This window comes from Macaca nemestrina, chromosome 8 (genome assembly GCF_043159975.1).
Source record: "Macaca nemestrina isolate mMacNem1 chromosome 8, mMacNem.hap1, whole genome shotgun sequence".
Classification (NCBI taxonomy): Eukaryota; Metazoa; Chordata; class Mammalia; order Primates; family Cercopithecidae; genus Macaca; species Macaca nemestrina.
Genome location: NC_092132.1, coordinates 126,756,179 through 126,899,938, shown reverse-complemented (window position 1 = coordinate 126,899,938; position 143,760 = coordinate 126,756,179). Strand labels below are relative to the sequence as shown.

The window sequence follows — 143,760 nt, the reverse complement described above, 5'->3', positions numbered from 1 at the left end:
GCAGCACTGAGACCAAAAGCAAACAGCCCAAGGCTGGGCGTGGTGGCTCATGCATGTAATCCCAGGACTTTGGGAGGCCAAGGTGGGCAGATCACTTGAGCCCAGGAGTTCGAGATCAGTCTGGCCAATATGGCAAAACCCCGTCTCTACAAAAAAACAATTTAAAAATTAGCCAGGTGTGATGGCGCATGCCTGTAGTCCCAGTGTAGTCCCAGCTACTTGGGAGGCTGAGGTGGGAGGATCACTTGAGCCCAGGAGAGTGAGTGCAATGAGATGAGATCATGCCACTACACTCCAGCCTGGGCGATGGAATGAGACCCTGTCTCTAGTAAATAAATAAAAACAGCCCAAAAGCAATTTCTAGGGGACGCACTTTGTTTTTATTTATATTTCTTGAATTCTGTGAAGGGAAACCTAATTCCCAGTGACTGCTCCTTAAAACTCACTCTGCTTTCTCTTGGGCCTCGCATACACACCCTGGTTGCTCCTTGCCCTTCTCCTCCTCCCTCTTTCACCACAAAGTCCTCAAAAAATCACCAGGCAGAAGGGGAGCATCTGAGGGGATGGGGCTGGGGAAGGGGAAGGACCGAGGCCATTCACATCCATCATTCTTGCGCCCTCCCAGGTAAGAGGCTTTGCAGCAAAGCATAGAGGGATGCGTAGGTCCTGATTCGCCAGAGTCCGGCATGGACATTCTCATTTCCTCCTCAAAGCTGGGTTCACTGCCCAAGGGAGCCCAGTGGTAGCTGAGGGTGAAGGATGACATGAGAGCCACCCCCTTCCTCAAGATTTGGCCCCAGTCCTAGTCCACTATCCAGGACTTATGTCAAACCGGTTGCCTCAGTTTCTACAAATGATCAGCAAAGTATGAACGTCACTGAGGCCAGGCGCAGTGGCTCACCTGTAATCCCAGCACTTTGGGAGGCCGAGGCGGGCGATCACCTGCAGTTAGAAGTTTGAAGCCAGTCTGGCCAACATGGTGAAACCCAGACTCTACTAAAAATACAAAAAAATTAGCTGGGTGTGGTGGCGGGCACCTGTAATCCTAGCTACTTGGGAGCCTGAGGCACGAGACTTGCTTGAACCTGGGAGATGGTGGTTGCAGTGAGCCGAGATCTTACCACTGCACCCTAGCCTGGGCAACAAGAGCAAAACTCTGTCTCAAAAAATAAAATAAAAATAAAAATAAAAAAGAAAAAGAAAGTCATTGAGTGGCCGCAGATCAAAATGCACACAAGAGTTACTGGCTTTTCTTAGGCGCCCAGCTGAGCAGGCCTGGAAGCCAGTGGAAGGGGCTGCTGTTTTCTTTCACACTTTATCCTGATATTCCCTCATTTTATCCTTACCTCAGTAGTTATAACTGTTATCTCCATTTTACAAACAAGGAAACAGAGGGGCTGAGTAACACACCCGAGGTCATACAGCTAGCAAAGACAGTCCCTGCTGTGGATTGGTTCCTGGATCTTATGGAAGTGTTTTGCAGGCCAGCTCTCATTCGCTTCTCTGCATCTTAGACAAAAGCTAGCTTTTGTAAAACTCATTCTGATGCCCTCACCCCGCTCCCCAGGTGGCCACCATGCCCCATTTCTGCCAATTTCCCATCTCTGGTCTTTGCTCACTGTTAATGAGAATTAGTTCAGCTTTATCTATTCTCTCGCCCCAAGCTCCTGGCCACCAACTGCACATGTCAAAAGCAATTTCCATCCAAATTAGCAGGTAGCGGACTGTGAAGTGTTTAAACAGCATCAAGAGAGGTTTTCTCTGGAGATGCCAGGGGAAGGTGTGGAAGTCAGTCATTAGATTTCTACTGGGCACCCTGGTCTTTGCAGAAACCCAAAGGCATCTGGCTGGGTGTGGCTGAGTGGGAGGATCTAGTTCCCCAGGTGGATGGGTCCGTGGATGAGGGGAGGGACAGCTTGGCCAACACGTTGCCCAGGAAGAGCAATAGGCAGAGAAGTGCCTGGGACCCTGGCTCCTGGGCTGGCCTGACGCCAGATGCACACACATTCCACTTTGTCTTCCCAAGGCCCTTCCCCCAGGAACCCATGGCTCCTTGAAGCCTAGTCTCCTCTTAGAGCTGCCCTGGGCAGAGGAGGCCTCGCTGCATCCTGACTGTGAGGCCCACAGGATGTGTGGGCAGCAGTTCTGGGAGGACAATCCAGGTCCCCTCATGCAGTGTTGGGCCCACCCCCTGCAGGGGACTGATGCCCACTTAAACACAGCCTCCCTTTCCCCATCTCCACTCCTCTTTCTCATGACAATAAGACCCCTCGGGATGTGACAGTAGACCCTGGCTCTTCAGGTCCCCTGAATTGGGGCAAAGGAGATGACCTCACCACCCCTTCTTTGGCCCTAGGGACACTGTGGCCAGGACTCTTCTGAGCAACTCAGTGAACCTGGAGGAACTGCAGGAGGTGGCAGAGGTATGGGCAGGAAAAGGGGTTGAGTAGAGACTTGCCACAGGAGACATGGGGCTGGTGTGAGCTGCCGCTCCTGGGAGGGCATTAACCGTCAGCTGCACTGAGCCCCAGAGGATATGCCTGGGATTCCCTTTATAATGGTTTCTTCGCAGCAAGATGGGTGGAGTCACTATCAGGCTTATTTGGCTGCTTAAGGTTACATGCAGGGTATTTGGATCTGGATAATGGGGGGCTTGTAATTTATAGCAGTGCTTTTTGAATGAATGAAAAACAGTGTTGTATGGACAAATGGATGGATGGCTACATGGATGGATGGATGGATGAAGGACTAGATGGGTGGAGAGATAGATAAAGGGATGGATGAAGGGAAGGATAGATGGATTGATGGATGGATGATTGAATGGATGAAGGGATGGATGGATGGATGGATAGATGGATGGGTGTTTGGTTGGAGGGATGGATGATGGGATGGATGGATGAATGTATGGATGGATGGATCAATGGAGGGATGGATGAATGGATGGACAGATGGATGGATGGTTGGATGGATGGATGAAGGGATGGATGGATGGATGGTTGGTTGGAGGGATGGGCGAAGGGATGGATGGATTAATAGATGGATGGATGAAGGGATGGATGGATGAATGGATAGCTGGATGGATGGATGGTTGGATGGATAAAGGGGTGGATGGATAACTGGATAGCTGGATGGTTGGATGAAGGGATGGATGGATGATGGATGTATCATTGGATGGATGAAGGGATGGATGGATGGATGGATGGTTGGTTGGAGGGATGGATGAAGGGATGGATGGATGGATGGATGGTTGGTTGGAGGGATGGATGAAGAGATGGATGGAAGGATGGATGGATGGATGGATAGCTGGATGGATGGATAAGGGGAAGGATGGATGATGGATGGATGGATGAATGCATGAATGGATGGATGGATGGATAGATGAAGAGATGAATGGATGGGTGGGTGGTATGCAGCATACCTGAAGTGCCTGGAATCCTAGATCCATTCTTCATATTCACTAAGCTATAGGATTCAAATCTATGATTTCAAGTTCCTTGAAGTTTGGGCTCTTCTCTAATCACCTTGTTCAATATGAGCCGATCCTCTGTGCAGATGGAGTTGGCAATAATGTAAGCAGTACTGACTCAACATGATGAAGATCATGGGCTTTGAAATCAAATGAACCCAATCTTGAATGCTGGCTCTGCAACTTCTAAGCTGTGAGCATGTGCCAGTCATTTAATCCTGCTGAGCCTTAGTTTCCTCATCTATGGAGACTGTTAATAATCTCTACCTTAAAGTATTAAATCTGAGGATTAAGCCAGATAATACATGTAAAGCATCTAGTTTAGTGTTAAAACATGCCCCCCATGGCACTCAGTAGGTGATAAATAGAAACTTGTTTTCTGGCCCCCAATCTAAAATCCTTCCCACTGGAATTTCTAATACTTTAAGACTTGGGGCAAATACCTTCACTCCAGAAGCCCCCTCCTCAGATGCATGACTTTGGAGAAAATCTTTACCCAGAACTCCCAACTGGTGGCTGAAAAAGTGATTCCACAATTCCCGGGGTACAGCATGGATCCCTGAGGTGCCAATGCAAAGCCTGCAGAAATCGTTTAGCAAATGAGATGCCTGATGTCTTAGCCCAAGAGAGTGGGGCAAGTTCAGGACAAGAGCATTCCATAGAACTGTTGGGCTGTGAAAAGGCATGCCTGAGTCACGGAGCCCTGTGAGGAAAGGGGCAGGGAGGAGGACACTGGAATGAGGAAGGGAGGCTGGATGTTCACTGGCCCTACGGCTCTACCTGGAGCCATCCCAGACTCTGAGCATCAGTCAATGCTGCAGGGAATCAGGGACCTGCACCCGGAGCTGATTATTCGCAGCCATTGCTGACCTTTCTCTGCGAGAACAGCTGGAGTGGGGCACTGGGCAGGGTGAGGGGTGAATGACCATCACAAGCCAGGAAAAGACGGGTGGCAGAACCTCTTTCAACCAGAAAGGTGCCAAAACCCTGCCTAGTTATAGAATCAATTTTCCTACCTCACACTCAGATCAGAATGTATTAATCTTTAAGCTGAATGTTTTGACTCAGAGATAAAGGGATGTTTCTTTTTGCCAGAGGATTGGCTTTGGCCCCCACTCTCCCGCTAGGATATTAGAAGTGGGTGGAAGATGGACAGTCTCCTGGTACCTGCCCACCCTCTCTCCACCCTCTCTTTGACCTGGCTGAGATGGGCTGACTGATTACAGCCAAATCCTGTATCTATCAGAGCCTAAGCTTCGGCTGCCATGCATACACACACACACACACACACCCACACACCTGCACGCATGCACACACACACGCACATACACCACACACACGCACACACACCACACATGCACACACACGCACACACACCACACACGCACACGTGCACACGCACACACAGGCACTCACACACGCACGCACACACACGCACACACCACACACGCACACTCTGCACACACACACCACACAGGCACACATGCACACGAGCATACATGCACACACTACCCACGCACACATGCATGCGTGCACATGCATGCACACACCACACACGCACACACGCACACATGCACGCACACGCGCGCACACACACACATGCATGCACACACCACATGGCACACACACACCACACACACGCAGACACGTACACACACGCACACACGCACATGCGCACGTGCACACATGCACACACACCATGCACACATGCACACATGCATGCACACGCACATGCACACGCACATACAGCACACACGTACACACGTGTGCACACACACGCGCGCACACACACGTGCGCACACACACGCACACACACAACTGACCTTTCTGTCTGTTCAGAGCTCAAGATTGTGCCCTCCAGGTCACCTCGACATGGAGGCTTCTCAAACATGACATCCTTGAAAACTCAAAGTGACTCTTAGGCAATAGATTGCCTTTTCAAAATTACCAATTTCTTTAACTTTAGAAGGCTGTGATGCATGAGAAATAGCAATTATAATCTCCTCCCCTAGAAGACAAAATACACACTTGCATGCATGTGTGCACCCACACACAATTGCACAAGCAAAAACTCTCAGCAAGGTGCGACAGCAGGGACTCTGGGAAGGGAGGCAGGTCCCCAAGCCCTGCTGTGCCGCTGACTCTGTGTGACCTTGATCAAGTTCCTCCAATTTTGGGGCACTCGGTTTCTGTGTCTTTTAACAGTGAGGTTGGATTGGATAATCCCTAAGGTCACTTTCAGCTCTGACATTCTGTAAACCAGCACAGCGCTAGGATGCAAAACTATCCCCCCAACCTTATTGCTCCACCCTGGAGACGAGGCCATCTCTTGCATTACTGTTTCTCTTCCTTAGAAGATCTGGTGAAAGTTCTTGGGCTATCCTTGAGGAAGACGTGAACCCTGTTGGGAATGTCCCTGCAGTCCCCACTGCTGACCTCAGCTCATCCCAAAGGGCTTATGGAGCAGGACATTGCTCTCCTGCTCACTCATCTGTGCTCACTCATCCATCCACTCTGGATGGATTCTCTTCCCTGCACCTGAAGTGGCAGCTGCTGCCGTACCCTGCTTTGCAGACCCAGCACTAGTCTTAGAAGCCATCCTTAGTTTCTGTCACTCCCCCCTGCCCTCCCCACCTCCACTGGCAGGCCATAAACAAGGACTGCCACGGAGGGTGGGTGGCAATTTCAGCCCTGTGATTCACTGCAAGGGGTGTGTGCAATAAATAGCTCTGTAGTTAATTGCCTTTTGCTTGCCACTCAGAGCAGCCTGTAAACGGCATCTGCGAGAAGCTAAGAGTGCTTGGGATGCACCAGGGAGGGGGCGGGGTGGGAGGGGGGAGAGCTAAGCTGAAGATGGGCAAACACAGCACAGGCCTTGCTCCTACAAAGGAAACAACCCCATAGAGGAGAGGGAAGGATAGATTTCTAAGTCAGGAATCAGAAAATTCCCATGTGGGCTCTATCTAGGTAGCTGTATGCTACCACGGGAAGCATACAGCTCCCCAGCCCCAGGTCCTCTCTTTAGCATAGAGCTGCTGTCTTGACAGCCAAGCTCTCCGGGCAGGCGGGTTCTGAGTCACGGGAGGAAGTTGTGAGGGGCACAGACGCCTGGACAGGGAGGCATGATGATTGCTTCCTGCTCATGTAGTTAGGGTTGAAGATTCAGCTCTGCAGCCATTTCTTCTTCCCTTATATTCCCTTCCTTTCCTTTTCCATTTCCTTCCTTCCATCTAACACATGTCTATGGAATCACTACAGTGGATCTTCTGCCCCAAGTTCTGGAAGAGCCCCAGGAGACCCATCAGGAGGGGTCTCTCTCTCAGTGTAGCAGTCGAGGCAGGGGGAGGATCGCATCTCCAGAGTCACACCATCTGGTCCCCACCAACCTGCTGTCACTCTGCACAAGTCCACCAGCCTCTCTGGGGCCTGGATTCCTCACACACGTGGTGAATGAGAGCTCCGCTGTCCTCCTGGGACTCTGGTCAGGCTGAGAGCGAGGACGGCACAGGGATCCTCTGTCTTGCTGCCCTTTACAGACAGCCTCAGAGAGAGAAACCCGCAATTCTACCTCTGACTTTTTCGGGAGATAATGCCGGACACCTGGCCCAGGCTCTGTGGGGTTGTGTGGATTCTAGGATCAGAGTCAATGCTGGACTTTCCTGGCTGGATGTGCTGGTCGTGTCCATTTTGCTCAAGAACGTTGTCACCTCCTCCTGGCATTTGTTCCTCCGTCTTCCTGCTGGATGGTCAGTTTCTGGGGGGCGGAAGTCTTCTCTGAGGCAGTTTTAACTCCTCAGGATCCACTAAGTACTCTCAATCTAAGAAGACTCAATGGTCAGTTGATCAATAATTGAGTAAAAATCCATGGTTTTCTGGGACAGTCCCCATGTACTCCCACCCATGCTGTCTGTGGTCCACGTTCCCCTGTACTGAGTCTATTAACCGCATCTCAGTATGACTGTGAGTGCTACTCAAAGCCCTGTTAAGGAAAAGGATCATTCTCAGACCCCAGAGAGAGCTGGGATTCATGCTTCAAGATGTAGGGCAGTGGGGTGAAGACAGACGTCTAGTTCAGTTTTGTGAAGGTGGTGCTGAGATCGAGGCTGCCTTGTGGCTTTTTGTGACAGATTCTCAGCATTACCAATTCTTGGTGGTCTGGTCAGTATGGAATCACAGCTGGAAGATGGGGATTTTAGAAATCGTTGTCAACCTTTATGCCACCCAAACCATGACATGATGCAGCGAGTGTAGCTGGCTGCCTGCATCACCCCAGCCCCCCCACCCCAGCAGTAGGATTGGAGCTGGGGACACGCCAGCTTTGTTGGTTCATTCCTCTAGGAATCTCCCTTGATTGTGTCCCCAGGAGATACAAGTCAGATCCAGGGAACTCCATGAGCCCAGGGAATGCCCTTCCCCAGACAAGACAGTTTGCGAACCCCGATGAGAGGGGGTTAAATTCACAATGGGATGGGCCTTAGCAACCATTCGGTGCTAAGTCAGGGGCCATGGAGGGCACTGTGCCTAATCTAGCTCTAAGTGCTTATCACATAGTAGAATTACCCAAGTACGAAGCTGAACTGCAGCTGAGAAGGGGGCGCCCCTACGGTTACTGCTGGGATCCTAGACTTGATTCTAGGAGTTATTCCAAGAACAGTGCTCTTCTCCAACCCCACAGCTGCCTGACAAACCCTAAATCTATACTTGGGCTCCACACTCATCCTGTAACAGATTGCTGGGCTTCAGGGAGGCATGATTTGCTTTGTGATATTACGTGGATGTGTGCAGTGATTAGCTCTAACACAGCAAGACTCTCCTGTTCATTTTATTAAGGACTCACTATCGGTCAGGGGATACGAGATGATGATGACAACAACGTAAGAGGGATAGGACTAGAGAACTGGGTACGGTGGCTCACACCAGCAATCCTAGCATTTGGGGTGGCAGAGGTGGGCGGCTCACTTGAGCCCAAGAGTTTGAGACCAACCTGGGCAGCATAGCAAGACCCCATCTCTACAAAATAAAAATAAGAATAGTTGGGCATGGTACTGTGCACCTATAGTTCCAGCTGCTCAGAAGGCTGGAGCAGGAGGATTGCTTGAGACCTGAAGGAGCCCAGGAGTTTGAAGCTGCAGTGAGCTATGATTGCGCCACTGCACTCCAGCCTGGGTGACAGAGCAAGACAGCCCTTTCAAAGAAAAAGAATAATAGCACTAGAAGCAGTAGCTGATGCCTATATATTGCTTACCATGTGCCTGACCATTTTAAACACCTTCTAGGCATTAGCTCATTTACTCTCCATAACAATCCTGACATGGGTACTGTTATTAACCCCATTTTACAGATGAGGCACTTGAGGCCCAGAGACATTAGATAACTTGCCCAGACTCATACAGCTAGTACTTGCTCAAGCCAGGACAAAGAAGAAATCACTTCTGTCCTCTAAGCTACTCGGGAAAGTCCTCATGTAAGTGGACCATTTGAATGCCCAGCATCTTATAAGACTCATTCCATGCTATTTGCAATGTTATGACATCTTTAAGTATTTCCTTTTGATGAAGAGAAACTGAGGCACACCCAGGCCCTGGCTGCCATTACTCCCACCACCTTCCTATGGCCAATGCAGGCTCTCCCTTTTCCTCCTGCTGAGGTCAGGTCCTCCATAGGCTGGACAGCATTGGAAGAAATCTGAGGACTCCCACACAGCGAGAACGTCAGTGCCATCCACCAGGACCACACCAGCAAGGTAGCTGCAGAGCCTGCCTGCACCGGTTTGTATTCTAGTATTATGAATCCCCAAATAACAAATGTGTTAGCTTGGCTTTGTGAGTGAGTTTTATCCACGTTGCTGAGAGGGAAGACTGCATGGTTCTAATTATTTATTTTTCACTGTAAATATTTACCATGGCGTATTTGTGATGGACAGTGGGGATGCTTCAGGATTTTTTTTCTTTTTGCCATTGTATATAATGTCACTGTGAGCATTCTTGGGAACTGTATGGCACGTTCTCTGTCTCAAGGACATATTCAGAGGGCATCCCTGGGCCCTCTGAATATGAATCAGGAGCATCTTCAGTTTTATCAGAAACCAAATTGTTTTCCAAAGTGTTTACAACAAATTGACCCCCAACACTACAAGCTTCCCACACTTGTCAAAATTGGAGTTGTCAGACTTTCAGATTTTCATCTGATGAATTTTAAACAATATCTCATTCTGGTTTTTCACTCTTATCTCCCTGGTGATGAACAAGGTATCATATCTTTTCAGTTTATTGATCATTCAAGTTTCCTCTCCCGTGCAGTGTCTATTTATGTATTTTGCCCTGTTAAAATTTGGGTTGTTTTTCTCGTTCTTACTGTTTTACAGGGTTTTATTTACATATATTTTGAACACTAGTTGTTTGTTGGTTGTAGGTATTACAGCATCTTCTTTCTGTTTGTGTTTCGCCTTTCATCTTTATAGTGTCTTTTGGTGTGCAGATGTATTTTCTTTTAATACAGTTCAAATCTACCCATCTAATATGTTATCTTTGGAAATTTGGGGTCTTATTGAGAAATTCTTCTCTAACCTAAGGTCATAAAATATTGTATTTCTCCCTAAAGTTTTAATTGTGCCTTTTCATGTAAGTCTCCTGGAGTTGGTGTATGCCTATAGTTTAAAGTAGCAAAGCAATTTCAGTTTTTCCAAGTGGCTAACCTATTGTCCTGACACTGTCTATTTAACAGTTAATTTTTTTTTTTTTTTTTTTTTGAGACGGAGTCTTTCTCTGTCGCCCAGGCTGGAGTGCTGTGGCACGGTCTCAGCTCACTGCCAGCCCCGCCTCCTGGGTTCACACCATTCTCCTGCCTCAGCCTCCCGAGTAGCTGGGACTACAGGTGCCCGCCACCACGCCCAGCGATTTTTTTGTATTTTTAGTAGAGGCGGGGTTTCACTGTGTTTGCCAGGATGGTCTCAATCTCCTGACCTCGTGATCCGCCCGCCTCGGCCTCCTAAAGTGCTGGAACTACAGGCGTGAGTCACTACGCCTGGCCAACAGTTAATTTTTACATGAGTGAACTGCCATCCCTCCTGTCACATACAACATGTCTTTGTATATGTCAGATGGTTACTGGACTCTCTATCTCTGTCTTTAGTTTGTTCTCTCCTTCTCTCTCTCTCCCAACACCACACTGTCATCATCACTACAGTAATCCCTCAATATCCATGTAGATTGGTTCTAGGACCAATACCCACAAATACCAAAATCTATGGATGCTCAAGTGCCTGATATAGAATAAGTAGTATTTGCATATAAGTTACACATATCCTCCCATATGCTTTTTTTTTTTTTTTTTTTTTTTTTTTTTTTTTTTTTTTTTTTTTTTGAGATGGAGTCTCACTCTTATTGTTGCCCAGGCTGGAGTGCAATGGTGCAATCTTGGCTCACTGCAACCTCCGCCTCCTGGGTTCAAGTGATTCTCCTGCCTCAGCCTCCTGAGTAGCTGGGATTACAGGTGCGTGCCATCACGCTTGGCTATTTTATGTATTTTTAGTAGAGACAGGGTTTTACCATGTTGGTCAGACTAGTCTCAAATTCCTGACCTCATGATCCGCCCCTCTTGGCCTTCCAAAGTGCTGGGATTACAGGTGTGAGCCACTGTGCCTGGCCCTCCCATATACTTTAAATCATCTCTAGATGACTCAGGGTGCCTAACACAATACTTACACATCACTTCATGTGCGTGGCTTCAATGTAGGAGTTGGTGCATGGTGAATTCAAGCTCTGCTTTTTGGACATTTGTGGAATTTTTTTCTGAATATTTTCTATCTGTGGTTGGTTGAACCCATGGATTCAGAACCTGCAGATACAGAAGGCAGACTAAATGTATAAGAAGGCTTAAAATCTGCTAGAACAAAGAAGCATCTTGGTTGCTCTTAACCCATTGCTGGAACTTTACCTTGAGTTTACATCCCTGCCTGGCCCTCACCTCTCAGTTTCCATCAAATTCTCCAACCATCACAGTTAAGTCCTTTCTGGCAGGTGTTTGCTGCAGCTCTGGGAACTACTGTGTGGGTCCTTGTGCTGTAAGAGAAGATCCACCTCTGAGGGCTGAGCCTACATTCTCCCACCGTGGGCATCTCAGAACCTTCCGCCATGGAGAGCCAAGTCCTAACCCCACTCTGACCTCTCTCATTCCCAGCACCTTTCCAGCCAGTCCAACTCACTGGCTTCAGGTTCCTGCTCTACCACCTGGGAGGACTGGGGCAAGCTGTATAATCTCTCCATGCCTAAGTTTCCTCCTCTGTGAAACAAATCGTAAGATTATCAGCCTGATAGGGTTGCAAGGACTCAGTGACATCAGATGGAGCTCTTAGCACAGCACCTGGTGCATGGAGGGTATCATCTATGCTTTGCCACAAGTGTAGCCATTTGCATTTCTTCCATTTCTCTCAGCTCTTGCCTCCCCTGTGTCTCCTTTGCTAGAGGAAAGCTCTCGTAGGACCCTGCAGAGCCAGGTCAGCTGTGCAGGAGGACACCTGCAATTGAATGGTTCTCAAGTCAGATCCAGCCCATCTGCCACGTGGATCTGAAATGCATGCATTTCTCATCTCTGCTGCACACTGGCTATGTTCTCTTTTGGCTCCCTGTGGCCTCCCACAGGGAGGCTCCTTCCCCGCCTCCCACCTCCACTCCTGCACTCTCCACGGAGCAGCCAAGGTAATCATTCCGAAAGACAGATCAGATCATGTCATCTCCTGACTAAAGACAAACAGATGCTTTATTAAGGTATAATTTACATACCTTATGTTCACCCTTGTAAATATACAATTCAGTGGTTCTTCTTATATTCACAGTGTTGTACAACCATTTCTGCAATCTAATTTTAGAGCGTTTACATCACTCCAAAAAGAAAGCCCTAGCCCATTAGCAATCATTCCCCATCCTCCTACCCTAGCCCCTGGCAACTGCTAATCTGGTTTCTGTCTCTATGGATTTGTCTGTTCTGTACATTTCATAAAAATAGAATTAGGCAATATGTTGTCTTTTGTGACTGGTTTCTTTTGCTTTGCATAACGTCTTCAAGATTCATCATGTTGTAGCTTGCGTGAGTATTTCATGCCTTTTAATGGCTGAATAGTATTCCATTATATGGATAGATCACATTTTGTTTATTCATTCAGCAATTGATGGGCATTTGGGTTGCTTCTACTTTTTGGCAATACTGAATAATGCTGCTGTGAACATTCACAAATAAGTTTGTATATGGGCATGTTTTCAATTCTTTGGGTATATACCTAGAAGTGGAATTGCTAAGTCACACGGTAACTATGCTTAACATTTTGAGAAACTGTCAGACAGTTTTCTAAAGGGGCTATACCACTTTACAACCCCACTAGCAATGTATGAGGGTTCCAATTTCTCCACAACTTCACAACACTTATTGCTCTTTTTTTGTTTTGTTTTGAAGCCATCCTAATGAGTGTGAATTGTGGTTTTGATTAGAATTCTGCTAATGACTAATGATGTTGAGCACTTCTTCATGAGCTTATTGGCCATTTGTCAGTCTCTTTGGGGGAAAAAATGTCCATTCAGTTTTTTTGCCATTTAAAATATTGGGTTGTCTTTTTATTACTGAGTTGTAAGAGTTATTTATACATTCTGGATACCAATCCCTTATCAGAGATAGGAGTTGCAAATATTTTGTCCCATTCTGTGAGCTGGCTTTTCACTTTCTTGATGGTGTCCTTTGAAGCACAATGAAATTTAATTTTGATGAAGTCTTATTCTCTTTTTCTTTTGTCTCTCGTGCTTTGGGTATCAGTTCTCAGAAACCATTGCCCAGCCTGAGATCATGAAGATTTGCACTTGTGTTTTCTTCTAAGAGATTAATAGTTTTAGCTCTTACATTGTTTTTATTGTACATGGTGTGAGGTAGGGGTCCCACTTCATTCTTTTGCATGTGAATATCCAGTTGTCCTAGCACCTTTGTTGAAAAGACTTCTTTCCTCATTTATTTGTCTTGCTACCCTTGTCAAAAATCAACTGCCACAAATGTAAGGGTGTATTTCTGGGCTCCTAATTTCATTCCATTGACCTATATGTAAGTCTTTAGCACACTACCCCACCATCTTGATTCCTGTAGCTTTGCAGTAAGTTTTTACATCAGGGAGTGAGTCAATCTGAGCCCACACTCTCTCCATCCGTTTCCCCTCTTGCTCTGCGAGCCTTGGGACAAAATCAACATTTACTGCTGTGTTTCCTTCTGCCTAGAAGGCCTTCCATTCTTGACCTGATGAATTCTCAGTTATCCCAAAATGCCCAGCTAAAACTTCCCAACTTCTTGGAGCCTCTCAAGTCATATGGTTATCCCTCTTCTGTGTTTCCCACCTTTGTAGTAAACCACAAAGCCACCCACTGCACCAAAGTTGTAGGCCTTTCCTTCCTGCTCCTTAAGGTCAGTGAGGTAGCCTACTTCATCTTGGTATTGCCAGCACCCAGCACAAGGCCTGGCACCAAAGGACCACTCAGAGAAATGGAAGCATAAACAGGTGAAATATCTGGGACCCATGGAAGAAATGGATGTGCAATGGGGAAGACTCCAGGGGGACTCAACTTAGGAGGAACTTCCAGATTTCACCAAATAGTCAGTGTCAGCTCAACAGGTTGAATCTTAGCTCTGGAATTTAGAATGATGATTAGAAAAATATACAGACAACCACTTCTTTGTGGCATTGTCACAAGTGCCACCCTGTGAATTTAGAAAGCCAGGGTGTGACAAAACAAGAGAAGGTTCTGTTGGGGGTGGCAGGCAATGGTATGCAGTTGTGTCATCTTCAGAGACACCACAGCCCTGCTTTGAGAGGCCTCTGCCTTCAGGTTCAGTCCCAGATGCTACTTGGCCAACATGAATTTAACCCGAAGGTCCTCCCAATGTTTTTTTTTGCATAAATCCAACGGATGACAATGGACCTGCACCCTTGTGGTGAAACAGAGCTAGCACACCCTCCCCCAGGGGCCTGGTCTACTCCATGATACTGTGCTTCTTCATGTTGCTACAGCCCCAAAGAAATGTGGAATCGAAGGGGATAAGCCAAAGGCCAAGGTCTGGGCTCTGATCTAGGGGAATTCTCCAGCCAGAGTAGAGCCAGAGTAGAGCCCCTTTTCCTTTCTCCTTTACTGAGACCTAGACACTGCCAACCATTGCTTCCCTGAAGCAGAAGCCCAGTCCAGCCCTGAGGCACTGAGCCTGGTGGAGAAGAACGCACATCGTAGTTTCCTTTTCACAAGATCAACTGAGGCTGCAAACATCTATTAACGCCTGTTCTTGTCCCCGCCCCTGTCCCCCACACTCTACCAGTGGGCAGCAGCCATCAGCAGCAGTAAAGAGTTTCTTGTTTTCTTTTTATGTTGTTATTTTTAAAGACAGGGTCTCACTCTGTCACCCAGGCTGCGGTGTAGTGGTGCAATCACAGCTCACTGCAGCCTTGAACTCCTGGGCTCGAGCGATCCTTCCACCTTGGCCTCCCCTGGGTAGCTGGGACCACAGGCACATGCCACCATGCCCGGCTAATTTTTTTATTATTTATTTATTTATGTATTTATTTTCTTAGTAGAGACAAGGTCTGTGTTGCCCAGGCTGATCTTGAACTCCTGGCTTCAAGCAATCCTCCCGCCTCGGCCTCCCAGAGTGCTGGGATTCCAGGTGTGAGCTACTGCACCCAGCCAGCAGCTAAGGGTTTACATGTACCGAGTGTTCTTTGTATGCCAGGCCTGCACTGGGTGTTTCACTCCTTTTAATTTTTGCAGCATCCCTAGAAAGTGGCACATTGCCCTTGCTTTACAGATGAGGAAACTGAGGCTCACAGAGGTATCACCAGAGGGTCCTTGATGAGCAGCCAGGATGGGACCACGGGCCTCGCTGGCTCCAGCTGAGCCCTGGGCTGGGCTGTAGTGTTTTCTCCCAAGCCAGGCAGCCTGACAGAGTCTGCACCAACAGCAGAACCTCGGGGACCTGCTGGAAGTTCATGGCATTTCTGGGTGTGGCTGAAATTGTTTCGCTTTAGGTCTGAACCAGGAATCAAGGGACAAGTCAGCCTCTTTCCTTCAGAGGATCGGCCTCTCCCCAAGGGAGGGGGACAACAGGTGGCACCAGAGGGACCCCCCACTAAACAAACCACGAGAAAGACTAACTGCCTGAAAGGTGTTGGGAAGTGAAACAGAAGAAGCCACATAACGGATCTGGGCAGGGAAGGGCCAAAGAGCAGCGAGGGAGACCAGCCCAAAGGCCCTTGCTCTGTCTGGGTTACAGATTTGGGGTGAGAATGGAAAGTGCCCTGCAGGCTTTCTCTCTGCAGCCTCAGCTCCATCACAGCAGCTGACAGCTTTATGTGCCTGTGTCTGTGGAGCTGGAGCTGAGCCAGGGAGCGTCCCAATAAATTAAACTCTAAATCACAGCTGCCACCTTCCGGCGAACAGCCAGAAGCTCCCAGAGAGCTCCAGGGCATCTGAGCTCAGCCCACATGGCTCCGGCCTAGCAGCTTCAGCGAATTGTCTCTGGAAAGTGAGCCAAGGCCACAGACACACTCAGCGCCTGTGGTTAGAATAACCCTGTGCCGTGGGGCCTGTGGAAGCTCTGCCATGGCCAAGCTTGTCCCCAAGACACCAGAGAGCGTCTGCCTAGAGAGAGACAAGTGCCCTTCCCCAGCGTGTACTCTGCATCTACCCAGACCTGATGCCCGGAATCTCCGGCCCCTTGGGACAGTGGAAGATGCCCAGGCTGTGGATTCAAGTGGACCTAACCTATGATCCTCGCCCCTCACTTACCTGCTGTGCGACTCTGGGTAAATCACTCTGCCTCTCTGAGCTGTGGTTTGCCCATATGTAAAGTAGAGCTGGTAGCAACAATTGAGGTTGGGAGGATTCAGTGTCCAGTTCTCATGAAGGGTGCTCACCAGATGTGCCCTCCCTTCTCACGATGGCAAACAAAGATTCCTCATTCCCCACACAAGACTCCCACCTCTGGTGTCATCCGAAACCCCACAGGAGGTGCCCTGGGCATCTGGTTTATGGCACACAGTGAGATGGCAGGGATGAGACAGCGGGACAGGCCTGTGGGGTGGGAGGGGATGAACGACCTCGCCAGTGAATCCAGAGGAGGGGTTGGACACTGGCAATGCAGGCCCAGATGAGGCAGCAACGCATTCACATATTAACCAAGCCACGGAGGCCACCAGCTCCAGTCCCAGTCCTATTGCACAAGGTCGTCAGTGGCTCCAGGAGAGGCAGGAGCCACGATGGGAGGGGATTAGCCCCAGCTCCACTCAGCAGGCCTGAGCTGGCCTTTGTCCCTCTGGACTTCCCCAGGGCCGAGTGGACAGGAGCTGAGTTCATGAATGGGATGGCTGGATGGGCCTCCTATCAGTTGTCCCTTCACCCAAACATCCCCACAACAAGCCACTGGACTTTGTCCCCTCTGTCCCCTGACCCTAGAGTTCCTGGCTGCAAATCTGAGGCTGACCTTCTCTGAGGCTGCCTTTTAGCCTCTCTGTTCACAGCCTCAGCTCTCCGCCCTTAATATGCAGAAGACGTTACATTTTCAAGGACACAGCTGTGAATTGCTCACTTCCCTGGATGATCCTCACCATGTTTCCCATGTCGCTGTTCCCCGAGTGCATGTACAATAGTGTGAGAGCCTGGACTTCTGGGTGTCAGGCAGACCTGGCTGGGATCGATGCCCTAGTTACTCCATCCATCAAAAATGCAGATACAAATGCTAGGTCTGACATTGCACTGGCATTGAGAATGTTGACTTTGTGGTCTTGGCTTTTCAAAATATCTATAATGAACTTTTAGTTCTTTTATTAAGGGGGTAGTGGGAGGAGAGCTTCAGTGTGTGTGTGTAGGTGTAGATTTGGATGGTCGTGCCTTGGTAGGTGAGTTTCTTCCTGGCCCAAGAAGCATGGAGCCCTCCCTTTGCAATTACTGGGGCAGTTCTGCCATCATTTCTAAGGATAAGAATCTGTGACCACAGACCCCAACCCAGAACTCTGGTCCCCATTGGCCGCTCAACCCTTAAAACAATCAAGGCTTCCCAAGGTGTAGAAGGAGATGCATTAGCACTGTCTGTAAGGAAATTAATCTGGCAAGAACCTGCTGAAGTTAAAACTCCACTTTCCCTTTGCCCCAACAATCTGGAGAGGCTTTGGGATTAAGCCATTTGCTATAGTGTGGCGTGTGGTGGCGCGACACTGAAAACATCCCGCATAAACACCGAGAGGAAAACGGTGGAATAGCCTGTGGGCCTTCCCCAGCCTGGACTTCCACGCAGCCACTGAAAGAATGACCTCCAGCAATGTCTGCATGGCCCGGAGGGACTCCCAAGCTACAGGGAAGCCACAAAGGCGAGCTAAGGGGCACAGCCTGCTGAGAATGAGGCCCTGGTTTGTAAAGAACTCTGCTCAGAGCCTGCACTCAATCAATGTCAGGTATCAAGATGACTGTGTCCCCCACCCCCACCCTGCCTGGCCCCACACCCTCCTCCACCCTGTCCCCTGCAGCATCTTCTTGCAGTGCCTCGTGGGCTGGATCAATGGCTTTTCGTTTCTGACTCCTGTTTGCCTGCCAGGAGAACAGCAACCTCAATCCCAAGATCTTCACCCACATGTGGCGCTTCAAGCAGCACGTCTAGCACTGGCTCATCCCCAGGGGGGCTCTGCCCTGAGGCTGGACTGCAGGGAGTCAGAACCTGATGCCTTAACCATCCCTCCCTGTGGACCCACTTTACGGGGTCAGTTTGGGCGGTCCCCAATGTGGCCCTAGCAGGCAGAACACCAGGTCTCATTTGCAAACCCGGCTCCAAGTCCTGCCCACTCTTTGTGGGTGACCAGGGGCCCTGAGTCCTCTCGCAGAGCTCCTGGGACCACACCTCTTGGCATCATGAGGAAAATAGACACAGAACCCATCCCTCTCCCCACCCTGTGTGCTGGGGACCGGGTACTCTGTGTTGGGAGGGACTCCCCAGCAAAGACTTAAGGATAGGCCCAGAGCCTGGTTCCCTGTGGCTTTCTCTCTCAATTCTCCTCTCCTTGTCTCTTTCTCCGTGGGAGGAGAGGGTGGTGCCTGGGACTCTCAGGGGAATGCCTCTGTCACTGGGTTCAAGGATGAGGCCCTCCAGATCTTCAGGTGGGAATATTAGGAAGAAGGAGGATTAGAACAGAGGGACTCTCCTCTGAAGAGGAGGATGCCTAGTGATATGAGACAACTGTGGCCAGAGATCCGAAGGGAGCCCCGGATTCCATGGGGCCCCGGGGGCCAGATGAGCAACAGGTAGATCTTCAGGGAGACACCCCCACAGGCTCTGCTGCTATGAGGAAGGGGCCTCGGAAGAGCTGGGAGCCCCTGTCACAGCCACGTCCAAGGGCGGCTGAGGCCTTCCGAAGCTGGGAACCTGCGCAGAGTCTTGAGGGAAGGCTCCCAGAGATCCCTTCCCACCCTGAGTTCTGGATTCTGTCCCCTTGGGCTGAATGCAGAAAGAAGACCACAGGGGCCCTGCTGGAGATGAAGGCCATGCTGGAGGCCCACCCTGAGGTGGTGTCCCACTAACCGGTGGGGGTGCGCTTCACCCAAGGGATGACATCATACTGAGCCCCTGCTTCCAGCAGGACAGCTGCTACCTGAACATCAACCTGTACAGGTAACAGCTCACTGGGAAGTGGAGATAGGCCTGGGAGTCAGCCCTCAGAGTTGAACGGACCCCTCTCCTTCTCCAATTTTTCTGTATCACTTCTTTTTCTCTTTTGAGACAGTCTTGCTTTGTCACCCAGGCTGAAGTGCAGTGGTGCGATCTCGGCTCACTGCAACCTCTGCCTCCTGGGTTCAAGCAACTCTCCTGCCTCAGCCTCCCTAGTAGCTGAGATTACAGGAGTGCACCACCCCACCTGGCTAACGTTTTGTATTTTTAGCAGAGGTGGGTTTTCGCCATGTTGCCCAGGCTGGTTTCGAACTCCTAAGCTCAGGCAATTCACCCACCTCGGCCTCCCAAAGTGCTGGGATTACAGGCATGAACCACTGCGCCTGGCCTCAATGTCACTTCTAATGTCACCTTCTCTAGGGGAACTTCCCTGATCCTGGCAGCTGGGGACAGTCTCTCTCTCTTCTGAGTTTCTATAGCTCTTCTGCTCCATAGACCTTTCCTTCACATACCATTTCCAGACTGTATTGTGTTAATATAAAAATCGTATGAATTCATAGATAATAGGAATAGCTACCATTTATGAAGCTGATATGTTGGAATGACAAATGTACTCTATCTCATGTACCTCCTCTAGTCAGTGATCCAGACAGCCTGGAATGCTGTGTTGAGAAGGATTCTGGGGCCAGATTGAAGTTCAGCAGAAGAGACCATCACATTCAATGCCAGGTGCCCATCACGGACTCATTTGCCCATCAGCCAGCCCTGCCTGCACCTGTGCTATGCCCACGCCCTTGACTGTGTTCTTTTCCCAGTTGTTTAGGCAGTGTTCTCCCAGATGAGGCTTATGTGCCCAGGTCATTTAAGAAGTTGATCTTGGCTGGGCACCGTGGCTCACACCTATGATCCCAGCACCTTGGGAGGTAAAGGCAGAAGTATTGCTTGAGCCCAGGAGTTCGAGACCAGCCTGGGCAACATAGTAAGACCCTGTCTTTAGCTAGGCACAGTGACTTGCACCTGTAGTCCCAGCTACTAGGGAGGCTGACGTGGATCGCTTGAGCCCAGGAGGTCAAGGCTGCAGTGAGCCATGATTGTGCCAGTGCACTCCAGTCTGGGAGAAAGAGCAAGACCCTTTTTCAAAAAAAGAAGTTGATCATGAAAAAGGCAGGGTTAAGGGGCCAGCCCCACTGCACCCAGGTAGGACTGCAGGTGAGAGCCTCGCGGAGCAGCGGGGCAGCTGCGGTGCACTGTGCACTGCCATGTCCAGCAGAGGGCACTGCTCTTCTCTGAGCCTCTGCCTTACCCACTACCTGGGAGATACGGGGCTGAGCCCCAGCTACCCATCTCCCCTCTCTTGCGTTCTTGTTCCAACAGCGCAGTGACTGCGATGCACTCAGAGTTTTCAGAGAAATTTCTCATCTTTCAGTCTATTTGATTCTCATAGAAACCCAATGAGCAGGATAAGGCATCATGAGCCCATTGAACAGATAGGAAAGCGAAGGTCTCTCAGAGGGGACAGGACTTATGTATTAATTAGCAGTGGAACTGGGGCCAGAACCTCCTCCACTATGTATCACACTGCTGGTTACAATGGAAATAGGGAGGTCAATACTGCATTTTAACATCCCCCTTCTTTACTGTCAAAAATGCTCCTCCGTTCTATTGGGATCTCTACATTGTGTGTGCGTGTGGTGCACACATGTTTGTCTCAGAGTACTAGTGTCGCACATGGAGGGTCCTGGACGCATACGTGCCTGGCTTGCAGCCCTGCTGACATGCCAGCCCTGGGACCAGGCCCGTTGCACCTGGTTGCTTCTACAGGTGCCACACTGTACCCCAAACAACTCTGAGAAAATGCATCCTGCCTTCCCAAAGTTCTGTGCCATCTGAGAAAAGCTAGACCCCACTGGGATGTTCCTTAATTTGCATCTGGATAAGGTGTTCTACTGAAGTCAGAGCAGAAAACAAGCCACCCCCACGCCTCTCCCCAGGCCCCCCTTGATGAGGCTGGAGCCCCAGCGTACCATTGGCCCAATGATGGGGGAACAGATGTCCCGTCCCAACCCCACAGTGATGAACTAGGTCCTGGATAGGGGCCCCCTTCATCCTCCCAATCCCCGCAGCTGGAGGTGGCCCGGCACCCACATCCCTGTTTACATCTTCAACAGGCACCCCATTCTGCAGTCACCTGCAATCGCCACATCCTCCTGTTTTCCCAGGAGAAAGAGGAGCCCTGATGTGTTATGTTTGACTAGGAGGTCAGGGGTTCAGTCACTCACAGATTCCACCTGGGTGTGGAAGTAAAATTCGCAGGGTCTGTAGCCTTGGGGGTTCCCTCTCCAGCCCTCTTTGGAAGGAGGCTTCTTGGCAAATGTTGGGGCACAGGGGTGGTGTGCACCCTGCTCTGATTTCTCTCACCCTTGAGGGTCTCTCAGGTGCTCAGGTGAAAGTCCACCTGCCCGGGGCTGCCCTCTGCCAGCGGGGTCTGCCTGGACATCAGCTCTCCCATAGCCTGACCAGCAGCATGTCTATTTCAGGGGTGTTTGGGGAATGGGACTTTTCTCACCTTCTTCTTAATAAAGACCAAGAATTGATTCCCTTCCTGTCTCCTCCTCTGCACCTCCAAGGTCATTCTTTGGAAGCAGGAGGCTCACTGATTACCCCAGGAGGTTTCCCTCCTAGGGTAACCAGTCTTGGACTTGCCTAGAAAATGCTTTGCATATCCCTTTTTTTCAAACCTCATTTCAATTTGCCTCTGATCTACCATGCCTTGCAGACTTCATGGAGCGCATTCCTTGATCACAGGCCATGCAGCAAGTGCTTGAGGGGAATAAAAAGAACCTTAAGGTAGGCTCCTACCCTCAAGCAATGCATATTCTAATCATTTATCTCATGAGAGATTAATATCCAAAATAAATTGAGAATTCCAATTCACCAGTGAAAATACAAATGATCCAATCAAAAAAAAGTGGGGAAAAGATTCAAAATAGACATTTCTCCAAAGAAGATAAACAAATAATATTTAAAAAGCACATGAAAAGATGCTCAACATCATTGAGCATCTTAGGGAAATGCAAATAAAACTACAATGAGAGACCACACTCCTTAGAATAAAAAAAAAAAAAAAAAAAAAAACAGAAAATAACAAGTGTCTGGTGAGGATATGGAGAAACTGGAACTCTTCTGCCTTGGGGGTTCCCTCAAAGCACAAATGTAATGGAAATGTAGCAGAAATGTAAAATGGGGCAGCCACTGTAGAAAATGGCACAGTGGTTTCTCAAAAAATTAAACAGAATTCCCATATGATCCAGAAATTCTACTTCTGGATATATATTCAAAATAACTCAAAGCAGGATCTCAAAGAGGTGTTTGTACCCCCATCTTTATAACAGCATTATTTACAACAGTCAAATGTCTATCAACAGACAAATGGAGGAACAACATGAGGTATATTCATACAATAGTATTATTCAGGCTTTAGAAGGAGGGAAATTCTGACACATGCAACAACAAAATGAACTTTGAGGACATTGTGCAGACTGAAATAAACAAGACACAAAAAGATAAATACTGTGTGATTCCATTTATACGGGGTATCTAGAAGAGTCCAATTCAGAAGCAAAGTAAACAGTGGTTCCCACAGGCTGGGGGTGTTGGGGAAAGAGCCGTTAGTGTTTAATGGGTACAGAGCTTCAGTTAGGGAAGATGAAAACGTTTTCTGGAGAGGGATGGGGGTGATGGTTGTGCAATAGTTCTAAGGAACTTAAAGTCCTTGAACTGTATACTTAGAGTGCTCACGATGGTAAAATTTAGGTTCTCTGTATTTCTATATATTTCTCTATTTCTATCGGGGCAGTAGGACCGGCTACATAATTTGCAGGCCTACCCAGTGCAAAATGAAAATGGAGGAGCCCTTGTTCCAAAATGTTTAAGAATTTCAAGAGGGTGACAGCAGTGCATTAAACTGAGTGCAGGGTCCTTTGGAGCACTACCCAGGTCATCCCCCATGAAACCGAGTGCAGGGTCCTTTGGAGCATCCCCCATGAGCACAGGGTCCTTTAGAGCACTCCCCAGGCCATCCCCCATGAGACCGAGTACAGGGTCCTTTGGAGCACTTACCCAGGTCATCCCTCATGAAGCCAGCCTGGCTGGGAGGTTTGTAACAGTTATTTTTCTGTGTCAACTTACCAGGCTACAGTACCAAGTTATTTAATCAAACACACATCTCCGTGTTGCTGTGAAGATATTTTGTAGATGTGGTTAACAATCAGTTGACTTTAAGTAAAATAAATTACCCTTGATACTGTGAGTGGATCCCATGAAATCAGTTAAAAGGCCTTAAAAGCAAAAATCTAGGTTTTCAGGAGAAGATGAAATTCTGCCTCAAGACCAGAGCACTAACTCAGCCTGAGTTTCCAGTCTTTGGGGCTGCCCTACGGATTTCAGGCTTGCAAGATTATGCGAGCTAATTCCCTGAAATAACTCTCTTAATAGAAATATATATAGGTTCCATTTCTCTGAAGAACCCTGACTGATACATAAGAAAAGAAAGAAAAATGGATTGGTGAAGTTAATTAAAACAAAAGCACAGCAGGTTTTGAAAACCATCAAGTCCAAATCACCCGGATGTTCTGCATATGAGGAAACCAAGGTTCAGAGAAGTGATGAAACTTGTCCAGTGTCACACAGCAAGTTAGGAAAGGCAGTGTCTTCACACTTCTCCACCAAAGAGTGCCTGGTAGCCGTGTGTTTTCTATAGCTTATATTTTAATTTCTAAACGTCTATGAATTTTGCATTCTATTCCATTATATTATTGCGTTTTCCATTTTTAAGTAGTGTTTTATTTTCCAAATCGTTTTCCCTAACATTTCTGCTCTAGGAAGGAGTGCCACGCCTGTTCCGCGGCCTTCTGACCCCGCACGCCAACCCGATGGAAGTAGTGAAGACAGCAGGGACGCACAGCACAGTGGCTTAAGCCTGAAACCCTGAGGCTCAGTAAAACTTCAATTCCTAGAAGCCTAAGGCAATCGAATGTTCTGGAAATAGACTTTCCAGAACCAATGCACTTTCGGTTCAGCTTTTAGAGGCATATAAGACACTCTTTCTTTGATGTGGGATTTTTTTGGTGCTTGAGATCGTCTTTCCAGAGAGTTCTCCTTGCAGAGATCTTTTGATATAGAGCGGCGTGAATAGAGACCCTAAGTTGGGCGCTGAGGGGCATAGCTGATTCGATCCACCTGCCTCCCCGTCCTCAGGCCGCTTCCTTTCCTGGTTTCCAGGCCCTCGCTTCTCCCAGCGCTGCTGTCCCCATCTAAGCCCAAGGCGCCGTGAGCCCGCGCTGCCCCCTTGTGGCCAAAGCCCTTCCCAGTTCAGGAAACGGGAACGCGTGGCGGCCAGGCTGGGAGGGGGTCCGTGCGCATAACCCGGCTTCTGCGGGTAGCATCCAAGAAGTTGCAATCGCGTGGAAGGATGGGGAACGGCGCCTCCCTGGCTAGCGTGGAACTCAACCACAGCACAGCATTGAGACTGTTGGCCGTGAGCGGCTCTCAAAGCTGAATTTGAGGTGAGAGGTCGCCTGCCAACAGGACATGCGCAAATCTCACCATGTAGAGTGAGTGGCCTCTCCCCTCCAGGCGGCCACCTGGCCCCGCACTCCTCAGGTGCAGGGCAGAGAAAGGGAGGGGTCCAGGTGAGCTCTGAGCGTCCCGGGGTATACAGCACCTGAACACCACTCAGAAAGCCCCCCCACGAAAATACAAAGACTGGGAATTGGAGACAGACGCCACCTCACTTCGCTAGTGGGGGTTGGGTGGGGATAGCCGGACTTCGGCAGAGCCAACCTGGCCACCTGCATGGGAGGGGCCCCGGGGTAAGATGAGGCTTTGTGACCTAAGGAAGGCGGGTAGGTCGGGCTGACGGGGGAGAGGGGCCAGTGAAGCCCCCATCCCTAGGGTCACCGCTCAGCTGAAGGAATCTCACTCTGGGCCTTCACAGGGGTAGCATCCTGTTGGCCCCTGCCCGGGGGGATTCAGGTGGCCCCTGGTGGCAGCTGCCTGAACCCAGGCGAGGCACACAGGAGGACACCAAGCCCCGGCCTCCGACCTCAACCCTGCACAGCCTGCTAGCCCCACGCTGAAGTGATTGAGGAATGGCACAGAGACGGGAGCGGACCCCCAGGCAGGCACCAGGGGAATTGCCGAAAAGGAAGAGTTGGCTACAGGACAGTTTGTTTCAAACTGGAAGGGATGTCTCCGAGTCCCCTGCGAGAAAGGTCTTATCCTTAGGTCTGCGGTTACTATTTTATTTAGTTTAGTTTAGTTTTTTGAGACCAAGTCTCGCTCTGTCGCCCAGGCTGGAGTGCAATGGCGCCATCTCGGCTCGCTGCAACCTCCGCCTCCTGGATTCAAGCGATTTTCCTGCCTCAGCCTCCCAAGCAGCCGGGATCACAGGCTCCCGCCACCATGCTCAGTTAATTTTTGTATTTTTAGTACAGACGGGGTTTCACATGTTGGTCAGGTTGGTCTCGAATTCCTGACTTCAAGTGATCCACCCGCCTCAGCCTCCCAAAGTGCTGGGATTACAGTCGTGAGCCCCCGTGCCCGGCCAGGTCTGCGGTTACTAGAATGAGGCCAAAGTTGGGAGTTATTCCCAAAATGGAAGAATGGAAGACAGAAGAATAGCTGAGTACCCTCACCACAAAGTCCAGGGTGGGGCCTTGAGTCAGTAAAAAGGAAGAACTTCAAGGCAGTATCTCAGCAAAGACGCAATAAATATCTGAGCCTGGTGGTGTATCTTAGTTTCCACCCTGGTTTTCTTCCCCATGTGGCAGGGGTTTTCAGAGATTAAGAGAAGTCCAGACATTTCCAGAAAATTCTAAAACAGACTTACTGACATTTTGGTTGAAAATTTCTGACGCACACAGAGTGAGATGATTTTGTGCTGTGCTCGAGGTAATTGCAATTACAGTTTTAAAAACCAGTACCACCAGGCGTGGTGGTGTGCACCTGTAGTCCCAGCTACTAGGGAGGCCGAGGCAGGAGGATCACTTGAGCTCAGGAGTTGGAGGCTGCAGTGAGCTATGATTCCACCACAGCACTCCAGCCTAGACAACAGGGCAAGAACTCATCTCTATTTAAAAACAAACAAACAAAAATACCTCGTGTTCTCTAAGCATGTGGGCTAGTGAAGGGCACAGGTTTCAATGTGGAAAACAAATGCCTTCCTTTGACGGTGTCAGTGTATCTCTGTGGTTTTATACTCATGAAGTCATTTGTAAATACGTCAATGTCTTCTTATGAATGTGAGGCTGGAGTAAGTGTCCCCCTGCCACCCCCTCCTCATGATTAACCTGAAGGATGGGGGCTAGTCGTTATAGTATTGGGCATCTGAGTAGGACTAGGGGTGAAGGTGGGGTTCTGGGAGAATGTCTGGTACCAGTTCAAGGCCATGGTCTTTGTTCCTCTGGGTGTTGATGGCAACAAATGAGGACAGGCAGGTAGTATTGCTATACCTCTCCCTGTCCCCTGTCCTACCCTGAGGAGGTCCCCACCCTGCCTTGGGCTGGACCAGAGCTAGCTAGTGGCAGCTGTTGGAGCCCCAGTGAGCTAGCCCTCAGCGTGGCATGGTGGGGGCCAGGGCAGGAGGAGCTGTCCACACTGCGATGTGGCCCCAGCCAACACTGAGAGATGCTGTCATCTAGGAGGATTATGACCAAGGAGCTGGGATTACAGATTAACCAGATCAGCATAGGAGAAGAGCAAACAAAGCGTTCATTATTAACCTTGTAAATGTGTCCCCAGGCTTGGCCTTTGTTGCTATCACATCGGCTGACTTAGTAATCATTGGTTCTTTAATAAACCCTGGAGACCCAAGCCCTCTGCATTGTCTCTAGAACTACTGTGTACTTCCTGGGTTTGCCACTATCCTATTTTCTAATGAGGCCCTGTGACCTCAGAGTCAGACCTGGGTTCATTACTAGCTTCAGCACTTACCAGTGGCACAACTGCAAAAACGTGGTCCCTGTTATTCCCACAGCCCAGCCTCTCTCACAGTGACCTCGCCCTGTGATGCGTCATGTCTCAGCCTCATGTTTCATTGTGGATAACAGCTCCTGGAACCGGTTTATTGTGGAGGCTCAGCTCATTTGAAGACACAAATGTGAACCTTTTATTCACTTTAAACAGTGTTCCATCACCTGGTAACATCTCAAGCAGACTCTATGACTTCCAGATAACTCCACAGTTAACAGAACAAGCCGTTTGCTTGAGACTGTCAGGCATTTCCACATCAAAGCGCTTTGCCTCCCACTCTGCTGCCTCCGATTCTACACCAGAGCTCTGCTCTGCACACCTGGATGGCTTCCCGGCTCTCACCCCTTTCCTACTCTGGGCCACTTCACAGTGAGGGACGGGCAACCCCAAAGTCCCTTCAGCAGCCTTTGTGGGCCACAGAGGCTTGGGGTGGCGCTCCCACATTCTGGCCTTACTAGCCACAAGACACTTATCTGATGCAGGTTATTCTGGGAAGCCTTTGTAATGTGGGGAAAATAACCCCTGCCTTGGAGAGAATTATGGGAACCTAGTGAAATTACGTGAAGTAATTGGCCCAGGGCCACTGTTACAGTTGTGCACACCGTGCACTGCACAAGTCCAGCGCCGTTTCACCTTGTATCCATGCGAGATTGTATCTTATTACGATTTTCTGGCAGATGACAGTCAAGTGTCAACATAGGGGCTCAGCAGGGTTGGTGCTGCTTCCCTTTCCAGACAGATGTCAGATCCCTCTCTTCTCAGCACATCAAGCCCTGCTCCCGCTTTGCCACAAGAGTCCTAGAAGCCAGACACTGAGGGCTCAGAGTCCGCAGTCCCCCAGCCAGAATGAGCCTCATCTCATCCCCACACCTTGGTGAAGTCATGTCGTGACTCAGTCTTCCCAGTGCCTCAGGTTGGAACCTCTGTCAGGGATGGAGAGACATCTAAGGACCCCCAAGCCCAGGTCACTGTGCAGAGGGAGGAGGTGCAGAGAAGGGGTCTCAGGAAGCCTCAGAACCAGCTCTAGGATCTTTCAGGGTGCTAGTATATAAGAGTGTAAAACAAACAAACAAACAAAATCCAAAACACTGGATATAAAAGCTGGGCATGGTGGCTGATGCCTATAATCCCAGCACTTTGGGAGGCCGAGGCGGGTGGATCACTTGAGGTCAGGAGATCGAGGCCAGTCTGGCCAACATGGTGAAACCCCGTCTCTACTAAAAATACAAAAATTAGCTGGGTGTGGTGTTATGTGCCTGTAGTCCCAGCTACTCAGGAGGCTGAGGCAGGAGAACTGCTTGAACCTTGGAGTTGGAGGTTGTAGTGAGCCAAGATCACACGCTGCACTCCAACCTGGGCAACAGAGTGAGACTCCGTCTCGGAAAAAAAAAAAAAAAAAAGCAGCAACCAAAACCCCACTGAATATAGTGAATGCCAGAGTCTAGTAACATAAAAATGGAAGAGAGAAAGTAACTTTTGAAACAGTGTGACATTAATGTGACATATACTTTACAATTATGATCACTTAAACAAATACTTCTGACCCCATAATCCTAATTAACGTATATCAATAAGTGAATCACACTGACTTTACTCTGAATTTCCTCAACAGCCATACTAAAATACTTACCTTGGACATAAGCTAAGCTTTAAGTTTGTTGTTTATAACTTCAAAGAGAGACAAGGGACAGTGACTTAAGAATATTCTAAGCTATAAATTTACATGTGGACTTTGCTACACACCTGGGATGCAGACAGATGAGTTTTGTTCCATTGCAGTACGTCTGATGACCAGAATTCTATAGAGAACATTAATGAACGAAAAGCCTGAGCTTTAAGACTGAGATCGGTACCATGAGTAGTCATGGCCTCATGGCCACCTGCTGGCAGCGTAGGGTGCTGCAGCCCAGCTATGGTTCAGACTAAAAGCAGAGAAACTGCTGTGGTCCAGGGAAAGATAGGAAGACCATATAAACTGGCAGTGGACAGGAAATGCCAGTCAAGAAGGTGCCCCTGGGATGCTGAGCTCTTACAACTCGCAGTCAACAGCTCTTATAAATAAAACTGCTGCAGAAGTAACAGCTCTTACAAATAAAACTGGTCATTTGGACTTCTGGGCACCAAATGTTTTCACAAGGAAAACATCAATTTTGCATTATAATACCAAGTATACCTTACTGTTACTGCTTCTTCGCCTTAACTTTCAGCATATTCCTTTAGGAGATTGCCACGCCTTGGTCAGAATACATCGACAGTTTTTTTTGTTTTTTTTTTTTTTTTTGAGACGGAGTCTTGCTCTGTCACCCGGGCAGGAGTGCAGTAGCTGGATCTCAGCTCACTGCAAGCTCCGCCTCCCAGGTTTACGCCATTCTCCTGCCTCAGCCTCCCGTGTAGCTAGGACTACAGGCGCCCGCCACCTCGCCCAGCTAGTTTTTTGTATTTTTTAGTAGAGATGGGGTTTCACCGTATTACCCAGGATGGTCTCGATCTCCTGACCTCATGATCCGCCCGTCTCGGCCTCCCAAAGTGCTGGGGTTACAGGCTTGAGCCACCGCGCCCGGCCGACAGTTTTATAATAGAACAGAAAAGCTTCAGTTTTCAGGAATATATTTTAGTCGGCTTGTTGAAACACATCTCTCTTCCTGAAAGCAAGCAATTCTTGAAGTGGATCAACCTTGTCATCATATCCCTTTTATTCTCCACTGTATGACAGTCCCTGTAGCATCTTAGCCACTGCTTTTTTGTTTTTACTTATTTTCCACCCCAACCCCCCCACCCCACCGCCCACCCCCAGTAGCAAAATGAAGGCATGCCGGGAAGCAGCAACTCAACATAAAAAGAGGACCCTCCATGCACTCAGCTCACAAGACAGTTTTATTGAATTAGTTGCATGCAGGAGCAGTTCTGTTCTTCCCATGAGCAGCAGATTCGAGTGTTAGAGTGCAGGATCCAGAGCGGGGAGTGGCTGGGCGAAGTTGGGGGCCTGGAGGCTGGGGCCTGGTCACTTGGTGACATGCAGAGCTCTCTCTGGGGGGCTGCAGCTCATCTCGGGGGAGCTGGACTCAGATGCCCCCGTAGGTCCAAAAGCAACATTTACATCTCACTTCTCCCTGAAATAAAAAAGAGTTATCCACCAAATAAAACATCCTCCAAAGGAAAAATAAAATTCCCAGTAACTTCCTGGCTTTGTTCTTGGGCTCTGGCTCCAGGTGGAGTCATTCCCACCAGGCTATGGAGTCTGCACTTCGTCTGGTTTTTTGTTTTTGTTTTTTTGGCTCCCAGAGACTCACTGGGCCCTGCAGGCTGGCAGGAAAGGCCCGCCTGCTCACCTTTGCTTTTTGCGGTATTCCTGCAGCGCTTTCTCCACCACAGTCTCCATAAATTTAGGGTTCTTCCTGGAGACCTCTACAGGGACCGTCACAGTGATGGGATCAGAGTCAAAGAGCTTCACGACCACCTCAGTGACACCGGAAGGAACATCTGAGTCAGAAGTGTGGGAAGCCACCTAAATTGAACAAAAGAAAAGAGCTGAAACACTGTGGTCAAAATGTGTGCATTTTGCAACAGAAGTCAGGCTTCTGATAGGAAAGTCCTCCCGCTCCTCTGAGAAAACCCAGAGCGCTGACCCCAGTGCTTCTTACGCATCTAGACATCACTACAGCTCAGTGGACAAGTGAGCTGGTTCCCAGACACTCATGTGTTGGGGCAAATGCCATCTGCAAATGACCAGCCCAGGGAGCACCCCAAAGAATAAAAGTGGTTTCCAAACATTTGCTCTGGGCAGCCATTGACTAGAGTAGATATCTACTCTAGAGTAGGTCAGACTAGAGTAGAAAAGGAATCCAGGGGACCTGGAGGGAAGAAAGAAAAGAAAAAGAAGGGTGCCCAGTACTAGAAATAAGTGTTTTTTATTTGATTTTTTTATTTTATATTTTATTTTGGTTTTTTCTTTTGGTTCGTTTGTTTGTTTTAAGAGACAGAGTCTCACTCTTCACCCAGGCTGGAGTGCCATGGTGTGATCACAGCTCACCGCAGCCTCCACCTCTGGGCTCAGGCAATCCTCCCACCTCAGCCTCCTGAATAGCTGGGACTACAAGTGTGTGCCACCACACCTGGCTGATTTTTGTATTTTTTGTAGAGACGGAATCTTGCTATGTTGCCCAGACTGGTCTCAAATTCCTAGCCTCAAGTAATCCTCTTGCCTCGGCCTCCCAAAGTGCTGGGATTACAGGCATGAGCCACCATATCTGGCCGAGGGAGAAGTTTTTATCACTGGCAGAGAATGATGTACTAATTCACAGCCATTTTACATGCCAGAGGGCAGCCATGTAGCTTTGAGGAAAGAACAGAGGCTTCTGGTTTATTCATAGGTCTGTGCACCAAAACAAAAACAACAACAACAAAATACAGGCTTGGCAGTCAGGCAGTCAGGTTCGAACACCCACCCAAGTCACCCATCAGCTATCACACCTTGGACCTGGGCCAAGCTGTGGAAGCTCTCTTAATTTGCTCCTCTGTAAAATAGAGTTATATTTTCCTTAAGTGGGTGATGAGGCTTCAAGGCAACAAGGGCACCTAACGTTTTCTATTTCCTGCCGTGTGAGAAATGCTTGGTCAAAAGCACACGTGCCCCTGCTCCCGATCACAGCTCAGGGTCCCCAACCACAGCATGTGGCTGGGACACAGCTCACCGTGGTGACCCGCAGATAGTACTGGTCTTCGCCTTGCGTGAGGTTTGCCAGCTGGGACACCCAGTTAAACTGCTCGTTCAGCTGCTCCAGCAAGGAGGAGGTGTTGAGCATCTTCCACTGGTAGGACTGCAGCAGCTCGTCGTATTTCCTGGTCAACCTCTCAGCGACCTGGAGGGACTCACTGAGCTCCCGCCGCAGCTGAGCCTGGGCGGGGTTGTTGGCCGAACAGTCTGCCCAGAGATGGAAGAAATGAAAGGCAGAGGTGTGAAGGAAAGGCTACAAAGCGATAGAAGCATGAATGAATGGAAGTCAGGACATGCAGCCGTGAACAAAAGCAGTGCTTCCCTAAGGGAAGGGCCACAAACTGGAATTGTCCACAACAAAATAAAGGTTTTGCCTCAGACTATGAATCTAGGTGCTGCTTCCATCATCCAGAAAGTCTTTTGGGTTTTTTGTTTTTGTTTTTGTTTTTTTGAGACAGAGTTTTGCTCTGTTGCCTAGGCTGGAGTACAGTGGCGAGATCTTGGCTCACTGCAGCCTCGACTTCCCACACTCAGGCTATCCTCCAACCTCAGCCTCCTGAGTAGCTGGGGCTATAGGCACATGCCACCATGCCCAGTTAATTTTTGCATTTTTTGTAGAGATGGGGTTTCTCTATGTTTCCCAGGCTGGTCTCAAACTCCTGGGCTCAACCAATCTGCCGAAAGTGCTGGGATTACAGGTGTGAGCCACCACGCCCAGCCTGAGAAGCCTTGCTCTGGAAAAATATGTCAACTGACCTAAACAGTGTGCTTCATGACATCATTGATTTATCTTTGGGTGCCAGACCTTTATCTCTTTGGTGACAAACTGTGTTGACCACACTTCCAAAAGCACTGATCTCAAGTTCTCCATGTTCTCAGATCTGGAGTGGCTCTCACTGCCCTAGTCCCTCCCAGGAATCATTTCCAAAGAGGAGGAATATTACTCACAGCTGCCATTTGTGTGGTACCACCTGTGTCCCAGACACCACAGAAAGTTCTCTCTGGATATCCTTTTTCCCTAAGAATTGGATCTGTTCTGACTTAAGGATTAGCACTCCTATTTGACCAATAATGAAACTGAGGCCCACAGAAGTAGTAATAAGTAGCTTACCTACAGCCATAGAAGAAATGATCTCTGGGCCCAGGATCGAACCAGGGTCTTCAGCTCCAAAGCCTGGGCTCTTCCTACCCTGGGTCTGTGGTTCTGGACAATCCTCTAAGCTTGTCTTTTTTTTTTTTTTTTTTTTTTTTTGAGATAGTTTCACTCTTGTTGCCCAGGCTGGAGTGCAATGGCATGACCTGGCTCACTGCAACCTCCACCTCCCGGGTTCAAGCAATTCTCCTGCCTCAGCCTCCAGAGTAGCTGGGATTACAGGTGCCTGCCACCACCCCCGGGTGATTTTTTTGTATTTTTAGGAGAGACGAGGTTTCACCATGTTGGCCAGGCTGGTCTCAAACTCCTGACCTCAGGGGACCCGCCCACCTCGGCCTCTCAAAGTGCTGGGATTACAGGCATGAGCCAATGCACCCAGTCCAAGTTTGTCTTTTGAGCATGTCTGCAGAGGTGGCAGTTCCGGTGCCAAGAGTTCATGCAGCTGACACACTGGCACCTGGTGGCCAGGGGTCCTTGCCCGCCCACCTGCCCACCCATGGCTGGTCACTGAGTTCATCAAGAGGGCAGGGAAAAGAGAATTCATTCCTCTTGGCCCTGAGCTGCAGGTTGCCAGATTCATTAAGAGCTGGAAACTGCCCACTAGCTCTTAAAACTACTATTTTTCTCCCCCTAAGTTATTTCAAAAATATCCAGAGGCAGGTATATCGGATGTGAGTTAGGGGAAGGGAGATTGTGCCTATGCTTTAGGATGATGACTGCAATTATTTATAGTAAAATAAAATGTTAGGTGGGGAAAGAAACAGAATTACTAACAAGATGCCAGGTTGAAAATAAACATGTAATGAATAATCTTCACTATTTTACCAAAAAATAATTTAAAAATAAAAAAAATCAGCCAGGCGTGGTGGCTCACACCTGTAATCCCAGCACTTTGGGAGGCTGAGGCAGGCTGATCACTTGAGGTCACGAGTTTGAGACCAGCCTGGCCAATATGGTGAAACCCTGTCTCTATTAAAAATACAAAAATTAGCCAGGCATGGTGGCGCACACCTGTAATCCCAGCTACACAGGAGGCTGGGGCAGGAGAATCGCTTGAACCCAGGAAGCAGAGGTTGCAGTGAGTGAAGACTGTGCTGCCGCATTTCAGCCTGGGTGATAGAGTGAGACTCTGTCTTAAAAAATAAAATAAAATAAAATAAAATAAGAAAAATCCTTGAGAGCCGAGGATTAGTCTAGAATAGAGGTTCTCTACTGGGGTGACGCTGTCGCCCAGGGAGATTTAGCAAGTTCTGAAGTTAGTTGTCACAACGAAGGGAAGGGAGCTGCTGCCCTCTAGTGGGTAGAGGCCAGGAGTGCTGCCAAACACCCGTGACTGCTCAGGACAGCCCCCCACGACAAAGAATGACCTGGCCCAAAATGTCGGCACTGCTCACACCTGTAATCCCAGCACTCTGGGAGGCCGAGGTAGGAGGATCACTTGAGCCCAGGAGTTGGAGACCAGCTTGGGCAACATAGCAAGACCCCATCTCTACTAAAAATAAAAAAATTAGCCAAGCATGGTGGCGCACCCGTGTAGTCTGTTACTCAGGAGGCTGAGGCAGGTGGATCAGGCTGCAGCCACTGGGTGATAGAGAGAAACCCTGTCTCAAAAAAAAAAAAAAAAAAAAAAAAAAAATCAATAGCACTGAAATTGAGAAATCCTGATCTAGAGGTCCCAGGCAGTACATGCTTATATGGTTGCAAGCACCTTAAATAACAGTAGGCAGTCCTCTTCAGTGTGGACTATTTAGCTCAGCTTACAGAATTACTCTTACCAATAATCCTCTAAGAATCTATCTCAGGCCAGGCACGGTGGCTCACACCTGTAATCCCAGAACTTTGGGAGGCTGAGGCGGGCAGATTACTTGAGGTCAGGAATTCAAGACCAGCCTGGCCAGCATAGTGAAACCCTGTCTCTACTAAAAATACAAAAATTAGCTAGGTGTGGTGGTGCACACCTGCACTCCCAGCTACTGGGGAGGCTGAGGCAGGAGAATCACTTGAACCCAGGAGGCAGAGGTTGCAGTGAGCCAAGATAGAACCACTGTACTCCAGCTATAATCAATGACTGGTAAGACTGGCACCAGCTGCACTCTCAGCTGTAATCAATGACGATTAAGATTGGCGCCAGACCTGAGCCCAGCCTGCAACAACAGAGTAAAAATCAGCACAAGAGGTCCAACCTGGGCCCAGGCATCTGGACATCTTTTCTTCAGGCCCTAACGTGACTAACTTTCTTGTGGTGAGGTACCATGTAATTGATGCCACTCTCTGATATTTTTATAGAAAAAACCCCAAGGCCTGGTTGTGCACTCATCTGCAGCGACTTACACTTCAGCCTCTTAAAGCACGACTGTTTATTTTGCAGTGGCTTCTAAAGTTACAGGAGTGAGGCTAGGAATGTTTAACTAGACCCTGGCGGCCTGCCATGGGAAACTCAAACTAAGCATTAAGTAAGAGCAAAGCCACCAGACTGATGAGCTGTTTACAAGGGGAAACAATTAACTCTTTCTGAGTATGAACTGCTGTGTACCAGGAACTAGTCCGAACACTGTCACAGCTGTTATCTCTAAGTGGAAAGAAGTTAACCCATAAAGAGAGCTGATGAAACGGAGGGAGACAGTTGAAGGGAAATATTCCCTTTGCCTAGGGGACCAACCAGCCAACCAAAGGGACTGTTGCTTGGATTCCCAGGTACTGAGATCTGTGACTTCTGTGGCCAGAGGCTGCGAGGGGCCCTGGGAGAGAACACAGTGCCCTAGGATTGAAGCCCAGCTCACCCATGTCGGGGTCAATCTTGGATAAGTTATTAACCTTTTTACGGCTCAGTTTCCTCAGAGGGTCATTCTGAGGAAATGTATGTCGAGTGTTTAGAACAGTGCCTGGCCTCTGGTCAGTTTTGTTAAACAAAATACATACTGTCTGCAATTTCATAATCTGCAGAGGAAAATGAAGATGCCTACAATGCTTGGCACTTGGGAACAGAATCACTGGGGAGTCCCAGGGGGATGACTTTTTTCGACAAGCTTTTTTCAACACGGGCCCGATGGGGTGGAGGGCACTTTTACATCTCTATCAACGTCTCACCGACTTCAGGGACAGCCTCGCATCATCCTCTCATTCTAAGATGAGGAACCCAAGCCGCGTGAAGCTCAGGACCTGCCCCAGGTCACAGCTCAAAGGCGGCAGAGCTGGAATCCAAACGCTTATCTGTCTGACACCATAAAGGCAGTACCAGTGAGGCCCCAGTGACCCCAGGACAAAAGGTATAGGAAGGGGCAGCTTGTGGTCTGGACCCCGACTCACCCACAGACAAGATCTCCCGGCACTTGTCACACTGGTCCTTCATCCGCAGGCAGCCCGTGGAGTTGTGGCGGATCTCCCGGCACACAGTCCGGTCGTCGTCACCTTCTGGGGACACACGAGGGAAGAAGAGTCAGTCATCCAGCCATGCAGAGATGGAACCCACTGATTCCTATTGTTATTTTTATTTATTTTTTATTTAGAGACAGAGTCTCACTCTGTTGCCCAGGCTGGAGTGCAATGGTGCAATCATAGATCACTGCAGCCTCCAACTTCTAGGCTCAGGTGACTCTCTTGCCCCAGCCTCCCAAGTAGCTGGGACTACAGGTGTGCACCACCACACCTGGTTAATTTTTTTAAGTTTTTATTTTTGTAGAGAGAGGATCTCACTGTCTTGGCCAGGCTGGTCTCAAATTCCTGGCCTCAAGTGATCCTCCCGCCTTGGCCGCCCAAAGTGCTGGCATCACAGGCATGAGCCACCATGCCCAGCTCACTTTTCTTCCTCTTTAAATAAGGATAATATCACCCTTGTGATATTGCTGGGGAAAAATGGAGATGACACCCACTGAGCCCTCGGCATGGTTCTCAGCATCTAACGGGTTACTCAAAAGGCCGTGAGCTTCCACCCCTTCTCACCTCGTATGAAGTCCGTGGGCGGGTGCTGGAAGGCCGGGCTGTGGAAGTGGATGTCCATGGCCTGCTGAGCCTCGTGTATCATCTCAAGGAAGGGCTGGAACATGGCGTGGAAGTTCAGGGGCTCATAGGGAGAAAAGGGCATCAAGCTGCGGACGATGCGGGACTTGGGAAAGAAGAAGTGAGGCCTCCGGTGGGGCAGGCTGAAGGGCAGGAAGTGGTAGGAGTCCTGGGGCTCCCGGGCGAAGAACCTGTCCTGGAAGAGCTCGTCCATGATGCTGGATGCGCGGCTGAAGCGGTCCTGCATGACATCCATCATGTGTGTCTGCTGCCGGTCGTTCTCCAGCAGGGAGTCTATGCGGTCGCCGTTTATCCAGAAGTAGAAGGGTGAGCTCTGGTTCAGGAACTCCTCGAGCTGGGACAGCCAGCATGGGCACAATTAGGAGAAGCTCACCAAGGCCATGGCCTTCTGGCCTCCCACTCCCTCGGGAGCCAGGCCAGGCCCTGCCCATGGCTGTAACAGTCACACAGCAAGTGACCAACAGCCCAGCGGGACCAGCCCCCAGCACCCCAACTGTCAGGTCCACGCCCTTTCCTTTTACCTCCCTCCATGGGGGACAGTTTTGAGACACCTGGGAGGCCATAAGAGTCACAAGGCCCAACATTTCAGGTTCATCCACGGTCATCTTTGGCCACCAATGATATCCACCCCCTGCTCAGCTAAGGGCCAACTGATGTGACTTCAGGGACTGGAGCAATTCACTGAGTCCCAATCAAAAAAGCCCTGCAGCAGAGGACAGGAGCAATACTAATACACTAAAAAAATCTTACATTGGCTGGGCACAGTGGCACACATCTGTAATCCCAACAATTTGGGAGGCTGAGGTCGGAGGATTACTTGAGCTTAGGAGTTTGAGACCAGCCGGGGCAACTTGGCCAAACCCCATGTTTACAAAAAAAATACAAAACTTAGCTGGGTATGGTGGTGTGTGCCTCTGGTCCCAGCTACTTAGGAGGCTGAGGTGGGAGGATCACCTGAACCCAGGAGGTCAAAGCTGCAGTGAAACATGATCACACCACTGCACCCCAGCCTGGGTGACAGAGTGAGACCCTGTCTCAAAAAAAAAAAAAAAAAAATTCTTAAATCCTTCCACATAAGTGGACACAGGGCTCTGCCATCCCACAAAGCGGTTATGTCATCCAGCTAAGCACTGCTGCATGAGTTTTCTAAGAGAAGGTAGATACCTGGCCTACATACTTTTGATGACTCCACTCTCACTACTCATGCCAGACATCACCAATGGAGCATGGCACTCTGGGACCCAATGCAGCCAGCCAATACTAATCAATTGCATCTGGCATGTGGAATGAAGCATATTTCACTAGGCTCCCGTCCTTCCCCACTCAGCCTTGGCCACTGATGTGTCCCTTTTCACCTGGCGGCCAACCAGGCCCGAGCCACTTCTGCAGACGCGTGCGTAGAACTTCATGCAGGTCTGTTTCAGGCAGGGCTTACACTCTTCCCAGAGGGCCATCATGGTCTCATTGCACACTCCTGGGAACTCCTTCAGCTTTGTCTCTGATTCCCTGGTCTCATTTAGGGCATCCTACAGGAAGACACGAGGCTGGCTGAGCCACACAGAGACCACAGGCTCACACACTCAAGGAGGTGCTGGGTGCCAGGCCCTCTGCCCAGGGCAGGCCTTCCCACAGGATGGCCACCCAGCATGCAAGTGTGCACCCCTGCTCCAGTTCAGGCTTCCCTTCATTCACCCACCTGGAATCCCCTTCCCACCAGCTTGAAGAATCCACTCACCCTTTAAGATCCAACTGTTCCCTAACTCCTAGAAGCTTCCCAGCTCCTGGAACCCATGTGGACAGCACCTCTCTCTGATTTAGTGCGCTGATCATCTACTCAGTGACTACCCTCTCACTGAAGCCTCATTTTCTATTCTCTGCTTCTGGTATTTAAATTTCATCTTCCAAAGCAGGCTGCAGACTCCCTGAATCTTATCTTTCTATTGCAACCATGCCCCCTGGCATGCAAAGGGAATGGCAGGCTTTCAACACCAAAGCCACACCAGCTGTCAAAATTCTCTAATGGGTCCTTGCCATTTGACCCAATAATTCTCTAAGAATCTATCTCAGGCCAGGTGCAGCGGCTCACACCTGTAATCCCAGCACTTTGGGAGGCCAAGGCGGGCATATCACTTGAGGTCAGAGGTTCGAGACCAGCCTGGCCAACATGGTGAAACCCCATCTCTACTAAAAATACAAAAATTAGCTGGTGTGGTGGTGCGCACCTGCACTCCCAGCTACTTGGGATGCTGAGGCAGGAGAATCGCTTGAAGCCGCAAGGCGGAGGTTGCAGTGAACCGAGATCAAACCACTACACTCCAGCCTGGGTGACAGAGCGAGACTCTGTCTCAAAAAACAAAACAAAACAAAACAAAGACTCTATCTCAAAGGAATCCCCTGACAAAGAAAAAGATGCTTAAAAATATTCGGTACAGTATTAACTTATGGCAAAAAAAATAAAATCAGAATCACTCAGATGCTTAAAAGAGACAGGTTAAACAAACTGTGGTTCCTACAAAGAGTAAATGGTACATCATTACAAAGGATGTTTATAGTCCATTTTGAATATTATCATATGTACTGTTTATGTGAAAAATTCATAATTTTGTGCATAGCCACTGTCAAAAAAGCACAGAGGAAAAGAATAGGAAGAAATAGATCAAATGTTAACAGTGACTTGTCCTTGGGCAAAAGGATTATGGAAAAACTTTTCCTCTTCTACTTTTCTATATTAAAGTCTCTATAAATAAGTGTGTTAGTCTTCAAAAAAAAATTAGCCTATCCACACCCCAGAGTTACGTGAGGTCTTTGTCCTGCTCCATCATCCCCTCTTCCCTGCTGGGCAAAGACAGCCCACCTCCCTCTGAGCCAAGACACAAGTGCCACCCATGCTGCCTACTTCCTTTCCTTCTGGCTCACCTACTCCTCAACTAAGAAGTAGCTCTTAGTTGTAGCTCTTTGAGACACGCTCTTTTCTCCAAATGTGATGTGCTTTATTATAAAACCAGAATTGTTGAAGGTCAAACTCCAGTGATAACCACAAAAGTGTGAGCATGAGACATGCTCCTTCCCCAGGAGCTATTTGAGAATTCTCACAGAATGGTGAGAACTGGCCTGTTAATCCCAGCACTGTGGGAGGCCAAGGCAGGCAGACCAAGAGGCCAAGGTTAAGAGTTCGAGACCAGCCTGGCCAATATGGTGAAACCCCACCTCTACTAAAAATACAAAAAATTAGCTGGGTGTGGTGGCGCGTGCCTGTAATCCCAGCTACTCAGGAGGCTGAGGCGGGGAATCACTTGAACCCTGGAGGTGGAGGTTGCAGTGAGCTGAGATTGTGCCATTGCACTCCAGCCTGGGCAACAGAGCAAGACTCCATCTCAAAAAAAAAAAAAAAAAAAAAAAGAACGGTGAGAACTGATACTGAGGCCAAGAAAGGGCATGAAGCTTGAAAAAAAGGTAGAGCTGCATCCAGGCCAGCATTCCCTGAAGTGGCTTCCATGGAGCTGTGCTCAAAGCAGCCAGAAAAAAAAAAAAAAATGAATTCCCTGGTCAATTTGGAAAACTCTGGGTTTCATGGAGTTACACAGGTTTCTTTACTGCACAACTTCTCAGAGCCTTTGAAATGCTTTTAACATGCATGATGGATCATGAAGCTGGCAGGTAGCTACATCTTAGCATCTGAAGTAGGGCGACCGTGAGAGGAGGTTTGTAGGATACTCTTAAGGAGACTTGATTTCTTAAATAAGTTGTTCATTGAATTATAGTGTTTTAGTTTTGTCGAATCATTAAGCACAGGCTAGACCTGCTATATCCACTACTGGGCTTAAGATGTTTCTTCATGAAGTAGTCCAGAACTCTAGGAAGACGTGGGGTGCAGTGTGCCTGCCTTAACCCTAACTGTATCAACCCGACTAGATAAGCTTCCTGAAGGTTGGACACCACCCCCGTCTGGGCCCCCGCCGCCACCCCATCCAGAGCCTGCTTGGAACTACTACGTGGTCAGGGTTTAGAAGCATCTATTGAAATGAATCTGGGCATTAGGCCCTGGGCCAGGCTCATAACAAAACCTGATCCAAGATCTCACTCCCTGATGCTTTCAAAAGCGAATGAACCTTTCCTACTTCTTAACTACAGCCCCAGCATCAGCTGACACAGCCTGGGAGGACCGCGGGTCACCATGGCAACCCAGCAAGGCACCGTGCAGTGACCCCCTCCCTCCTTTCCAGTGGGATGGTCGAGGCAGGGCGGCGTTCGTGGCTTCTCCTGACCTCTTTCTTCTTCTTGGCTTCCTCTAGGTTGCTGAGCAGTGTCTTGCGCTCTTCGTTTGTCTTTTCTATGAGAGTCTTTATCTCTTTCACCCCGTTGACAGCATTTTGAATTTCCTTATTGAGGTACTTACTTCCCTGATCAGACATTTCTGCAAGAGAAGTGCAAGAGGTAGCATGAGGCAAGAGGAAGACGTGGCCTCGGGATGTAACCCTGGAATGAGCTGGAATGGCCAGAAAGGCCCGTTCAGTTCAGGGGCTGTCAAGGCTGGGACCCCCACCCCTGCCGGCAGGCAGCAGCATGGCCCCAGCCTTTCCCTGGCACAGGCTCCCATCACAGGCTCCTTGCTGACTACACCCTACTGCTCAGAAATGCAGACCATGGGAGCTGGCACACCCAGAGCTATGCCCAACCACTGCCATGTGCCCCTGGAGAATGAGCCGGGTGCAGAAGAAACTTGTCAAGGAAAAAAAAAAAAAACAAAAAACCCAGAAGTGTCAGCTCTGAAGCATCAAAATATAAAATTTGTCATTTTGGACACAAATCTTTCTAGAGTTCAGTTTAACCAGACATGTGTATTTCTTTGTTCCAATGCAGTGCCAGGTGACAGGAATAAGATGAGTAAATAAGGCGTAGCACTGATAACAAATGCAGTGAAACACTGTGTCACGTAAGTGCTACTTCACTGGTATTTATCCCATGCCAAGCACTGCGCCAAACACTTCATGTGCAGTTTACATAATGCTCCAGCCCCCTACCATGCCCACTTCACAGAGGGAGACACGGGAAGTGTGATATGATAGGTAGGGTCAAAGTGTCAATCAGGTAGGAGGAGTACATTGTGGAGGTCTAACATACAGGTGGTGCTTATAGTTAATAACACCATATTATAACTGGAAATTTGCTAAGAGAGTAGATTTTAAGTCTTCCCACCATCCCACCATACAAAGTGGTCATCATTTCAATGTATGTGCATTTCAAAACATCATGTCATATACCTTAAATACACACAATTTTTATTTGTTAATTGTATCTCAATAAAACGGGGGGTGGGGGAAGTGTCATGAGATCAAGATAGTGGCCCAAAGTCACCCAGCTGAGAAGAGGTGAAACAGACTCACACCCATGTCTGATCTGGGTTTTTAACAATGATCCTGCAGAAGCAGTCAGCTCACAGGAGGGACAAGCTCTGGGCACTCCAAAGGGGAGAGGGATAAGAGCTCCAGTGGTCCAGACACAGCTTCGTGGAGGAGGCCTGGGAGCTGGGCCAAGGGGCCTGGGAAGGGAATAGCTGAATGAAATGCAGCAGCTGAAAGTGCTTGGGAAATGCCTGCAAATGCCGGCAGTCTAATGCACGCAGAGCCTGAACCAGGGGCCTGGGAGCAGAGGCTCAGAGGGTGCCCAGACACAGGCACCCAGACCCAGTGCAAAAGATAAAAACAGTCTGTAACACTGGGGCCTGATAGAGAGGCACTGAGCGGAGTTGGCTACCCTGCCCTCTGACCTCATCACCCTGTGGCCAGAGGAACATCACGCTTGGTGTACTCACCCTGGAGTTCATTGTCCGAGACCGTCTGGTCCCCCAGGACCTGCCCACTCTCCCAGGTCAGCAGTAGCCCCACAAACAGCAGCAGAGTCTTCATCGTGCCTCCAATTCTGGAGTCCTCGCACGCCTCTGTTTGCAGAGAACAGGAGACCATCATGGGAACAGCTTAGACAGCCTGCTGGCGTCCCGCCCACCTGCCGCCTGCAGCAGCTCCCCAGGGCCTCACTGCCCTCTGCTGTCCCCACAGCAGGCACTGCTGCACTTTTATTCCTGAGGAAATGGGGGAAAGAACCAGACTTGCCATGGACACCTCAAATGAAAGCAAAGGCAGGAGGTGCAGAGAGGGAGGGACTGCAGGACAGCAACGTTGAGTGGCCAAAACAAGAACCCTGGCATTGGAGGAGCCAGGCTCTTGTCCAAGCCACATCCTCCCCCGCAATCAGCGAGGCACACAGGCTTTCTGCATCCTGGCCTCCTTGTCCAGAGTGGTATCGATCATGTCAGACACTGAAAATACCCGCCTTAGGTCACGCATCCGTCCCTCCCCATGCCACCTCCACAGAGGGACTGCATCCCACAGACCAGCCACGTCCTCTGCAGTGTGCATCTAAATCTTCACCCCAGCAGACACTCCCCATCCACCACAGCGCTGCAGCCCCCAGGGGGTCTCAGCACCACCTGAACTTGATTTTCAAGAGCCGGAGGCAGCAGCAGCCATTCCTTCACACCGAATCCATCTGCATCCCTAGTGGGAGGCTTGGACCTGGCTGCCTGTGCTTTCAGGGGTGGAAGTAGTGGAAGCCAGGAAGGACAATTCCCTTCAGAGAGTAGAGCGAGTTCGCAGTGGCCGGAGGAGCAACCTTCCCAGAGAAAACTCCCTTTGGAAGAATGAGTCCTTTTGCTCTGCCAGGCGCTCCACACGGCCCATCCCCTCTAAGCCCACAGCAGGCTGCCCTGCCAGTGTTCCTGCCACCACTGGGCTGGCTGCCCTGAGCCAGGGGGCACAGGCCACAGCCCCGGTCTTACACAATGGACCCTTTCCCAGAAGCTGAGGCTGTTGCATAAAACAGAAACCCCTCCCCCTGCACTCCACCCCTACCATCTCCCCTCCTAAGAACTGCTTATCTGAGCTCACCCATTTCCCATAACAAAACCAACAGGAAGGTGGGGTTCCCCTTCCTGAAATGGTTCACATCCAAAGCCCGCTCAACTCAGCAGGCCCATCTGGACACTCAGTAGCACATTAACAAGGAGTGCCTCTCACGAGAAGTAATCAGACACACAGAGCCAGGGAGCAGCGTGGGAGAAGAGATGGGGTCAGCGTCTTCCCCACAGACGGGGTGGGTGGTGGAGACTGGGCTCACCAGGAAGGCTGTGGTCTCACAGGCTCTGCCCCAGCTGCCCACTGAGCCCTGAAATGCCTCCAGCAGGAACAGAGCCTTTGTCATGCCGGAGAGAAAAAGCCAGCCAGAAACATCTCGGCCAGAGGCCCCTGAAAGCAACAACTTCTGGAAAAACCCATTCAGAACTAGGTTCTGACCAGAAGACAGGGTATTGGGCCCTGAAGAATGGGGCAGCCAAAGGCAAGATACAGGAAAGGAATTCCAGACTCAGCAGCGGGCATAGAGAGCCTGGGGTCCCTGGTGAGCCATCCAGCTCAGAGCTGGGAAGGGGGTCGTTCTCTCACCCAACCCCTCCACCTTAGCAGTGAGGCTGAAGCCCAGAGAGGGCATGGGACTCCATAGGGCCCACAGCATGCTCATGGTAACCCCAGGATGAGCTCCCAGCCCTCCCGACCCCTAGTCCAGTGTTCTTTCCTTGATTCCAAGTCACTTAAATATCTGAGCCTCAGTTTCTTCATCTGTAAAATGGATCTAATCCACACCTCAGAGAGGAGAATGTGTTCTGTAAACAAGAGGGTCTTATGTAATCATAGTAAATTCTGACTACTTCAAAATTAGACTGAGGTCTGAGGCTGGGCATTGGCAGTGTCTAATCAACATGTCTGGAGAGGGGCAGGAAAACCGAGACAAGCACACAGAGGCCACCTGTGGTCCCCCGGACTGTGTGGCTCTGCTTTGGTGAAATGATTGACCACTTTTTAACGTACTTATGAATCACTGCAGGGCTGGTTATAATGTTGGTTCTGAGTCAGAATCGGCTTTTTCAGCCAGTCTGCAGGTGATGTGGATGCTGCTGATCCGAGGAATGTTCTAGAACTATGACTACAGAGCCGACCTCCTTTCCTTTGCTCAGACTCACCTCCCCCCTCATCTCCTCTGCCTCCTGGGAGCCTGGCTGCCAGCTGCTCTGGGTGGAAGAGCCATGTCAAGGCCAAGGCCCTCGAGTCCCCAGCACTCCCACACAGCCTTATTCCCCCTAAGAAGGCTTAAACCACCTGGCCTTGCTCCTTCTACCAGAAAAGGCCAGTTCTGTGGACAAAGGGGCTGTGCAGGTGAAGAGGAGGAGGAGATGGGGTGGGGAGCAGGCTGACTTTGAGAGCAACTCTGCTCCAGGCACACTCTCCTGGGAGCTTTGAACTGAGCAACTTCCCAAAACATTTCCAAGCAGGGCAGGGCTGGAGGCTTAAGAAAATCAATGACCTGGTGGGGCGCAGTGATTCACGCCTGTCATCCCGGCACTTTGGGAGGCCAAGGCAGGCAGATTACTTGAGGAGTTCGAGACCAGCCTGGCTAAGGTGGTGAAACCCTGTCTCTACTAAAAATACAAAAATAAGCCGGGTGTAGCAGCTTGTGTTTGTAGTCCCAGCTACTCAGAGGCTGAGACACGAGAATTGCTTGAATCTGGATGGCGGAGGTTGCAGTGAGCCGAGATCGTGCTACTGCACTCCAGCCTGGGCAACAGAGTGTGATTTGATCTCAGAAATAATAATGATAATAATAATAATAATAGAAAGAAATGAAGAAAGAAGAAAGAAAGAGAAAGAAAGAAAAAGAGAGAGAGAAAGAAGGAAAGAAAGAAAGAGAAAGAAAGAAAGAAAGAAAGAAAGAAAGAAAGAAAGAAAGAAAGAAAGAAAGAAAGAAAGAAAGAAAGAAAGAAAGAAAGAAAGAAAATCAATGACCATGAACAGGGAGCTGTGGGGAGGACGGGAAGACAGCGAAGAGGGCAACGGCTGGTGAGGGTTTTAATCCCAAAGCCCCGGCTCCTATCTGCCTCTTCAAATGGAGAAAACTAAACCAAAAGGAAAATAAGAAAAATAGTCACCTGTAATTCATACCACCCAGAGGCAAATGTTAGCACCGTGGTATATTTCCTTCTGTCTTCCATGCAGTTTATACAATCAGATCCTTCACATTCACCATCTTCAAATATTCTTAACAACATACTTTTGTGGCTATGTAATACTCCACTTTCTCACGGACCCAAGTTTATTTTACTATTCTCACAAGATTGGCCGTTTCAGTTGTGCCCAATGCCCCACTACTATTATAACTTACATTCTCATGGGCATCTTTTTTTTTTTTTTGTATCTGTACTTACCTTTAAATTCCTAACCTCTCCCTTTAAAAAATAAAAATAAAAATCAGCTTCTTTTTCTTTTTTTTTTTTTTTTTAACTAGATCCAGAAATTCTGGAAGGTCAGGAGGCTTTGGCTGTAATCCCAATTCTGATACTTATTTGCTGTTTAGTGTTGGCACCAGTCCTAAACCTCTCCAGGTCTCAGATTATCATCTGTAAAATGAAACCGTGGAATCAGAGGTCTGAGGCCTGGTGGACCTTGTGTGACTTTTCTCTGATGCACCTCAGATGCATTAGGAGGCAGAAAAAGTAGGATTTCGGTGGTTGCAGCATATACTTAAATCCGCAGGCTCATACTTACAGGCACAGTGTCCAGAGAGCTAGAGAATTTAGAAGAAGACTGGATGACTCATGCATGCAAGCCGAGAGCCACAACTGAGAGATCCGCATCTTCGCAGGGGACATGCTGCAGGAAGGAGCTCCGTGCAGGCCAGCTCCGTCACCTGCTAGCCTGGGTCTCCCGCAACGCGGCAGGTCTCCAAGTCTCAGTTTCCCCATCTTTGCGAAAGGATGATCATTATATCCGCTCTATTTATCCCCCACAGAATTGTGGTTGGAGCTCGTGCGCTCAGGCAGCGGTTGCGCCGGGGCCCCTGGTTCAGCTGCCTGGTGATGGGGCTTCGGCCACCTCCCCTCCCTGGCTTCCTGGGCTCCGTCGAAAGCGCAAGGGTTGTGACTGCGAGCTCTGTCATCCCTCTCTGCCTGGCTACCAAACCCTGCCCGCCCATCCGTCCCGGTGTAGCTCTGCGCAAGGGTAGGGAAGATGGGGACATCTCACCGGTCAGCGGCACCCGGTGCCCGCGCGCTCCTCCTGGCGACGCCGCGTGGTGAGCACTGGGAGGCGCCTTATTTATAGCGGTCGGCTGGCACACACCCCCTTTGGGGCTGGCTGCAAACCTGCATGACTCACGCCCAAAGAATGCCGCGGAACGCAAGGGGAGCTTTCTGGAAGCCGGGAGGTGGGGGCCGGTGCAGCACCGGGCTAGGGGCGCCGGGGGGCGCATCATCACCGCGAATGGCTGTGCTGGCTCCAGGGGAGACCCTGAGGTGCGGCCGCTTGGTGCTCCCGGGAGGGAAGAGCCTGAACTCGCTTGCCCAGCTGGGCGCCCCTCTCACGCGGTTAGCCCGGCCCTCTGTCCCAGTCCAAAACACAGTCTCACAGTTCCCTGGCCCCATTGAACTTAACCTTCACATTACACACACGCCACTTGGCCCATTTAAATAGTAAAGAGTCAGACATAAAGAGGGTGGGATGGAGAGGGGCCTTGTGCTGGAGAAGAGGGCACAGGAGGTATTGAAACGCCTTCTCCTGGAAACATCACACTGATGAGGTCCCTGGACTGAGCCGCCAGGCCTGGAAGAAACAGAATTGTGTTTAGGAGTGATCAGAGCAGATAGGTGGAGAGCCTGAAGGCCTCTCTGGGCTCCTTGATCCACGGAGCTTAAGCAATCATTGTCCCCATCCTCTTGGAACCCAGCCAAGCAGGGTGGGCTTCATGGGTGTGGGACCCTCGCAGATCCACGTTTGGTTTAAGGGGCTACTGTGACAGTCTTGAAATTCTTCATAGTTTTTGAACCAGTGGCCCTGAATTTTTATTTTGCACTGAGCCTTCCCAATTAAGAAATCAGATCTGTGTCCAGAGGGGTTTGCTGGTCTCCAACTGCTGAAGTTCCTTCTGCTGAGAGCAGGGAGAATCCTGTGGCAGCCACCCCAACCCCTGACAAGGAGGGGGAAATCCAGGAACCCTGGAGGTGCAGCTAATTCTTGGGGAAGAAACTGAGCCGTCCATTTTGGAGCCAGGGATGTTTGAGCCCCAGGAGAGAAGTCAAGGGGCTGACAGTTGGGGCAATGGGTCGACAGGGTGGGCACAGGCAGCCCCACTGGGGGTGGCAGACTTTGAAAACCGTGTGAAACAAAGGGGCTTAAAGGAGAGCTGTGTGGTCAGGGGCTGAGTTTTCCCGTTCAGGATCAGGACTATGGAGGCACAACATGGAGGCCCAGCGCCTTGTTTGCCCAATGTCCTAGGGCCGCTAGGACCCCAGCCCTTTTCAGGAGGCAGCCTGGGGGAATCTTCGAGGTCCATGAAAAAGTGGGAGAACCCGGACCAGGTCCATGAAAGCCTGATTACAGTCCTAGGTGTGCCCCGAGACACTGGGTGACCTTGGACCAATCACTTTGCCCCTGGGCCTTGGTTTCTTCCATCTGGACAATGAAGAATCGGGAATGGATCATCTCCATGGCTCCCTGCAACCTAACCTAGTGCCAAACCAAGTATAAGAACATTAGCCCAGAAGAAAAAAACAATGCCCCAGAAGAAGCTTCACTTTATTTTTCTTAAAAAAAAAAAAAGGAAGTCTAATTATCAGTAACAGCTACATTTTCTGTGGACGCGCCTCCTCCTTATCAATGCCTGAGGTTAGCAGAATTGTTTTTGAGCTCGCTCCTTGTAACTTTTCTGTTCTGTAGCTCCCCCAGCATCCGGAACAGGAGGCATAAATCTAGTTATATTTTTAAAAATTAGACTTTGGAGGTCAGTCAGTGAGATCTGCCTTAGCCATCTGAATTAGGGGAAGGGAGGAGAGGAAGAAAGGATTTGGGAGAACGTAGCATGATTCACAGAGTCACAGTTGATCCCTTGGGAATAACTACTTGATTATTCCCACTACTAATCAAACAAGGTTCAGAAGATCAAACTTTGAGGGAAAAAAAGGGTGAATTTTGAAAGCGCCATAAATGCATCACCAGATGTTTAATATTCTAAGTAGATCATAGAGATTGATTGGTTCAGGACTTGCACACTGCCTGATTCCTACTCCATCCCCAACATCTGCACCAGGTGGTCATCCTGCCCGTGTTTGAACACCACCAATAACAGGCAGCTCACTACCTTCCGTGCAATCATTTATCTAGTAAAGCTTTTGATAAAGTTGGGGCCTTTTTTGATTGAGTCACAGTCTGGCTCATGTATGGGCCAATCCCGAGCCCAGTTCTGCCCTCTGGAGCCACAGAGAGAAAATCCAGCTTCTCTCTCCCATAGTGCCCCTTCTGATATTTGAAGGCAACTTAGTCTGCTTTTCCCAGTGACCTCCAGGCTTGCAGCTCCTTGCCTTGCCATGGTTTGCAGACTTTTCCCCAGCCCTTTGGCATTCTGGACCTCATCTCTCTTGAAACTCTTGGCCCAGCCCTGGGCCAGCCAATGTCAGCGGGGAGCCTTGGGCCAGCCAATGCCCGGGGGCCTGAGCACACAAAGCAGAGCAGAATCACTCCTTCCCTTGCCCTAAACACTCCAAATAAGCTTTATCAGATGCTGAGTCACTGGGCTGATTCATACAGAATGCATCATCTTCTTGGCAGGTGCTGCTGCTTTATCCTCTGTCTCCCATCATAGCTTTAGCTTGATTTCCTTTATTGGAGAGTCGGGGCCATGGGGAGGGCCAGGGAGCGACATGTAAAGACCCTTGCATTTATCTGTTTATCTCTTTATGCTTTGTGCGCCATCTCTGGCTGCCTGGATGTCTCTGGGGCTGCTTCGCTACGCAGCGTCCTTATTACACATCCCCAACCAGGCTTTGTCTGGCTCAGCACCACGAGCAGCACAGCTCAGCCAACAGTTTGATACAGCTGGAACAAACTAGGAATGGGCAAGAGCAGTATCCTGTGGCCTGTGATTAAGAATCACTCTCAAATTGGCGTGGTGACTCATGCCTGTAATCCCAGAACTTTGGGAGGCTAAGGTGAGAGGATTGCTTGAGCCTAGGAGTTCAAGACCAGCCAGGGCAACGTCACGAGACCCCGTTTCTACAAAAAATAAAAATAAAAAATTAGCTAAGCATGGTGGTGCACGCCTGCAATCTCAGCTACTCAGGAAGCTGAGATGGAGGATCTCTTGGGCCCATGAGGTCAAGGCTGCAGTGAGCAATGATCGCACCACTGCACTACAGCCTGGGCAGTAAAGTGAGACCCTGTCTCTGAAAAATAAAATAAAATAAAAAGGGAATCACTCTCTAAGGGGAGTGGGGAGGGAGGATGGTGAGAGATTGGTCAACCAGTACACAGTTAAAGTCAGATGGGAGGGATAAGTTCTGGTATTCTGTTGCACAGCAGAGTTGACTATAGTTAATAATGTATTGTGTATTTCTTTTTATTTAACTTTTATTTTAGGTTCAGGGGTAAACGTGCAGGTTTGTTATAGAGGTAAACTTGTGTCATGAGGGTTCGTTGTACAGATTATTTCCTCACCCAGCTACTAAGCCTAGTGTCCAAAAGGTATTTCTTCTGATTCTCTCCCTCCTCCCACCCTCCACCTTTATCTAGGCCCCAGTGTCTATTGCTCCCCTCTATGTGTCCATGTGTTCTCATCATTCAGCTCCCACTTATAAATGAGAACATGCGGAATGTTGTTTTCTATTCCTGTGCTACTTCACTTAGAATAACAGCCTCCAGCTCCATCCATGTTCCTGCAGAAGACATGATCTCGTTCTTTTTTATGGCTGCATAGCATTCCATGGTGTATATGTACCATATTTTCCTTATCCATCTGCCACTGATGGGCATTTAGGTTGATTCCATGTCTCTGCTATTGAGAATAGCACTGCAATGAACATATGAGTGCATGTGTCCTTATGGCAGAACAATTTATATTCCTATATATACCCAGTAATGAGATTGCTGGGTCAAATGTTAATTCTGTTTTTAGCTCTTTGAGGAATCGCCACACTGCTTTCCCAAATGGTTGAACTAATTTACATTCCCACCAACAGTGTACATTAGCCTTCCCTTTTATCCACAACCTCACCAGCATCTGTTATTTTTTGAATAATGTATTGTATATTTCAACATAGGTAGAAGAGAGAACTTACAATGTTCTTGCCACAAAGAAACGTTTGAGATGGATTTGCTAATTACCCTAATTTGATCATTACACAATGTGTATACATATCAAAACATCACATTGTACCCTACAAATATGTACCATTCTTGTGTCAATTTTATTTTTTTTTAAGACTTAGTAAAAGGCTGGGCGCAGTGGCTCACACCTGTAATCCAAACACTTTAGGAGGCCAACGTGGGGGGATCACGAGGTCAAGAGACCATCCTGGCCAACGTGGTGAAACCCCGTCGCTACTAAAAATACAAAAATTAGCTGGGCATGGTGGCATGCGCCTGTAGTCCCAGATACTTGGGAGGCTGAGGCAGGAGAATCACTTGAACCCGGGATCTGGAGGTTGCAGTGAGCTGAGATCGCGCCACTGCACTCCAGCCTGGCAACAGAGAGAGACTCTGTCTCAAAACAACAACAAAAACAAACAAACAAACAAAAAACCTTAGTAAAAAAGAAACACTTTCCAAGCTGTAATTATTTAATGGGTATATACATTTATTTAATCAATTACAGGCCCATGATAAACTGGTGGTTAATAAAATCATATCCAGTGAAATCAGCCCACAGACGATACAGAGGTATTCTGAGTGATTTTCCCCCGACCTCCATAAAGTCCAGAAACTTTCACTCCCTCAGTGGGTGTGTCTCATCTTCCCATTCAGGAGCTTCTTGGGGAAAGTTCTGAGGCCAGCCAATCCTGAACTGCTTAGCATGTGCCTACAAGTAGACAAAGGTTGCTTATGCTACCTTCACTATCCCTCATGCTATTGACTGGCTATGTGGTCTGTATTTCACTCCAGAGTTGCTTTACCGTGACCTTTAGCTCCAATTATTAGGTGAGTGATCCCTTTAAAAAAAAATGGTGCCAGATCTGCCTTAAGTCAAACCTGCTTTTTCCACAACTACCCAGATGTCAATTAATAATTATTTTAGACCAATGGTTCTCAGCTACACAATGGCTCTACAATGGAATCACCTGGGAGCTTTAAAAATTATCAGTGCCTGAGTCCCACCTCCAGAGGTTATGAATGAATTAATTGTGGGTGGAGCCAGAGCATCAGGATTTTAAAACTCTCCAAGTCATTTTAATGAGCACCTAAAGTCAAGGACCACTTCTGAATTTAACCCATCTTCTCACTGCACCTCTCTGTCATTATTAGAGCATCTGATATGGTTCTCATTTTACAGAAAATGTAAAGGGGTGCAAAGGAATCTTAGCAGGTTTTGTTTACATAGAGCTGAAGTCTGCCTCTTTATAACTTTTTTTTGTTTGTTTTTTATTTTGTTTTATTTTGTTTTTTGATATGGAGTCTCACCCTGTTGGCCAGCCTGGAGTGCAGTGGCGTGATCTTGGCTCACTGTGACCTCTGCCTCCTGGGTTCAAGCGACTCTTGTGCCTTAGCTTACTGAGTAGCTGGGATTACAGGTGTGCGCCACCACGCCCAGCTAATTTTGTATTTTTAATAAAGACAGTGTTTCACCATGTTGGCCACGCTTGTCTTGAACTCCTGACCTCAAGTGATCTGCCCCTCTTGGACTCCCAAAGTGCTGGGATTACGGGTGTGAGCCACTGCACCCGGCCACCTCCTTGTAACTTCTTTGCCCCATATCTTATTTCTAAGGCAATACATAAGTTGACCCCTCCCCCACAAGAAAGCCCTTCAAACATTTGAAAACCAATATTGTATCTCAACTTAAATGTATTTCCTTATAGCATAAGGTCCCTCAACCTCCTCGCATTGAGTGGAGTTGCCAGATAACCTCACTCTCCTCATCCCTGCCCCCAAGGATGCTGCATTTCTTCATTGTCCCTCTGTGTGGCTTTTACACCAAACACGGGAGAACTGTTTTGACTGGCCAGGGGAGAGAGTGGCAGGACACTTTCTACCTGTGATTTGAGAGGCGTCACTCCCTGTGGTCCCAAGGCACTCTCTGCTTCCTTTTGTATTATCTTATAATACATTGTGCTTCTCAGATTGGCTCAAGCTGACTTCTGGGGAGGCTGTACTGCATGCAGAGACCAGGAGGCCACTGGCTCTGGTATTATTCAGAGATTTCGGGGGGGAAAGTCAATGTTTGGTGAGTAAACTTCCCTTTCCCTTCCCTTTCTCCCTCTGGCTCTCCATTCCTTTCTTCCCTCCTTCCTCCCTTCCCTTCTCTTCCCTTCCCTTCCTTCCTTTCTCTCTGCCTTATTTTCAATTCCTCGCTAAATCTCCTGCTTCTAAAGTAGAGTGGTTGTCTATTTATATACATACATATACATATATTTACATTTAGAATATATGTGTGCATGTGTGTGTATATGTGTGTATGTATATATCTATCTAGATATTGATATCTACTAAATGGATTTTGCCTTTTTATCTTTTCCAAAAAATAAATACAAAATTATATGATACATATTGCTTGGCTATCTACTCTTTTCCACTTAGTAAAATATTATGAACATCCCTCTGAGCTAATGCACAGACAGATCTAACTCATATTTTTAATAGCTATATAATATTCCCTGGTGAGGCTGAGCATATGTTCTTCAGCCATTCCCCTTGTCCAAGTTTTTCCTGTCACTCTGAGCACTACCACAATAAACAGCCTTCTGCATGCATCCTAGTTTGTTAGAGCCTTTATGGCTCTATATGAGGTAGAGAGTCCCACTGAGACGCCTGGATGAAAGAGAACATGTATTCCTAATGCTCATATATCTTACCTGATGACTTTCCCCAAAAGCTGCTGTGGCTTCCACCCTGTCTGAGAATGTCCATTACCCTATGTTGATCAGGCTGGTGTTGATCCTTTGAATTTTTGCCAATCTTGTGGGTGAAAAATGACATTTTTACCACCTTCATCTCTTTGTATATTTTTTGTTTTCAACTATTTATTTTTAAATAAAATTTCCCCTCTGTCACTTGTCTATCCATATTGTTTGCTCATTTTATCAAGTTATTCATCTTTTTTTCTATCAATTTATAGGTGCTCTTTAAATAAATAGAGAAAGTGACCCTTTGTGCGTTGTGTTTTTCCAACCAGATTACCATTTTTTAATCCTCGATTACCAAGGACTTTTTAAACTTTTTATGCAAGTGATTTTTGTTCATCTTTTTCTTTATAGTTTCTAAATCTCATGTCTTGTTTAAGAATGTCTTCTGCTGGCTAGAAGACAGCTATTCTGATTTTCTTCTAACTTTCTATTGCGTCAATTTCTTATTAGATATGTAATCAAAATGGAATTGATATGTTTATGGTGTATGTGTGTAGGACTGTGTGTATGTGTGCAAGACTGTGTGTATCCATGTGTAAGAGAAGGATGAGGTAGGATCTAACTTCATTTTCTTCCAGATGTATAGCCAATTATGTCAACATAATATATCAAATAAATCACCCTAATCACACTGAGTTGAAATACCATTTTTTCACACATAAATTCTCCCAAATAAACTTGGATCTGTATCAGGACTTTCTAGTTTATTCCTCGGATTCCTCTCTTCTTGCATAATATACTGTTCTAATGACATAGCTTTTAAAAATATTATTTTATTTATTTTTGAGACAGGGTTTCACTCTGTCACCCAGGCTGGAGTGCAGTGTCATGATCACGGCTCACTGCAGCTTCGAACTCCCTAGCTCAAACAATCCTCCCATCTCAGCCTCCCAAGTAGCTGAGACTATAGGTGCACACCATCAGGCCCAGTTAATTAAAAAAAATTTTTTTTTATGAGACAGGATGTCAGCATATTACCCTCCTCAGCCTCCCAAAGTGCTGGGATTACAGGTGTGAGCCGCCACTCCCAGCTGTAACTACCTAGCTTAAAAATAATATTTAATATTGAGAAAGTCATCTTCTTCACTCTTCCTTTTCAAATTTTCTTGACTTTTCTTGGACATTAATTCTTCTATATAAACTTTAAATTAATTTTGCCCCATTGAAAAGACACGGCATTAGGCCTGGTGCATTGGCTCTTGCCTGTAATCACAGCAATTTGGGAGGCTGGGGCAAGAGGATCACTTGAGGCCAGGAGTTCAAGACCAGCCAGGGCAACATAGCGATAATCCCATCTCTACAAAAAATAAATTAAGAAATGAGCAGGGCATGGTGGTGTGTGCCTGTGGTCCTAGCTAGTTAAGAAGCTGAAGCAGGAGGATTTCTTGACCCCAGGAATTTGAGGCAGTAAGCTATGACTGTACCACTACACTCCAGCCTGGGCAACAGAGGGCGACTCTGTCTCTAAAAAGAAAAAAATAATTAAAAGAAAAAACATGGCATTGTAATTATAATTGCATTAAATGTACATATTAGTTTTAGAAGAATTCACGTTTGTATTCTTTCTTCCTGTGTAGGACAATAACATATGTCTAGAGTTAATTCAAACTATTATTTTTATTTGTAAATGCATTTTCATACAATTTAAAAATATCAGCTCCTACCCTCAATTCAGTAAAACCATTATTATTGAATATTAAAATATATTTTTTTCATTGTGGTATGGCATGTAACTCTTATACAGTTTTTAAAAATAAAATGAAAGACTTCAAAGATATGTTTGCTACTTATTTTCCATCATTATGGCAATGGAAAAATTAAAGAAATCCTGACTAAGCATTTTATATTGAAATTTATCAGATGATTGTTCACACCTTTTTCTGTCATTCAGCATTCAACTCCTGTCTTAGTCTGTTTTTTGTTGTCTACAATAGAATACAGAAAACTGGGTAATATATAAAGAATGAGAATTTACTTTTTACAATTATGGAAGAGGAGAAGTCCAGGTTGAGGGACTGCATCTGGTGAGGGCCTTCTTGCTGGTTGGGACTCTCTGCAGAGTCCCAAGGCAATGCAGGGCATCACATGATAAGGGGGCTGAGTGTGCCAGTTCAGGTCTCTCTTCCTCTTTTTATAAAGCCATCAGTCCCACTCCCATGATAATTCATTCATCCATTACCCCACTTATCCATTAATCCATGAATGGATTAGTCCATTTATGAGGGCAGAGACCTCATGACCCAATCACCTGGTAAAAGTCCCACCTCTCAACACTGCCACATTGAGGATTAAGTTTCAATGTGGATTCTGGAGGGGATAAATATTCAAACCACAGCAGCTCCCCTTCTTTAAGACACAGTTTAGCTTGCAGTAGGTGCTTAATGAATGCTTGTTAAATTACCTGAAATAACTTTTCCATTAGTGCAATCTAAGATCCTATTTATTTTTGATTCATATCAAAGCTATACTATCCATGAGGATAGGAAACATATCTCTGGTTCATAGTACTTGGCTACACAAGCAAAATATATTAATTTAATAAATGAACAAAAGTCATGCATGACCAAATATCAACTAGATCTTTTGCTCTGAATTACTAAGCTTCATCCTTTACTAGTGAAAATGATGTGATACTAAATGTGGGGTTTTATCTCTCTTGAATTGTATCTTATCAGTGCACTATAGCCCTCTGTCAAGATTGTTCTGAATTTTGTTCTTCCAGTTTTGAGTAAGAAACAAACAGGTAAGCTGGACTTCTGGGTCTCCATCCAGAACACGGATAGAAATGTCCATCATGTCCTTCTTATCATGTTAAAAGCTCAACCTGCTACAGGGCTCCCATGAAGACATTTCTGTGTACCAAATGCTTTGGAGAATACCTTCCCCAAAGCAGTCCCATCTCTCCAGCTCTGATCCTTCTATTTTAATATGTCTAATTCCTCAACACCTGAAGACAGAGATGTTTCCAGTCCTATTTGCAGTAACCTAAATCGTAGGACTTCCTGCAGGGATCCCTTTTCATTGTCCAGTGGATCATTCAATTAAAAGACGCTTCCCATTCCCACATACCCTCAAGCCTCTTTCTTTTTTCATCTACATCCAGCCCCAAATGAAGTCAGCCACTTTCTTGCTGAATTTATAATTGATTCAGATGAAGAACCTAGGTAGTTTGTCTTTGCTGTTATTATATTAATCTGTGAGGGTTAAGCGCTGAAATATCCTTTGTAATTAAGCGACTTTTCTCAGAACTGTATCCTTACAGAGTTCATGAAATAAGGTTCATGAACCTAATTAATGAACCCAATTAATACCTAAGGTTCATAGGTATTAACTTGACCCTATTAAACCCTCTGAAGACTTATCAAGCTACAAGAGGCCATGTTATATAGCATCACCCACTGGTTTAAGAGTGGTATTGCAATACACCTCTTGGCCATTATAATACTCAAAAATTCCAGTACTGGTAAATGTACAGTGAGGCAAGAATCCATAGACATGGGAGATATCATAGGGGAAGTTCTGGGAGGAAGTAAGAAAAGAAAGGAGACTCTTGAATTGTGAAAATATCACATAGTTCAGAGGATGGCCTTTAAAAAGTAAATTTAACACTTAATCTGGACAAGTCTTCAATAGAGTATGTTGATGGACTTTTTTTTTTTTTTTTCAGGGCATTCTATTTCTTATTGTAAATTGAAGTCAATATTAGAACTAAATTGAAGTTTTCACTTGATAGCCAACTTTGCTAGAACACAGTTATGACATTCCCTTGACTAGTCCTCTGTGTTCTCTCAAAAATATTTCGTTCTTCAACTTCCAAAGGATTGATTTTTGGGGGAGAAACCAAGGCAGCAACACTGCATGAAGCTCCAATTCATGACATTAGAAAGCTCATTAGGGAGAAAAGGTAAAAATTCTGCAGAGGTCTGGGTTGGAGAGGGGTTCGTTAATGAGTTAGGGTTCACCAACATCTTTGTTTCCCTTTTCTTCAGGGAAACAGAGCTAGGGGATTTTTTTTCCCAGCCCCCTTAACCTCTAGTTGGAGCCATATGACCGAACTAAGGTCAATGGAACAAACGTGCCTGATAGCAATTGTGTGACTCCTCCAGGCCTATCGCATGATTTTCTACACTGCACACTCCTCCTATCTCTCTCCTTTCTACCAAATCTTAGAGGCTACATATTGAAGATGGCAGCATCGCAAGATGGAAGGACACTGGATCCTTGAGTCAACATTTATAAGACAGACACCGAACTTGCCATGGATTGTGATGTGAATGAGAAGTAAACGATTATTGTGCTATCACTAAAATCTCACAGTTATTTGTCAGAGCCAGTTATTTGTATGACCATGTATGGTGCTACTTGCTCTAACAACTCTAGAAATTGATAGCTTGAAATGACATGCTGCTATACTAAAAATGGAAATATGGAAATACTGCATAGCAGGTGAGGACCCTGACATTAGGAGGCTGAAGATGATCCTTGGTGTTATGATAATTGGTAAACTGGGCCTATGATATTGAGGATAGCAGGCCCCATGCTATCTACCATGGAGTCAGCGTGCCTAGGGGCATCTGTTAGAAATAAGCAAAGTAGTGGTGTGTTCTCTGCTACTGCCTGTATTTAACGAAGGAACACAAGGAAGAGAAAAGTGAAATAATTGACTGGTTTGCAAAGAGAAGTGAATGGGAACAAAGTTCAGAAAATTTAAGCCTAAAGGGAAGGAAAGCACCGACTGCCTGTAGATCCCAGATAACAGAAGTAAATTGCAAAACTTTCCAGCAGCCAAGGCCCTCTTAGACTTAGCCAGGTGGCATGATTAGATTAAGGATGTGGCTTTTCCAGTCAACTCTTGTAGCATCAAGGTAGCTGACTGCCCTTAGGGAGAGAGGCCTGGGGTAGAGGAAACAAATGAAAATAGTAGGTTTGGAAACTACAGCTAGGAAAAAACTCTGGGTGTGGTCACCGGCCCATGGAATGGACTAGAAGCAAACAGATGAGATTTTGCTAAGTGTTGAGGGACTATCATTGCCCAAAACCCCTACACGTCCAGACCTTCACCTGTACCTCTGAGGTAGAAAGTGGGACTTGACTCCAGAGATGGGGCTTGAACACCAGACCAAACTGAGGACTAGCTAAAACAGGGGCATGGCAGAAGGAACTTCCCATAAGACATGCCCACCAGGATGCCATGTCAATTTACCACTGTCATGCCAGCACCCAGATGTTACCACCCCTTTCCATGCAACGACCTGCAACCCAGAAGTCACCATCCTTTTCCTAGAAATGTCTGTATAAACCACTCCTTAATTTGCATATAATTAAAAGTGGGTATACATATGACTGCAGAACTGCCTCTGAGCAGCTAATCTGGGCACACTGCCTGTGGGGTGGCCCTGCTCTGCAAGGAGCAGTCCCTCTGTTGCCGATGTGCACTGCCATTTCAATACAAGTTACTGTCTAACACCACCAGCTCTCCCTTGATTCTTTCCCAGGTGAAGCCAACAACCCTCCCAGGCTAAGCTCCAATTTGAGGGCTCACCTGTCCTGCATCATCCTGACTTGTGGAGCTAAAAAACAACCTTGCTCCAAGAAGAAGTGGGCTGTGAGAAGTGAACAGCCCTCAGGAATGACTCATTCCCCAACATCCACTTTAGATGTGCATAAAGAGGGTGATACACCAGGAAGCACCTTCCAGAGGGCACATCTAAGGTGTCATGGACAAGAGAATTCTTCCAGAGATCTGCATCAGGGCCTAAACAAGCAATTTTCCCCACCCCAGGGTTAGAGATCTTTAGAACATCTGAGGGATCTCAACATTTCTGTAGATCAGTAGCAACTCTGTGTCTTTCATTCTTCCATTTTCTAAATGGGCATTTTGATTGTGATTATCAGAACCATATTCCTCCCATTTTATATGGGAGCTACAGGCTGACCTGATGAATAAGGATTACACAGAGAGCCTGGACTTTGATCTCAATGCAATGACCAGATGGGACTTTGAGTTGCCTCCATGGTGAGGGGTGAGTGTGTTGTATATGTGAAAACAAAGGAGTGAACAGGTATTTGGTGACCAGGAAGGTGAACTATGTGGAGAATGCTGGTACCCCCTGATCTGTGTTTCTTCTCTCCTTCCAGGGCATATGGCTGCCTCTGTTTTAAAGCCCTCTTGCTGTTAGGTTGAGCCCAGTTTAGTGGGCTCTGGCCAATGGAATGTGGGTAAAAGTGCTGTATCCCACTTCCAGCCCAGTCCATAAAATTCTCCTATGCATGATCCTCCATTCTCTCTTCCATTTTGTAGCAACCTTAGGGGCCATTTGTTACAGATAATGGTATTACAAGATGGAAGAACCCTGGGTCCCTGAGTCATCATTTGGAAGAGAACTGCCTAACCCATATTGAATTGCAATGTGAGTGAGGAATAAGTTTTCATTGTATTAAAGATAATGGGGTGTGGGGATGGTTGCTACAGCAGCGATTGTTACTTACACTGACTAACATAAGGGTAGGGAATGCCTGTATTTAGAAAATACACCAGCTGGGCATGGTGGCTCATGCCTGTAATCCCAGCACTTTTAAGGTGGGCGGATCACCTGAGGTCAGGAGTTCTAGACCAGCTTGGCCAACATGGTGAAACCCTATCTCTACTACAAATACAAAAATTAGCTGGGCATGGTGGTGCACGCCTGTAGTCCCAGCTGCTCGGGAGGCTGAGGCAGGTGAATCACTTGAACTGGGGGGCAGAGGTTGCAGTGAGCCAAGACTGTGCCACTGTACTCCAGCCTGAGTGACAGAGTGAGACCCTGTCTCAAAAGAAAAGAAAAGGAAAAAGAAAAGAAGGCCAGGTATGGTGGCTCACACCGGTAATCTCAGCACTTTGGGAGGCTGAGGCAGGCTGATCTTGAGGTCAGGAGATTGAGACCATCCTTGCTAACAAGGTGAAACCCGGTCTCTACTAAAAATACAAAAAATTAGCCAGGTGTGGTGGCAGGCACCTGTAGTCCCAGCTATTCAGGAGGCTGAGGCAGGAGAATGGCGTGAACCCAGGAGGCGGAGCTTGCAGTGAGCCGAGATAGCACCACTGCACTCCAGCCTGGGTGACAGAGCAAGACTCTATTCCAAAAAAAAAACCAAAAAAACAAAAAACAAAAAAGGAAGGAAGTGAGGGAGGAAAGAGAGGGAGGGAGGGAGGGAGGGAGGATGGAAGGAAGGAAGGAAGGAAGGAAGGAAGGAAGGAAGGAAGGAGAAAGAAAGAAGGAAAGAAAGAAAGAGAAATAAAAAATATGCCAATAGGAGAAGCTAACAGCGAAAGTCAAAGAAGTTTAGAAGGAGGACCAGAAGTATGTAGGATCAGATAAGCCAGAAAAGCGTCAAGAAGGAGCTGTCAATGGAGTTTGTGATGGGTGATTTTGTGTGTGAACTTAGGCCACAGTTCCCAGATAGCTGGTCAAGCACTATTCTAGATGTTTCTAAGATGAAGGTATTTTTTAGATGAGATTAACATTTACATCAGCAAACTTTGAATAAAGTGAATTACCTTCCATAATGTGATGGGTCTCATCCAATCAGTTGAGGGACTTAAGAGAAAAAAGATGTGGTGCCCTGAGAAAGAGAGAATTCTGCTTCCAGATTGCCATTAAACTTGAGCTGCAACATCACCTCTTTCCTGGGTCTCCAGCCTGTCAGTCTGCCCTGCAAATTTTGGACTTGCCAGCCTCCGTAATTGCATGAGCCAATTTCTTAAAATATTTATTTCTCTCTTTATCTATATAATATTTCTCTATACACCTACGTCTATGGATATGGATATATATATATAAAGAGATGCATACATAGCTATATACATATGTCCTATTGGTTCTGTTTCTTTGGAGAACCCTCACTAATGGTGTTAAATGCTACAAAATGGTTGAAGAAGTTGCGGATTTTTGAGAAGGGTATTATATTTGGCAACTACGAGGAAGAGATCCCACCACCACGCCCGGCTAATATTTTTTTTTTTGTATTTTTAGTAGAGACGGGGTTTCACCTTGTTAGCCAGGATGGTCTCGATCTCCTGACCTCATGATCCACACCCGCCTCGGCCTCCCAAAGTGCTGGGATTACAGGTGTGAACCATCTCTTTGCTGATGCGTTTGAGTTATCATAGCAACAGCTCAGGATGCCCACACCCTTTAACACCACAGGGGCAGGGTTAGGCCATTTTTCCCACCAACTAAAGAAAGCTTGGATAAAAACCAGGGTCATTTTCTGTTATTTCCTTTTTTTTTTTTTTTTCAATGATGTAAGCTCTAATTTTATTTACTTTTTTTCTTTTTGATATGTCATAGTTGTATATATTTAGGGATACATGTGATATTTTGAGGCGTGTATGCAATGTGTAATGGCCAGACCAGGGTAACTGGGACATCCATCACCTCAAACATTTATCTTTTCTTTGTGTTGGGAACACTCCAATTTTTCTCTTTCAGCTATTTTTGAAATACACAATTAATTGTTGTTAACTCTAATTTCCCTACTGTAGTATCAAATACCTGTTCCTTCTATTTAGCTGTATTTCTGTACCCCTTAACCAACTTCTCTCCCTCTCCCCACCCACCTTCCTTCCCAGCCTCTGGTAACCACCATTCTATGCTTTACCTCCATGATGTCCGTTTTTGTAGCTCCCTTATGTGAATGAAATCATGCAGCATTTGTCTTTCTATACCTGGCTAATTTCACTTAACATAATGACCTCCAGTTCCATCCATGTTGTTGCAGATGACGGGGTTTCATTCTTCTTTATGGCTGAATAGTATTCCATTGTGTACACATGCCACATTTTCTTTATCCATTCATCTGCTGATGGACACTTAGGTGGATTCCATATCTTGGCTATTCTGAATAGCGCTGCAATAAACATGGCAGTGTGCAGACGTCTCTTGGATATGCTGATTTCCTTTCCTTCGGGTATGTACCCAGCAGTGGTTGCTGGATCATTCAGTAGTCTATTTTTAGTTTTTTGAAGAACCTCCGTACTGTTTTCCACAATGGCTGTACTACTGTACATTCCCACACTTTTTGTACTTTTTGTCAACAAATATTTGAGCACCCTCTGAGAGGCAGTGTGGTGGACCATGTCTTAGCATCCAGGCATTGGGTTCAGCCTGCCTAGGTTCATATTCCAAAGTTCTCCACTTACTAGCTCCGTGGTGCTAAGGACATTATTTACCCTCTTCATACCTCAGTTTCCTCATCTGAAAAATGAAGGCAATAATACTGCTTACTTCATAGAGCGGACATGAGGATTAAATAAGTTAGCATACAGGTAACCTCCAAGGTAAATAAGTTAGCATACAGGTAACCTCCAAGGTGAGTATCTCCCTGGTGTTTACAAAACACTCTCCTGATCCATGCCCTAGTCCTGGGAGACTCAGATCGTGCGGCAAACTCGGAATCTAGATACAGGTAACAGGAGCACATGACTGTCACCAGGCAGGCAATGCCCTCTCTAAACCTCAGTCTCCTCGTCTGTAAAATGGGCAGCACAGTCCCTGGGATACCTCCCTCAGGTGAGGTGTTGTGAAGTTCTGCTGAGATCATGAAGAGAAGGGACTTTGCAATCTGTAAACTTGCCATGGCAAAATGGAGATTAGAGAAAACACAGCATTACCCTTGCTGATCTGATGGGATCTACAGACAGGGGTGGCTGTCCTTGTCCTCTTCTCTACTCCAGGCTTAGGAGACACTTTCTCTTCCCCCTTGGGTCTCACCTACTTCACATCAGCATTAAATAGGGCTTGGGGATGGGGAGATGGTGCCGACTGTGGCATCAGGAGAGACCAGGCTGGCCTGTGCCACTTTGTGGTCCCGTTTCTCCCAGAACTTTTCTTCTTATAACATTCATCCCACTTCTGCACTGCTACTTGTTTCATTATCGGCTTTCCTAACCAGACTGGCCATGTGACATGTTCTCACACTTCCGGAGCTTGGGGCAGAGGCTGGTCCCTTGTAGTGAAACCGATTTGATATGGTCTGGCTGCCCTGTTTGCTTTTGGTTGCTTGCTTTTTGTTTTTTTGGTGTTTTCTTTTTCTTTTCTTTTCTTTTTTTTTTCCTTTTTCCATGAAGCTGAAGGCTACACCACTGAACACTGAAACTTAAAACTTAACCTTCATTCGCTACTTGATAGGTAACATTCATAGGTCACCATGGTAATGATCTCTTCAGTTGTTTTTTAGGAACTTGGACCAGCTCCTGCCCATCTCAAACTGGTGAGACCACTGGCCCTTCAACTGGGCAAGTGCCCCAAGAGGTGGCCTTTCAATGTCGGAGAGCCAAAAAACTCCACCCGTGGATCATGCTAACACTGCCATTTTCTGCACACATGTCCTATAAAATACCATGAGCTCAGACTACACTGGCATGGAATGAACCTGTTTCTTCATTTGTCTCCACTGCCAATCGCCTTTCCCCATGGCTTAGACCACTCTACTTCCCTAACCCATAAATATCCTTAAGTCTTACCTTCTGGGAGGTGGATTTCAGAGCTGTTCTCCTACCTCCTCTCTTGGTGCCCTTGCCAATGAGTCTTTTCTCTTTTCTAAAATCCATGTCACCTGATTGATTTCCTGCAGAGGCAGCTTGTGGGGTGGGCAGAGCAGACCTAGACCTGGCCAGCAGCTGGGAGTTCAGTAAATGTTTGTTCAATCAATGAAAAATGACACGTGAGAATCCAGAGGGGCACGTATGACCAGTCTCAATTCCCTGCCTGCAGTCACTTTCCTTGGGTGTCACTGATTACCCCAGAGGCCCCTCCAACAACAAAATCACAGAATTTGATGGCCAGGTGCAGTGGCTCAGGCCTATAGTCCCAGCACTTTGTGACGCTGAGGTGGGTGGACCACCTGAGGTCAGGAGTTCCAGACCAGCCTGCCCAACATTTTTAGTCTCTACTAAAAATACAAAAAAACAAAAAAAATTAGCCAGGCGGGGTGGTGCATGCCTGTAATCCCAGCTACTCAGGAGGCTGAGGCAGGAGAATCACTTGAACCCAGGAGGGGGAGGTTGCAGTGAGCCGAGATTGAGCCACTGCACTCCAGCCTGGACGGCTAGAGCCTCAAACAAATAAAAATGAAAAATAAATCACAGAATGTGGCACGCTCCAGGTCACGTTCTCTCATGTAGAAAGCGGAAGCTTGGAGATGTGAACTGGATGCCCAAAGTCACTCAGCTAGGCAGGGGCAGAGCCAGGGTGCTCACAGGGTGGCCAACCTTCCAAGTCTGCCCTGGACACGCGACTTTCAGCACTAAAATGTGCGGTCCCAGACGTCCTTCTCCCAGGTCCTCTACACCATAGATGGGTGAGGAAAAAACATGCAGGGCTAAAATGTGGGGGGTCCCCACCCCTGCCCCAGCCACGTGGCGGTCCCGATTGTGAAACTGACTAAGATCAAAGAGCTCTCCCAGTAAGTGCCCCATTGCAGCCACAGCGCGGGCAGGGAAGACGCAGCGGGGCCCCGGTTCGAGGCCGGGCTCTGGGGCTGCGGGGGCGCATGGGCGAGGCGGGGCGGGGTGGGGTGCGGGGGGGCGGTGCCCGTGGCTGCACAAAGAGGCCGGCCGCGGCAGTTTTGAAAATACCAAGGAAGTTGATCTGGGCCAGGGCCCAAGAAGTGACGAGGAGGGAGGGACGCTTGCGAGCGAGGGAGGGAAGGAGGGAGAGGGAGAGGAGCAGGCGGGAGGGAGGAAGGGAGGACGCGCGGGGCGAGGGGCGGCGGCAGACCTCGCCGGGCCCCAGCGGGAAGCGCGGGCGGCGGCGGGATGAGCGCTCTGGGCGGCGGGGCGCGGCGCTAGGCGCCCGGCGGGGCGTCCCCAGGCTGCGACCCCGCGGGACCCTCCACTCCGCCCGCCGCCTCCGCAGCCCGCGCGCCGGAGCATGAGTCCGGGCGGGAGCCCCACGGCCGCGGGCGGCGCCTAGGACGGCGATCCGCGCCCTGGAGAACCCGCCGGCCGCCCGGCTCCACTACAGCTCCAGCCGCCTGCAGCGGGGCCCTCCTGAGGCCCCGAAGGAAGGGACCATGAAAGGTAAGCGCGGCCGTTGGGGGGCAGGTCCGAGGGGGGCTGCCTGCCCCCTGCTCCACCCAGGGCCTGGGGGCGCCTTTTCTGCAGTCGAGGTTGAGAGGAGGGCAGGGCGCCTCTGGCTTTTCCCCTGCCTTTTTGGGCATCCTGCGAGACAGGACGGATCCCTGAAGACCAGAGGAAGCAAAGAGGAGAAGGGGGATGGGGACACTCACACACGCCCCTTGCAGTCCTGTTCTCATCGGCCGTTGCTCTAACCTCACAAATAATTTTAAAGTTCAGAGAAGTTTCTGATCCCTTTAACCAATAGGCGCAGAAAGGTATCACCAACCCAAATTTCCAGCAGTGTAAATTTCGACCCTGGGGACCCATCAGAGAGGCCCCTGCAGCACCCTCCCGCCCAATGGAGCTTTCAACCGGCGCCGGGCTTAGGATTCTCCCCTAGGACCTCCAGCCCTTCCCCAAAAGAGACCTGCAGTGTCAGAGCCCCTCAGCCCAGGCCCTGCCCTTCCCAACCCCTGAACCTTGCCTGACCCACCCTCTGACCTCCTTGTGAGGAAGCCGCTGGGGAAGCCTCATGGCCCAGGACTGAGCTCTCGCCAGGGTGGTGAGCCAGCACTAGGGTGGCCCTTGCAGCCAGTTCTTGGGATAGAAATAAGAACCAGACATGATCCCAAGTGGCCATTTCCAGGGCCTGGGTGTCTTTAGGCCCCTACTTGGTCTTCGAGGTCATTTTGAGGCTAGAGGAGAAGCAGGCTTTGGAGTCATGAGGCAGGGAACCTTTGAGGTTTTTAAGGCCATTCCGGGTGTCTTTCAGTAATCCTCCCGTAACACCCCTGGCAGATGCTTGTGTTCCTAGCAGTGAGAACCTCACCACCTCATCCACTTACGGAAAGTAGAAACTGAAAAGGGCCTTTGAGATCATCTGCAGGGCTCTCAGCCACACTCTCAGGTGCCACTGACAGGTATGGAGGTGGAAGAGGTGGGGTCAGAGCTCTCAGCCTACTTCAATCAGACCAGCTGTTTGTCTCTTGTATGTAGAACGGCCTGAGGGTTCATTGGAAGAAAGGGCTCCACCGACAAACTTCTGACCAGATGCAGCCTCCACATTGCATAGTTAGGGAAACTGAGGCCCAAGCAGGTAGGGTTGGCTTCATGGATTCGGCAACCAGTCCCATCCTACAAGGTCCCACACTTGGTTTAATGCTCTGCAGGTGCCATCTTGAACTTTTAAAAAATGTATTTTATTTTATTTTATTTTATTTTAGCAACAGGGACTCACTCTGTTGCCCAGGCTGGAGTGCAGTGGCATGATCATAGCTCACTACAGCCTCAAACTTCTGGGCTTAAGTGATCCTCCCACCTCAGCCTCTCATGTAGCTGGGACTACAGGTGTGCACCACCATGCCTGGATTTTTTTTTTTTTTTTTTTTTTTTGGTAGAGACGGGGCCTTATTATGTTGCCCAGGTTGGTCTAAAACTTCTGGCCTCAAATGATCCTACCACCTCGGCCTCCTAAAGTGCTGGGATTACAGACTTGATCCACCATGCAGCCTGAAATTCTTACAATTTTTTAACAAGTCATCCCGTCCCACCAACACACAAACACACACACTTGCATTTTACACTGGGCCCCACAAATTATGTAGCTGGTCCTGTGGACAGAAGTGAGTTGTTACGAATCACAGTTAGTCGGGGTGACTAGAGACCAGGACTCCTGACTTCTAGTCTAGAATCCACTCTGCCTCTCTGTGGTTTCCTTCCCTCTGCCTCTGGCACCTTTCTGTGCTTCCCGCTGGCCTCTCCAAGTCCTAGGCTGTGCGGGATGAGCCAAGCAAGTTATAATCAGCCCTAGGGAGCACCTGGCAGGCAGCGAGGGGAGCCTCGCCCCAAGTCCTGCTCCTCACTGAGACACCTTTGCAGCTGAACCCTCTGCAGTCAGCTGGCCCAGGGCAGACCATTACTGGAAGCCTGTAGAAAGGTCTTGGACCACATCTAACAAGGGGCCACACAGCCCTGAACCTTGATGATAGTGGTAAGATGTTTCACATTCTCAGAATGGCTCCACCCCAATTCCAGACAAGCACTATAAGAGAACCAGCCGGGCATGGTGACAGATACCTGTAATCCCAGCTACTCCGGAGCCTGAGGAGGGAGGATCACTTGAGCCTGGGAGTTTGAAGTATAATGAGCCATGATTGCACCACTGCATTCCAGCCTGGGCAACAGAGTGAGACCCTATCTGTAAAAAAATAAAATTTATTAAAAAGAAAAAGAGGCAGAGCCAAAATCCTGTGAAATAGAGAAGAAAAGAGCTGGTGTGAATGAATATTTAAAAGAAGGTGCCTGAGGAGGACCCACTGACACCACGCTGCCGAGTTCCAGGCTGTCCTTGTGCTGTGGGTTCCTATACAGGAAGCCAAGCCCCACCTCTCTCCTCCTTTCCCTTGGATCCCACAGCCTCTTCATGTGTGGGGCGGGATTCCTGTCTACGGAGGCCCTGAGGGCAGCGCTGGTGTGTTTTTCCTCCAGCCTTCGGAAACCCCTCAGTGGTCTCCCCTAACATCCCAGGGGCTGCCCGGGCTGCAGGACTGGGGACTGACTTCCAGCAATTCCCTCCCTGGCAGCCGGGAAGAGCCGCCGCCTCTACCTGAGATGGAAACGGCAGGGCAGACAGCAAATATTTGTCTTTTGGGATCTGTGGGGTGTAAAGAACCAACATTTTTCCCACCCGAGTGGAAAAAGTAAAGTGCCTGGCAGAGCAGGGCAGGCAGCCCCTTCCAGAGAACCCTTTCCGTGCTCCTCCAAAGGCCACATCAATCTTCGAATTACATCTGTTGGCAAAGGATCATGCCCTGCTCACAATAAACACGTGATGTGATGTGATGTGATGTGATGTCGTATGGAGAACAGGTGATGGTGGGGATGGTGATTAAGAAAACACACTCGTTGGGCTGCCCGGCCCAGCAGTGGCCGAACGCCAGGGCCCACTCTGCCGGCCAAGCCATTTCCACCTCCAGGCCCCTCCTGCCCCATGGCCAGCTGACTGGGCCTCCTAGGCCACCGCCTCTTTTGATCCAAGCTGGCACCTGGCCCTTCTCGCACGTGGCCCTAAGGGGACACTCAGATGCCACCAGCCCCTTGGTGACAGGCCCACCTTGGAGCTTCCCACTGGCTTGTCCAAGCCACTAGCAGCCACCTGTGGAGCTGTTTCCACACCTCCAGTGAGAAGGACCCGCCCCCAAGATGCCCAAGACACAGGCTGGTGCATTGTGAAGACTGATTTAAGAGTCAAAAACATGTCTAGTCCTGGCACCATCATCTGCCCTCTTCAGCCCCGTTGTCCTCCTGGGTGGTCCCTGAGGCCCAAGAGCTCTGCGCCTGAGCACCACTTGGGGAGCGGAAGTGACTCAGTGGTGAGATGGCTGGAAGCGGGCCCACCATGTGGCCCCTTTGCCCCGAGAGACTTGTGCTTGGCTGCGGTGGCCAGGGCAGGGGGCAGCCCTGTGTTCCTCAGGCGTGGGAGGAACAGCCCCTCCCTGCAGAATCAGAGAGCAGTGCCCACTTCATGTGGGCAAAGGGTGGAGGTGGGGAGAGGAGGGGCTGTGAAAATACAGAGAAGCAATCCTGGGAGGAATCCACCCTGCACCGTTCCTCTGGCAGAGAGGAGAGGATCTCCACTCACGAGCGGCCAGGCTGGGGGTCCCAGAAAGCCTGACCTCCTTCCCCAGGGGCACCGGAAGGAGCCAGGGCTAGAAGAAAAGGAACTGATGTGGTGAAGGTGAAAAGAGCCACCAGACGGCCTGACTGAGGGGTCCAGGGAGCCCCGCAGCTCAGATGTTGGAGTTTAGCTCGAAACCCTTAAACATCCGCCCCACCCCCAGCCCCGGCCAAAACAGTCATCTTGCCCTCTAGCTGGGGGTAAGCCTGGTAACTGAAGACTCAGGTCCCAAGGCTCATTTGAGACGAGGAAAAAGCCTTCTGTTTCTCAGTAGGCTAGGTTGATGGATAGTTTGGCAGTTTCCATGAAGGACAGGCAGCTGTTCTGGGTGTTAGAATTGGTGCACAGTGTGGCCTAGCTGGGCATGCCTCTCATACATGCACTGCCCATGTTTGATCATGTTTAATTTAGTGATATGTGTGTGTGTGTGTGTGTGTGTGTGTGTGCTCGCTTGTGTAGAGTACTGAGTCCCAGGGTCAGGCCCAGCCCTGTCGCAGGCCAACTTTATCACTGGGATGAAGTCTGTGGTACTCCCTGGGGTCAGTCCCCTCATCCAGGTGGACCAGGTGATCCCACAGGATGGTATCAGAGTGTAAGTTTCATGAGAGTGGGGTCTCTGTTCCTAGCACTTAGGGGTGTCCACTACATCTGTTCAGTGTGCACATCCATACTGTACCATGGTATCCTCAGAACCTCACACAGGCATTTCGTAAAGATGCAGAAAGATGCCTGTATTCAACAAACATCCATGGGGCGACTGCCAGGTGCCAGGTCTGTATGTCTATATATGTCTAAGGACTGAGGAAGCTGCAAAGAGCTCAGATGCTGTCCCTTCTCTCAAGGAGCTTACTCTTTACTAGGACACGTAGGATTTGTGTCCAAGTCACTTAAAAAAACACTAACAGTGATAAGTGTCTTAAGGGAGGTCCCAGCAAGGGAGTTTGGGGGTGGGCTGGGCTCCTTTCCTGGCTTTCCTTCTTTGCTGCTGTTCTTCGAGATGCGTCCTCGGTTTCAGCCACAGACAGGCTCCTGGTTCTTGCTGGCACCTGTTCCCTGAACAATCTCTCCCAGCCTTGAAGATGTGACACGTGGAAGTCGGCAAATCTGACGGCACCAGATTTGCTTCTCTGGGCTTCACAGCCGTATTTCCATCAGTGTCCTCAACGTCTCCAGGTAGAGACCTGCAGGCATCTTCTTCATGGTTCAGATGAGATACCTTCCCTCCACCTGAACCCAAGCTAAAAAATGGGTTATTCTGGGATGTTGCCCCAGCCCACACTTTTCAGTCAGCCGACAAGCATGGAGTTCCTGCTTTCAGGGAGGAAGCACACTAGTTGGAAGGCAACCCTGGGTACTTTTTGCCCTTCCAGCAGAAACAAGATGTGCACACCTGAGAGGAGAACCGAATCATCCAGGCAGATGCCACAAAAGAACAAATGCATGGCATATACGGGAGATTGGATGAGAATCCTGGGAGAGAAAGGGAGCATTTCAAGTTGGGCAGTTCAGAAAGGCTTCAGAGAGGAGCTGAAGGCTGGGGGAAGACTTGGATGGGGACAGTGAAGAAGGCAGGAAGGAGTGCTGGGAAAAGCTGGATAGCAGGACTGGGGGGAAGAGTGGTGGTGGGGGAGAGAGATGGCCTGCAGTTGAGGGAGCCCTAAGCCAGAGAGCACCTGAGTGCTCCATGAAGGACATGCGGTTGTGTCTGGTTGACATTGGAGAGCCCTGGGAGGGTTTGTCAGGAGAAGGCCTGTTTGCCACTTGCCCCTGGAGATATTCTCTCGGCCTTAGCCCATGTTGGGAAACCTCTACTTTTAGAGAGTGGGAGGAAGAAAATGAGCTTGTAAAGCAGCCAAGAGGAACAGTCAAGGGCACAGGCAGAAAACCATGATGGTAATGTCATGGAAATTGAGAGGAGAGAGTTCCAAGGGGGAGGAAATGAACCCCAGCGTTGACTGCTGATCTGTAGAGTTAGCTCAGGATTTGTGGATCAGAGAAGGCCAGGTTGCAAGGGCCAGAGGGGCAGGGTAGATCAGAAGCAAAGGCGCGGGAGGAGCTATGTCCTTAGAGTGGGAGGCAGGGCCCAGCTCAAAGGGTTTTCAAGGCAAGGATGACCCGTGCTCATTGGAAGGTGGAGGGACAGAAGAGCAGGCGTAGGGGGACTTGGAGACAGAGCAGTGGAATTGGGGGAGACTTGCTTTGAGAAGAAAGAATCTCTTTATCGGGAGGCAAGGGAAGGAGAAAAGATGGTTACAGGCAAACTGCATTACTAGCAGCTGCATTTAACCTTTTTATAACACATTTATCATTTTTTTAAAAAACCAAAACATTCTGAAAAGGAGAAACATTCACTCACTTGAACTCCTACCCTTTAGAGATAATAAATGACAAAATGTAGACGAACATTCTTCAGAATTCATTCTGTGTATGTTTGCACAGACTTTTTTCATGTAGATAAGATTATACTATCCATGTTATTTTTGTTTTTATTTTATTTTGTTTGGAGACAGTCTAACTCTGTGCCCAGGCTGGAGTGCAATGGTACCATCGTAGCTTACTGCAGCCTTGACCTCCTGGGCTCAAGGATCCTCCCACCTCAGCCTCCCAAGTACCTGGGACTACAAGCAGGTGCCACCATGCCCAGCTAATTTTTGTATTTTTTGTAGAGATGAAGTCTACCTATGTTGCCCAGGCTGGTCTCAAGTTCCTGACCTCAAGCAATCCTCCCTCCTCAGCCTCCCGATTACTTGGGGTTTTTATTGGTGGTGATGGTTTTTAGTTGTTGCTTGTGTTTTTGTTTGTTTCTTTGCTTGAGACAGGGTCTTGCTCTGTTGCCCAAGCTGGAGGGTAGTGGCACTATCATTGGCTCACTGCAGCCCCGACCTCTTGGGCTCAAGCAATTGTCCTACCTCAACCTCCCAAGTAACTGGGACTACGGGTGTATGCCACCATGCCCAGCTAATTTTTGTATTTTTTGGAGAGATGAGATTTCACCTTGTTGCCCAGGCTGATCTCAAACTCTTGGGTTCAAGTGATCCTCCTGCCTTAGCCTCCCAAAATGTTGGGATTACAGGCATGAGCCACTGCACCCACCTTGCAGTATTTTTAAAAAATGGTTTCATAACATCCCATAGTAAGACTCTGTGATAATTTATGTAACCAATCTCCTAGAGATGGACACTTTAGCTATTTGCCTTTTCCCCCAGGTGTATCATAGCATGCAGTGATCACCTTTACACGGACACCTTGGCCTAGTCGTATAATTATTCTCTTAACATGAAGTTCCTAGAAGAAAGATTACTGAGTCAAAGGGCACTCGCCCTTGCAGTATTGACAGAGGGTGTCAACTACTCAGAATACACAAGAAGGCCTCTTTCCCCATCCCTCTCCCAGGCTGAGTTTGAAGTGTAGGCATCTGTACAGAGTTAGTGGATCATAAAGAAAGGAGTTGGAATCTCATGGTCTTGATCCTTTCAGAAAAGGAGGGGATGACCTCATCTTTAGAGAATGAGGTGGGCTGACCCCCGAGGAACCCAGGAATAGGAAGTGAGGCTCCAGACGGCAGGACTTGGTTGAAGCCAAATGTGTGCCACCCTCTGACACTCTCCTGCAGCTCTGGGCTTCCCTAGTTCAGTGCTAAGAAAGCAGGCTGAGGATGGAAGTGACAGTGCCCAGGAGAGAGAACTATAGGCTCCAGGGGGCAGAAGCCAACCCTGGGGACTGGGCTGGTCTTGGAGCTCAGGGCGAATGAGAGCCTGGAGGAAGGAGAGTGAGGAAAGGCTTAGTGCACTGGGGATAAAGAAGGGAAGGGGCTGGAGATCAAGCAGATGGAACAGCGATAAGCCTTAAGCTCCAGAGGGCAGGCAAGATGTGTAGAGATGAGACAGTAAGTCCCATGTCCAGGCGCCCTGAGTTTCAACAGAAAAGCTGCCTCCATTCAAGCTGATGGCAGGAGACAGAATGAAGAAATGATCCAATCCAGGTGATGTCATTATCCAGAACAGTGTTCCCTAAAGTCAGAGTCCCTCTGCCTCTGAACATAGGTCCCAGAATGAAAAGATATATTTATTTTTCAAGATCTGCAGGAAGTTCCATGGCCAAATAAGTCTGAGAAACATGGAATTAAACACAGATTTAAATGGGCTTATTATTATTTTTCCAGCACTTTTCAAAATGTTTGCTATGTGAATGTGAATCTCTAAGATGGCGATAGAGTATGCCATGTTTTCCACACTTACTTGATCAAATAATCCTTTTTCACAAAGAATAATTTGGGACTAGTGTCCCATAGGATATGTTTTGAAAAACTGATTTCTTGTAAGTTGGAAATTGGTCCTGGGAGTGATAGGGGTTGGGAGATGACCATAAATGAGAGCATTCATTGGAATAGTATAGAAAAATAATCCTAATAAAAGTGACTACTACTATTTATTAAGCATTTACTATGTGCCAGGTACTTTTCATATATATCTCATTGGATTTTCACAGCAGCTCATTGAAGCAGACCATCTCCCCACCATTTACACTTAAGGAACATGAAGCTCAGAGGAGGGAAGTGGGGTGCCCCTGCGAGACAGACTAGGGTTTGCAGGATCAGAGGTGACAAGAGGGATCAAGACAACTGGTGATTCCCAGCCAGGCACGTTGGCTCATGCCTATAATCCCAGCACTTTGGGAGACCCAGGGAGGAGGATCACTTGAGGCCAGGAATTTGAGACCAGCCTGGGCAACATAGTGAGACCTTGTCTCTACAAAAAATAAGCAAGATTAGCTGGGTGTGATGGTGCACACGTGTAGCCTCAGCTACTTGGGAGGCTGAGGTGGGAGGATCATTCGAACCCGGGAGGTCCAGGCAGCACTGAGCCGTGATCACACCACCGCACTCCAGCCTGGCCAACAGAGCAGGACCTTGTCTATAAAAAAAAAAAGAAAAAAGAAAAAAAAAGAAAAGAAAGCCGGTGATTCCCACCCCTCCCATCCCTCTGAATTCATGGGGTTCAGGGGAGTCGTGGGGAGTGCTGTGTACACAGAGGAGACCAATGTGTAAGTAATCGGGGGAGAGTGCCTGTTGTGTTGGGTGAGTAGCCTGGGTTCTTGTCTCAACTAGAGGCAGCACCAGGCTGCGAGCAGGTATTTAGAAATGGGTGGGCATTCGGGGTTGTCACAATGACCAGGGATTGCTACTGGCCTTTAGTGGGCAAGGCCAGGATGCTGAATGTCTGTGCAGAGTGGGCCATGCCCATCTAATGAAGAATTGCACCACCTGGAATAGGGTCCCAGTTAGAGGAGTGGAGGGCAAAAAAGGGGAGGCAAGTTGTTTAGGTTAAAGAGGGTTTAGGATAAAGCAGGGATTTACCCACAACCTCTGTGGTTACCAAGAACAGACTGGGAGGCAGCCGAAGGGATTCAGGTGGAGGTAGCAGGAAGCGAGAGAGAAGCCTGTCTCAGAGCAGCAGATGTGGTTTCAGGGATGCAGAAGCTTGAGGATGGGGACCAACAAAGGGGCAAGTGCTGGAGGAGAGAAACTGGCGGAACCATGGAAGCAGAAAAGGACAACTTGTTGAGCAGGAAGATCTGAAGGGAAAGGACCCACGTCTTGAGACCTGAGTGGGCAGGCGGATTCCCAACCGATTACAGACAAACCCACAAAGGAAGCCTGTGGAGAGGGGGTAGTGGCGGAAGGGCTCTAATGAAAACAATTTTGCAGCCTTACTTATAGCATTCTCCAACCTTAAACTATAGCTATTCTGCACTTTAAATACAGCATTGGCTCCAGAGAAGACTCTTAAATCTTTATTTTTACTGATCCAATTGGCTGTTTTGAAAACCCACTCTGTGAACCCTGCAGAAGATAATTATCAAAATATGTTCCTTGAAGTGCCCAAAGAAAGACCTTTTATTCAATTCCTCGAATCTCTCCCCCTTGTTGACTCAGATGGAAGAATGCAGTCCCAGAAAGGCGAAAGAGGGAACCAAGGACACATCTGTGGGCACCAAAAGAAAGCCGGCATCGGTGACCACAGTTGAGTTAGCAGTTGGTTAACAGGTCCGGGCTGTTTTCTACCCGCAAAGGGAGAGCTAAACCAAGCTCAACCCCAGTGGAATCAGTGGCCGTGCTTAGCAATGTGCCAAGACATGCACCCTCCATCAAACTTGCTACGTGGCTCTGTGGGAGCAGAGGCTTAAAAAAAAAAAAAATAAAATAAGGAATTTCTCCTCTTATGGCTGTCCTTCTTTCTGGAGTTTGAGATGGATATTGTGACCTAAGGGGTGACAGGAAGAGAGGCCCTTTCAAATCTCTAGTGGTTGCCACTATTTTATGGGTCTGGGCTTGCAGCCTTGGCCTTGGCCTTCCCAGGCTATTTAACTTTTTTTCTAAGCACCCTGCCTGTGATTCGGATAGTAATCGCTGCAATAAGATTGGGACCTGGCTGTGCCTTTCACTAGGAAATCCATGGGGCTGGCTTCTTTGTGACAGGGACCAGGGCCCTCCCTCACAGCAGCTGTGGTCCCTTGGGGCCTTGGGAACAGGGCAGGCAGAAACTGGCTCACCGAGTCTCAGATGTTCATTCTTTCATGATTCCCATGCTGTCCCAAGTTTGTCCCCAGAGAGGAGTTTCCCCGTAGGTTTTTAGGTCCCAGCATCACCTTACCTTCTCCAGTGTCCTCTTCCAAGCCCACCCGCTCCTGCTAAAATAACCTTGCTCCTGGAAGATGAAGAAAGGAAGAGGAGAGAGAGAAAGAGAGAGAGAGAGAAAGAGAGAAGAGACAGAAGGCAACCAATGCTATTTCTGCCTTCCTACAAACGGAGCCTCTCTCCAGACACCTAGAGCCTATCATAACATGAAGATTTCATTACCCCTTCCAGACACCCAGCATGCTTCACACTCAGGCACTCCTCCATTTGCAGCATGGCAAGAGTCCTCCATTTCTTTATACATGACACAGACAAGAACCAGTGCCTTACTTTAGAGAGTTATAGACATGTTACATACAGGTGGTATTGTAAGGTGATTAACTGGGACCACAATGGAAAAACATGAGCCCCACAAACAAGAGCCCTTGGAGCTTTAGGAGGAGAGTATGATGTCCTTTGTTCTGTTCTGAGAAGGGGAGGAGAAGCAGAGCCAACATTTTGCTCCTACCCATTCCTCCACCAGCTCACTCTTTTGCAGTTCAAACATCAGCCCTTGGTCTATGAATTTCACCTTCATTGCTTTAAGCCTTGCACCCCAAATGCATCCGTTGTCTCCAGCACTCCCTAGTCATGGAGAATCCTAAGAATAAACCAGATTTCAACCCTATTTTAAGTCATCAATCTTCAGTTTTTAAAGACACATGAGCTCCTGATTAAAACAGCAGAGGATAACAGTTAACTGAAAACATAGGCCTTTGCAGAGGGTCAGAAAACCCATCTTTATGAAACATCCACTATGTGATCAACCCGGTGCTGAAAGCAGCTGAGGGGAGCTTTCCTGATTGCAGGGATGTAGCAATTGCTAGGAGTGTGACCTGTCAACTGATATCAGGCTTGTATGGAAAAGCCTTGTGCCAGTTCTGAGATGGGCATGCGCAACTCTGCAGACACTCGAATGCGTGTTTGGATCCTGCCTCAGATTCTTGGATATTTAGGAGCCACTAACCAGCTTCCAGGTCACTTAACGTATCTGAGCCTTTGTAACATCATGGAGGTGAATTTGCAAATTCCCTTCCCACCCTCTCAGGCTGTGGTTCTCTATCCCTGAAACACCTTTGGAGAGCTGGTGCACCTAACACTAAGTTGGTTTGCCCTTGATGGCAGGAGAATAGGCGTAGAAGACAGAGAAGGGAAGGAAATTATTTTGCCATCTCTATTAACTCCGCTTGGCCTAGTTCAAGGAGGGACTACGGATGCCTGCCTAATCAGTCATCCTCTAATCAATCACTACTCTGGGGCCTCAGCCAGGGCTTTTTCATTCTTGATGTCTGTTTCTTCATCCATACATACTCTGATCAGAACAGTCTTGGTATAACGTGAACATAATGAGCTTGTGCTTGCAAAGGGCTCGGCTTATAAGAGCCTCACAAATGCTTTGGATTATGTTCTTATTAAGTGAACGAGGCTACAGTGGTGAGTTACTACAACATTCCAGACATAGATGAGTCAGGGGTCCCCATGGTCCGGGGCTTAGTGCTGGAAGACAGGAAATCCAAGGGATTAGAGAGAGAAGAACTCTTTGTGGATTGGGGAGGGCTGTGAGTTATGGAGCTGAGATGTCAATGGAGGGAAGATGGCCAAACATCCGTGGTCTCCCTCGTCTAGAGAGATCCAAGATCCTGGCTGGAAGCTGCCACTTCCCTTCCCATGGGTCACTTGGTGCAGTACTGGAACGTCTTGTTAGCAATTTCCACTGGCTAACAGTTGCTAATTTGAGGGGCTATCCACTGGGAAAGCTGGTTATAACAAAGCTCTGTGTTTTTTGAGAGGGTGTTTGCTGAAGCCTGGTGTCAGCCTTGCTTGATTTAAGTCATCCCAGATTCCCTGCAAAGGCTATAAACAGTGAAGTGATGAAATTGGCCCTAGAGCCAGAACAGGGAGGAGGCCCAGTCACGGGGGAGGGCAGAGGAGCTCATCAAGGATGGGGAGAGATGAGGAACTGGGCCGAGGAGGCAGCTCTGCTCTAAGGGATGGAAGGAATACTACCCCACGGTAGCTCCGGGGCGGTGGTGAATACATCCCACAGCCCACAGCGTGGTTCTGACTGGGCTCTCCGAAGGTGAGAGGCCATGGCTAGTAGGGGGAGGTTTTGGTCAGACAAACAGAAGGTACCAAGGAATTCCCCTGCCTTGCCCCAGGCATTCATTTATGGGAAAGAGATCGTAATCCTGGTGACCGCCCAGGCCAGACTTCCTTGTAAACTGTTGGCAGATTGATGACGGGACAGCTGCCCAAGGAGAGCTGAAAGTGATGCTTCTTAGGATATGCATGAAAAGGAACTTCTCATGCTTCCTTCCTTCTCCTGCTTTACCCTCCAAAGCGCTTGCCTGCACCCCCGCCGCCCCCACACACGCACGAGTGCCCCAGTAAGCAAATCTACCTGGAATCTCCTATTGTGGAGAGGAAAACCAGGCTTCAGGAAGCTTTGCCACTGCCCAACTCTGTGACTTGAGCCAGGCATTAAAAACCTCACACCACACATACACAGGTACACACACATGCACACTCATGGGCAAAAATGCACGTGCACACATGTGCAAGCACAGCATGCACATATACTCACACATGCATCACACACACCCTCACACACGTGCCCACATACACAAAATTTACTTTCCTCACCTGTCAAATCAGGAGAAAATGTGCTCACTCTGTCTCTCGGGCTACTTGTAGGGATCAAATGGGGCAATAGATGTGAGAGCGCTTTCAAAGTCCTAAACCCCAGGTCTCCTTTGTCTCTCCAAATTAATTCAATCTCTGGGGGTGGAGCTCTGACTGACATTGGTCCCTTGAAAGCTCCCCAAAGAGCTCCAAGGCAGGCGTAGAATGGCTGGAAAGCATAATACCAAATCCTTCGTTGGTTTATTTGAAATTGTGTTTGTTGAGCCTTTCTCTGTGCCAACCACTGTGCTTGGGGTGTTGGATAAAGCAGAGAACAAAACAGATGGTCTCTGCCCTTGGAGCTGAAGTGCTGGGAAGAGAGCCACCGCATGGACAGGAGAGGTGCATTCTTCCACAGGAGAGCACAGAGCATGTGAGGTGTGGGCAACAGGGCCTTACACTAGTCTGGGAGCTCAAGAAAGTCTGCTGGGGAAGTGATGTTTAAGCCATGCATGAAGGCCAAGCAGAGGACGTTCATGGCCGTGATGGTAGCATCTGTAATTTGGGGTCACCCTCAGTCCTCTCCCTACTGAGTCCATTCAAAGCTGCCTTTGCTTACCAACGGCGCCTTGCCGACTGCATCTCAGCTCCTATGTTGATCACAATGGCTGTGGCATGGCATTTGGGCCCCAGGTGCTCACAGGTCTAGGATGCGACTCAAGATGCCCATCAGTCATGGTCAGGAGCCCCCAGGGCTCCGCAGCTCATTCATGTGCCACCCTCTTCTTGTCTACCCGCTGACCTTGCTGTTGCAGGAGCAAGATCTCTTAGCACTTTGTGGAACCTTTGCTCATTACCTCAAGGTGGTTGTAGGTATGATAGAAAAGATTTCCGAGTTCACATCGTGGCTTCACCACTTCTATTCTGTGGGCTGCTAAGCAACATTCTGAACTTCCCTGAACCTCAGTCTTTTTGTCCATAAATGTGATTCTCTGGACTGTAAAGTTTATAAGGTGTTGTGAAGATTGCCTTGAGGCAAAACCCAGCACTTTATTGCATTAAAAACAAAAAGGAAAAAAGCAAAACTTGAAGCTTCTACTTCTAGCATTACCAACTTAAAATATTCTCGGGCTATAAAATGTAGGCATTAAATAAACTACAGACATTCTGCTAAGTGCATAGCTAAAGGTGAAAGAAGCAGGGAATCCTTAAGGACCCCAAAAAACAAGCAAATAAAGAGAGAAAGAGAAAGAGAGAGAGAGGGAAGAGAGAGAGAGAGAGAGACAGAGAGAAAGATAGGAGGGAGGGAGGGATAGAAAGAAAGTGAGGGAGAGGGAAGACAGAAGGAGGGAGGGAGAGAAAGAAAGTGAGAGGGAGGAGAGAGTAAAAGGAAGAGAGGAGGGAGGGAGAGAGAATGAAAGGAAGGAGAAAAGTAGGTAAGGAAGGAAAGAAGGAAAGAAAGGGAAGGAAAGGAAGGAAGAAAGGGAAGCAAAGAAGTAAGGAAAGGAGGGAGGATAGTAGGGAGGGAAGGAAGGAAGGAAGGAAGGAAGGAAGGAAGGAAGGAAGGAAGGAAGGAAGGAAGGAAGGAAAAGGCCAGGTCTTACTTACAAGGAGTGGGAGGTGAAGGGTGTCTGGGGAACTAGAGGAATCTTCTGAGTGAGGGATACATCATTTAGGTCTTAGTTAGGGACCATATTGTCCCAGGGAATAAGAACCAAATCAGCCTCTGACAGGAGACCTGCTCCGCCCAAGGCCCCTTGACACTTGGTGGGTCCTGGGTGAGATTGTGTGAGGCAGGGATCTGCACCCATCCTGTCTCCTCCTCCCTCTGACTGCCTCCTCCCTCTGGCCTCCTCCTCTTCACAGCCTTCCAGCTATACTGGAGGCAGAGTCTTGGTGGGGACTATGCTGGAGCCAGATTCAGCCTTGTCCTAGAGAAGAGGAATTCTGCTTTGGTGACCAAGTGTTGGGGAATAGAAGGACACTAAGCCGTAGCAAGCAGCCAGCTCTTATTTCTCCTTACTCCACCTCCAGGGGTTTCAACAAGCTGTAGAGAGAGCAGGCGCTGGGCTGGCCCATGTGTCTTTCCCAGCGTTTGGGAAATGGGGAGCTCTCCTTATCCAGAGGGGCAGGACATCCCAGCTCCTCAGCCACCTGATTCCTACATCTACCCCCTTTTTGCAGCTTACATCAGGCCACCTGGAGCTCAGTGAGCTGGCTCAGGGGTAGAGGTGGGCACGGGATGTGGGGACTGGTAAATAAAAGGGGCTGCTGGAGAGGGCTGGGATGGCTCTGGATCTGACGGCACTGGTTCCATTATAGTGAGGTCAGCCGGCGGCGATGGAGATGCCTTGTGCGTTACGGAAGAGGACCTGGTGGGTGATGACGAGGACATGCCGAGCTTCCCGTGCACCCAGAAGGGTAAGGACTCTGGGCTGCCCCTGATCTCCACTCCGGGCTGAGAGATCCCTGTCTCCATCCCCAAGCCAGTGAGAGACGTGTCTCTTTAGGTGGTTTCAAAAGCCTGGGTGTCCTTTCCGCACTGCTTCCTGGATGGTTAAAGGGCAGAGTTCATGGCCCTGGGCGTGCAGTACCAATGATGTCAAAGGAGTTTAGAATTTTTTTTCTTAAAGACATGGTTTTGCTGTGTCGCCCAGGCTGGTATGAGTGGTACAACCATAGATCACTGCAGCCTCAAATTCCTGGGCTCAAGTGTTCCTCCCATCTCAGCCTCCCAAATAGCTGTGACTATAGGCGCACGCCACCATGCCTGGATGAATTTTTTTATTTTTTGTAGATACAGCGGTCTTGCTATGTTGCCCAGACTGGTCTCAAACTCCTGGTCTCAAGTGATCCGCCTGTCTCAGCCTCCCAAATTGCTGGGTTTCCAGGTGTGAGCCACTGCGCTTGGCCTGAAATCAAAGCTTCGCACAAGTGCCACCTGTCTCCTGGGCTCTTCCTGAGACCCATCAGGGATGTCTGCCATCTCCCAGAGCTACATACTCTGTCCCTGGGGCCCATCTTCTAGCTAGCCCAGAGTTGTCTCCTTCATTGTGTCCCATGCTACCTGAACCGCTGTTTGGAGTGGGGCCCGTCAGTGCTTTGGTGCAGGTTAGAGCAGTTGTTCTCAACCTTAGCTCTTCATTACAGTCACCTGTGGATGCATGAGACCAACCCTTGGAAATTCCTATTTGTTTGGCCTGGAGTGGGATCTGGGCATCAGGATTTTTAAGCATCCTAGTACTCAGAATGTGTGGCTACAGTTGAATTCACCTTAGGAATTTGCAGCTGGGCCATCACTGCATTCCCACTGGGTGATGGCCGCCTGCCTGCATATTCAGGAACATCTGGCTCGCTCCTTCCTCCATACCAGTAACTCCACTGGTGGACTGTGACTATTTGTTTGGTTTCCAGTAGAACTTCTGGTTCCCTGAAAAGTTTGGGGACTGGTAACCAACATTCTGGTTTGCCAGAGACTGAGGGGATTCCCAGGGTTTGGGGCTTTCCATTTTCTTTTTTATTTTTTAAAATAGAGATGGGATCTTGCTATGTTGCCCAGGCTGGCCTCAAACTCCTGGGCTCAAGTGATCCCCCTGTCTCAGCCTCCTAAAGTGCTGGGATTACAGGCATGAGCCATTGCACCCTGAAGACTCAGTTTTAAAACCTAGACAATCTTAGCAAACCAGGATGATTTGCACCATGCTGAGGAGCTCCCGTGACAGGAGACTTTCAGTGCTAAAACCCAGAAGGTCCTGGGCAAGCCCAGACAAGTTGGTCACTCAGTGGGGTCTCAGGCTGGCTGCTCATCTTGTGGGTCATCAGTAGGACCAATGGAGAGGGAAAAGGTGTTGCCCCTCCCCATGGGCCAAATGAAGATGCCATAGAGAGAGGATGATGGTAGTGATGGGAGCTGTTCTTTGAAGTCCTGACTCCGTCTCCTGCATTCCAGAAAGCGCCAGCACCTAGAGAAAGGTGGTAGGACAGGTAGAGAATGAGGGTCGAGAACAGCTCCCCTTCTGAGCCTGGTTTAAATTTGATGAGACAGGCCAGAGCAGAAATATGGAACTGACCCTTCAGCTCCGGCCTGGGCCACTGGCCTAAGCCATTGTCTCCTTGTATGCCCTACAGGTCGGCCAGGGCCCCGCTGCAGCCGCTGCCAGAAGAACCTGTCTTTGCACACATCAGTGAGGATTCTTTACCTCTTCCTGGCCCTGCTCCTGGTGGCTGTGGCTGTGTTGGCCTCTCTGGGTGAGTCCAGGGCTTGCCCACCCCGGGCTGTAGTGGGGTGTCTGGTCAGGGATCCGGCACCAAAAGCTCCCCTGCAAAGACAAACACTTGATATCTGTATCCCAGGGCCCAGAGCCAGCATCTTCCTGGCTAGGGGATCTCTATGCCTAATCCAAACTGCAGACGCTGACAACTGATGAGCTCTGTGGCCTTGAGGAAGGCACCCGCCTCCGGGGACCCTTGCTGTCCCCTTGGTGTAATGAGATGATACAACCAGGTCAGTGCTTCTCAGTTTCAGCTCCATGTTACAGCCACCTTGGAGCTTTAAAGAATATCGATGTAGGCCAGGCGCGGTGGCTCACGCCTGTAATCCCAGCACTTTGGGAGGCCAAGACGGGTGAATCACGAGGTCAGGAGATCGAGACTATCCTGGCTAACACGGTGAAACTCCGTCTCTACTAAAAAATACAAAAAACTAGCCAGGCGAGGTGGCGGGCGCCTGTAGTCCCAGCTACTCAGGAGACTGAGGCAGGAGAATGGCGTAAACCCGGGAGGCGGAGCTTGCAGTGAGCTGAGATCCGGCCACTGCACTCCAGCCCGGGCGACAGAGCGAGACTCCGTCTCAAAACAAAACAAAAAAAAAGGAATATTGATGTCTGGGCCCCACCCCAGTCGTGGAATTAATTCAGTATCTTTCAACTCTCCCGATGGTTCCGTTGTTCACCCAGGATTGAGATCACTGGATTGAGTGACTTCTAAGCCCCCTTTCATGGTCTATGTGAGTGTTTCTCAAAGTGAGGCTGGATGCCTACCTGCAGCAATTTCACCTCCAGTATTTGTTAAAATGCAAATTCCTGGGTCTCCCTCAGCCAGACCTGCTGAGACCAAGGAATCTGGGGGGTCCTGCAGGTAAGACCCAGGGATCTGAGGTTTGATTCTTCTCATACACATTAGGGTTTGTAGTAGTTGACCTAGGTCACAGCACACAGCCAGAGGTAGGTCACTTCTGCCTTCCAGATGCTGACAGATTGTGGTAAACTGGTTACAACAAATTTGGTGTTTGTAATCCCATTTCACTAAGAGTGCTAGGAGTGCAATCCCATTCCACACTTAGCTTCAAACTTTGAAAATCCAGGCTCTGGTAAATTTATTTATTCCAATCTACTAGATTTTAGAAACAAGGCCGGGAGTAGGGAGAGACAGTCGAGGCTCCGAGGGGGCGCCCCCTGCTCTCATGCAGACCCTGAGCCTGAGCGCATCCCTAAGGAGAGGCGCCTCGTCCTGGCCCTGGCTGGAGATATTCAGTTACCAGCCTTCTTAGCTTGAAGGCAAGAGGCCAGCATACTAATGATTTGAATAGACACAAGTCGTCTTCCAGTAATCCGAAGGCATTAATTAATCCAACACAAGCCGAGCACCTGCTCTGTGCCAGGCACTGGGAACACTGAGTTGTGTCAATTACATTTCACCATCAAGGGGTGTGGTTCTTCCCTCTTGTCAGGGAATATTGGAATCCCTTGGAAAGCATTTAAAAATACTAGTGCCAGGGTACCCCCCCTCCCCTCACTCCAGATGAATTAAATCAAAATCTCTGGGTAGGACCCAGGCCTTAGTCATTTATAAATCCCCTCGAGGGTTCCAATGTACAGCTAGATTCAAGGACCAAGGGTTTCAGAACTTCCCAAGCCCCTCACCACCTGTCTCTGCTAAATCAATTCGCAGGGTTTGGCCTTTCAGAAAGTGGCCAAAATCCCAGGCCAGAGGAGGGAAGGAGCCACGGTCTGCCTATCAGAGGCCGCAAACTTGCTGTCAGAGAACTTGTCAAGATTTCTGGCCACCCCTTTTAGGGCCTCAGCTCACAGCACCCAAGGGACCTGGAGCCATTATCAAAGCTCCAAGAACCATAGGATCAGGCCCAGAGAAGAGCGTAGGCACTAAAGAGTTCCCGAGAGGACGACAGAATGTGAGACACTGTTACATGCATAACGTCCATGAGTCAGCCTGGCAGGCCGGAGCGGGAGGCTGGCCCTACTCCTTGAGGGAGGGAACAGTCCTGGGGAGGGGACAGGATTTGCCCCAAGATCCAGAGTGACTGGACAGAGGATCAGAAGAACTGGGGTGAGGAGTGCGTGTTTGTGAACCATGGGAGAACTTTGGGTTTCCTTTTTTGTTTTTGCCTCCAGCTTGAGTATCCCAAGTCCCTAGATCAGTGTTGGCACCATCCTGGCCTAAATGGCAGGTGCCCAATAATATCTGTTGAAAGAATGACTATAGATGGGTAAAGCATGTGTGTGTGTGTGTATGTTGTGTGTGTGAGTGTGTGAATAGACTGGTCAATGCTTTACAACCAGGATTGTGATCAAAGTCCAGAGGGTTGGGAAAATCAGTCAGCAGACATTATAAACCAACTCTGTTCATTTTAATCAAGTATTTTTTTTTTAAATCAAGAGCATACAGGGGGCCAAGAACTATATTCTATACTAGGCAGTATACTGCTTAGTAAAACACAGATCCTGCCTTCATGGAGTTTATAATCTAGAGCTGATTATGGCCATATTTTTCTGTAAAAGGCTACATAGTAAATATTTTAGGCTTTTCAGGTTACATACGATCTTTGTCACAACCAGACTCGTTGCAGAGCAAAAGCAGCCACAAGCAGTCTAAATGAATAGGGGTGGCAACTCCTGTAAATCAGGCATTGGGCTGGATTTCACCTTCAGGCCGTAATTTGCCATCCCCTGGTTTAGATCACTGATCTCTAAACTTTCTTGACCGTGCATCCCATCAGTAAAAAATTCATTTGAAATGCATCCAAAAATTTACATGGATTGATGAATGGGTGAAAGAGATAGATGAATATAAAATAAATATAGAAACATGCTACTTGTAGAATCTAGGTGATAGGCACATAGGTCTTCACTGTACAAGTCCTTCTATTGTTTGAGAAATTTTTAAATTAAATGTTGGAAAAGAAAAATTTGATAGAGTCACACCTCCAAAATATACCTATTTATTTATAAGTGATACATAAGTACTATTTGCCATATTGTCTGCATTATAAATATAATTTTATAAGGATGAAGAAAAATCATGTCTAGAAAGTAAGTAAAATGGCTTATAAAGAAATTTATAATTATTAAGCGTGAAATGCACAATGAAAAAATAAGCAAGGCCAGGTGCAGTGGCTCATGTCTGTAACCCCAGCACCTTGGGAGGCCAAGGTGGGAGGATCACTTGAGCTCAGGATTTTGAGGCCAGCCTGGGCAACACAGTGAGACCCCACTCATTTCAATTTTAAAAAAATTGAAAATTGACTGGGCATGGTGGCATATGCCGGTAGTCCCGACCACTTAGGAGGCTGGGCTGGGATGATCACTTGAGCCCAGGAGATTGAGGCTGCAGTGAGCCCTTTTCACACCACTGCACTCCAGCCTGGGTGACAGAGCAAGACTCCGTCTCACAAAAAAAAAAAAGAAAAAAGAAATGAACAGGTGAATGAATTACACGGAGTGGAGTGAGCCTTGGCTGTTGGCTTGGAAGTAGACTTAATGAAGCATAGGAATAGGAATCAAAGTCACCTAATCTCTCTGTATCTTTGTTCATCTATGCATGAAATCTTAATTGTAGGGAGGCTCAAATGGAATAATAACTATTGTAAACTGTAAAGTGCTTGTCTCATGTAACAGCATGTGCTTATTCCCAAACTCTCTCAACGTGTCGCTGTTACTAATTAAGTAAATCTCCTGACAGCTCTGAGATGTACAGTATTAACTGGAACCTGGAGATTCCAAATAATTTGAAAGCATAGAATTTTGGCGCTGAGGAGAGCCTCAGCGTCATCAAGCTCCACATTTTTGTTTTACGTGTGATTGAATTGAGCTCAGGAAAGGGTAACTGACTTGACCAAAGTCACCCGACAAATTGTGATGTAAACTAGGACTAGAAGCTGTGTTACTCAGTGCTCTTGGTGGTGCTAATTCTTTCCCCTTGTACTTGATCTTAAGAGGATCTGTGGGAAACATCTTGCTGAACCTCAGAACAACCCATGCCCTTCCTCACTACCAGGCCCATTCAGGCACCCACTGGAAAAAGCCAGGCGTCCTGCTACTGCCAAGATGTGCTCTAACCACCGGCCAACATGGCCCCCTTAGTAGAGTGCAAGGCTGCCCGTGGGCTATAAATTGGTATAACCTTTTCTGGGCAGCAGTTTGGCAGCTTGTATTAAGGACTTCAAAAATGTTAATACCCTTGGGTCCCATAATTCTACTTTAAGCAATTTATCCCAAGAGAATTATCATATACATACAACCATCATATATAAGGATTATTTCTAGAATTAAGCATTACTTATATTTATATATCAAGTTTTATTTATGAGCTCAGAAGAGGAGGTACTTTAAGTGTCCCCAACAGTAGGGGATTCATACATAATTGCTGTATTATTTATATAGAGTGCCATGCAGATACCAAAAGTAATGATGTTAAAGTGATTTAACCCTGGATGGAAAAATATCCATGACATGATACCGATAAAGCAACATCAAAGAAAGCAGATGAGATGTTCAGAGCATCCCAGTTTTGCTTTTGTTGCCTAAGAAAGTACAACAGTCCCTGCTTATCCACAGTTTCAGTTACCCGAGGTCAATCGGCCACATCACAGCTTGATGATCCCCCTTCTGACATACGGTCAAGGTCAGTAGTAGCCCAACACTAAGTCACGATGCCTATGTCATTCACCTCACTGCATCTCTTCACATAGGCATGATGTCATCTCATGTCAGCACAAGAACAAGGGTGAATACGGTACAATAAGATATTCTCAGAGACACAGAGACCATATTTACATAACTTTTATTATAGCATATTGTTCTAATAGTTCTATTTTATTATTAGCTGTTGTTAATCTCTTACTAGGCCTAATATATAAATTAAACTTTATCTGAGGTACGTATGTATAGGAAAACACATAGTATATATAGGGTTCCATACTCTGAGGTTTCGGGCATCCACTGGGGGTCTTGGAATGTATCCCCTGCAGGTAAGGGGAGAACACTGCATATATCTGTGTAGCTGAAGAACGGTTATCAATGTAAACAAAACTAGAATAAATACATGAAGACACTGATGGTAGCAATCTTTGGGTGGTAGGAATAAGAATAATTTTTTTAAAAATGTTTTTTTCTGAATTTCCCCTGTTCCATTCTATGATCAGGTCCTATTTCTAAAATGTGGGGTGTGGGGTGAGTGATTATGTCTCTACAGGGCCTTGTGGCAAACTCTGGCCATAAGAAGTGTCCTCCCTAACCACCATGAAGAAGCCTGAGAGGAGAAGGGTGAAAGGTTTTGGTTGCAGAGGGGCTGATAAAGATGCCTTCTCAAGGAATGACTGCTGTTTCTCTGAGCTTAGACCCTGCCCCAGCTTCTCATCTGTTTTCCCTACAGTTTTTAGAAAAGTGGACTCTCTCTCCGAAGACATCTCCTTGACCCAGTCTATTTATGACAAGAAACTTGTGTTAATGCAGAAAAATCTCCAGGGCCTGGGTAAGTAGATGGACTGATGACTGTGATGCAGTGATCATCAAGGTAGGGCAAGGGTACCCTCCCCACACCACAGTGCCCCAGCACCAAGCAACCTTCATCAGCCTTCTAGGCACAGAGGACATCCCCGGCTCCCTGCTCCCTCCCTAGCTGGTTCTCCATCCCCTGGATGTATTTTTAGTAGAGACGGGGTTTCGCCATGTTAGCCAGGATGGTCTCGATCTCCTGACCTTGTGATCTGCCCTCCTCGGCCTCCCAAAGTGCTGGGATTAGAGGTGTGAGCCACCACGCCCAGGGTCTACATATATTCAATCTTGCTCCCACTTATAAGTGAGAGCATGTGGTCTTTGGTTTTCTGTTCTTCCATTAATTTGCTTAGGTCATGCCACAATTCTTGATGTTGTTTATCCCCTGCTTTAATCTGGAACAATCTAAGAGAGAATGAGACAGAAGGAGCAATGATAGAAGGGTTTACAGGGGTATTCTTCTCTGACTCAAATAGAAGATTCTGGTCTGGCACCAATATACGTGGCTATTTGCCAAGCCACTTCTCTGTGCCTCGTTCCTCTTGAGTCACAAGTCAAAAATCCCTGTGCCACCTTCTCTGCAAATTTATTATTGTAAGAGGATTGAATAAGATAACAGATATACAAATATTGGGAGAAATTTTTAAATCAAGTTTAAGTGGGAAGTTCCTGGTCACCTAAGAAAAATTAAGAAGATATGTTCTTGAGAATTTGGTGGTGAGAAGGAGAAAAATGTCCTAAATGCTACATTTCAGATCAGAGTCAAGACAGTTGGTAAACATGAGATTCCATAGAGGTGGCAAGGCTTTTCCAAGAAGGGATTCATAACAGGACTTCAGGAAGGAAGCAGGTTTGGGAAGCTACTTACCAATTCCTTATGCTCTGAAATATTTAATTTAAAGAGGAAGCGTCGTACCGTGGCCCTTCAGCAACTCAAACTGTTGTCCCTTTCCCCTAAAGATCCAAAAGCCCTGAACAACTGCTCTTTCTGCCATGAAGCTGGGCAGCTGGGGCCAGAGGTCCGAAAACTGCAGGAGGAGCTGGAGGGAATTCAGAAGCTGCTTCTGGCTCAGGAGGTGCAGCTGGACCAGACCTTGCAGGCCCAGGAGGTGCTCTCCACCACCAGCAGGCAGATCTCCCAGGAGATGGGCAGTTGCTCCTTCTCCATCCACCAGGTTAACCAGTCTCTGGGGCTCTTCCTGGCCCAGGTGAGAGGCTGGCAGGCCACCACAGCTGGCCTGGACCTCTCTCTGAAGGACCTCACCCAGGAGTGCTACGATGTCAAGGCTGCAATGCACCAGATCAACTTCACCGTGGGGCAGACTTCCGAGTGGATCCATGGGATCCAGCGGAAGACGGACGAGGAGACCCTGACCCTCCAGAAGATTGTCACCGACTGGCAGAACTACACCCGGCTCTTCAGTGGCCTGCGTACCACCTCCACCAAGACCGGAGAGGCAGTCAAGAACATCCAGGCCACCCTGGGGGCCTCCTCACAGCGCATCAGCCAGAACTCCGAGAGCATGCATGACCTGGTACTCCAGGTCATGGGCTTGCAGCTGCAGCTGGATAACATCTCGTCCTTCCTGGACGACCACGAGGAGAACATGCATGATCTTCAGTACCACACCCACTATGCCCAGAACCGCACCGTGGAGAGGTTTGAGTCTCTGGAAGGACGCATGGCTTCTCACGAGATTGAAATTGGCACCATCTTCACCAACATCAATGCCACTGACAGCCACGTGCACAGCATGCTCAAGTACCTGGATGACGTGCGGCTCTCCTGCACGCTGGGCTTCCACACCCATGCCGAGGAGCTCTACTACCTGAACAAGTCTGTCTCCATCATGCTGGGCACCACAGACCTGCTCCGGGAGCGCTTCAGCCTGCTCAGTGCCCGGCTGGACCTCAACGTCCGGAACCTCTCCATGATCGTGGAGGAGATGAAGGCGGTGGACACGCAGCATGGAGAAATCCTTCGCAACGTCACCATCCTACGAGGTAAGAGCTGGGTCCAGGTAGGGCTGCTACAAAGCTTCCACTGAGGCTTGGTGATCTAGTTGGACACAGAAGTACCTGGTTTTAGGCAAAGTACTAGTGGGCTAACACAATCCTATAGCAAATGCGTAGAGCAATAGGCAGCTTTAAGAAATGTACTTGCATTAGCCAGGCATGGTGGTGTGTACCTATACTCCTAGCTGCTTGGGAAGCTGAGGCAGAAGGATCACTTGAGCCCAGGAGGTCAAGGCTACAGTGAGCTATGATTGCACCACTGCAGCCTGGGAGACAGAGTGAGTCCTCGTCTGGAAAAAAAAAAAAAAGAGAAAAGAAAAAAAAAGGAAGAGAACATCCTTGCGAACCTCTTTTGTAAAGGTATTATGGCTTCTAACTTTGCCTATTACACAAATCTGAACTTTTATATTTAGATTTGTTTAACCATGTCCTAATAGAGAAACAAGCAGATCTTGTGTTTTGAAAACTGTCTCCTCTTTTTTTCTCCCTTCCCACCCCCTCATTAATGCTCCCAACCACCCAACCCTCTGCCCGGGAGGCTGTCACTCTGACACACTCTTCTACTCTCATCCACCTCATGTCTTCCGTATTTATCAAGGTTCTCCAGAGAAACAGAATCAATACTGTATGAGAGAGAAAGAGAGAGAGAGAGAGAGAGAGATCCACAGAAACAGAATCAATAGTGTAGAGAGAGAGAGAGAGAGAGAGACCCAGAGAAACAGAATCAATAGTGTATAGAGATAGATAGATAGATAGATAGATAGATAGATAGATAGATAGATCCAGAGAAAGAGAATCAATAGTGTATAGATAGATGGATAGATATATAGATTGATTGATTGATCCAGAGAAACAGAATCAATAGTGTATAGAGATAGACGATAGATATGATAGAGATAGATAGATAGGATAGAGATAAAGAGATAGACATGAGATAGATAGATAGATAGATAGATAGATAGATAGATCCAGAGAAACAGAATCAATAGTGTATAGATAGATGGATAGATACATAGATTGATTGATTGATCCAGAGAAACAGAATCAATAGTGTATAGAGATAGATGATAGACAGATATGATAGAGATAGATAGATAGATAGATAGACAGATAGATAGATAGGATAAAGAGATAGACATGAGATAGATAGATAGATAGATAGATAGATGATAGATAGATCCAGAGAAGTAATCAATAGCATATAGAGATAGATGATAGATAGACAGATCCAGAGAAACAGAATCAATAGTAGAGAGAGAGAGGTGATAGAAATAGAGATGATAGATAGAGATGAGTTAGATAGATGATAGATATAGATGGGTAGGTAGATAGATAGATAGATAGATAGATAGATAGATAGATAGATAGATAATGATAGAGATAGATGGATAGATGGATATTATAAGGAATTGGCTCCTGTAATTAGAAAGGCTGGCAAGTCCAAAATCTGCAGAGCTGATGTTCCAGTTTGAAGACCATGAGGCAGGAAGAATTCCCTCTTACTTGGGGGAGGCTCAGCTCTTTGTTCTATTCAGGCCTTCAACTGATTAGATGAGCCCGCCTACATGAGGGAGGGCAATCTGCTTGATGCAGGCTACCTATTTAAATGTTAATCTTATCCTAAACACCCTCACAAGGAAGACCCCAGAATTATATTTGACCAAGCATCTGACCTAGTCAAAGTGACACATAAAATTAACCATCACAAGCCCACCCCTTGTCAACTTGGCACCTGTACACATCTCCTTAAACCACACTTAATCTCCAAATAAAGACAACAGTAAGGTCATAATTCCACCTAATGTGATACAACTCTCCTGTGTACAACCAAAAACACACACACACTTTCCCCTGAAGAGGAGTTAAAGTCCTTGAGTGAATATTATTCTTTTGCTGATACCCTGTAACTTAAATAATATGATGTAAAGTTAACAATATTTAACTATGCTATAAAGTAGATACATGTTATTTTACACAATAAGGGAATAAGAGAAGACAGAAAACAAAATTGTTGGCTATGCACACACATATTTTTTAATATATTCATTAAAAAAATAAGGAGGATTGATTATATTCAGACTGTCCAAATGGAGAAATAAAATAAAATATAAGGAGGACGTACCATAACCATGACAGTCCTTGTTGCTGTCATTGGTCATATGGTTGTAGCTGGTATTCATCACCACCTTCTTCCACTCCCCATTCTGTATTCCCTTTGTCTTCAGCAAGCCCCTCATCTGGTCCTGGCTCTTTATCTGCTGGGGTGATCTAAACCTTCCCCCTGGAGAGTCTGGGCTATAGTATTTCTACCTGGGTGGGATTATTGAATACTCCATTCACCTTAATCTCAGGGCTTGGTAATACTATGGGACACCCCGCGGGATCTCCTGTATTCCAGACATCCCCTTCCTTACTTCCATTGTGGAGTAGTAGTCCAATTTCCCCTTGGCAGTCAGGATCCAGTCACCCACACCAGCACAGAAACTCTCTATTTTGCTTGTTGATTCAGAGGCATGAGGAGCCCAAAGTGGCCAGGTGGCAGTCTTAACTTCCTGTTCAATGGAATCATGGTTGTGTCTCCTGGTGGCAGCATTCCTCCGTTTGGAACTAGATCTCTATCTCAGCAGAACATAAGATCATAGGAACAGGAAGCAAAAATTTTCTGGTGGGTCACCAGTATGAGAATAAGAGTGCCACTGCCATTAACTCACCTTGATTTCTGGACCTGTGAGTCTGACTTTGGGAGAAACACCACTACGTATTGGATGCTGATTGAGAGCATATACAGCCTCCTGGAGAACCATTCCTAAGCCCCGCAAGGTACTGCCACCTAGCTGGTGCTGTAACTGAGTCTTCAAAAGGCCATTCCACTGTTTTATCAAGCCAACTGCCTCAGGATGGTGGGAACATGGTAAGACCAGTGCATTCCATGCCACATTGCCACACTTCGTCTGCTGTGAAGTGAGCTCCTCAGTCAGGAGCAATGCTGTGTGAATACCGTGACTGTGGATAAGGCATTCTGTGAGTCTACGGAGGGTAGTTTTGACAGAAGAATTGTGTACAGGGAAGGCAAATCTATATCCAGGGCAAGCATCTATTCTGGTAAAAATATTGCCCTTTCCATGATGGAAATGATCCAGTGTAATCCACCTGCCACTAGGTAGCTGGCAGATTACCCTGGGGAATGGTGCCATGTCAGAGACTCAGTGTTGGTTTCTGCTGCAGCAGAGTGGGCATTAGCAGTGGCTGTAGCTGGGTCAGCCTTGGTGAGTGGAAGTCCATGTTGCTAAGCCCATGGATAACCTCCATCCCTGCCACCATGCACACTTTGTTCATGAGCCCATTGGGCAATGACAGTGGTGGTGGAGAAGGAGGCTGACTGGTATCCACAGAATAGGTCATGCTATCCACCCGATTATTAAATCCTCTCCTGCCGGGGTCACCCTTTGGTGAGGATTCACGTAGGATGCAAATAGCTTCAGTATTTTTGCCTCTTCGGAGAGGCCCGTCCACAGACCTCTTCCGTAAATCTTCTTGTCACCAGTTTTTCAATTGTGTTCCTTCCATGTCCCTGACCTTCCAGCCAAACAATTGGCCGCAGCCCATGGATCAGTACATAGTCACACATCTGACCATTTCTCCTTCCAAGTAAAATGAACAATCAGGTTCACAGCCCAAAGATCTACCTACTGGGAGGCTTTCCCTTTCCCACTCTCCTTCAGGGATGTCTCAGGAAGGGGCTGCAGGGCTGCAGTTGTCCATTTTCAGGTGGTACCTACATATCCTGCAGAACCATCTGTAAATCAGGCCTGAATCTTCTCTTCCTCCACCAACTGATCATATAGAACTCCCCATGAGGCCACAGGTGCAGGCTGGGAGAGAAAAGATAGGATAGCAGGAGCGGGACCTCAGGGCATTTGGGCCACTTCTTTATGTAACTTACGTGTGCCTTCAGGGCCTGCTCAGGCCAGATCACATGTATATACCACTTATGATGATAGAGTATTGCTCTGCACACCCAACTTTATGAATTAGTGGATCAGCTACCACCCAGTTTATGATTGGTGACTCAGACCACTGGTCACTTGGTGGCCCATGGTTAAGTGTTTAGTCTCCACCAAGGCCGAGTAGAAGGTCAAGAGCTGTTTCCCAAAAGGAGAGTGGTTATCTGTGGAGAATGGGAGGGCTGCTTCAAAATCCTAAGGGATCGTGCTTTGATTCACCTACAGGGGACTGCCAAGGGCTCCACACAGCATCCTTATCTGCCACTGACTCCTCAAGCACCACTGGATCTGCTGGGTCCTATGGCCCAGGCAGCAAAGCAGCTTGCATGGCAGCCTGGACCTGTGGCAGAGCCTTCCCCTGTTCTGGGCCCCACTCAAACAAGAAGCTTTCCAGGTCACTTGGCAAATGAGTAGAAATACACACTCCAATGATGAATATGTTACCTCCAAAGTCCAAATCAGCCCATTAGGCATTGTGCCTTCTTTTTAGTTTTAGGAGGGGCCTGATGCAACAACTCATCCTTCACCTTAGAAGGGATATCTGTCTCCACATACCCATACCACCCAACCTCTGGAAATTTCACTGAGATGGAAGGCTCTCGAATTCTCGTCAAATTTATTTCCTGTCCCCTGACATGGTAACGGAAATCTTCCCAGAGTATTTCACCTAAAATATGTATGTGCATGACCTCTAGGGCACAATGTTCCAGGGAAGGGCATTAGTAAATAGTTCCTATGGTTCAGCCCCTGGCAGATGTGTGGTTTCATTGAGTTCAACCTAAGAACAAAGGCAATTTAAAGCTTTCCTGATTACAATGTCCATTTACAAACTTTGTTTTATTTCAGCCTCATGACAACCCTTGCATGGTAAACAAAGCAGATGTTGGTGACTCTATTTATAGAAAAGTAATCTGAGGATAGGGTAGGGAGTTCAAAGGAATAAGCACAGGGTCACTCTGATTTAAAATCCTGACCGCTCCCCAATGCTCTGAAATGGACACAATCCAGTGCCCATCCAGGAAAGGAGATGCCCAGAGCATGAGTTTGTAGATGCCAACAAGACATTTCTGCTCAGGTCCTGCTAAGCTATAGGGTGTTGGGCAGGGAGTGGGGAAGAGGGAGATGGTACCAAAAGTGTTGACAGAGGAACCGTTCTAAGTGTAACCAATAGTACTCTTGGAAATTTACATTTGCTGCTGTCCTAGTCATGCATAGAGTTTTCATGCATGGAGTTGCATGACTAGGAGTCCTAGTCATGCATGGAGAACAAAATGGGGCATCTGTTTGAGCTACACCTGAGTCTTGGTTTGACGTCTGCACATTTGTTTAAATTGTGCAGCCTCTCTCCTGGTTGTTAAAGTCACCACATGTAAAATCTCTCACATCTGAAAGCAAATTTCAGGGACACAATGCACATCCCTTTCTCTGGGGACCTGGTCACTCATTCATTCATCCAGAGACAGGCACAGACAGGCTGGGACACAGGAGCTGGCAATGAGGTCTCCACTGGGTCGGAGCTGAGCGGCTATCTGGAATAAAGGGAGGGATTGCAGTGGCGGGGGCTGTGTGGAAGGTGCCAGGTCCTGATGGAAGAGTTGGAACTCTGAGACTGCACAGGCAAGAAGCCTGGCTTCTGATGTGCTCTGGATCTTTAGGCAGAATCGCTTCATCCCTCCAGGGCTCTGCTTCATTCATTTGTAAATGAAGGGGTAAGACCAGCTGATCTCTGAGATTCCAGCTCTAATTAATTCTAAGCCCCCATTTACTCAACAGAAAGACTGTGGTAGTTTCATAGTGTTTGTGCCTCTCATAAAATATTTATCTCCTCCTACTCTGTAGGGTAATTTCAGTGTCTCTGCTAGACAGTGTCCGTGCTAGGACTATCATTTGGGAATTGTAGACTAAAACCATCTTATCCTTATAGAGACAGGATCTCACTTTGTTGCCTAGACTGGTCTCAAACTCTTGGGCTCAAGCAATCCTCCCACCTTTGGCCTCCCAAAGTGCTGGGATTATAGGCATGAGCCATCACACCCAGCCACACTTTGAACTCAGTTTCTTCATCTGCAAATAGAAATATTAATGCCTTTCCTGCCTGTATCCCATAGGGTAATTGTGAGGATCAGTGTTCACAATGGGTGTGAACAAGTTCCTGTAAAATATGAAAGGGTGCCCTGCATAAAGGATTATTATGCTGATAAATTGCTTGGAGACCTAGGCTCCCTGTGTTACTCATCGAGGACCCAGCAGAGTGCTTGGCTCTTGGAAAGTACAAGAAATGTTTGCTTGGTGAACAAATAAGTGAAAGTGTGAACAAAAGGTAGAAGCCCAAGATGGGCAAGACACAAAGGGATTCAATCTGCAAATGTGTTCTATCATCACCACCCTCCATCCTTCTTCCACACTGAAGTGTTCAGGAGTTTACATGTGAAGGAGGAAAAAGCAGACTGTCACATCATTCTGCTGGTCAGGCCCAAGGAGCAACCTGCGGAGGTGACAATGAAGAGGGCTTGGTGGCCCTGCCCCAGTTTTTGTTCTCTCAGCCCTGTGATACTGCCGAAAACTCCACTCAGCTTCTCAGCCTAATAGCTGCAGCCTTTTGTTGGTTTCTAAGCCTCTCTGCCCAAACCAATCACAAATCCACAAATGCCTGGAGAGGAAAAGATGTCAGGCTGACTTCAACGAGGCCTCTCTTCTCCGGGACCTTGGCCCTTGGTATCCCTCCAAAGCCTCCAGAAGGATGTTTTGGTCTTTCTCTAACCGCTCTGTTTGTTCTCCGTGGGAGGTTGAATCTGTCATAAACTAGTCCATCGTAAGCTGAAGTAGAAGCCCGTGGGCATGTTTTTAACAGCCCTCAGTTGGCAACAAGCAGGTTTGAGAGTCCCTGAGCCAGGCCAGTATTCTCATGGAGCATAGGGGAGCCTGAGCCCAAGCCACCCGCTTTGCTAATATGAGAGCTGGGACTCAAACACTGGGCACCCGATGTCCACGCCAATGTGCCTCCCACAACACCAGGCCAGTCCCTCCAGAGGCACCCCTTTGTTTTATGTTCTTCTGTCCTTGTAAGCCGGCCAGTTGCCTCTGACCATAAGATGTACTGTGGGTTCCTCCTGGGCCATGCACTGCCCCTCCCATGGGTGGGCAGTGCTGATGCCCCGAGACACTGGGCACTCTGCTCAGCCCACCCCCTCCTCCCTATCCCAAGCGCAGACCACAGAGCCAGCCACTCCATGGTCCCAGACGTGAGGTCAGCTGTGGCTGGACCCTAATGAGCCTGGAGAGCCTGATTACAGTCTGTGGCTTCCTGAGTAATCATGGCCGCCCCCCTCCACCGGACTCCAGGGTGTGCCGGTCCCTCTCCTTCCCACGCACCTCAGCCACTGCTGCCTGTCTTCCCTGGTGGCCTGAAGTGCCTTCCCTCAGCTCAGAGCAGCCACTAGCCCTCCTCTAGCCTTTCTCTCCTCTGCCCCTCACCCCTGCCTTGTTACTGGCAAGATCAGTGGCACCCCGGCCTGGAGGGTCCTTGGTCAGTCTCTGTTCACATTCCTTGCCCCCACACTAACTACTAAACTACAGTTGTTGACTTCCTCCCTAGCCAGACCAGGTCACGCCTGCTGTCAGTCCTCTGCCTGCATGACTCATGGCTGGCCTGGAGGGCAGGTGGGGCCCTGCTCACCTAAGGAAGGCAGCCTTCTGAGTCCCCTTCTCAGTCAGTGGGGACCCCGAAGCACTCTTTAGAAAAAGGCTCTGGGGTCCTCCTCCTCCAGGCAGTGCCTAGGATTGCAGCCTCTCCCTCCTCCAGGCAGCACCCAGGCCTGGAGGCCCCGGCAGTGCTGGGAGTGACACAGGAGCCAAGGTAGCAGCATGGGGGAAGGAGCTTGGGTCTCAGAGCCTCTCGGGCCTGGACTAGAATCCTGATCCCAGCGCTGTGGTCTTCAGCACGTGGCCAACTGCTGCACCTGCCCTGTCATCTGTAAAATGGAGCAACAGCCTCCTGCCTGGGACATAGCAGACACTCAGTTGATGAAGTTGGCAAATGTCAGTGCTCTCATGTCCCTCCCTTCTCCACCCTGTGGGAGATTCGAGAAGGCACGGAGCAGGCAGAGAGTGAGCAGGGCTGACTATGGCACACCAGCACCGAGCAGCTCCGTCCACCAGCCGTGACACAGGCGGCAAGGGAGGCTTCTGTCGGCACCACAGGCACCTGTCAGTAGCCCACGCGGAGGCCCACAAGATGTAGACAGGCCCCCAATAACATCGTCCACTCTATCTTCTCACAGCCACTGCCTGGAACACCTCCCACCCCCATCTGGGTTCCCAGAGATGGCGTCAGCAGCAGCAGCTGTGGCTTAGGGGTGGATATAGAGAAGGAGGGAACCCTTCTCCCTGCATTCTCCCTCCACTCACGCTAGGCTGCAGCTCCTGGGCAATGAAGGGAATGATATGACTGAGGCTTCTGCACAGACATCCACCAGCAGCATGTGGACGCTTGGGCCTCCACACCTAGGGAAAGCCTCCCCAGAGCTTCCCAGGAAAGAGGAGCTGGAGGGGGCTGCTGGGGAGGAGGGAGTGTTTTTTCCCCTTTGCTGCTGGCATAGAATCCCTTAGAAATCACAGATATAGGCCAGGTGGGATGGCTCATGCCTGCAATCCCAAAACTTTGGGAGGCCAAGGCAGAAGAATCACTTGAGCCCAGGAGTTCGAGACCAGCCTGGGCAACCTAGTGAAACCCCATCTCTGCCAAAAAAATAAAAAAATCAGTTGGCCTGGTGGCATGTGCCTGTTGGAGGATCATTTGGGCCCAGGAGTTCAAGGGTGCAGTGAGCTGTGATTGTGCCACTGCATTCCAGCCACAACAGAGCAAGACCCTGTCTCTGAAAAAGGAAGAAATCCTCACAGCTGGCTGCTGTGTTCTTAGGGACCAGGGAGGCGAGGTTGTCCACCAAAGATGGTGGCATAGAAAGGAATGGAGTTCCGGAAGAAGGTGAGGGGGCCCCAGCTGTGTGTGGGTGCAGGGCAGGGTGTCCTTGTCCCAACAAGTCTTCTCAGGCTTTTCCTGAGCCAAGGCTGGAGATGGGGATTGTGAACTTGTCCACCCAGAAGGTGAGAGTGGAGAGAGTGGAGTACCAGGGAGCAGGGGACCAGCCCTGGGGGAGAAGTGAGCCCAGGAGGAGTCGGGGCAGAGGGAGGAGGCAAGTGCCCACCCCGACAGGGAGGAGGGAGTGGCAGGAGAAGGGGTCACGGAGCTGCAGGGCCCTTGGAAGCTCAGTGAGCACACGATCTTGTGGATGAAATCTGAGTTTTGGAACAGGACAGTGTTGCCAGTGTTGCCACACCACCGACAGCTTCGGGGGGCCTCTCCGCCTCTGTATGGCTCTCTGCTTTTCCAAACCGCAGCTGGCCCAGGCACCAGGAGCAGAGGTAGGGTGAAGACAGACGCTATGGCTCTGCTGGTTCCCTGCAGGTCCTGCCAGGGTGGGGAGGTGGCTCCTGTGCAGGCGTCAGCCTGGGCCCGTGGCACTCTGGCTGCCAGGCTGCCAGGGGCTCCTGCAGGCCAAGGGCAGCTCCTGCCTCCCGGCTTCTCTGAGGCCAGGCTGCTGCCACTGCTGCTGGTCACCCTTCATCATTGGCTAACTCAACAATGGAATCTCAGCCTTGCTGCTGGCAGGCCACGTGAGCCATGCAGGGCCACATCCCCATGGCGGGAAGTGGGCAAGGGCAGGTGGTGTCAGGGAACTGACTGGAAGGTTTTATTGGCTCTGGTGGGGCTGGCTCTGTCTGGGCTTTGGTTTCCAGTTTAGGTCATAATAGAGGACGTATTCACTGACTCTGCTCCACTTAGAAACACTCTGGGAAGAAAACGGAGAGGGGCACAGAAGAGGGCTCCGGTAGCATCAGCCAGGATGAAGGGGCCTGTGCCACAGAACTGGATACGGCAATGGAGGGCTCCCAGCTCCCAGCATGCAGAATCCCTTCCCCCGAGAGGCCCACTTTCTGCCTTGTGTCCTCAGGGTTGGCACAGCTATGAGGGGTGGAGACTCTCAGACCCACACAGCCAGAAGGACGTGAGGTCATCAGACCCCTGTCCTGGGCGCTAGACAGGGCTCTTTAACGAAGGGCCGTATCTTCATCTTGGCATCTCCCACAGGCCCTCATGCAGAGCCAGGCTCGAAGGAGGGTCCACGGCTGCTTGGTGAATCACCCTTTTCAAGCACATACTGAATTTTCCTGACTGCATGCCAGGCTCTCTGTGTCCAGGGCTGGGATGTGAGCCGTGGCTCCTGCCATCTTCCTGGGGCTGCACAGTCTAGCAGGGCCCGCCAGATAGTATCCAGTGTTCGCTTTCAGTGTGCGGTGACTTCTCTTTCTATGTGTCAATGAAAAGACTCACAACGTAGTAGCCTTAAGAGCTCAGCGAAGAGGCTGGGTGATCAGGGTGGGCTTCCTGGAGGTACTCACCTTTTTCTGGGCTGTCACTGTGCCTGCTTACTCACATTGGGACACACCTATTTCTCATGCCGCACTTTCTTGGTTTTCTCCTCCATGTGACCTGACTCCAACCCTGTTCCCAAATGTCTGAGAAGTCATGGGGGTGGGGTAGGGGTGAATACAGTGGTCAAAGACCATGCATGAGAAGGAGGTCAGACCGGCCTCAGAGCAGGACAGGCAATCCTGGATAACCTTGGCCCCTTCTTGAAGCTGACCAGCCCCTCGGTCCCTAACCTCATTGTGTGTGTGGAGCTATCGGCAAGCCTTGCGGTGAGAGATGAGTGTCTGCTGGGCTTGTCCAGCCCTCATGCTGTCGCCGTGCCCGCTCTGCTCGTGGGCGAGCCTCGGGCGGGGAGCCCCTCAAAGACTGACCTCTCCCATCTTCTCTCCAACCTCAGGTGCCCCCGGCCCTCCAGGACCAAGAGGACTCAAAGGAGATATGGGCGTGAAAGGGCCTGTTGGCGGCAGAGGCCCAAAAGGAGACCCCGGCAGCTTGGGCCCCCCGGGATCCCAGGGTCCTCAGGGGCAACCTGGAGAAGCCGGGCCTGTGGGAGAGAGGGGCCCTGTTGGCCCTCGAGGGTTCCCAGGCCTCAAAGGCTCAAAGGGCAGCTTTGGAACAGGAGGGCCAAGAGGACAGCCAGGCCCAAAAGGGGACATAGGGCCCCCAGGGCCAGAAGGGCCCCCAGGGTCTCCAGGGCCCTCAGGGCCTCAGGGAAAACCGGGGATCGCAGGGAAGACAGGCTCACCAGGCCAGCGGGGAGCCATGGGGCCTAAGGGTGAACCAGGGATCCAGGGTCCCCCTGGTCTCCCCGGGCCTCCAGGCCCACCAGGAAGCCAGAGCTTCTACTGAGGAGGGCTGGGGCGGAGACACTGTCACACAGAATGCCGGAGGGGCACAGAGCAGATCCAGGCCCCAGAAAGGCTCACCTACAGACAGTTGTGGTCCTCTGATTCCAACGAGGGGGTTCCCCAGGGCTGACCCTGCAGCTTTGGGCTCCCCCTTAGTAACTGTACCATAGGAAAGCAGCCCCTACTCACACATTCATGCACACATGCACACAAACGCATGCACACACACGCATGCACACATACACACACGCATGCACACATACACACATACACATGCATGCACACATGCACACATGCACACAAACGCATGCACACACACACGCACACATACACACACGCATGCACACATACACACATACACATGCATGCACACGCACACATGCAGAACATCCAGGCACACACGCATGCACGCATACACATGCATGCACACACACATGCACACATAAGCACACGTGCACAGTACACATGCAGGCACACATGCACACATATGTGTACAGGCACACATGCACACACACACACATATGCGCATGCACAAACACACATATACACATGCACATACACAGATTTTTCTGCTGGCCAGGTGGGCCAACTGGGTTTCCCTGGCTGGGCAGGAGGAGAGGGCAGAGGAAGACCCCCCTCTCCTGTGACTGAGCCTGCCAGGGAGGCAGCTACCTCGGGAGGAAGATCTCACATCTGTCTCTGGGCACCCATGCTGACCAGCAGTTTCCCAGGGCTCCCCGGGGTTAAAAAGCCCCAAGGAAACCTTTGCGGGTGGGCGTTACTGCCAAAACTCCAGAGGCAAAGTGGACCTGGCAACCCCAGACCCTCCCCACAAGCAAGGGAACAGCATACCCGGGAGCTGTCCCTGTCTGTCACAGCACAGTGGGGCCACGAGGCTGACATTCTCTGGCCTTGCACACAGCGCCCCCTGAGAAGTTCAACATTTATTTCTTTACATGTCCAGAAAATTCCTCAGTTCATCCTTGCCTCTGCCCTTCAGGAGCAGCCTGGAAGGAATCCAAGCAGGAGTTTCATCTGTACGGGGGCACTCTGTAGGCCCTGAAACACTGGGCCTGAGTGGAGATGGGAGACAGAGGCAGGCCAGAAGGTTCTCTCTGCACAGCTGCCTCTTGCTGTCCCTGAGGCTGGCCTGCCCCATTCCCCAGGGGAGTTCCTCTGGAGTGGTGGGGAGGAACAAGCTGCAGAAGGGCCAACCCCTTGCAACAGGGCAGCTCTCACCTTCTGCACCCAGCTCTCCTGATCACAGCTGCATGCCGACATTGTCCCACCAGGACCCACAATGGCCCGAGCCCTCTTTTCATGGGCAGCCAGCTGGGCTAGGAGTGGGAAGGGCCTGGACACCCACAGAGGCCCCCCGTGTCATCACTCCTTGGCACCCACCAACTTCCGGCACACACTGGCAGAGCGGGGCGCTGGGAAGTCACCCCGCAGGGTGGAGGTCTCCTGTTGGCTGCACTTGCTCTAAAGCTGCTTTGCCTTTATGTTCAAACAGATTCAGACCCCCTGTCCCACCCAGGGTGAGGGCATAGAGTTTCTCCTTCCCAACACAGACCCAGAGAACAGCCCTTCCCTGCCCAAAAGCCTTTCTGCACCTTCCTGACTGTCCTGGATGTGCAACTGGTTTGCACCACACACCCCATGGCCATGTAACTCTCCTGTCCACATATGATAATACCATGCTGCATAGTATTACTGACTCAGTAAACAGCTATTTCCAGGAGTGAGGTGTCTTTGAGTCCTTTCTGCCTGACTTGGGGGCATGATGCCTTCAGGGCTGCACTCCAGGTGAGCCTCTGAAGGAGAACCAGTGACAAGGGTCCCCCAGAAATTCGATCTCACTGTGGAGTTGGGTCTAACCTCGTTTTAGAAACACTGAGTTCGGCCAGGGACCAAGAGCGTCTGAGGGAATTACCTGGAGCGAGCAGGAACAGAGCGGGAAATGGTAAGCCCCGTGCATCTTGCAGCTTGGCCCTGGAGCTCTTTGGTTAAAACAAGATTAGAAAACAGGGCAGGCCTGGACATGTGAGTGACACCTCCTGCTTCTGGCTTTTGTCTCCAAGACAAGGAGATAGAACAGGAAAGGAGGCAGAGACCAGGCCAGACCTGCCCCAAGGGGCCTGGCTTGGCAGGGTCTGCGGATTACGGAAGAGGACAGCTGGATCCTCTGTGAGTCGGCACAGCAGCTTCACTTACTGGCAAGACAGATGTGACCTAGTGCAAGCCTGGGGCCCTGTTTTTTGTTTTTGGGGTTTTTTGTTTGTTTGTTTGTTTTTTGGTGGGTTGGTGCTTAGTTGAGGAAGTGAGCAAAAGGGCATGGGAGTGAGGATGGGGCCAAACATAGCTGCCTCACATGGACCTCACCGCTTCCTCTGTAGTGTGTAGCATGAGGTCCCTCCTCCCTACTGACACCTGAGATGTCCGCAGCACCTGACAATATTCAACACACCATAAACGTCAGCCATTGTCACGGTGGTCCTTATTATATGGGTGAAGAGCCTCCTGGGCCACGGTGGGTGTGCTCCGTGCTCCTCTGCAGGTGAGTGGCCAGCACACCAGCCCCTGCAAGTCTCATTTCACACTCCCTGAACTGTGAGAGCTGGGAGGGATCGGGGGCGGGGGGGTCTGAGGCTCAAGTCTTACTTCTCATGGGACAAACCAAGGACTGAGAGCAGTGGAGGGGTTTGCTACACATCTGAGGCTGGAACTCTGGTCTGGTGTCTCTGGCTAGTGGTAGATCCAGTTCTCAGGCTACTTTCCTATTGGTGAGGGTCCTCAGGAGGCCTCTTACCACATATTTCTTGGGAAGTGTTCCTGCCCCAGTGAAGTCTGAACCCACATTGAGTGGTAATAGCCAGTAGAATTTCAGTCCCCAGATTAGAAGCCGAGCCTTCACCATTGGGATGATTTTAATCCCCACCAGACTTGCAAAGCCCTGAAGTCACTCCTGGGCCCCCCTTTTTTTTTTTTTTTGAGATGGAGTCTTGTTGTGTCATCAGGCTGGAGTGCAGTGGCGTGATCTTGGCTCTCTGCCTCCTGGGTTCAAGCGATTCTCCTGCCTCAGCCTCCTGAGTAGCTGAGACTACAGGCATGTGCCACTATGCCCAGCTAATTTTTGTGTTTTTAGTAGAGACAGGGTTTCACCGTGTTGGCCAGGATGGTCTTGATCTCTTGACCTCATGATCCACCCACCTCGGCCTCCTAAAGTACTGGGATTACAGGAGTGAGCCACCGCGCCAGGCTGCCTGGGCTCCTTCTAAGGAGAGCAGGAGCTTTTTGGAAACCACAGACCTGGCCCATGTCCTTTGAGTGCCTCTAAAAACCCCAGGTCGGCTCACTCATTTCACCCCGGCGACCTCACTACCTCTCCAACCCAGGCAGGACAAGGGGGCTGGGCAAGCCTTCTGCCCTCCCTCCAACTCGTCCCTAGCCAGGGCTGAACTGACAACTTCTGCTGCGCCAGCCCTGGATACACCTGTCAAAACAGAGCCACGGGAGAGGAGAGCAGAGAGCTGAAAAACATGGTCTGACCACAGCGAACTTTCCAGCAGGGCTGGGCTAGGCTGGGCTGGCAAGCCTTGACTTGTGGGTGGTGTGCTGAGTAGCCTGGCTGGGGATTGTTTGACCTGCAGGCGCACAGGCCCTTTGTTTTGCTTGCTTTCTCCTGTCTTGCCCTTTTGTTTTCTTTTGAACACTTCCAAGTGCAAGACTCTGTACTTGGTGTGGCAGGTGGTATACACAGACTGGTGCAGTGCAAGCAGGCAGGAGTCCCTCAAAATGTAGATTGCCGGGCTGGGTGTGATGGCTCATGCCTATAATCCCAGGACTTTGCGAGGCCGTGGCGGGTGGATCACTTGAGGTCAGGAGTTCAAGACCAGCCTGGCCAACATGGTGAAACCCCATCTCTACTAAAAATACAAAAATTAGCTGGGCAGGGTGGTGTGCACCTGTAATCCCAGCTACTCAGGAGGCTAAGGCAGGAGAATTGCTTGAACCCGGGAAGCAGAGGTTGCAGTAAGCTGAGATTGTACCACTGTACTCCAGCCTGGGCAACACAGTGAGATGCCATCTCTAAATAAATGAATAAATAAATAAATGTAGATTGTGGGCCTCCACCCCAGAAACTCTGATTCAGAATCAGGGATGCAGTGGGATGGGAGGAATAGGGCGGTACGGGGTGTGGGGAGGTTGGGGCAGAACGTTTATTTCACCCAGTTTCCCACGGATTCTGATGCCCCATATAAAACTTGAGAGCCACAGGTGCAGGAGATATAGAAAAATACTGTTTTTTTGATTTATGTATATAATCTCAATTAATCTTCACAAGCAAAGTGTGTTTGCATTTTATAGATCGGAAAACAAGGCTCAGAAAAGCTAACTCATTCACTCAAGGCCACATAGATGTTAAGTGGTTTTGAACCCAGGATTTTTAGAAGCCGCTCTACTGAGCCACTTCTTACAGAAAGATGGGATTGGAAATTAGATGAGACCTGTGTTTGCATCTGAGATTGCTGAGATCCACAGAATCAACTTGCTGAAGGTCCCAGAGCTAGCCAGTGACAAAGCTGTGACAAGGTTTCACACTGAGGGCTGCTGGGTTTCCCTGTTCCAGCTGCCCTAACACTACCAGTGAGAGCAGTGCAGGAGATGGCAGCAGGAGCGTGTTTCTGGCTGGGAGAGTTGGCAGCTTCTCAAAGGAAGCCAGGTGCTGACCTCAGCCAGGCCCCCTGACTTCCCTAAGGCCTTTTCCCTAAGCCAAAGGTCTCCAACATAGGTGTCCAATGAAATCCCCTAAAGTGAGAAACAAACTATTAAATATTAGAACATCTCAAGGTGTTTCATCTATTCTAAGTCACACTTTGTTTTCACATAATCGGATATGATATAAAGCCAGCCATAAAGCCCAGGATGACCAAGAATATAATTTGAGAATGAATTTGTTTACTATCCTTAATGGTAAGCATCATCTTAAGTGCATATTATGCCTCGAGACACTAGCCAATTATGATACCTGAAAATAATCTATAAATAAATAAATGTACCTATATTAGGAAGATGATTTAAATTTCTATTTTACTAATGGGGGATGTGATTAAAATATTTGGACACCACTGCTCAAACCCAACTCTGTTGCTTCCAACACTCTGCCTTTTGATAAAACAGAGCTCCCCATAGGAAAACGGAGAAAGGGAATATCCACATGATTTTACCCAGATGTGTAATATGATGGTTTCTTCTTCTTCTGAACCGCCAGACAAGCTTGTTCCCCAAGTTTACAACTTGGGATTTGCTTGTTCCCCATCATCCATCATCGTCATTATTTCAGCTTCACAGGCTTCCCTTCTTCCAGACGTAGATACATTTAAAACCTTAATAGGCAGTGTGCGGATCCCACTGAATTCCTTCACTCATTCAACAAATAGCTATTGAGTTGTAACTAGCTGCCCCATACTGTACTACCTACAGAAAAGGCTAGTTCCAGATTCACCTTAGCTTCCTGTTCGGGGCCACTTTCCAAACTACCACACAGAGAAGTGGAACCCAAACAGAGCTATGGTCTCATGGGAAGAAGAAACGGTGCCTGCAGTTTGGGGCTGCCAAGGCAGCTGGAATTGGATGGGGTACTGTGCTGTGCACAGAAGGAGCTCAGATATCTGCACAGACTTCCCCTTGAGTGATGTATCAGCTCAAATCTGTGGGGCAAAAATCTGTGAGCTGACTAGAGATGCTGACGGGTATACAGCAGTGGGGAATTGTGGAGGTCTGACCAGCTAGGCCTTACTAAACAGCACCATGCATTCAGTTGAGACACCAGAAAATCCATAGCTTAAAAGTAAAACCACTGTAGTTCTAGAGTAAGAGCTATTCTAGGCTACAGTAACAAAGACAAAAAACAGCATCTCTCTCTCAATAACTGATAGAATAAATAAACAGAAAATCAGTAAGGATATAGAAGACATAACTGTCGGCCAATCTGACCTAATAATATGGGAAAAATACTGCACCAGCTGTGGGTGAAGATCATTCTTTCAAGGGCAGATAAAATATTTACCAAGTTAGAACATGATGTGAGTCATGAAACAAGCCTCAACAAATGTAAAAGAATTCAGATCATGGAGAGTATGTTTTATGACCACGTGGCATTTAATTAGAAATAAGCACAGAAAGATACTACTGTTTTCAAATAATTGGAAATGAAATAGCACACTTCTAGTTGCTCATGAGTCAAATAAAAAAATCACAAGTGAAATTAGAAAATATTTTGAACTTCATGAAAATGAAGACATAACATATGAAATTTCTGTGATACAGCTAAAGTAGAATATGGAGGGAAAATTATGACATTAAACATTTGTATTAGAAAACAAGAAAGTTCTCAAATCAATGACCTAAACTTTAACCTTAAAGTTTAATACAAGAAGGACAAATTAAACCCAAAATAAACAGAAGAAAAGATATAATAAAGATAAGAATTTAAAGAAAAAGCAAATAGAAAAATATAGAGAAAAACTCATGAAACCAAATACTGATTCATTGGGATCAACAAATGAATAAGTCTTTAGTCAGACTAATCAGAAATAAAAGAGGAAAGACAGAGATTATCAAGAGTGAGACCATCACCACAAATCCTAGATATTAAAAGGATAGTAACAGAATATTATGAACAACTTTATGTCAATAAAGTTGACAACTTACATGCAAATGGACAAAGTTCTTAAAGAACACAAACTACCACAGCTCACTCAAGAAGAAATAATGTGGATAGCGCCATTGCTATTAATATAACTACGAAATAAATGAACTTTATAGGTAAAAGCCTTCCCACAAAACAACTCCACACCCAAATAGGCTCACTGATGAATTCTGCCAAACATTTAAGGAACAAATAATACAAATTCTACACAAAGTCTTCCAGAAAATAGAAGAGGAGGAAACACTTCCAAACTTCTTCTGAGTCTAGCATTGCCCTAATAGCAAAACCTGATACAAATTGCAATAAAATAAAGCCATTATAAGAAAAGGAAATTATAAACCAATATCCTTCATAAATATAGAAGTAAAAGCTTTAAACAAAATTTTAGCCAATCAAATGCAGCAATACTTAAGATGGATAATATATCGTAAGCGGGATTTATCTCAGGATAAGCCTTGTAGTTGTTTTAATGCCCAAAAATCAATGTAGGCCGGATGTGGCGGCTCACACCTGTAATCCCAGCACTTTGGGAGGCTGAGGCAGGCAGATCGCCTGAGCTCAGGAGTTCGAGACCACCCTGGGCAACATGGTGAAACCCCGTCTCTACTAAAATACAAAAAATTAGCAGGTGTGGTGGCTCACAGCTATAGTTCCAGCTACTTGGGAGGCTGAGGCATGAGAATCACTTGAGCCCAGGAGGCAGAGATTGCAGTAAGCTGAGATCGTACCACTGCACTCCAGCTTGGGCTACAGAGTGAGACTCTATCTCAAAAAATAAATAAATAAAAATGTAATTCATCACATTAGTAAAAATAAACTAATACAATCATCTCTGTATATACAGAAAAAGCATTTGAAAAAAAATTCAAAATTTATTTACATGAAAGAAAAAACTCACAGAGAAACAAGAATAGGATGAACTTTTCTGATGAAGGGCATCCCCCAAAACTGTTATAGTTAATATTATACTTAATGGTGAAAGACTTAATGTTTTTCCCTAAGATCAGAAAGGAGGTAACATGTATGCTTCTACCACTTTTATTTAACCATGCTTTGGTGATCCTAACCATTGCAATAAAGAAAGTAAAAGAAAAAAGGAAGGTATCTAGATAGAAAATGAAGAAAGAAATCGAACTATCTTTGAAGACAGCTTGATTATCTGTGTAAAAATTCCCCAAAACTTACTAAAAAAGCTACTAGCAGTAATGAGTGAGTAAGCAAGGCTGCAGAACACAAGGTCAATATACAAATATTAATTTCCATATACTAGCAAGGCAGAATTTGAAATTGAAATTAAAAAGCAATAACACAATGGTATAAAAAATGTGGAATGGTAATAAATTTGAAAAAGATGTATAACTTCAAATTTAGAAGACTGACAATTATAAAACTATTACTATAAGATTTTAGGGAAGATCCAAATAAATGTAGATATATACCGTGTTTATGAACCAAAGACTCAAGATTGTTACAATCTGAATTTTCTCCATATCAATATATATATATATTCAATGTAACTCTAAGAAAAATTCCATCCAGATTTTTTTTTGTAGAAATTGATTAGCTGATTCTAAAGTTTGTTTGGAAATGCGAAGGACCTAGGAGAGCCAAAACAATTCTTTAAAAGACGAACCAACTTGGAAGACTAACACTACCCAATTTCAAGACTTCTTATAAAGCTGTAATAATCAAGACAGTGTACTGTTATTACAGAGAGATACTTATAGGACAATGAAACAGATTGGAGAATTTAGAAATGGATCTGCATACATATTGTCAATCAGTTTTCAACAAGGGTTCCAAAGTAATTTGATGGGGAAAGGATAATCTTCACAACAAATGGTGCTGGAACAACTGTATAGAAATGATATGAACCTTGATTCTTACCTCACAACATACATAAAATTAACTAAAAATGGATACACCTAAATGTAAAAGGCAACACCATAAAAATTCTAAAATAAACAACAGAAAAAAACCTATTCAGTTAGGCAAATATTTCTTAAATATGACATGGAAAGCACAAAGATGGACTATAAAAGATTTTTATATAGGTAAAAGCTGAGCAAGTTCATCAACAGTAGACCTGCACACACACAGACAATAAAAAGAAGTGCTAAGGGAAGATCTTCAGGCTGAAAGGAAATAGGGAATTATATCGGTTAGAAAGTTGGGTTCTGCACCCCCTTCCCCCATGAAAGATGCCAGAAATGGTAAGTATATGAATATAAAATACTTTTTCTTTCCTCATTAGTGTAGTGGTGAAAATAAAGACACTTTTTTATTTCTTAATTTCTCTAAAACATGTGTTGTTAAAGGGAGAATCATCATTGTGGGGTTTATGACATATGAAGGTAAAATGAGCAGTAACAGTAGCACAATGAAAGGGAAGTGGATAAGTGGAATATCTTGTATCATATTCACTTCTGATAAGTCAAAAATATTAATGCAAGGTAGGCTATGATAAATTAAGAATGTATATTATAGTTTTTAGAGCAACCCTGTATCAACAACAACAACAAAATTTACCCTCTCAGGAAATGATAGGTCAAATAGACTAAAAAAAACTATTAGATTTGAAAAGATATGATTTAGGTTAACTATGTTAACATTATTGACATTTACAGAACACAATAACCAACAACTCCAGAACATACATTATTTTCAAGGGCACATCAGATATTAACCAAAATAGACCATATGCTGAGCCATAATGTAAGTCTCAATGCATTTCAAAAAGACTTAAATTGCACAGATAATACTCTCTCCACACGGAAATAAATTAGAAATCAGTAAATGAGAGATACATGTAAAATCCACAAGTACTTGTTACAGCAGCACATAGACTAATACTGGAATGATGCAGAGATTAGCCTGACCCTTATACAAGGATGACATGCAAACTCATGAAGTCTCCCTTTTTTTTTTAATCCACAAGTTCTTAGCAATTAAAAATAAAAACCTCTAAATAACCATAGATCAGAAAGAAAAAATATCACAGAGAAAATTAGAAAATATTTTGAACTGGATAGTATTGCAAACATAACATACCAAAATATGTTGGATGCAGATAAAGCAATGCTTAGGAAATTTAGAGTTTTAAATGAGTAAGAAGAAAATAAAGATTTAAAACTTACTGATATGTCTTTCCACTTTAATAAGATAGAAAGAGAAAAGAAATTTAAACCCAAAATAAATTGAAGGTAGAAAACAATATTAAAGCCAGAATCAATAAAACAGAAAAAAGAAAATAAGGGAAACCAACACGATCAAAAGTTACTTCTTTGAAAAGATAAATAAAATTAAGAAACCCCTAGATAAACTGATCAAGACAAAAAGGGAAGAAATAACAATATTAGTAATGAAAAAGGGAATATCACTATAGAATCAACAGACAGTGAAGGATAACAAAGAAACATTTTGAACAAGGTTATATCATCAAACTCAATAACCTAGATGAGATGGGCAAATTCTTTGAAAGACAAAAATTACAGAAACTAATACAAAAAGAAAAACTCCATTAATATTTAAAAAATTGAATTCGTAGTTTAAAACTTTTTCCTAAAGAAAACTCCAGGCCAGGCGCGGTGGCTCACGCCTGTAATCCCAGCACTTTGGGAGGCCGAGGCGGGCGGATCACAAGGTCAGGACATCAAGACCATCCTGGCTAACACAGTGAAACCCCGTCTCTACTAAAGAATACAAAAAATTAGCCGGGCGTAGTGGCGAGCGCCTATAGTCCCAGCTGCTCGGGAGGCTGAGGCAGGAGAATGGCGTGAACCCAGGAGGTGGAGGTTGCAGTGAGCCGAGATTGTGCCACTGCACCCCAGCCTGGGCGACAGACCAAGACTCCATCTCAAAAAAAAAAAAAAAAAAAAAGAAAACTCCAAGTCCAATTGGTTTTATTACTGATTTATTTCAAACATTTAAGAAATAAATAATGCCAACAGTAAACAAACTCTTTCAAAAGAGTATGAAACCAGTAAGGTACAAGAAAATAAAATCATAGACAAATAATTCTCAGGATTATAAATGCAAAAATTCTTAACAAATTGAATTAGCAGCCACCAAATCAAATTTAGTCATCATAAAAAAGATAATGTACCATGGCTAAGTGGGGCTTACCACAAGAATGCTAGGTTAGTTTAACATTTTGAAAATCAATCAATATAGTTTATCATATGTACAGCGTTAAGGAGAAAAATAATTTTATCATCTCAATAACTACAGAAAAAATAATGGTTAAAATTTAATATTTTATAATTAAAACTCTCAGCAACCTAGGAATCAAAGGAAACTTTAAACTTAGACAAAGCCCTTTTAAAAATCCTTTAATTAACATCACACTTAAAGGTGAAAGACCAAATGCTTTCTCTCCAAAATCAAGAACAAAGCAAGAGTATTGACTCTCACCACTTACAGCCAGCATTGTACTGGAGGCCCTATCCTGTGAAATAAGGCAAGTAAAGTAAAGATAACTTATAAATATTGGAAAAGAAGAAGTAAAATTTTCTCTACTTACAAATAAAGAAATTCCTGAGGAACTTAACAAAAAAACTCACTGTTAATAAAATATAAACTTTGATCAAAGCCTACAAGGTCAATATATAACAGTTAATTGTATATATACTAGCTAAAAAAAAAATTTAAAAATTAAATTCAAGAACTGTCACTTACATGATCAGCAAAGAACATAAAATACTTGGTAACAAATTTGACAAAATTTGTTTAATATCTCTACATATGGACTGGGTGCAGTGGCTCACTCCCATAATCCCAAAATTTTGGAAAGCTGAGGCAGGAGGCTCACTTGAGGCCAGGAGTTTACAACCTGCCTGACAACATAGCGAGACTTCATCTCTTAAAAAAAAAAAAAAGAAAAAATAGCCAGGTGTGGTGGCATGCACCTGTAGCCCCAGCTATTCTGGAGGCTGAGACAAGAGGACTGCTTGAGCCAGAATGTCAAGGCTCCAGTAAGCCAAAATCATGCCACTTCATTCCAGCCTGGACAACAGGCTGAGATCCTGTCTTAAAAAATAAAATAAACAAATCTCTACATATAAACTTGAAAAGCATTGCTGAAAGAAATTTTTAAAAGCCAGACCAAATGGAGAGATATACCATGTTCATGGATGATATATCTCTATACCCAAATTGATCTATAGTCAATGTAATCCCAAACAAAATTCCAGCATGTGTTGTTTTGATTTTTGTTTTTTTGGTAGAAATTGAGAAGCTGATGATAAAATGTACATGAAAATGCAAAGGACATATAATAGTAACAGCAAAATAAAACAAAAATATCTTGAAAAAAAGAACCAATTTGGAGGACTTACATTGCTGGTTACTATAAAGATATTATAATCAAGACAGTGTGGTATTGATGTCAAGATAGGCAGATAGTCAAATGGAACAGAACAGAGTCAGAAATGAATTTAATAATAAATAGTCAATTACATTTTTACAAAGGCACCAGAAGAAATGAATGGAGAAAAAATTCTTAAAAAATGGTGCTGGAACAATTGGATATCCATATGGGAAAAAATGCATCTTGATGTTTACCTCATCACATACACAAAAATTAATTTGAGGTGGATCACGACCTAAATATAAAAGTTAAAACTACAGAGTCTCTAGATAAAGGAAAATACTATCATGAACTTGGAATGACAAAGATTTCTTAGCTAAAACAAGAAAAGCCTTAACCATAAAAAATTGATAAGTTGTATTTTATCAAAATTAAAATCTGCTTATTAATAGGTCTATTTAAGTAAATGATAAGGAATGTTACACGTTAGGAGAATATATTTGACAAATAATTTATAAATACAATATGTAAATATCTCTTGCATCTCAATAAGAAGAAGATAGTCCACATAAACAGGTGAAAGGTTTAAACAGATACTTCGCAGAAGGATACGTAGCATGTGTAAGGATGGTCAACATTAACACCTATCGGCCGGGCGCCATGGCTCAAGCCTGTAATCCCAGCACTTTGGGAGGCCGAGATGGGCAGATCACAAGGTCAGGAGATCGAGACCACCCTGGCTAACACGGTGAAACCTCGTCTCTACTAAAAAATACAAAAAGCTAGCCGGGCGTGGTGGCGGGCGCCTGTAGTCCCAGCTACTCGGGAGGCTGAGGCAGGAGAATGGCGTGAACCCGGGAGGCGGAGCTTGCAGTGAGCCGAGATGGCGCCACTGCACTCCAGCCTGGGCGACAGAGCGAGACTCCGTCTCAAAAAAAAAAAAAAAAAAATTAACGCCTATCAAGTGATCAAGGAAATGCAAATTAAAACCACTACACTCATAATAGAAGAGTTAAAATTAAGAAAACCATACCAAGTGTTGGCAAGGATGTAACTCTCATACACTGTTATAGGGAATGTAAAATTATGTAACCACTTTGTTTTTTTCCTTTGGTTTTCCTCTTCCCTTCTTTTCACAGGTATTGATAGATAACCACTTTGAAAAACAGTCTGATCGTCTCTTGAAAAGTTAAACAAACACCTTCATATAGTCTAGCCATTCTACTCCTAGGAATTTACACAAGAGAAATAAAAACGTAGATCCAAAAAATTATTGTACAAGAATATTCATAGATTTGTTTATAATTAGCCAGAAATGAAAAAAAAACAAATGTCGATCATCAGAAGAATGGATAAACAAGTTGTGGCACACCCACAGTCAAAAGGAATAAATAACATTAGACTCAAAAATATGGATGAATCTCAAAAAAAAATTGTGCCAAGAGAAGCCATACAAAAAAAGGGTACAACATGTGTAATTCCATTTATGTAAAATTCTAGAACAGGCAAAACCAAAATAGAGTGGTAGAAATGAGATTGTAACCTGGGGCAGAAGTGGGTGTAATTGACTGTAAAGAAGCATAAGGAAATCTTCTGAGGTGAGAGAAATGTTTTATATCTTGATTAGGGTGGTGGTTACACACACAGGTGTGTGCATTTGTCAAGACTTGCCAAATTATGCCCAACAATATGTGTGTCTTTTTTGTATGTAAACTATACATTATAAAATCATAAAACTGATTTAAAAACAACTAGAATATAATATTTTACTCACTAGAATAATTAAAATTAAAGATATAAAATGTCAAATATTAGGATTTTCCTGGTAGGAGTATGAAATGGTAGAACTTCTTTGGAAAACTGTTTGGCTTCTTATGAAGGTAAACACCCATCTACCAGATGACTCAGCATTTCCACTTCTAAGTATTTGCCCAAGAGAAAGAAAAACATAGTCTACAAAAACACTTGTACAAAAACACTCATACCAACTTCACTCGTATTTGCCCCAAACTGGAAACAGCCCATATATCCATCAACAGGAGAATGGGTAAGTAAATTGTGGTATTTTCATGAAATGTGACACTATGAAGAAAGAGGAGGAGGAGAACAAGGAAGAGGAGGAAGAAGAAGAAAAACAGGAAGGAGGAGAATGACAATAAAATATAAGCAACGACATGAAAAAAGCTCAAAAACAATGTAATGAAGAAAAGAACCTAGATGTAAAGAGAATCATATAGTATGATTCCATTTATGTTAAGTTTTATAAAAGGCAAAGCTATTCTGTGATGCTAAAAATAAAAATAGTCCTTGCTTCACGTCGTGCAGGGAAGAGAAAGAACTGATAGAAAAAGCATACATTTTTGCTGTCATGAAAATGGTCTCTATGTTAATAGATGTGTGATTTAGACAGGTATCTACATTTGGTAAAACTTATCAAACAACACACATGATCTGTGCATTTCACTGAATATAAAGTAAAACTCAACTTTTAAAAAAGTCATAAAAATAGAAATTAACTTCCTAATGCTCATGAGCCAAAAAAAGAAGCAATAAAAATTAGTTTAAATAAATATAGAAAACATTTTCAAACTATTTTATAACGAAAATAAGTACAGGAATGTGACTGAGGCAGCAACTGGAGAGAAAATTAATAACCTTGAACATCTATATTAGAAACAAAAGTCTGGGTACTGTGGCCCATGCCTGTAATCCCAGCACTCTGGAAGGCTAAGGCAGGAGGATCACTTGAGGCCAGAGTTCTAGACCAGCCTGTGCAACATAGGGAGATCCCATCTCTACAAAAAATAATAATAATTAGCTAGGCATGGCGGTACATACCCATAGTCCCAGCTACTTGGGAGGCTGAGGGAGGAGTTCAAGGTTACAGTGGGCTATGATTGTGCCACTGCACTCCAGCCTGGGCAACAGAGCAAGGCTGTGTCTTAAAAAAAAAAAAGTAAAATGAACTAAGTATTCAACTTAAGAAGTTTGGCTGGATGCAATGTCATCTATAGTCCCAGCTACTCAAGAGGTTGAAGCGGGAGGATCTGCTTGAGCCCAGGAATTTGAGGCTGTAGTGAGTTCTGATAGCATCTGTGAATAGTAACTACACCCCAGCCTGGGCAACATAGTGAGACCCTTCTCTAAAAAAAAAAAAATTAATTAATGTAAAGAAAAAAAGTTTAAAGAAGTGTACCAGAACACATACAAAGAAAGTAGAAAGGAAATAATAAAGGGTAGAAATCAGTGAAAAGGAAAGTTTAGAATGGAGAAGACGATGAAAACCAAAAGTTCCACACGCTCTTCTTTAGGAAACAACAACAAACCCTATGCAATATTGATCAAGAAAATGAAAAAATGCGTAAGTACAGAATATTAGCAATGGAAAAGGTGACATTAAAAGGAAATATTATGAAAATTTGATGCCAATAATTTTGAAAACTTAGATGAAACAAACTAATTCATAGGAAAACATAACTCACTGAAACTGACTTAAGAAGTAAAAAACCTGAATAGGTCTGAAACCATTCAAGAAATTGAATCAGTGGCTTTAAATATTCCCACAAGGAAAACACCAGGCCCACATAGTAAGACCTACAAGCAAATTCTACCAAAACACTCAAAGAAGTCAAAATTCCAATCCAACACAAACTCTTCCTGAGAACTGAAAAAACAGAGCTCATCCCCTAACTTAATTTATGAGGACAGAAAATCCTGTTATCCAAAGCGGAAAAGAAAATACCTAAATAGATGCAGAAAGGGCATTTAGTAAATTAAGCATCCATTTACAGTTTTTGAAAAGTCTTATCAAACTAGGAATAAAAGGGAACTTTTAGATCTAATAAATAGTATGTACCCAAAATGCCCACATCTTTCAGAAAGCTGAAGCAGTGGAAGTATTCCATTTAAAAGAACCAGACATGGCCAGGCACGGTGGCTCACGCCTGTAATCCCAGCACTTTGGGAGGCAGAGGCAGGTGGATCACGAGGTCAGGAGATCGAGACCATCCTGGCTAACATGGTGAAACCCTGTCTCTACCAAAAATCAAAAAATTAGCCAGGCGTGGTGGCAAGCGCCTGTAGTCCTAGATACTCGGGAGGCTGAGGCAGCAGAATGGTGTGAACCCGGGAGGCGGAGCTTGCAGTGAGCAGAGATCATGCAACTGTGCTCCAGCCTGGGCAACGGAACGACACTCCGTCTCAAAAAGAAAACAAACAAACCAACAAACAAAAAGAGAACCAGACATGACGTGCCCCCTGATATGATGCAACGGAAAGTACACACCACCACCTATGAAGTTGACTTGTCAAAAAAAGAAAGAAAACAAAAGAAAATTACCCGAAGTGTAATCAAGCCTCTAGAACTATCTTCAGTTTAGAGGCAAGAGCTCCAAAGAAAGAAACATGTTAAACAACTCAATTTTTATGACTGGGGAGGTGCTGCCCAGTCAAACCCTGTAAAATCCAGTTTCTTCAACAAATAAACACATGAGAAATGAGAACAGAGGATGTTAAAGATTAAAAGAGACTTAAAGTTAATCCTCAAAAGTTTATTGAAAAAAGAGGACTTAAGAGATACATAACCATATGCAATGTGTGAACTGTGTTTAAATCTTAATTAAACAAACCAACTTATAAATAAAAGTGGGTTTTTTTTAAGAAAATCATAGAAATTTGAATGCAGATTTTATTACTAGATTATGTTAAGAAATTATTGTTGCTGGGTGTGGTGGCTCATGCCTGTAACCCCAGCACTTTGAGAGGCTGAGGTGGGAGGATTCCTTGACCCCAGGAGTTAGAGATTAGCCTGGGCAACATAGGGAGACCCCTTCTCTACAAAAAAGGAAAAAATTAGCCAGGTGTGGAGGCGCACACCTGTACTAGTCCCAGCTACTTAGGAGGCTGAGGTGGGAGGACTGCTTGAGCCTGGGAGGTCGAGGCTGCAGTGAGCTGTGATTGTGCCACTGCACTCCAGCTTGAGCGACAGGTGAGACTCTGTCTCTTAAAAAAAAATACATACATACATACACACATATATATGTATACATAGGCAAACTTTAAAGACAAAAAATAATAATAATACAAACAAGTATTTTAGTAAGAAACAAGGAGGACACAAGGCTTCTTTGTTCACTATCATGGGGCCTCCTGGGGGACCAGGCTGCTGGTTCAAACGTCTACACTGCACCTCCCTGGCTTCCACATGTACCATTTATTTTTCCCTTGTTCTTTATTGCTCTGGGCTTAAATCCTGTCCATCCTGCAAACCCAGCTCAGACGCTGCCTATAGCAGGTAGCTGTTGTGTTAGTTTACGAATATCCACACCCTCTTCTTCAGGTAACAACATGCCTATTTTCTGTTTATCTTCAACTTTTATTTTAAGTTCAGGGTACATGTGCAGGATGTACAGGTTTGTTACATAGGGAAACATGTGCCGTGGTGGTTTGCTGCACAGATCAACCCATCACCTAGGTATTAAGCCCAGCATCCATTAGCTGTTCTTCCTGAGGCTCTCCCTCTCCCCACCCACCCCTTGACAGGCCCCAGTGTGAACAATAATCCTATTTTCTTTTGGATAAACACCTTTAATAACTTCATGCGGTTCAAATGGGGCTGACCTCACCAACCACTTTCCCCCAGGGGTGGGCAGGTGACTCAGGTCTGACCAGTGATAATATCACCTTGATCGCAGGAACAGGCTTTTTACCCAGGCTGAACCAATTAGCCAAAGAGTGTTCACTCCCAGAATTTTGCTGGAAGTATTAGAAAAGAGGCACTTTGTCTTCTCTGGGTTGATAATTTAGAAGACTGAAAGCCTGGAGTTGTTGTGGCCATCTGTCTGAATAGGAGAGAAGACCCTACCTCAGAAAGAAGCCACCATAAGAAAAGTAGAGAAACAGAGCCTGATGCCAATATTAGAGTTTCTGAATACAGCCATACTTCCCCTGCGCTAGCCAGTCTCCTTCCTCAATCGTGCAGGATATTCATTAATAAAAGGCCCTGGGTGAAGGGAGAGATAGAAAGAGAGAATAAGAAAGAGAGGGAGGAGAGAGAGAGAATGAGAGTAAGAAAGAGAGAAAGGCAGAGAGAAAAACAAGGAAGGCAGGAAGAGAATGCATTGTCTTTAGAATCAAGAACAAGACAAAAGTCTACCTGCATTCACCACTTATTCAATACCGAACTGGAGATCTTATAAATTTCAATAAAGAAACATAAATGGTAAAAGGTACAGAGGGACTGACTCTATGGTATCTGGCCCCAGAGGGGCAGAGGATGCTTAACTTAGAAAAAGAAAAGTAGGCCAGGCATGGTGGCCAATGCCTGTACTCCTAGCACTTTGGGAGGCCAAGGCAGGTGGATCACCTAAGGTCAGGTGGCTGGCTAACATAGCGAAACCCGTTTCTACTAAAAATACAAAAATTAGCTGGGTGTGGTGGCAGGCACCTGTAATCCCAGCTACTTGGGAGGCTAAGGTGGGAGAATTGCTTGAACCCGAGAGGCGGAGGTTGCAGTGAGCTGAAATCGTGCCACTGCACTCTAGCCCGAGTGACGAGAGTGAAACTCCACCTCAAAAAAGAAAATGAAGGAAGAACTAGGAATCTGATGGCTTCTTTAGTAACCAAGAGGAAGAACATTCTGGACAGGAATAGTAGGAGCTATTCCAAGAAACTTTCAACTATTCAAAAATATTTATTAAATGTCTCCTGTATTTCGAGTATTCTAATGAAAAATGATAAACAGAACTGGATTATGCAACCAGTCTGTCCCTGTAATTAGTGGCCTGTGTATGGTTTGTACTCTACAATTATTTCCATCTTTGGGAAGGAATGATTTGTTGTATTCATGAAAGATGGTCAGTGATGACTTATGATGGGGAAGGAGGGGAAAAGTGAATAGAAAGCAACAGATAAATATAAAGGAAAAAAGCTAGAAGTCCTTGACATTAGCAATAAAAAAAAAAAAAAATCCGCCAGATGCAGTGATTCACACCTGTAATCCCAGCACTTTGGGAGGCTGAGGTAGGAGGATTATTTGGGTGCAGGAGTTCAAGGCTAGCCTGGGCAACACAGTGAGATTCTGTCTCTACAGAAAATCAAAAAGTGAGCTAGGCATGGTGGCGTGTGCCTATAGTCCCAGCTAAAGGCAAAAGGATTACTTGAGTCTGGGAGGTAGAGGTCAGGGGTAGGGAGAGAGCAAAATTTCGGAGCCTCTGAGACCTGGAGAGATAACGCGAACATACAAGATTTAACAGTGAATATGGCTGTAGGGGCATTCAGGAAAGAATCCCTTAACCCAGTATTTTTCAGACTTGCTTAGGAAGGGAGCTCTTAGCTGCAACTTTAAACATCTAAAGTAGATTAGGGAGGGCCACACAGGGAGCTTTTAGGGTTCTGACAATATTTTATTTCTTGACCTGGGTGAAAGTTACACAGGTATTGGCTTAATAATTATTTTTCAACTGTACATACATGCGTATGTTTTTGTTATTTTCTAAAAGTATGATATATTTCACAGTGTTTTATAAGAAGGGGCTGGGGAGCTCTGTGTTTAAAGAGGCTCTCTGTAGCAGCCCCCAAGGCACCTACTTAGAACCTGGAATTCCATGGGAAATATCCTGAAAATGTTAGTGACCACAGCAAGTCAATCAGAACAGGTCTGAAAATCCAAAGCGGAGTCTGGGAGGAGTGTGTGTGTCGAGGCAGCCTAAAAACATCCTAAGAAGTGAGATGTGATAAACCAGTTCCAGAAGTGTCCATAGGAAATGGAGCCACTGTCTGGGTCCAGGGTCTAAGGACCCCCAGTTCCGACGGAAGGGCGGGCTTGTGGAGGCAGTGGGAACTAGTTTTGTTTTTCGAGAACCTGGAACGCTGAGAGCGAAAGGGCTTTATTCCAGGCTGGGGGTGGAAGTTCACACGGAAGAGGAATGAGGAAGGGAAACAGGGGCGGCTGATGAAAAGCGTGATTATCCTGAGCCGGTTCCAAGCTAAGCCAGTGACCCAACGCAATGCTGGGAATGCACTGAGCTGTGACCCACTCATATCTCATAACCTCCCCACAGCACAGAGGGCAGATCTGGGTGGGAGGACAGGATTACCAAGGTCCTGTCTTTGAAAACACAAGTGCTGTTGTGTTTGGATGTGGGTGTGTGAGCATCAAGAAAACACCTAATTGCTCTAGAATCTGGGAACCGCATGTTTGGGGATGGCCCAGCTGGGTCCTCGAAGGGCCCCAGGTCCTCGCAGAACCTAGTGGGATGGGAGACCTGGTGCTCTCTCAGCTGTGCTTACCCTGGGCGGGACCTAGCAGAGGATCCTGGACCCATCCCAAAGACCAGTGTGGACCAGAGAGGCGGTTTATGTATTTATCATGAGCACAACTTCCTTCTAGGCTGGGCACAGTGGCTCGAGCTGGTAATTAATCTTAGCACTTTCGGAAGCTGACCCAGGAGGACTACCTGAGGCCAGGAATTCAAGACCAGCCTGGACAACATAGCAAGACCTCATTTCTACCAAAATAAATAAATACAATAAAGATTTTTTTTTAATGACTTAAACTTCTAGAGACCAAATATCTGTATCTGTTATCCAGAGAGGCTACCTTTTCCAATATTAGAGTGCCCAAGAGACTGATCAGAAGTCACTGTGTTACTTTGGAATTTCTAGCCCCTTTTGATCTTGACACTCTGTGATAAAATACAGGAATTACTCACCTCCATGCCTCACCATGTTGTCGCAAGAACTGAGACAAACAGCATGTATCTTGGTATTTCTGACGGTTTCTTCCCATCAGACAGGGAGTCCATAGGCCAGCTCCACCTAGTCAGCACATGAGTAGCCTGTGTGCATTTAAAGAAGGGGGGCAAACATTGTCCATATCTCAAAACGCTCGTGCCCTTGACTGCATCTTCACGTCTTCTCTCTCTTATTCTCTCCTTCTGTATCTCTCTGTCTCCCTCTTTCTCTCACACACATGATGTGATGTATGTTCAATGATATTTATTGAAGCAGTCTGTAATAGCAAAAGATTGTAAATTAACCTAAATTTCCATTAACAGGAGGCTACCTAAATTATGATACATCTCTCTAAGATGGAAAATTATGTGGCTGTTAAAAAGTAATAAGGCGAGCCGGGCGCGGTGGCTCAAGCCTGTAATCCCAGCACTTTGGGAGGCCGAGGCGGGTGGATCACGAGGTCAGGAGATCGCGACCATCCTGGCTAACATGGTGAAACCCCGTCTCTACTAAAAATACAAAAAACTAGCCGGGCGAGGTGGCGGGCGCCTGTAGTCCCAGCTACTAGGAGGCTGAGGCAGGAGAATGGCGTGAACCCGGGAGGCGGAGCTTGCAGTGAGCCGAGATCGCCACTGCACTCCAGCTTGGGCCACACAGCGAGACTCCGTCTCAAAAAAAAAAAAAAAAGTAATAAGGCAACTCTTTATGTGCTGATAAGGAATAATTTCAAAAATACATTTAAAAAGTTAAAAAGTTTTAAAAAGCAATGTGCAGAAGAGCTATCATTTGTGTGAAAAGTATAAATATATGCAGTTTAAAAAATTAATGTACAAGCCATGCTCTCGTTCTGTCACCCAGGCTATAGTGCAGTGGCAAGATCATAGCTCACTGCAGCCTCAAATTCCTGGGCTCAAGGGATCCTCCCACCTTCGCCTGGCTATTGGCACACACCACCATGCCTGGCTAATTTTTTAATTTTCCGTGGAGACGAGGTCTCTGTATATTGCTCAGGCTAGTTCCAACCTCCCAGCATCAAGTGATCCTTCCTCCTTGGACTCCCAATGTGCTGGGATTACAGGCATAAGCCACCACGCCAGGCCATATGCATAGATGTTTTTAAATGCTGAGACTACCTTTGAAAAGATCCATAGAAGCCTGGTAATAGCAGCTGCCTTCGGAAAAGGGAACTGAAGATCAGATGAAGAAGGGAGAACAGCTTTTCCCTGTATACTCTTCTGCCCCTTTTGAATTTTGTGAAATTTAAGCAATCTTTTATATTTTAAAATATAAAAAAGTAAAGAAGGCAGGCTGCTTTCCAAAGCAAGGAGTATTTACATTTAATCCAGTTTGGGGAAAGCCTAGGAATTCATCAGTCCTCATTAGAAAGTACAGCTTTCTAGGGATCATGCATCTGGACCCCACCCCAACTCCAGTCTTACTTCCTTGGCCAGAGCAGCAGAATCTCAGAGAGATTCTTACTTCCTTTTACTTTCTTCTCTTTTTCAAACTGATTCCCTTCTTTTTGTGCTTGTCATGACATCGTGTTCATTTCAATATACTTTCCCAATATGCTAACGTTTCCAGCCTGACTGCTTGTTTCATCCTGATTATAGTTCACGTTGGCAGCCCCTGTGGAGCCAAGGGCAGGCTGGTTGCACCCACTGAACCGCTGTCTCTTTTGGGAAGTCCCTCCCTCTGCTGCTTTAATTCTACCTCTGGTGATTCCTGTAAATTTCAGTGCATAAATAGCCCTTTTGTCATGTAAGGGTTCTGTTCTTCCTGTTGACTTCATCCTCAATCCCTTTTTCTTCTAGACCTTGGGCTCATTTCCTTGTGTGTCCTATGATTCCCTTTCTGCACTTCTTAGTTACTCAAATCTCTGACCCTTTCAGCTAAGTTCTCCCACCCTTATCATTCACCAGTGCCTGATCACAAAGCCTCCCAGATCACTCAGGTTTCAGGTAGGAGGTTATCGTAAAAGACCCCTAAGATCCAGCAATTCCAATAAGACAATGCCAGACCATGAGTCTACTTTCCTATGTATCTCCCGTCCTTCATTCTGTAAACCAAAAATAAACTTCCAAACCCCCTAAACAAAGGAATGGACCCCTCCTCTCAGCCAAGGACATTCCAAAATTAACCTGAAAAACCAGTTCAGACATGATGGGAAGGGGGAGTTGGACATACCTCATCATACCCTCCTCTCTTTGAAATTCAAGCACAACCACCAGCATTCACATTAAAACAGAGATCTTAAAACTGATAGAACAGGCCACGTCAGATGGCTCACACCTGTAATCCCAGCACTTTGGGTGGACCACCTGAGGTGGGGAGTTCGAGACCAGCCTGACCAACATGGAGAAACCCCCGTCTCTACTAAAATTACAAAATTAGCCGGGTATGGCGGTGCATGCCTGTAATCCCAGCTACTCGGGAGGCTGAGGCAGGAGAATTGCTTGAACCTGGGACCTGAAGATTGTGCTGAGCTGAGATCATGTCATTGCATTCTAGCTTGGGCAACAAGAGTGAAACTCTGTCTCAAAAAAATAATAAAAAAAAAACTGATAGAACAGACTATTTGTAGCAATAAGATACATCATGTGACAGCAGGTTCTGAAAGAAATCAATGTATTTTACCCTAAATATATATATCTGTTATGAATTTTGAAATGGTCCTGCAAAGCTGTCTCTTGTGGGGAAAATCTACATTCTGTAGAGAATCCTCTTTCCTTTCCAGATCTTTCCCTGATCCAGGAGAGAATTAACTAAGTGTCTGGTATCTTTTTAAGTCTGATTAAAAAAAAAAATTACAGTGTATTCTCTCTGAAGCCTGCTGCCTGGAAGCTTCATCTACATAATAAGAACATCAGCCTGCACAATCCCTTATCTTAACCCAGACACTCCTTTCTATTGATTCCAGGTCTTTAGATAATAACTTAACTCTTCCAATCAGAAAACATTAATCTAGGCTGGGTATAGTGGCTCACACCTGTAATCCCAGCACCTTGAGAGGCTTAGGCAGGTAGATCACTTGAGGTCAGGAGCTCGAGACCAGCTCAGCCAACATGGCAAAACACTGTCTCTACAAAAAAATACAAAAATTAGCCAAGTGTGGTGGTGTGCACTTGTAGTCCCAGCAACTCGGGAGGCTGAGGCAGAGAATCACTTAAACCCAGGAGGCAGAGGCTGTAGTGAGCCAAGATCACGCCACTGCACTCCAGCTTGGGGAACAGAGAGAGATTCTGTATCAAAAAAAAAAGAAGAAGAAAGAAAAGAAAATCTTTACCCACCTATGACCTGAAACCCTCCCCAACTTTAGGTTGTCCTGCCTTTCTGGATCAAACCAATGTATACCTTATATGTATTGATTAATGTCTTAAGTCCTCCTAAAATGTATGAAACCAAACTATAGCCTCACAACATCAGGCACATGTTCTTAGGACCTCTTGAGACTGTGCCTCCGGCCATAATCACTCATATTTGGCTCAGAATAAATATCTTCAAATATTTTACAGAGTTTAAAATTCCAACTTCATGAGTCAGGGAACTACTTACCTTTTGATCACATTTCTTAACTGACTCTTTCTGGGGAGAGACTGTTATAGAGTGGAAAGAGTTCTGATTTGAGCTGGAGAGATGTTGGTTTTGTAAAAAATATATATATAAAATTCTAAGGCTCCCCGAACTATCTGAATGGATCACTCCTCTCAGCCAAAGGCATTCCAGAATTACATAAAAATCTTGGTCAGGCCATGATGGAAGTGGGGGTTGGACATGCCTCATTATATCCCTCACCATTAATATCAACACAGATCTTAAGTCTGATAAGAAACATTTACAGTAAATTCTGTCTAAAGCCTGCTACTTGGAGGCTTGATGTGCATGATAAAAACCAGATCTCCACAACCCCTTCTTGTAATCCAGACATTCCTTTCTACTGACAATAACTCTTTCAACCAATTGCCAGTCAGAAAGTGTTTAAATCTACCTTTAAGACCTGGAAGCCCCTCCTTCAAGTTGTTCCACCCTTCCAGATAGAACGAATGTATATCTTACAGGTATTGATTGAAGAATTATGTCTCCCTAAAAGTTATAAAAGCCAGCTGTATCCGACTACAAGTCGTCAGGACCTCCTGAGGCTATGTCATGGGTGCATGCTTAACCTTGACAAAATAAACTTTCTAAATTAACTGAGACCTGTCTCAGTTATTTTGGGTTCACAATTTGAATCCTTGCTCTGTTGCTTACCAGGTGTGTGGTCTTGGACATGTTACCTCTGCCTCATTGAACTCCGTTTTCTTTCTGAAAAATGAAAGTAAGAATCCTTACTTCATAGGGGAATAATGAGGATTAAATCAGATTTCTACGTAAAGAGTATATTTTATGCCTGGACTCAGAGTCAATGCTTAGCAAAGGTAGTTCTCTCCCACTGAATATCCTCCAGCCTTATTCTTCCAACTTCATTCTACGGAAAATATGCCACATACACTCTTACCAGCATATGCAGGAACGCCTGCCATGTGCTCATGTATATACAAACTGATCTACACAGAGATATAGAGATACATATTTATATGGCCCAAGAAACAAGAAATTTAAAAAATAATAATTTTAAAAATACAGTAATGACATATGTTATCCTATTTTAATATCCTAGGAAAGAAGTTAAGGTGAGGAAAACCATGTGTTGAAGAAGAAAGGAATGAGCCGGAGTTGAGGAAATGGACAGTTGAGAAGCAGAATTAGGGGAGTGTATGGGAGTAAGAAGTACACGGAACTCTGATCAGCAAGAAGCTTACCTCCATAATAATTTGGTATGTACAGGCGGTTTATGACCTAATTTGTGAACTTGGCCCATCCAGGATAGCAGAAGACATGGAGGAGGAATGAAAGTTGACCACAGAAAGACAGAGATTTGTGCCTATAGATGGCCTACTAGGAGATGACCCCTTGCTGAGCTGGGGAGTCAAGAATTCAGAGTTTGGGGTAGCTGAAGCAACTGGAATCTGAAGGGCAAGGCATTGTGAAGAAGAGAGAGACGTGCAGGGAAGGGACCCTACAGTTGTAGGTTTGGGTCACCCATGGGGTCTTAGATGAGGGTTTGGCTGCACATGCACAATGTATGACCTTGTAGGATTATCAGAGAGGCTGATAAGGAGTTAGAAATTGAATAGAATATAAGAGATAAAGAAGCCCTGGGGATATTGGAGATCCAGACCAGCCAGAATGGAGAGATGCCATTAACACCTTGTTATATCTCAAGCATCAGACTGAGACATCACAGAAGCTGTGCTTTAGGAGTAAGGACTACACCCTAGAGTATGGCCTATTATAGATCCACCCTAAAAACAAACTAACTAACTAAAGCCAAGCCCTGAAATAAATCTGAGTTTGGAGGTTGAGTGCTATGAAGTCAGAAGGTCTGGGTTTTTCACAGATTTGCCATAACAAAGCATGAAATACAGTCAAGACAAGTTCAGGGGGATCAGCTAGTGACTGAAGTGTATGCAAGACCAAAAATTAATGTTCTTCATGAGTAAATAACAGACTCCATAGTTTCTAAAGCATGTCCTTGACACACTTAGAGAATTGACACACAATAGAAAATAAAAAATTTCTAACTATAGGGAAAAAACCCAGAAAAATGTGACCCATTGTCAAGAAAAAAGTTAGGCAATAGAAATGAATCCAGAGGTGACCTAAATATTAGCAGACAAACACTAAAATATAATATGTTCAAAGAACTAAAGGAAAATGTGGTCATAATGAGTGACAAAATAGGGAATCTCAGCAGAGAATTGGGAGTTATGAAAAAGAACAAATGGAAATTCTAAAATTGAAAATTACAATAAATAAAATAAAACATTTACTGAATGAATTTAATGGCACATTGGAAATGAAAAAAAAAGTCAGTAAACTTGAAGACAAATCAAGAGAATCTATCCACACTAAAGAATGAAGAAAAAATACAGTAGAAAAATAAACAGAACTTCATGGGCATATGGGAAAATATCAAATATTCTAACATACATGAAATTGGACACTCAAACAAAACTTTGAGGAGAAATACAAACAAAAATCACGCTTATGCACCTACTACTCAAAACCAGGAATAAAGATTTTTTTTTAATTGAATTTTTTTTTTTTTTTTTTTTGAGACAAGATTTTGCCCAGGCTGGAGTGCAGTGGCATGATCATAGCTCACTGTGGCCTTGAACTCCTGGGCTCAAGCAATCCTCCTGCCTCAGCCTCCCAAGTAGCTGGGACTAAAGGCACATGCCACTATGCCTGGTTAATTTTAATTTTTTTTGTAGAGACAAGGTTTTGCTGTTTTTGTAGAGACAAGGTTGCTGAGGCTGGTCTTGAGCTCCTGGCCTCAAGCAATCCTCCCACCTTGGCCTCCCAAAATGCTGGGATTACAAGCATGAGCCATCATGCCTGGCCAAGAGAAAATATTTAAAACAGCTAGAAAATGAAAGCACATACAGAGGAACACTGTTATTAAAAACCACTGAATCTCATCAGAAATAGTAGAAATCTTTGAATCAGTATTTTTTGTTTTGTTTTGCTTTGCTTTTAAATTTTTTTGGAGACAGAGTCTCACTCTGTCGCCCAGGCTGGAGTGCTGCAGCGAGGCTCACTGCAGCCTCAAACTTCTGAGCTCAGGCAATCCTCTCGTGTCTGCCTCCCAAGTAGCTAGGACTACAGGTGCCTACCAACACACCTGGCTAATTTTTTTTTTTTTTTTTTTTTTTTTTCCTGTAGAGACAGGTTCTCACTCTTGCCCAGGCTGGTCTCAAACTGCTGATCTCAAACTATTGGCCTCAAGTGATCCTCCTGCCTCAGCCTCCCAAAGTGCTGAGATTATAGGCCCTTTGAGATTGTAGGTGAACCACTGAGCCCAGCCAGTTTGTTTCTGTTTTACATATATTTTATGATTCTATTTATATGAATTGTCCAGAAAAGGCAAATCTAGAAAGACAGAAAGTAGATTAGTTATTGCCAGGGGTGGGGATGGGAATGGAGAATGACTATCATTGGGCATGAGGTTTCTTTTTGAGGTGATGAAAATGTTCTAAAATGATATTATGGTGATGGTTGCACAGTTGTATAAATGAACTAAAAATCATGGAATTATACACTTAAAATGGGTGAATTTTATGGTATGTAAGTTGTATCCTGAATAAACCTGATTTAAAAAAAGAAAAAAGAAAGAACAACCCTGAGATAACCATCAGAGGATTTCTTCATGGTGGACACTCAGTGTCTATAAAAGGCATCCTTTCTTCCAGTATGTTCTAAGGCAGTTCACTTCCCAGAGCGAATGGAAGATGGTGGATTGGGGCCTCAGCAGATGCAGCCTGCAGCTGCTCAGTGAGAGCATGCATGATGACATCGTTCTCCAGTTTATAGCCCATATCATCTAAATTCTCCTTATCAAGCATCACTGAGGCCTCTGAGCAGGAATCCCACGCCTGTATTTCCTGAGATGCTCTGTAACTCATGTTGCAGATGTGGTCTGAGGCATCAACACTACTGAGAAGCCTGCAGACTTAGGGGAAATGGAGCTGAACAGTTGCTGTTTTTGTTTCTCTAGTACTTCATTTGGACCCAATTCTAGCAACAGGACTTTCTTGTCATGAAAGTAAATATCATATCCCACTCTGCCCTACTCAGAGCCCCACTAGGCCTGCATTGGGCAGTGCTTCCAGAGAGAACCCTCCTGATATGGTTTGGCTGTGCCTCCACCCAAATCTCATCTTGAATTATAGATCCCATAATTCCTATGTGTTGTGGGAGGGACCCGGTGGGAGATACTTGAATCATGGGTGTGGTTTCCTCATACTGTTCTCCTGGTAGTGAATAAGTCTCACAAGATCTGATGGTTTTACAAGGGGAAACCTCTTTCTCTTGGTTCTCACTCTTTGCCTGCCATCATCCGTGTAAGACGTGCCTTTGCTACTTGTTTGCCTTCCACCATGATTGTGAGGCCTCCCCAGCCATACAGACCTGTGAGTCCATTAAACCTCTTTCCTTTATAAATTACCCAGTCTCGGGTATGTCTCTATTAGCAGTGAGAGAACAGACTAATATACCTCAAACCCCACATCACCTCTGCTATATCCTCAGAACTGGAAATCTGAAATATTTGATATTTTAAAAAGAAAATACTGTTAACAACAAAATTTTATATACAGTGAAAACAGTCTTCAGTAATGAGAGGAAAACAAAGACATTTTCAGATCAATGAAAGCTTACAGAATTCATAGCCAGTGTATCTGTGCTATAAAAACTGCTAAAGGGTATTATTTATGTTAAGAGGAAACAGAAACTTGGATCTGCAAGGAGTAGAGAGCAGCAGAAGTGGTAAATTAGCACATAAATATTAAAATGCATGAACTTTTTTCTCTCTGAATTTTCTTGAGAGACAACTGACTACTGTAAGGCAAGATTATTTTAAGACTATTTTAAGATAAGACTGGAGATTGGATTTATAATGTGTCAAGTTGATATGACAACAAGAGCACTAGGGATGGCTAATTGCAAATTTAATGGTGGAAGACTAAATGTTTTCCCTTATAAACCAGAAATAAGGCAAGGATCTCATCTCCTACCACTTTTATTCTATTTGACTGGAGGTCCTCCCCAGTGAAATAAGACAAACAAAGAAATAAATATTGGAAGGAAAAATATAAAGCTGTCTTTATTCCCAGACAGCATAGTTGTTTATATAGAAAATCCCAGGGAATTTACAAGAAAGTAACAATTATTAAAAAGTGAATTTACCAATGTCATAATATAGAAGGCCAATATACAAAAACCCATTGCATCTCTATACACTAGGAGCAAAATTTAGAAAATTAAAATTAAGTAACCATTTAGCAATAGCATAAAAATATAAAATACATAGGAATTAAGTAAAGGATGGGCATGACCTTTATAGTAAAAACTACAGAATATTGCTGAAATTTTTAAAGATCTTTATAAATGTGTATATATACACATCTAGATATAAATGTGTATATATACACATCTAGATATAGATGTGTATATATATGTATTTCATTATATATAGATATAGATGTGTATATATATGTATTTCATGTTCATGTATAAGAAAACTCACAATAATAAGACGTTCATTTTCCTATATTCTTCTACAGATTCTACATATTTCCAATAAAAATCCCAGTAGCCTTCTTTTTCTTTCTTTCTTTTTTTTTAAGTGACAAGGTCTTGCTCTGTCACCCAGGCTGGAGTGCAGTGGCGTGATCATAGCCCACTGCAGCCTCGACTTCCTGGGCTCAAGTGACCCTCCCACCTCAGCTTCATGAGTTGTTGGGATAACAGGAGTAAGCCACTGTGCCAGGCCTCAGCAGCCTTCTTTTTAAAGAAACTGACAAAACTGATTCTAAAAATGTATATAAAAGTGCAAAGGATCTAGAAAATCCACAGAATTTTGAAGCTTTCAGTTGGAGGGCCTATACTACATGATATAAGACGTTCTCTAGGTCAGTCATGGAGGCTCACACTTGCAATCCCAGCACTTTAGGAGGCTCAGGCAGGAGGATCACTTGATCCCAAAAGTTCCAGACCAGCCTGGGCAATACAGTGAGACCCCAACTCTACAAAAAATAAAAATTTTAAATTTCAGAAAATAAGAAAAGACTTACTCTAAAGCAGCAGTAATTAAGACAATGAGATAATGGTGTAAGGACAGACATATAGATCAATTTAACCACACTGAGATCCAGAAGTAGATTTACACATATAAATCAACTGATTTTCCCCAAAGACACCAATGATTTCAATAAGGAAAGAAAAGTCTTTTCAACAAACGATTTTTATATGCAAAAAACAAACTTTGATACTACCTCATATAATACACAAAAATTCATCTGATATGGACCACAAACCTAAATGTAAAAACTAAATCTATAAAACTTATTAAAAAATACGTAAGATGGCCAGGCGCAGTGGCTCACGTCTGTAATCCCAGTATTTTGGGAGGCCAAGGTAGGCGGATCACGAGGTCAGGAGATCGAGACCATAGTGAAACCCCGTCTCTACTACAAATACAAAAAAAATTAGCCTGGCATGGTGGTAGGAGCCTGTAGTCCCAGCTGCTCAGGAGGCTGAGGCAGGAGTATGGCATGAACCCCGGAGGCGGAGCTTGCAGTGAGCCAAGATCGTGCCACTGCACTCCAGCCTGGGCGACAGAGCGAGACACCGTCTCAAAAAAAAAAAAAAAAAAGTAAGATAATTTTCATGACTTTATAAAATATGGTCATGAAAGTCACAAGCTGTAAGAGAAAAACCTTGATAAACTGGATTGTATCAAAATTAAAACTCTCTGTTCTTCAAAATATTCCTTTAAGAACATGAAAAGAAAAAAAATCCCAGAATAAGAGAAAATATTTGCAATACATATATGAGATAAAGGACTTGCTTTCAGGATACATAAAGAACTCATACACCTCAATAAGAAAAAGACACGCAGCTCAAATTAAAGATGGGCAAAAGTCCCAGCACTTTGGGAGGCCAAGGTGGGCAAATCACTTGAGGCCAGGAGTTCAAGAACAGCCTGGCCAACATGGTGAAACCCTGTCTCTACTAAAAATACAAAAATTAGCTGGGCATGATGGTGGGTGCCTGTAGTCCCAGCTACTCAGAAGGCTGAGGCAGGAGAATCGCTGGGACCTAGGAGGCAGAAGTTGCAGTGAGCTGAGATCGTACCACTGCACTCCAGCCTGAGCAACAGAGCAAAACTCCTCCTCAAAAAAAAAAAAAAAAAAAAAAAAAGGATGAAAGACATGAACAGACATTTTGCAAAAGAAAGTATACGAATGACCATGTAAGCACATGAAAAAGTGTTCCAGCTTCATTAATCATCAGGGAAATGCAAATGAAACCACTCTGAGATACCACTAGAATGGCTAAAATTTCAAAAACCAACAACACCAAATTTGTGAGGATGTGGAGCAACCAGAACTCTCATGCATTAACGGTGAAATTGTAAAGTGGTACAACCCTTTTGGAAAAGTTAGGTGATTTCCTATAAATCTGAACACATACTTAATCTATGATCCAGCAATTTCACTTGAGTGTTTACCCAAGAGAAATGAAAACATTTATCTATACCAAAATTTGTACATAATATTCATAACAGCCTTGTCCATAATAGCAAAAACTGGAAACAAGTCAAATGTTCATCAATAAGCAAATGCATGGAAAAATTATGATAAATCCATACTAACCAGTTAAAAAAAAAAAAAGAACAAACTAGTGATATGCAAACGAACTTGGATAAATCTCAAAAGCACGTTGAGCAGAGGAAGTCACACTCAAAAGAGTACAGACTGTATTATTCCATTGAGATAACATTCTAGAACAGCTAAAATGAATCTATAGTTACAGAAATCAGATAAATGGTTACCTGGGATGGGATGGTTAGGATGAGATTGACTACTACAAAAGAGAAACAGGGAAGTTTCTGGGGTGCTATAAATATTTTGATTGATGTTAACAGTTACATGAGTGTATACATTTGTCAAAATTCATCAAAGTCTACATTGAAGTGTATGCATTGTCTTATATGTAAATTATGCCTCAGTACAGTAGATTTTTAAAAATTTTTTCTCATAGCTCCCCATTGAACACAGGTGTCATCATGGCAAGACATTTCCTAGCTGAGAGATGCTTTTTCATTTTTTCATTCAAAAAGTAGCTTTTTCCCTCCTTCCTTCCTTCCTTCCTTTCTCTATTTCCTTCCCTTCCTTCCTTTCTCTATTTCCTTCCCTTCCTTCCTTCCTTCCTTTCTCTATTTCCTTCCCTTCCTTCCTTTCTTCCCTCTCTCCCTCCTTCCCTCCCTCCTTTCTTTCCTTCCTTGCTTCCTTCCTTCCTTCTTTCCTTCTTTCCTTCTTTCCTTCCTTCCTTCCTTCTTTCCTTCCTTCCTTCCTTCCTTCCTTCCTTCCTTCCTTCCTTCCTTCCTTTCTTTCTTTCTTTCTTTCTTTCTTTCTTTCTTTCTTTCTTTCTTTCTTTCTTTCTTTCTTTCCTTCCTTCCTTCCTTCCTTCCTTCCTTCCTTCCTTCCTTCCTTCCTTCCTTCCTTCCTTCCTTCCTTCCTTCTTTCTTTCCTTCTTTCATGGCATGGTCTTGCTCTGTCACCCAGGCTGGAGTGCAGTGGTGTGATCATAGCCCATAGAGGGTGCACAGGCATGGGAGCTCAGGTGAGGCAGAGAGCTGAGCTCACCTGAGCTCCCATGCCTGTGCACCCTCTATTACACCACTCATATGTCTACCATTGTTTGCAGATCATGAGCTGCTTGATGACTGATGCTAAGATGACCAGCCAACAAGGGGTTTCCTGGGCTTCCTGAGCTAAAGGATGTTCAGTGCTAAAGCTAGGAGGCCCAGGCAAATGGGGATGATGGTCACCTTATCTGAGACCTTGTGCTACTCATCTCTGAAACCATTCCCAGGCTTAGCCCCCTATCAGGTGGGTAATGTATGCTCAGTAAATGTTTCCTGAAAGCCTAGAATATGTGTGAGTAGGACATTTGAAATTCTCCTTTGGTTTCCCCATGCAAACTGAGGCCTAGAGTGAGAAAGCCAAGTGTAGTGGCAGATCCTGCCCCAGACACCAGGCTCACTTCCGTCCTACCTAGGGCGCCAGCCTCTCTCCCATGCCATTGGGTGTTCCGGAAGGCAGATAAACAACTGACTTCAAGTCCTATTTAAGTTTTATGGAGTAGCCAAGGTCTTCCAGGGCTCCATCTCCAGGAAGCCCCCTCCCTGCTGCCTGGCCGGCTCTTCTTCTGGTGAAGTCATCCGACCCCAAGTGGCCCACAGTTTCCTTTCTCTCCACACCTCCCAAACCCGCTGCCCAGTGCTGGCACTGCCTGGGATTACTGCTGACCTTTCAGGGCTGTTTGCTCAGAAAGTGCCTTTATGTCAACACAAACAGCCTTCAGTTTTGCCAGGACCTGGCTCCTTTTCTCCCTGGGGTCTAGGGTAGAAAAATAATAACCAGTGGGAAGGAGAGTGAGCCACAGGGGAGTGACCCTGCATCCCTGGACCTTGGGTCTCTGTCCTTTCAGGCCTGTCCCTCAGGGCCTCCTTTGTCAGAACTCAGTTCAGTGGGGAGAGGGTACGGGGAGGCAGCGGCTTTAAACAATGCCACAGTGTCTGGCAGGGAGCTGCGTGCTTGACCTGATTAGGCTCAGTGAGCCCGGGGGAGGGAGGGAGTGAAGGCAGGCTTGGGAAAGTGTTTCCATCCCCACCCAACAGACTTTGCTTCCTTGTGTCTCTGCCAAGACCTCTTTTTGGGGAGGAAAGGCCAAATCGCCTCATTTCTGCAGGGGCACCGTGGCCTCACTCCTCTAAGCCTGGGTAAGCTCTCTGACCTGCCTGTCCCCCTCCCTCTTGTCTTTCCTTCCCACCAACCAGCTCCCAAACAGAGAGTGTTTTTCACACTCGCAGCTCTCCCTCCTCAGGCCCTGCCAGGCCCGAAGCTGGGCCCAGAGGCCAGCTGGCACCCACATGAAAGGCCTTCCTGTCGAGAACCGGCATGGAACCCAGAGCCTCAAGGCTGCCCACACCGCAGCCCTGGCCCAGGGTCCTGAGCACAGGGCCACGGAAACTTGGCCACAAGGCTCTGGGGAAAAAAACAGCCTGAGCCGAACAGGAGAGGAGCCTCCCATCCCCGCAGCCTCGCTGGGCACATCAAGGGAGAAAGCGTCCTGCCCAGAATCCTTTGAACATGAAGCCGCAGCACCTGCACCTGGCAGAGGACCCGGGAACCAGGGAATCGTGCTGGGGGCAGCACTTGGGGTTTGTTAGTGCAGGTGGAGAAAAAACAGGAGTATAGCAATTTCCAGTCCATCAGCAGAAAAAAGTGAAAGCTGAGAAGTCAGGGTGAGGCTGGAGGGGACAGGAGGGGATGGCTGGGTGGGCCCAGAATCGAGGTCTGATTTGCAAAATGGTGGCAAAAGGCAACAGGCTGGGGCTCCCTTGAGAGAAAAACCTGGTCTCCCAACCTGCAATGGGTGTGGTTATCGAATGCACAGCCAGGCCTGTTCCCAGGATGCAGGTGCAGTCTGGGGAAACTGAGACCAGGGTTGGGGGTGATCTGTTCAAGGTCACACAGCACATTCAAGATGGGGCTTGAACTACAAACCCAGGACTCCTGACCTGGAAAGAATTTCCTAGTAGGTTCTTGAGGATTCATTCTTGGACAGAAATCTGGGAGAAACTACAGCAAAATGGTAACAATGTGATTGTGGGTAACTTAAAGTTTCTGGTTTTGTGTGTGGTTTTTTGTTTTTTGCTTACCTGTGCTTTCTACTTTTTCTTTTTCTTTTTTTTTTTTTTTTTTTTTACAGTGAGAAAAAAATACCTGTGGAAAAAAACATATTATAAAGGAAAATAAGAGTTTTGATGAAATGATACACTACACATAAGGTGTTAAGCAGGATGACGAGCTGGCATTTAATAATAGATAAATAAAGGTTAAAAGTAATTAGCTTAAGGGGAGAGAGGGCAAGGAAGAGGAAGCAGAAGGAAGGGAGAAAGGGGAAAGAGGAACATCCAAAGTGAAGAAGAAGTCAAAGCTAAAGGAAAGGAGTGAAAGAGGAAAAGGAGAAAGAATATTAACAAGAAGAGTGAATATTCTTGGCCAGGTGCAATAGCTCGCATCTGTAATCCCAGTGCTTTGGGAAGCAGAGGCAGGAGGATCACTTGAGCCCAGGAGTTTGAGACCAGTGTGGGCAACACAGCACGACCTTGTCTCTACAAAAAATGAAAAAATTAACCAGGCTTAGTGGCATGCATCTGTAGTCTCAGGTACTTAGGAGGCTTAGGAGGAAGGATTGCTTGAGCCCAGGAGGCTGAGGCTGCAATGAGCTATGATTATGCCACTGCACTCCAGCCTGGGTGACAGAGCAATACTCCACCTCAAAATGTATAATAATAATTTTAAAGAATAAATTTAATTTTCTTAAAAAGTGAATATTTTCATGGATTCCTGGATCTCAGTGCTGCCTCGCAAAGACAAAATAAGTATCAAAGTATCAGTCATCAAATTAGCACACCCCTCACCTTCCTTCAGGTCCATGTGAAAGACCCCGGGTTGGGCTGGACTAGAGGGAAGCTTCCGGAACTAGCTGTGGTTCCAGATGTGAAGATAGTTAGATGGTTACTAACAGCATTCACAGAGCGTCTGCAATGGAGGTTGTTTCGTATGTCTAGTTTCTAGGATTCCATCACACACACACACAAACCCACACCCAGAAGACACTGGGCACCTCGTTTCGGAAGCGTCGTGGCTCCTGTTTGGAAATGAGTGTTCTACGTATCCTCTCTGGAGGGAGGCTGAGCTGGAGATGGGAGGGCGTCTTTGCTGCCAGCGCCCTGCAGGGTAATCCAACCATCCTTGATGACATCATGTTTTCTGAGTGGATGTTTGCTTCAGAAGCTGCAAAATAACCTCAACTTTCAGCCCCAACTTCTCCCCAGGAGGGCAGCATCCTGTGCATTTGGCCAAAACGGAACTCACACTGCAGCTCATTAAGGGAGCGATCAGCGAGGGCACCAAAATGCTGCCTCCCTCACACTTTCCACCCTGCATCCCCCATCAAAACCCTCACAGCCTGTGTCTCTCTGGGTTTCCGAGGTAGAGAAAATGCATGTTCCAATGGGGTATTGAGGAAGGGAGAGGAGAAAGAGGGGCAGGTCGAAGGAGCCTGGTAGAGAAAGGGGGTGACCCCACCTGACTCCCTCCAGGGCTGGGGTCTCCTATGACAGGCACTGGGCTGATGGAAAGCAGCTGCAAGACCTTGGCAGACCCAAGTGGGGCCAGCTGGAGATAAAAACCACCACTGAGCGTCCTAGGAATTTAATGCCCACTGAGCCAGGGGAGCCAATGTCAGCATTCTCTGAGCCAGAGGCCAGGGATGAGCAAAGCAAATGCAGCTCAAAAGATGAGGTGCTCCATCACCCGACAGGGGCTCCTTGACTGTGAAGCCAGAAGTAACTTAGTTCAGATCCCGGCTGGGTGATCTTGAGTAATTTACTTGGCCCTTCCAAACCTCACCTTTTGCACCTGACGTGGGGCTCCAGTCATTTCTTTATGTATTCATTTGTTCAATAAGTATTCACTTAGTGCCTACCATGTGCCATGCACCGTGCATACAACAGTAATCAAACTATTGTTCCTATTGTCCCTGCTCCAAAGGAAATTGTAGCTAGCGAAAACAAGTAAAAAGGTTCTTCTAAAACAGAATGAGAGTTGCAACCCTAGCGATATATACCAGGCAGGATAGGAGTATAACTAGTCTTGGGACCAAAAAATCTTTCTGTAAGAAGGAACATCTAAGTCGAGACTTGCAAGATAAGTAGGAGTTCTTGAAAAAAGAAAGAAAAAGCAATGTGTGCCCAGAGCTGGTGGTGAGAGAGAGCATGGCTTCATGGAGAACAGAAATAGTTCAGCATGGCTGGAGATGGAATATGTTTGGTGAAAAGGGGCTCAGGGAGGGTGAGGCTGAAGAGGGAAGTGGAGGTCTGACTGTGGAGGCCTTGTATACCATGCTTGAGTTTGTTTGTTTGGTTTTGGTTTTGTTTTGAGACAGTCTTGCTCTGTCACCCAAGCTGGAGTGCAGTGGCATGATCTTGGCTCATTCACTGCAAACTCCGCCTCCCGGGTTCAACAATTGTCCTGCCTCAGCCTCCTGAGTAGCTGGGATTACAGGTATGCACCACCATGCCCGGCTAATTTTGTATTTTTGGTAGAGACAGGTTTTCGCCATGTTGGCCAGACTGGTTTTGAACTCCTGACCTCAAGTGATCTGCCTGCCTCGGCCTCCCAAAGTGCTGGGATTACAGGCATGAGCCACTGTGCCCAGCCTCATGCTTGGGTTTAGATTTCATCCTGAGTCTACACTTGAATGAAGGTTTCCAGTAGGGGAATGAGATAATCAGATTTCTGTGGTTAGAGGTTGCAGAACCGATTGGAGGAGAGAAGGACACAAGATGGGGAAGAGACTATTAGAGGGAAGCTGTTGGAAGGATCCAGGCAAGAGGCAGCAGTGGTCTGAGCTGTGGAGGTGAAGAGAAGGCAGAGAAGACAAAAGCAGGTAAATGTGTGATGTGTTGGAGAGGGAGAATGGATGAAACTTGGGGACTGAGTGGATGTTGCAGTGGAAGAAGAGGAGGCTTGGAGGTGGGAGGAGTAGGGACTATTTCTGGACTGAGGAGGAGAAATGTTCTAGTTAGGAGTGATACCTATGAGAAAAGAATCAATCACCCCCACAGAGCTCTGAAGTAGCTCAGAACGTGAAGGCACCAGGTAGGGAGGAGGGCAAGGTGAGATATAGGAGGAAAATGAGGGCATAGGATGGAAAGCCACCTATCTTCAGAATGCTAGCAGTCAAATACCTACTCCTTAGGCAAGAGACGGGGTTATTCTTAGGAGAAAAAGAACAGAAGAGGTCATGGACTTGGGGCTCCAAGCACCAAATAGTGAGGGTGAGATTTAGGGCTGAAAAGGAGGTATCAATTGAAAGTCTAACCATGGGGTAGTCAGTTCTCCAGCCCCTTCCTCTTGTCCTACCAGCTGATGGGTATCTTTCCCTCAGGTTGGAAAATATGATTCTTTAGAGAAACTGAAGAGTCTACAAGGTTTTATTCTACAAGGAATAAAACCTCCAGATACTAATTGTTTTGAGTGGGGTTGAAGTCCCCCAAAGGAATGGCAACATCTCTTCCCTGTCACCCCAAAGTGATAAGCTACACGGACCTTCCAATCAACTTTTGTAGTTTCTCGTTCTTAAGTATGAACACGACAACCAGTCTGATATGCTCAGAGAAATATGAGACCATAAAACAAGAACTAGCTGCTATGAAAAAAGGAACAATCATTTAATAAGAGAGAGATTTTGAAAATTGGTAAGTAAAAAAAACAAAAACATTCAAGAGAAAGGCCAGAATATGTTCTTGAGGACATCTCCCAAAAAGTAGAAGAAAAAAAATGAGGACTAACAGAGAAAAGATAAGAACATTAGGGAATAAAACAAGAAGCTCAATAACTTATTAGCAGAAATTCCAGAAAGAGAGAGAAAATGTAAAGAAATTATCAAATAAATGAGAAAAATTTCCAGAACTAAAAAGTGCATGTTACTGAATTAAAAGAACCTGCCAAGAACCTGCCAGAAAAAATTTTAAAAGGCCTAAAATGTAGGAGTTTGATCTTACAAATTTGAGAACATCGAGCATAAAGAACTGAAAAACTTCCAAAAAAATAAGAAGAATGGCACTGAATGTCTCCAGAGCAAATGCATCTTAAAATGATGGGAGAAAAGTATCTTCAATCTGCATTTCTGTACCCAGTTAATCTATCAGCCAAATGTCAGAGCAGGAGAAATGTTTGCCGGACATGCAAAGATTCAGAAAATTTACTTCCCATCCACACTGTCTTGGGAAACTATAAGAGATTAGGCCAGCAAAGCAAAAGCATCAGCCCAGATGGAAAAAGTCATATATTCCAGGAAATGGGGTTGCAACTCAGAGGCACAGTAAAGAGAAGTCTCAGAGGACACTTTGCAGCAGACCTAAGGAATAACCATTTCAAACTAGAGAAGAATAGAGGGCTCTGAAAGGGAGATCTTTAGGAAAAACATAGGTTAATATCATAAATGATATGATAAGTTATACAATGGGCCTTTGAAAAGAAGTATAGAACATCATGCAGGTAAAAATATGGGCAATTAATAACTCAAGGAAAAACAAAAAGCTACAAAGGAAAGATAATGTAATCATAGCAGACTACTTGACTCTGCCACAATGTTTAAAAAGTCTTAATGATGTAAACCCTGATTGCTAACTTAAAATAAAAAGCAGTGATTCAACTATATTGAGAGGATGGGGTGGGGGAGATAATAACGGCTACACAATCTCATAACTCTATCATAACAAGAAATTTGTCTAAATATGTCTATAAATGTCCAAAATGACAGACATATCAAGAAAAATAATAAGCATACTATTTTAATATTATAGAGATAACTACCAAAAGAAAGGGTGAAAGTAATTGTCTTGGTGGTGGGTTGGGGGACAGTTTTGTAATGTGGAGAGATACAAGACAGGTAATAACTTTAAAAAATTTCAATTTTTATTTTATGTTCAGGGGGTACACGTGGAGGTTTGTTACATGGGTGTATTGTGTGATGCTGAGGTTTGGGGGATAATAACTTGTTCATTACAGATTTTAAAAACCACATATGGATGTTTCTTTTATACAACTTTTTTAGTTAAAAAAATTAAATGTAAATAAAATAGCAAAAAAGAAATGTGAGTTTCTATTCCCACTTTCCCTCCCTTAGAGTGTGCGGAAATCTCAAGCAGAGTAGCTTTTTTTGGTTTCAAAGTCAAGAAAACGGAGAAAGGCAAGTTGCTGAAACACATCTACAGTCTATGACTGTCTTCTGGGTAGGAAGCACAGAGATGAAGTTGGTAAAGTACCCAGCACAGAATATGTCCTCAAGAAATGTTGACTTTCCTTTTCTCTCCACCTGAAGAAGCACTTCTCATATTTATTTATTTAATTAAATGAACATAGTCTTCAGAGAAAGGCAAGGAATCAGGCAGGAGCATTCTCCAGAAGCCCAAGTTAAAAGAAGATTTAGTGACCATCTTGTCGGGTTCAGGTTTCTAACCTGTGAGTGATCATCAGAATTACCTGAGGGATTTTTACAAGAAAAGATTTCTGGGTCTGACCCAGGTTCTGGGGTAACTTGGGCCCAAGGAGGAGAAGTCGATGACCAGGCCAGGAAGAGGCAAGCCTTCTGCCCACAGCACTGTAGCCTCCACGCACTCACCTGGGTTTCCATACCACCCTGGTTTTCTCTTTAACAGATACCATTGGGTTCTGGAGGCTCCAACCATGCACATCTTTGGATAGTAGTGTTGAGACTCAGCACTGAGGCGGGGGAGGGGTTTGGGGGCTGTTTGTGTGCAAGTCCCAGTGGAAGCCAGCTCAGATTCAACTGCTCACCCTCAAATTCCCTAAATCTGGAGGGGCAGTGGTGCTTCTTTGTCCTGCGTACTCAGAGACACGGGATGCTGGCCGGGGCTGGAGCCAGGAAATCCAGCTGTGTCATTTGCCAGGCCCCACCCAGTGCTGATGCCTGGTTCCAGCCAACTGTGATTCACCTACTTCATCACTTGGCCAGATGTCACCCACTATGCCCACTTCCTTTCCCTCCCTCCAGATCACCCTCCCTGCAGGTGGTTGAAGGAGTGGTCCAGGCAGTTCTGCCTTAGGACCCAGGTGTCAGGATCCCCAGGTCAGCAGATTCAGTGGTATTTGATTACAGAAAATCAAAGAGAGACGCTGATGCCTGTAATCTCAGTACTTTGGGAGGCCGAGGCGGGCAGATCATGAGGTCAGGAAATGAAGACCATCCTGGCCAACATGGTGAAATCCCGTCTCTACTAAAAATACAGAAAAATTAGTAGGGTGTGACAGTGCACGCCTGTAGTCCCAGCTACCCAGGAGGTTGAGGCAGAAGAATTGCTTGAACCTGGGAGGCAGAGGCTGCAGTTAGCTGAGATGGCGCCACTGCACTCCAGCCTGGGCAACAGAGCAAGATTCCGTCTCAAAAAAAAAAAAAGAGAGACTTCTCTTATGCTTGAAGAATTCCCCCATGCTCTATTTCCCAATATCTTTATAGTGTGGGACCAAGAAAAATCC

At 46.6% G+C, this 143,760-nt stretch overlaps 2 protein-coding genes, 1 long non-coding RNA gene and 1 other non-coding gene across 7 annotated transcripts; 2 read left to right on the top strand and 2 right to left on the bottom strand.

Moving 5' to 3' along the window:
• Nucleotides 1-30,022: 30,022 nt before the first annotated feature.
• Nucleotides 30,023-47,421, bottom strand: LOC105482012 (clusterin). Of its 3 annotated transcripts, none has more exons than XM_011741856.2 (9): nucleotides 47,178-47,421; nucleotides 42,863-42,988; nucleotides 41,316-41,464; nucleotides 38,406-38,576; nucleotides 36,973-37,384; nucleotides 36,340-36,444; nucleotides 31,858-32,087; nucleotides 30,496-30,671; nucleotides 30,023-30,276 (listed from the first exon to the last, which is right to left on the bottom strand). In XM_011741856.2, the coding sequence occupies exons 1-9, from the start codon at nucleotides 47,404-47,406 to the stop codon at nucleotides 30,267-30,269; spliced, it is 1,608 nt and encodes a 535-aa protein (XP_011740158.2). In that variant the 5' UTR covers nucleotides 47,407-47,421; the 3' UTR covers nucleotides 30,023-30,266. The 3 variants fall into 3 exon arrangements, with proteins under 3 accessions (XP_011740158.2, XP_011740159.2, XP_070924572.1); XM_011741857.2 differs by lacking the exon at nucleotides 47,178-47,421 and adding an exon at nucleotides 43,538-43,677; XM_071068471.1 differs by lacking the exon at nucleotides 47,178-47,421 and adding an exon at nucleotides 43,161-43,179.
• Nucleotides 47,422-65,794: 18,373 nt separating this feature from the next.
• Nucleotides 65,795-104,004, top strand: LOC105482011 (scavenger receptor class A member 3). Of its 2 annotated transcripts, none has more exons than XM_011741855.3 (6): nucleotides 65,795-66,101; nucleotides 81,437-81,535; nucleotides 83,243-83,362; nucleotides 88,784-88,882; nucleotides 89,866-90,909; nucleotides 101,813-104,004. In XM_011741855.3, the coding sequence occupies exons 1-6, from the start codon at nucleotides 66,095-66,097 to the stop codon at nucleotides 102,262-102,264; spliced, it is 1,821 nt and encodes a 606-aa protein (XP_011740157.1). In that variant the 5' UTR covers nucleotides 65,795-66,094; the 3' UTR covers nucleotides 102,265-104,004. The 2 variants fall into 2 exon arrangements, with proteins under 2 accessions (XP_011740157.1, XP_070924571.1); XM_071068470.1 differs by lacking the exon at nucleotides 101,813-104,004 and adding an exon at nucleotides 93,431-101,798 and having other exon boundaries at nucleotides 65,851-66,101.
• A 2,603-nt stretch (nucleotides 104,005-106,607) lies between these two features.
• LOC105482010 (uncharacterized) lies at nucleotides 106,608-135,891 on the bottom strand. The gene is made up of 4 exons (XR_987339.3): nucleotides 135,679-135,891; nucleotides 127,265-127,318; nucleotides 122,995-123,293; nucleotides 106,608-107,072 (listed from the first exon to the last, which is right to left on the bottom strand). It is a non-coding gene; the product is annotated as an uncharacterized lncRNA (long non-coding RNA).
• LOC112426715 (U6 spliceosomal RNA) lies at nucleotides 111,798-111,901 on the top strand. The gene has a single exon (XR_003018122.2). It is a non-coding gene; the product is annotated as a U6 spliceosomal RNA (small nuclear RNA).
• Nucleotides 135,892-143,760: the final 7,869 nt, after the last annotated feature.

Coding starts and splice junctions, on each gene's coding strand:
- LOC105482011 (XM_011741855.3), top strand. Junction 81,536..83,242: donor CTTCCCGTGCACCCAGAAGG/GTAAGGACTCTG, acceptor TATGCCCTACAG/GTCGGCCAGGGCCCCGCTGC. Junction 83,363..88,783: donor GGCTGTGTTGGCCTCTCTGG/GTGAGTCCAGGG, acceptor TTTTCCCTACAG/TTTTTAGAAAAGTGGACTCT.
- LOC105482012 (XM_011741856.2), bottom strand. CDS start 47,406: ATGATGCGCCCCCCGGCGCCCCTAGCCCGGTGCTGCACCGGCCCCCAC. Junction 41,465..42,862: donor CTCGGACAATGAACTCCAGG/GTGAGTACACCA, acceptor CTTCTCTTGCAG/AAATGTCTGATCAGGGAAGT. Junction 30,672..31,857: donor ACTATCTGCGGGTCACCACG/GTGAGCTGTGTC, acceptor TGTTCAATTTAG/GTGGCTTCCCACACTTCTGA.